This window comes from Eublepharis macularius, chromosome 7 (assembly GCF_028583425.1).
Source record: "Eublepharis macularius isolate TG4126 chromosome 7, MPM_Emac_v1.0, whole genome shotgun sequence".
In the NCBI taxonomy this organism is placed as follows: Eukaryota; Metazoa; Chordata; class Lepidosauria; order Squamata; family Eublepharidae; genus Eublepharis; species Eublepharis macularius.
The window spans coordinates 42,368,064-42,497,387 of NC_072796.1; the positions used below are offsets into that span (position 1 = coordinate 42,368,064).

Consider the following 129,324-nt stretch of genomic DNA (forward strand, 5'->3'; position numbering starts at 1 on the left):
AGACAAGGCCTATTAAAAATTGATTCACATATTACAATCAGCCAGTTCTTGCACATTTAACAGCTCACATGAGGGGTCACTTACACAACCGCTCTAACTTGTGAAAAAGGAAGGAATGCAGTGTTGCAACAGCTTCTATAAGGATCTCTGTATCAAAGCTGTGAAATGAGCATGTAAGCAGTCAGTTGTAATTGCAAAAAACTCTGGCAATTTAGATAGATTACTGAAAGTAAAATGTATAATAAGTACAGGAAGGAGGCTATATGATTATTGTTTGCTGCTGAAGCTATGAATCTCTCCATGACTGCAAAAACAGTTTGGCTTTCTGCAAGAGAGCATTGCCGTGAGGAAATGAATAATGTCTCAACATGACTGAACAGTTTCATCAGAGAAGATCAATTGGCTATTTTAAAATAGTATTTTAGAAATTATTGTGATTGAGTTTGCTTTATATCTTTCAGTGCTCTTACTGTCATCTTTTTTCCCATTTAGGGATATCCAGGAATTATGGGAGAAATTGGAGAAGAAGGACCAAAGGTAAAAAGAGTACAAATGAAATCCAGCCAGCTTTGTCACACAATCTTACCCAATTCCCATCTTCACTAGAGCCCCTGTCCCAAGTGGCTTTTATTCTTGATAGCCTCATGATCCCTAGCACAGCCTTTTTGAGGAGTCCTCCTCTCTTTTTCACCAATGGAAAAGCTGGTTGAATCTTCTCCATTATATATATTTTCCTTGTGTGTAGCCCATCATCATAGCTTTAATCCAAGATCCTTTTATCCATTACATCTTCACTATATGCTGATGATCTCTGTGCAGACAAATCTGTGTATACTGTAACATAAGGAGTGTAGCACAAATGGCATTTCTACCATGGATTGCCAACCAACGCTTACCTCTCTGCTGGGAAAAAAATATGTATTAGAGTTTTATCACAGAGGTTTTAAGTCCAATTTGTATGCAAACTCATGTATTCTAAAGCAAGAGATCAAGTGGTTGTATCTTTTCACTAGAAAAAGATCTCCTAGACGGCTTCACTTCATCAGACCAGGCCAGATGAGTTAAAGGTCTTTATTAAGAGATTTCTACCATTCTAGAGCAGAATACAGAGTACTTGCCAGGAATACCAGAGGAGGGCCAAAAGGGCTAGTTATACCATCCTTTCTCCTCCCCCTTTTTTCAAGCAGAAACCCGTTAGTCATGGCATGCAGTTTCTCATGGGAAAGCTGGAAGGGGAAGAGAGGCAGGCACCAAGGTAATTCAGCTGGTTCCCAAGTGCCTTGAGATAAGACAGCTGAGTACGGAAGAGCAACAGGAAAAATAGTAAGAGAACAGGAGACCTACAATCTACCCATCCCCATCCCCCACAGTAAAGGAAATCACTGAATATGGCAGGCAGGTCACAGGCCTGCTTGATAACTATTGGTCTGTACAGGATATTGTTAATCTGCTGTGAGAAGGATTGCATAACTGATTATAATTATTGCTGTTTTTAGGGTGATAAAGGATATCCAGGAATTCCCGGCAACAGTGGGACCCCAGGAAACAACGTATGAGCTTTTTCAAAATAGTCAATCCCTCTTAATACAATGACACCATAGGGTTCCCAGCCCACCAGTGGCAGGAAAACTCCCAGCAGTTTGCCTCTGTGCCTGCCAGCAATCGGTCGGTGGTGGCAAGAGGCCCTGTGATCACCCTCCGCAGGCAGGAAACCTGGGCCATTTCCACACAGCTTACCTTGTTCCGGAAAACAGTGAAATCTCGTGTGAAATCGCACGAGAAGACGCTGTTATTGCGTCTTCTCGCGCAATTTCGCTGCTTCCCGGAACAAGGTAAGCTGTGTGGAAACGGCCCTGGACAAACATGCAGCACACACACTCCAGGCCAGGTTTAATGATGTCACTTCTGAAAGTGATGTCACTCCTGCAGCCAGCACAATGACGTCTCTTCCAGAAGTGACGTTGTTGAGTACGTGCCAGGAGTGAAAATAGATGTCTGCAGTTAAGATCTCCTCTGTAGCTCATAGCACCTTTCACCAAGTTCAGCTGGTGTACCCGTTGTCATTTGTTCTTGAATGACAAAATGTGGTCACACAATTATCCATGCATTGTTCTTGTCCTGGTTGCACTATTGCAATGCGTTTTACATGGGGCTGTCTGGAAGATAATTCAAAAACTACAGTTGGTGCAAAATGTAGCAACCAGATAGTTGACTGGTATTGCCTATGCAGAACGTTTCACTGGTCTTAAGAAAGTTACATGCTGAATACCCTTCCCCCCGTGCTTACCTATAACTGGCATTGGGGAGCTTTTGCCACCAGATGAAATCGTATCTTTCATTCAACTTTTGTTGTTTGTATTCATGTTTTATTGATTATCATTTCCTTGGTATTGTAGTTCTCTGCAGCCTCTGGTCTGTTATGCTAGTCTTATTGTGCTGTATCATATACTCTGGTGTTTTTTTTTTTCAGTGTTTTGCTGTTTTGCAATGCTTTATTCGTCCATTTTAATTTTAGTCTGCCTTTGGTCACTTTAAAATCCTCTTACATGTGTCTGCTGTTATGGTAATTTTATTTGTTACCCTTTTACGGTCTGGAGTGAGTTTTAGTGATTATGTTCTTGTACTGATGTATGCTATAAACTGTCCCAAGTGCCTTTGGCCTGAGGGTGGGATAATAAAGTCTTAAATAAATCTGCTTTTTAGGGTCCTCTGGGAATACCTGGATTAGAAGGAAAGATGGGACTCAAGGGGCAAAAGGTAAAAGCAGTTTTACTGAAAGAAAAGAACAAAGCTGTCAGTAAATTTCTTAGGATAATACATGGTTTAAGATTTGCAGTGCCATGCTAAGCCAAGTTACACCCTTCTAAGTTAATGGACATCAATGAGCTCCAAAGGACATAACTCTTTTTAGGATTGCACTTAATCTGTGTAAGTGCTTTAGCTTGGTAGAATTCTCCTTCAGATAAAGCAGAGGGTATCTACAAACCAGCAGTATTTGTGAGGGGGGAGAGATATCTCTGTGACCCTCAATATGGGGTATATTCCATCACTCACCTGGTAAACGATATACTACCTTTCCACACATGTGAATGTGTGTAGCAGAGCACACAGTGAAGTCCAGTGAGAAGAAATATAATTTAAGGTATGTTTGTTTAGTGAAAGAAGAGTTTCATTTAAGAACTACTTACAAGAAAATATACAACAAACTGAGAGAAACCTTCATAGCTCTTATACAGGAGAGAGAGAGAGACGGTTTCACCAACAGACGTTTTACAACTGACACAGACAGAACAGAACCTTCACGCACAGCAGGGAGGGGCTACTTCAGGAGCTACAGACCAACAAACTATATCAAGCCCTTCACTCTGCAAGCCCCCTGCACATTCAAATGAGACCACAGTGCTTTATTCCTACAGTATTTGTTTAGAAAACAACATTGCAGTGTGAATGGTCTGATAAGTTCATTAACAAAAATCTTTGAACTGTGAATCTTACAATGTTTTCCATGCATGCACTCTCCGGTGATCTAAATGCCAAAATGAGAACAACAACGCATTTTTTAAACCAATGTTCAATGAAGAATTAAAACAAACCCCTCATTCTATTACAACTTTAGTAAGCATGCAAGTGAAGGAAAAATAATACTTCTAAACATCATGTTTCTGGGCCTAGTACAAACTTGTAACAGACCCTCCCCCCTCAACCCCAGCTGTATCCCATACACTCAATGGGATGACAGGAAAATGTCTAACATATTTCCAAAATGTCATGAATAGACTACATCAGGGTATTTGCCTGCAGGGTTTAATAAAGACTATTTATTGCCTGCCCCCAGCCATACCTACTTATTAGAAAATTAAACAGATGAAGAGTGGTAAGCTGCAGTACTGCAGCCCAAGCTCTGCTCAGACCTGAGTTCGATCCTGGTGGAAGCTGGATTCAGGTAGCCGGCTCAAGGTTGACTCAGCCTTCCATCCTTCCAAGGTCAGTAAAATGAGTACCCAGTTTCCTGAGGGTAAAGTGTAGATGACTGGGGAAGGCAATGGCAAACCACTCCATAACAAAAGTCTGTCAAGAAAACGTGGTGCGATGTCCCCCCATGGGTCAGTAATGACTTTGTGCTTGCACAGGGGACTACCTTTACCTTTATTAGTCTATTATAACATGTTTCCCTTTAAAAAAGAAAATGACAAGCCAAAATATCTTTGCAGGGAGATAAAGGTGATCAAGGCCTAAGAGGTCCACCAGGAAGGCCGGGCAATATGGTAAGAAGTGTTATAACATTTGCTGCATCCAGTAAAAGAATTTCAAGACTATGGTGGTATTATATTTGATTTCCTGCTTGCATATCGGTGCTGTAGTGGAATAGCTGGGGCTTTTTTCTGGTGGCATGCAGCAGTACTGAGTACTGGCACCTTTTTGGAGGATCTCCCAAACCCAGAGGAGGGAAGTGGTGGAAATAATGCAACCATATAGATAAATGCTGGCACCTTTTTAAAAACCCTGGGGATAATTTTATCTAGGATGGGGGGAAAGGCTGGTTTCAATTAATTTATCTGCTTTGGAGTTACCCAGTTTACTTTTGTCTTGGCCAGGGTTGGAATGAAGTTCTCCCACTACAGTGGAACTAACAGCTGGGTAGAAACCATGTATGGATGCATAATGGCTAGCTTGTTTCTCCTTTCATGTAGGGACATCAAGGTGCAATGGGAGAACCAGGCTTACCAGGAAGACAAGGCCCTAAAGGAAGAAAAGGGCAAAGGGTAAAGTGGCAGCATGCTAATGGATAGATGTTCACTACCTAATAATTAAGTGTTCAATAACATGTCAACAATAACTCATAGGAGAGCAGGTATAGAGTTGTCAGCTCTTGGAAGGCTCATATTAGGCACGGATTGGACTCTACTTAGAAGTGGGTCCTGTGGAGGACCCACACACTAAGGTGTAGGGCCAGAGCAAGGGCAGGACACATGTGCCCATGGTGAGAAACAAGGGATAAAATGAAGTCAGCATGCTCTTTTGATATAAGATGCACAACTATTCCATGTGCTCACCAAGCAATATACCCATACATGATAAAAGAAATCTTTCACAATCCAGATGCTTGTCCTGTTGCAAACTCAAGTTATGAATGAAAAGGTTCTTTTAGGTGAGTGCACCATAGCTTAGCCCAATATATCACACACACACACACACATGCAGCAAATATTCTACTATATAAAAGGCAAGCTGTATTGGTGATGACTCACTTTTTATCCTCGTGCAGGTGCATTGCCAATGATGCCAGCCTTGAGGCCACTGCAAAGTGCCCTCTTGCTGTCAGGAGGGGGCCCGCCGAATCAACAGCCTAAGCACTCCTCCCCATGCCTCCCCTCAGTGCCCTCCTGCTCTGGCCTTCAGGCCAATGCAAAGCACCCACTTGCCACTGGGAGGGGGCTTGCTGAATCAGTTTTCTAGAGCCTGTTGTATTTTTTTCACACAACAGGTGTTGTTTCTAGTGTGTGTATATATATATATATATATATATATATATATATATATATATATATATATATATATATATATAAACATTCTGGAAATAACGAGAAAATAACTTAAGCAGTGAGTATCTAGTTCAAAAGATAATCAATGAGTGAACAGCAGAGAATTCAAGACCCATAAAGAACAGATCTCTAAAAAGAGTGAGCCATGCAGCAGGATAAACACTGAATCCATGCAAAATAGCAGATCACTTAGGAAAGTAGGTCTTAACCACAGAGAAACTGAATCCAGCACAGAAAACTAAAAACCCATAGAGACATGGGTATGCACACACACACACACATGTATATAGTTCCTCTCCATTATCATGCACAAAACCATTCTGAGTACAGCATACTTGGAGCTTATGTGCTTTTGCCTTTGGGTAGTTAACGGCTAGAAAGCGACTTTTGATTTTCCGTCTAAGTCATTGTATTCCTTCTCTTGTCTTCAGGGGCCACAAGGGGAACCTGGAGTGGATGGTCCAAAGGCAAGTTTCTTTTTCATTTCAAACTATGCCTATAAATATTTTTTCCAACATGTGTTGTACTAAATTTGCAATTACCTAATGCCCTCCACAGACACTGTGGTGGTGTTCCATTCATACATTGTGGTAACCCACCAGCTGCACAGGCCCTTGCAATGCACCCAACACACATGATTGTGTAATGTGTAAACAAAATGTAGATTATGTAATGTCTAAAGAACATGTAGATTTCTCACACGATTGCAGCTTTGATTCATCATGTGAACCGTGATTCGTGTAAATGGAAGCTGTACTTGCATTGAAAATCCAAACATAGCCCCGTTTGTGTGTTACTTGATCACATGTATCGTTTCATAGACCCACTTGCTCCTGAAATATTCAACTGGCAGGGCCTGCAATGTATTTGTGTATTCCTGAGATGCATCACAGTAATAGCAATGGTGAAACTAGAATGTACTTGTTTTTAATGAAAATAAAATTTTCACCTACTTGCTTACAGTATCTGTGGTCTTACTTAAAACTTGCCTTCCTAGTCTCTTGCATGCTTATTTACTTGAGCACTTCTTGACATAATGACATGATCTCTTTTTTCTTTCACAGGGTGAAATGGGAAGAAAAGGAGAGAATGGTAATGCTGGACCCAAGGTAAAAGATTCTAGTGGTCTCTCTCTTCCTGACAATAGAAAGGAGAGTCAGTTATGACAACCACCCCTGCTGATAAACCTAATTAATTGTTATTTCCAATTACTTTCTTGACAGGGTGATGTAGGGGAGCAAGGAGACAAAGGACAGGTACGGTCACTTCCGCTAAACAGAAAAATGGAGCATTTTAAATATGTCTTACACTAAAACTAAGGGCCAAGCTACAAGTGACGAATGACACTTGCCTGGCAAGTGAACAGACTCACGTGTATTCCTCCCAGTTCGCTTGTCATTCACTTGCGCTCCCCTTGATCAAGTGGAGCACAAGTGAATGGCAAGTGAACAGGGAGGGATACATGTGAGTCTGTTCACTTGCCAGGCAAGTGTCATTCATCATTTGTAGCTTGGCCCCAAGAGGAACAAACTCACACTTGGTTCTGTCTAACACTCAATATCTTATGACACAGTTTTCTTTTTTTTATAACACACAATACCAAATCAAGATGTTTATTTCCTTTGTCATCCAGCTTTTACTCAGAAACAGCTTACTAAAATTAAAATATAATAAAACTAATGTTCAAACTTTCAAATATTAAACACTACCACAAAATCCCGTTCATGGACATCCCACCCTGAAAACTTCAGTTTTACATATTCTACAAAATAAATATTCTACAATTACAACTGATCTCCAAACTACAGTGGTCAGTTCCCCTGGAGGAAACCGCAACTTCTGAGGGCAAATTCTGTGGCATACCATACATTCTAGGTGAAATCCCTCCCCAGATTCCCCCTTCCACTGGTACTGTCCCTGAATCTCCAGGAATTTCCCAAGCCAGAATTAGGAACCCTGGTCCCAATCCTGCAAGGAACTAAGTATACAGAAGCAGTGATGCAGTTTGCTGGGAGAAAAACACAGACCACAAGACTAGCACTTCTCCATTGGGCTGATCCTCTTGGGGCCACTTTCCCTCCAGATCCTGCTGGATGGAGGAAGAACCTGGGGGGCGTTTAGTGGAATGGGGTCTGGCCCTGCAAAGGTAAGGGGTGGCTGCCCAAGGATCCTGTGTCAGTGTACAAGAACTTTGGAGGCTTGTCTCCTGGCCAGGGCCTAGAATCTAGGGGCTCTGGGGAGGCCAGTGATGTTAAGGGGTCCGTTGAGCTGCCCCCAATCTTCTTCCAGGCCCATCTCCTCTTATTCTTCCTTGGATTAAGAGTCTGGTCCTGGGTCCAAGTCTGTTCCAGGAGGGGTTCTTCTGACAGGGTTTTATAAGTGATTACCAGCACCTTGAATTCAACCTGGAATCTAATTGGTAACCAAGGAAGTGAGTGCAGAATAGGTGTAATATGCTCACACTGCCTAGCTCCTAACAGCGATTGAGTTGTGGTGCTCTGCACCAGCTGAAGTTTCTGAGTTATCTTCCATGGCAATCCCACACAGTTTGTTACAGTAGTCTAGCGTTGAGGTTTCTGTAGCGTGGATCTATGCGGCATGAATCCAGATTGCCTTCTATTGCACTGATGTGAAACTGAGTTGTGGTGTGTAATGAGATACCACCTTTATCTTTATTGGCTGTAATAGAAAGGAAGTGGGCACCTGATTTTGACTGCTGTTCTTCCTTCTCCCCAGAGAGGCAAACATGGCTTTTCTGGGATACCTGGACCAAAGGGACAAAGAGGTATCTATGGATTGCCTGGTCCAAGAGGCTTACCTGGTCCTATTGGAGAGACTGGAGCAACTGGGTCTCCTGGTACTCGAGGTCCTCCAGGCCCTGAAGTATGTTCTGACTCCCTCTTTTTAAAAACATCACTTCTTTAAACATGTTTTGGGAACCTGCTAGTTTCTTATGTAATTGTCTCAAATGTATCCCCATTCTTCTTCATAGACTTGTGTGGCAAGGATCCCCAAAAATCTTTCATCTCTTTCAGGGCTCTGAGCCAAACTCATGCAAATCCAAGTGATTGTCAGCCAATTAGAATCCATGAAGTTCCCCTGAGAGGGGGAGTAAGCCAGCCTCAGTTAAGAAGGGGGAAGAGAAGTTTTTTCCTCAGGCAGAAAATTTGCAGTTCTCGATGAAAGCATCAGCTCAGACAAGCTTTTATTTGGCTTTTTAGATAGGATTTAGGAAAGAGAGCTTGTTTTGGTGAGATAAAGGAGCCAATGTGCCAATCTTATGTGTACTGGAGAGCCAGTTCCACTTTATATATTGAAATATTCCTCACAAAACCTTTGAACACCTTATTTTCTGTTAAATAAAAAAGTTCTTTATCTCCACCTGTCTCTTTTCTCTCTAGTCACATATCCGTGAAGAGGATTTATATTTACCACATAAATATGTAGAACTTTATCCTAGTAGTATCCTAAATAGACCTTTAGGAAACACATAGCTTATACCCAACTTTTACCTGATTGTGGGCATTTGGGGGTTAAATTTCTTATAAAGATAAGAGACCAGAATGTGGGATTAGGACTTTTGAAAAAAGGCTTCCTGCAGTTGTCCCAGAATCCTCCCTGTCTTCTTTTCTACCTTAGGCGCCATAACCTGAAATCTCTAACTGTACTTGCCATCCCCCCTTTTATATTACCTCTCTCACTGCACCCATAGATTGGTCAGGATGCTGAGAATTTTCAGGTAGGTATCTCTAGCCTCCCTCATAGAACTCGTTTCCAGGGTTCCCTGGCAGAATGGCCAAAAAAGTAGTTCAAGCCTGTAGTAAAGACATAGTACACAGTCTGTTGTCCTAACCAGTTAGCAACTGTAAAGAAATGCATTAACTATGTGAAGAATTCCTCTTCGGAAAGAGCCCTTGGAGGTATCCTGACAGCACTGTACAATCTGTATTTCCATCCTAGGGTCCAGGGATGCCTGATGAACAACTGTATGAATTGTGTCATGCTGTAATCATAGCTCACGTAGCCCAGGTTGCAGCTAGCATCAGATACAAATGTGCCAGTGCATGCCCTTCTGCCAATATGACGCTGGTTGGTCCCCCAGGACGAGCTGGGCCAGCAGGGGAAAAGGTGAGAGTTTGGTGTAACAATACATGTGCAAGCAAGGGTCATTTCGTAGAAAAAGAGCGGGAGGAACTCATTAGCATATGTCACACCCCTTGCCAGCACCAGAAGTGTCATTAGCATGACTGATTTGCATATGCCACAACCCCTGCCATCATCTATCCTGGCTGTTTTGGACCCAATCCTGGCCATTCAGGGCCAAAATTGGGCCCAAAATGGCAAAAAAGGGCTGAAAATGGGCCCAAAATGGTCAGGATCGGGCTGCTGCTGAGTGGGAGAGTGATCCACCACCCATAAGAGGCCCGATCCAGGCCATTTCAGCCCCAATCCAGGCCGAAATGGGCCCAAAATGGCTGAGAGTCAGGTGGGCGGGGCCACCTGTCATGTGCCTTCTTTGGGGAACTGCCAGAACTGCGTTCCTGTGCATTCCCCCTCGAAATGAGCCCTGTCTGCAAGTAAAATGAATCTCTTAGGAAGTAAGAAACAGTAGAAAATTACTGGCAGGGACAGTGTTGCACTGAAGGACCAGGGCACTGTATGTAGGCCACATTCTGGGGCCTCACACCATTATGAGATTTGCTTCAGAGGTTTTGCCATAGAAGTTTTGTGCATAGAAGTCTACAATGGAAAGAGCAGGAAGCTGGATTCCTTATCTAAGAGCCATGGTAATGCATGCTTTTATTTCAGATTCAATATCCAGAATCTGTGGCTACTTCAAGCGACAGTTCTTGGCAGATTTAACAAGTTTCCATGAACAATTTATTTTATATGAGCAATTTTAAACTGCGCCTTTATAACAGTGCTCTTCAGCCCTTTGATGGCTTTCAAACCCTCACCTGCTGGGTCACAAAGCTCACAGTGCCTTTTTTGTTTTTCTAAAAAAAAGCTGCTGCTATCTCATATCCAGGTAGAAAGAGCAGAGGTGTGCTGCATTCCACCTGCTTTAATGGATGCTGAGAAGAGTAGTAAGATAGCGAAGCAAGGTCACATAGTGGTAGATTCTTTTTTAGCTCCTCATTACAGCACATCACCTGACCCTGACTTTGTCCCTGGCTCTGTTTGTCTGGTGCTTATGACCCTGACCGTAAAGGTCTGACTTCAGGCTCTTTCACTTTCTATTGTGTGATTCTGATGTCACATGACTTCCTGTAGTGCTTGTAGCTCTTTGGGACCTATGCTGCCTCCTAGGGTTTAAAGGAGGGTCTGGAAAGATTTAAGGCAGCTGCCTTAGAACATCCCCATTTAAAAGACATGGATAATATCTCAGAAGGCTGCTTGCATGTAACAGGTTAGAGGGATCAATGGCCTGATCCAAGGTTGTTTCGCAAATGCGTGTAGGAACCACTGGATGATTGGCAACTGAATGTGTAAACTGACTCAGCTTAAAAACATTGCGAGTCAAATCACATAATGAAGTGTGAAAGTTTTAATTGTAATGATCGATCCATGATGGCTCACTCACAGATGCAAATTGGCATTTGATATACTGCAGTCATCTGCACAAGTACAAGGTGACTCCATTTTATAACCTCTATATTCCTCTGAGATGGAGAACAAACCCTCTCAGTGTTGAGGGCATTGTTTAGTTTGTCCTTGATTAGATGCCACAGTGAACCTACTTGACCATTGCAGTCATCTGCACAGGTCCTGCTTCAGGTGCTCCCACCATCAAAGGCTAGAGCAGTGGCAACCCGAGAAAGGGCCTTGTCAGCTGTGGGAACAAAACTATGGAAATCCCTCCCCAAGATTAATTTGTCCCTTCTATCATTGTCTTCTGCCAGCAGGCAAAGACTTTTCTGTTTTGTCTGGTGTTTCCATAAGTCTTTCACCTATTCATGTTTTGTTTTTATATATTTGTTTTTAATCTTGTTTTAATGTTTTTATTGTATGCAACTTTGAGAACCTTGAGTGGAAAGGTGGCTTTAAAATGTCTTAAATAAATCGTATTTGAAAATGAAAAACTATGTTTCTCTGGAAACAGGGTCAACCAGGTCTTGAAGGACTAAAAGGTGCATCTGGACCAATGGGATCTAGTGGATTCCCTGGATTTAAAGGAGCTGATGGTGAACCAGGTAAGGATCCCAGTGAAATTAACTTGTTGAGACTTTGATTACCACTTTCAGCTTGCAACTAAAAATGGTATTGATTTTTTAAAGCTTCCTGGATCAAATCAGATATTCTTGTTTCAATTTTGTTTGTCCCTTGTGTGAATCAAAGCCAAGTCTTCATTTTCACACGAAATATATGTATGTATAATTTATGTACACTCTTCATATACATACTGAAACAAATGAGTCATCAGTACCAGCAGAAGCCTCAGCAAAACAGCTCATACATGGAAACCAAAAGGGGTGTATTTGTCCATCCCTACTTGTGGCATTTCTAATGTTTGTGTTTCTCATTGTCCAGGAGAAAAGGGTCAGAAGGGGGAGAGAGGAGAACTGGGAACCGGCCTCCCTGGACCTGATGGACACCAAGGTGCAAGAGGTAAAACCGTCAAATTCTAATCCTAGTTGTCACCTGCTTTCCAACCACTCCCAGTCAAACTTTATTTTATGGCAATTCAAATATTGCTGGATAGTTATAGGCCATCTGCTTCAAGTGTAACGGTTTCAATGCCCTCTTAAGTATTAGACAAAACATTGTGGCATAGTTATCACTGAGGTGGTAAACCTGAAGTGTACCACTTCAGATTGCAGTGTATATTGGGGGTGGGGTTGTCATATGACAATGTTTGTCCAGAGAAAAAATTGCTCTGCACACAGAAATCAGATGTTAGGACAAAGGCTAGGGTGAATTTCCCCTTCCCTAGCAATCTAGTTTTCTGCATGGATTGAATTTTTTTGGCTGAACTCCCTGCATGCACTTTAAAGTGGTACAGCACAGAGAAAAGTGTACTATTTCACTGAAAAATCAGTATGTATTATCCGACCATATAGCTTCTTTAATCCCATTCAGGGTTCATTTTCAATAGGATAAACCAGAGATGACCAACCAATTCAAGACTAAGTGAAGCACTGAACCTTCAGGAATGTAATCGTAGGTGCAGGGAATGCAATAGGTGCTCAGGCTACAAGAAACACAAATCATCTATTATGATTCATGATATTTCTGGATTACTATGTAATAATACTGCTGTGTTCCTTGCAACAGTCTTGTAAACTGGGTGCTATTATTACCAAATTGCAAATTGGGAGAAGAGGATGAGAAACTAACTTATTGAAGGTCATTTGTAGTGTAGGCCTATCAAGAGTTTATACCCTTCTAAGTCTATTGAAGTCATTGTAAGTAGGATTACACTGCTACTGAGTAGAGTCCGCATTATACATTGAGAAGCACCTTCATTTCCCCCAATTCTTTTCCTCAACTACAACATTGTTTTCCATTGACACTTCTAACAGAAAACATTTTCTTGAAAGAACTTTCTGTGGAAAATGTTGTCTTCACATTTATTTTTAGAAGCTTTCTTTTAAAAAAATATGGCATAGTTGGCATCTATCATTTTCTATTTTGGGGATGTCAAATATTTAATGAATTAAAAGGAAAGCCAACCATTTATCACATTTCTTAGTAGTAACACATCCATTCTGTTATGTTTCTGCCTCACTATTCCTCTCTAGGATTTCCTGGCTATCCTGCAATTTCCAAAAATGGCCAACCAGGAGTATCAGGAACACCAGGATACAGAGGACCACCGGGGCATCCCGGACCTTCTGGTCCACCCGGTGTCCCTGGCGTATGTGAAGCAAAAGACTGTGATGCTTACATTCCCAACCCACTGGTCCAGCAGGGACTCACCATTTAAAAACTGATCTGAAAGAATGTGGAAGTATTCTTATCATTGTCGGAATATATCCATGAGATTCTGATGTTATGAACAAAAACTCAAGTATCTCTTCCCCGTGTTTCATAAATGTGAACTGTAGCATATTCTTGTTCTTTTTATGATTTTCAAAGTGTAATCTCTCTTATACATGTATACAGTCTGGACTGAGAGTACCACCCTAAGCAGCTATTCCATGAAAGACAATGGGCTTCTTAGAAAGGTGTAATTTTGCATAAGCTAGCACTGTGAGTAACCACCACTCTCGAGTAGTCGAGCTAACAGTAGTATCTATCCTTTTTTCTCTCAGTGATTTGTTTTCTGAGTAGGAATCTTACGAACAGGAATAAATTTCTTCTCTCCGTTACACCAGTTAACCTCTGAATGGCCTAATCAATGTTTTGGTAATGGGGAAAAAAACACAAAGGACTTCAGGATGGATGTATAGAGGAATTTCCTGTACTTTAAGAGTGAGATGTGGATTCAGAAATTTTTCATATAGACTGCTTCTGATAAGCACTTTAGGAGTAGCAGTCTCTTTACTGGACTTCCATAAAGCTATTTACCATTTATTCAACGCTTTTATTTATTTTTTGGCTCAGTTCTTCTAATGTGTTACCAAAAAGTACATTTGTGCAATGTATTTTATGTGCCAGGGTTATTACTATCATATAATTCTGGTTTTGGTTGGAAAATTTAAGGATTTGTAAGAAATAGAAGAAAGATGATTCATTTGAAATGTTATGCTGGAGGACAGTTTTATGGATACCATGGGTAGCCAAAAAGACAAATAAGTGGGTCCTAGATCAAATCAAGCCTGAATTCTCCCTAGAAGCTAAAATGATGAAACTGAGGCTATTGTATTTTGGTCACATTTTGAGAAGACAAAACTCAATGGAAAAGACAATAACACCAGGAAAGGTATAAGACAGCAGGAAAAGAAGACCCAAAATGAGAAGCTTTGACTGAATAAAGGAAGCCACTGCCACCAGTTTACAGGATCTAAGTAAAGCTGTTAACAATAGGATTTTTTGGAGGTTGTTGATTCATAGTGTCACCATAGGTCAGAAGCGACTTGAAGGCACATAACACTCTCTCTGGCATTTTTTTGGCCCTTTTTATTGCTTGTGTGAGTGGAGGGTTAAAATGCTGCTGCTTCCTTCCCTCTCTGATTTATAAAATGCTTTGTTTTACAAACTGCTGTGCAAAATGCTTGGGGTTTTTTTATTCTTTGACATTAGGAGAAGACACTGGGAGGGAGGGAAAAGCTGCCATTTAACCCTTTCCTGGCTTTTAAAGCCAGCAGGGAATAAGCAGTAACGTGACAACTCTTTCCTAGCTTTGAAAAAAAAAGAGAGTGCTTGCATACCCGGGAGGAAGGAAGCAAACAAACAAAGCAGGCTTATGATCCTTATCTTACTTTACTGATAAAAATGGCGGAAAAGGAGTTCAGAGAACTGAGGGGGGTGGGAGTAGTTGCTGGTGGACAGACCAATCAGCTCCCAGGGAAAAGGAGAGGGGGGAGAAGAGAAGCAGAAGAGTATAGAATTCACACCGACATTAATCACGCCAGATGTGACTCAGCAGCAGCTTCAAAATAAAATCGTGTTATGTCCACAGGGGGAAAAAATCGGGGATACCGTGGACAAAAATCGGTTGTGTCCCATGACTACCTTGCACATTTGGAACTCCTGCAATCATGAGAAGCAGAACATATACTAAAACGCTTTAAAAATGACAGTGCGGAAAACACCTATATATCCCAAACTGAACCAAGGAAATCTCCCATTCATAATATTCAGGATAAAATCAAGCACCATAACCCATTGCCAAGACCACACTCATATCAGAAGTTTAATGTCAAAATGCTTACACAAATGTATCAAAGGAGGTTTAAAATTTTATTGCCAGAATAGTAAACGTTATGCTGTCAGGCTTGAACTTTGTTACACAAAGAATAAGCAAGCAAAAATGAACAGAAATGATTGGCCACTGCAAAAGAAAAGCACATTCTAATAAATCCTCCCTCAACTGTCAAGAGACAGCTAAGGACACAGCCCAGGACAACTGCAGTTGCACATAACAGATCTTCATTATTATTCATTGCAACATCTATATTGAAGCCACAGAGATACAAAGTCAACATACAACTTGGGCTAATAATTTGCAGTAGGGCATGGCCAATGGTAGAAAACTGACAGCATATGCAAAGTGCACTAGGAAAGATGCAAAACAAAATGCATTAAAGAAGATACTACACTTTTTTTTTGCATTATGTCACCATGGCTTTACAAGTCTGCACCCCGAAAATTAGATGGTTTTAAAAAATATGGGAAAAAACAGCAAGGAATTTTGGGTAGCTTACATCTGGGTTTAGGTTCTATTCTGCAGCTTAGCTATTTCACCCAAGCCAGTACTAAGTTCACCACGTTCCCCTTTTTTTTGTCTGCTAGTTTTATTGCTTAAAACATAAAGAGATTCTTATAGATGAGAATGAAAATTCAGGAAAGCTTGCTGGTTTAATTTCTAGCGTGCAAGGGAACTGCTGCTGATGGTTGTATAGGAATAAGAATATGAAGAATTTGTGGCTGCATCAAAACTTCCCCTCCTTGATCCACTGCGAGAACCTGAGCGGGAGCCAGAGCGGGAGCCTGAGCGGGAGCCCGGAGCTGAGGAGACATTGTATGGGCTGGATATGCCTTTGGATGAAACGGAGGACGCTTCTAATAATCTAAGCCCAGTTTTGTCCTCCACCATGGAGCGATTCATTGCATCTTTGTAGGAGATCTTCAGCTTTGTTTTTGGGCAGGTCAAGATCTTTGCGTAGCTGCTGGTGTCTTGTAATCTCTGGGAGGTTCGGCCATCAATCAATCCTTTTCTGATGGCTTCTTCACTACTTATTCGTCCACGTACTTCAGGATCAATAAGGCCTCCTGTGAGAAACTGAAACTCAAGGAAGCGCTGGCCAGCCTCATAAGGCAGCCACTTTTCCTTCACCGCCTCTGCCGCTGACATTCTCTTTCGACCCTTGATGCCTTCAAAGCCTATGAAGGCTTTCTGAGCTGGCTTCAATCGCGTAGCCATCTCATGGTCAATGATGCCTTGAGTGACTGCATCCTGAAGGGAAAGCCGCTGACCTGTGGTAGGGCACACAATGCCTCCTGTGCAGGCTTGTGCTTCAAGTAAACGCTGAGCAGTGATGCTGTCAACAATGCCCCGTTGCACAGCTTCCGAAATGGAAATCTTCTCCAAGTTTTCAGTATCAAATATGGCTGCAATGGGAGTTGTTTCCTCCAGGGAATCGGAAAAGGAACCACTCTTCAACACCATGGAGGAGCTTTTGACACTCACTACTGTGGGGGACCTACTAATCGACTCGTGCCTAAAGACATCATCACCACCATTTCGGCTGGCAATCATGTCAGCAAACTGCGTGAGGCTTAATGATCCAGAACGGTATTGGTCAAAAAATTTCCTGTCAACAAGACCTTTATCAAGGGCATCTTGAATATCATATTGGTTGCCTGTTTTTCTGTCCACAAGAACTACTCTTGTGCTTCCATCTGACCCTGTAATAGTTATTTCTTCCCATTCACATTCCTGGTCAGAAAGCTCCAAGTAAGTGTCATAATCTATGAGACCTTTATTGTATGCCTGTTGGACCGACATTTCCTTATTTGTGTCTGGATCCACAATGACAACCCTGCGTTTCCGAAGCGTATTCTTTTGGGAGGTCTGCACCACTTTCTTCTTCTCTCTCAGGGGCAGAAGACAAAGCCCAGTTGTGTCATCGGTTATACATCTTTCTTTCAATTGCAGATAGGTCAAGTTTTCTTCTGTGTTAGGGTCAAAAAATCCTTTGGTATCATCACTGGGATCCAGCAAAATTTCATTGAGCTCTTCATTGAAGTACCCACGTTGGTATGCTGTATGGACTGGCAAACGATGACTTTCCTTGGGATCAATGATCCCACCAGTGGCTATCTGAGCTTCCAGCAAACGGATGCCATGGCCTTTCTCAATAAGTTCTTTGTTCATTGCCTGGAACAAGGAGATGATATTTCCTGTTTCTGGATCTTTATACCCAGTGACTGCTCTTTCAGCAGACACAAGTTTCTCTTTAAACTCTATTCCAACCAGACCTCTTTTGTAAGCCTCTTCCACTGTAAGCCTTGAATTGCTAACAGGGTCCACAATGAATCCAGTGGCGGCCTGGGCTTCTAGAAGCTCAAGTGCTGTCCCTGGTCTAACCAAACCTATCTTCATGGCCTGATAAATGCCCAGCTTCTCTCTGGTGGCCTCATTATAAATACCAGCTATGCAGCTAGAGCCCTGAAGGAAATCTTTAATTCGGTCAGTGACTTCTTCAACTGTGATTACCCCTGTTTCAAGATCATTTGCGGTTGATTCCCGAATGATACCAGAGTCGACTAATTCAGAAATTGTGACTTGCTGCCGGATCCCTTGAAATGACATGCTTCTCTTTTGCACAGGGAGAAGGAGTAAACCAGTGTGTGGTTCGATTCTACATTTTTCCCTCAGCTGCATGTAACTTATGGCCTTCTTTGTGACAGGATCAATGAAATGCTTTGCTGAACTTTGTGTATTCAAAACTCTGTACAACTCTCGATCAATCAGCCCACGGGATAAAGCAACATCTTTTGGTAAGAAGACACTGTTGATGGGGTCCACAAATCCTCCCACAGCCAACTGGGCCTCGAGCAGACGCATTCCGGTCTCCCTGTCAACCAGATTTTTCTTGATGGCCTCTGACACTGGTACTGTTTTCCCTGAGAATGGGTCTTTAAACCCTGTGACAGCTTTTTCAGCAGCATAGATTTGTTCCCTGTCATCGAAATCAATCAGGTCTCTAGCAATGGCACTGTCCACACTCAACAGTTCATTCCGGTGGGGGTCAATCACACCTCCCGTGGCTGCCTGGGCTTCCAAAAGCAGGAGTGTGTTTTCGGGTGTAAGGAGTTGTTTCCGTTTTGCCTCCACCAGAGAGTACTTCTCCTTGGGACTGAGAGAGGCTCCAGCTATAGCCCCAGCTCCTCTAAGATACGGTTCGAGATCAGCGGCAACTTCCTCCACTGACTTCTGCCCCCTCAGCAGTTTGTCCAGAGTGCTTTTGTCTATCAGCTGGCATTCATACAGCTGGACAGCAGTTATTTTTTTCCGAAGGCCATTGAAAAGCAGTTTGGAAGGATCAATAACAAAGTCCTCTTCAGTCTGGGTGCCTCTGTGGGCCCCATACGGGCGCTGCTTAAGCTTCTCAATCTCCCTCTGCAGTCTCAGGCGCTCTGCATCAATCTCTGACTGGCTCTTCCTACTTGTCTCCTCTAACCTACTCCGGTACCTTTCTTCAATCCTCTTAATGTCTGCCTGCAACCTTTCAATTTCTATCAACAAGGCACTCTTCTCCCTCTCGCTCTTGTCACGCTCAGATTCAATCTTCCTTATTGTCTCTTCTTTTCGGGAATATTGGCTCTTCCACTGATTCAGGTCATTCAGGATCTGCTGTTTCTCACTTTCCAATCGTATTTTCAAGCGAGATTCTGATTCTAGTGTTCCTTTAGTACGATTCAGCTCTTCTTCCAGCCTCAACAGCCTTGCCTTGTCTTGTTCCAAGGTATTTATTTTTATCAGCAATGTTTCCCGCTCTTGCATAATGTGATTACACTGGTTTTTGGATTCCTGAATCCGATGGGATGTCTGTGCAATAAAAGAAATAAGGAAGGAGAAAAATTAGTTTCAAGTTCAATGCCTAACCACATTCTTTATTAATTTCCCATCATTTGGTCTGTTCCATAAAGGCACAGGATAACTGTGTATCTGAGTAATTAGTATTGTATTATTGACGCAATTTGGGATGTTTTATTATGTAATTTAGTTATTTTACTTCATTTATACTCCATATTTCTCCCCAATGGGGACTCAAAGCAGTTTACATTGTTCTTATTCCTTTTTATTTTGTACGTAAGAAGACAATTACAGAAAATGTTGTAATAGTTAAGCACATGCTTAAATCCCTTCCCCTTGAAGTGAATGGGAATTAAAAGTTTGTCACTTGGATCACATTTCTGGTTTCTAATGCTTCATATTTTCTTTCCTCCTAAAATACATATTGTCTGGTTATCTTGGCCATTTGAGTTTTAAGGTTTGACTGTTCTAGCTTTTTTAACTCCTTTGGATAAAATCATGGGTTCATCAAAAGGAGTGAGATATTTTCTGAATGAATAAATTTCAGTGGGAAGATTCTGGTAGCAATAAATGTACCAAAAAAGTCAATGGAGCTTTCCATTTTTACAACAGCACCCATAATTAATGGGCTCTTATAAGAAAGGGAGCACCTAGGCTTTGATGCACATGGATCTTTTGTGCAAGAATTGTGTGAGTTAGTTTGGTGTAGTGGTTAAGAGTGCCGGACTCTAATCTGGAGAGCTGGGTTTGATTCCCCACTCCTCCACTTGAAGCCAGCTGGGTGACCTAGGGTCAGTCACAGCTCTTCAGAGCTCTCTCAGCCCCACCCACATCACAGGGTGATTGTTGTGGGGATAATAACAACATACTTTGTAAACTGCCCTGAGTGGGCGTTAAGTTGTCCTGAAGGGTGGTATATAAATTGAATGTTGTTATTATTAATTTCAATAGAGAATTGGATCTACACACGTTTTTTGTTTAAATAATTAGGAAGCCATTGGTTCCCCCCACCACCGCCCATTTATGCTATTTTTATTGTTAATATCAAATATATGTTTCTGAGTCTGCAATGCTAATTAGATTACTGGACTACACTTTAAATAAGCTGCCTTTGAAAACTGTTTGAAAACTTCAGATGGCAGAAACGCAGCAGTGAGACCGCCGGCTGTTGTAGGGAACCTATCTCACCATTTTAAAAGAGCAGCCCTGGCTCCCATTGCTTCTGGATACAACTCAAAGTGCTCTAAGCCCTAAGCAGCCAGGAATAGAGGTAATTAAAGACTGCTACAGGGTATTTAAGGACTGCTTTTATATGAGCCTGCCCGTCCTATAAGGCCATCTACAGAGGTCCTGCTATATATTTTCCTGCTTTCTGAAGCAAGAAGGGAGGCTGTAAGGGACGGGGTCTCTCCTGCTGCGGTGCCTCAACTCTGGAACTTCCTCCCTGAAACCATCCACACCACCAGACTCCCCAAACTTTTGAGGCCAATTCAGTCCCCCTCCCAGATTATTACTTAAAATTTTTGTGTTCTAATGCATTTCTTGCTTGTTAATTTTAAATATTTTAATCATAGCCACTTTGGTAGCTAATACACAGAAAGCATGCAACATGCAAATATTTCCCAATAAATGAAGAATAACTTCAATGGCCTGATTTTGCCCCATATGAAAATTTATGCTACAGGCATATGGCAATATTCCAGCCAGCAATTGTAATGGATTCCCCCCTCCTCTAGAGCATTCATCGACCGTCTAGTAGATCTTGTTCTAAGAGTGCAACCCTAAGCAGAGTTACACCTTACCAAGTTAACTGACTTCAATGGACTTAGGAAAATTTAACTCTGTTTAGGATAGCTCTGCAAATCTACATAGCATGTGAAACAGAAAATGAACTCCAAGCTGACCTGATCTGTATATAAATGCATATAAACAGATGGATATAAAACAAAAGGTCTGATTTTTGATAGTATCATTTCAAGAAGTATGAAATTTGTGAATGTCACTATCCTGATGATTCAATGTTAGACATCCAGCCATCAGGAAAAGGGTTTTCATCACTGCTCTATATAATTCATCGGAACAAATGAGAAATGGGAGACATGCGTATGATGTGCGTATGTGTGTGTATTTGATATGAGGGCAGAGAAAGTGATTAGGACAGTAAATAGATACACATTGAAGAAAATAAACATTTCTGGACCAATTCTAAGACTTCTTGCACCAGCAAAACCATGCCGTCCACCAAGTACTGCTAAGGTACACTCTCCATTCATTTAAATGGTTTGCAAAATGAATTAGTTGAACTGTAACAATATTTACTGGATTGTTCTCATTAGTTTTCCGGTTGCATGAGGTGAGACTGGTGTTGTGGCGAGAAAGGAGAAGGGCCATGATGACTCTGCCTGCTTGCTTTGCCTGCAGACAGTCCCAGTTTCATTCCCTGGCATCTCCAGCTGAAGGATCTCAGATGGCAGGTGTTGGAAAAGATCTTTCTCTGACTAAAAGCTTAAGAGAGATGCCAGTCAAATGACACAATGCAGAACTAGATGGATCAGACGGATTCATATGCTGATACAAAGCTTAGAATTGAAGAGCTGCCTTTAGAAAAGAAAAGGAAGGACAAAGCTAGGGGAAAAGATACAATCGTCTTACTTAAAGATTCCCAACACAAAGTGCACAAGTCAGTGGCCACAATCTAAGTAGAGTTAAGTGCAAATAAACTCACTGATTTCAACAGGACTTAGCCTCATTAACTGTGTTAGATTGCGGCTCATCTCTTTAACATAACAAAGGCATGATATTTATAGCAAATATATAACATTAATATAACTATGTATACATGTGCATATATATATATAATATATATATATAATATATATATGGAATATATAGGTATATATACATAAACATCAATAACAAGCATCACAAATATCTCTCTCCCCAAATAATTATGTATACATATTTGTATATACATGCTTTAGGGCCAGTGTATATACACATAATATACACACAAAATATCCTGTAAGAGAATAATGGTTTGGAAAAAGCAAAGGAGTTTCTTCAATATGTAACTTCATGAGTAACATATTGTATATCCCACCACAATAAGCCACTAGATAGGTCATTCTAAGTGTAAATCTCTCTTTGGGAAGGATGCCGTCAAAGCAGGTTTTGGAAACCTGGCCTGATCATCAAGACTAGCAAAAGCCAGTGGTACTGAGGACAGGAGCCAATCAAGCTGTTTTTGCATTTAAACTGCTCCTTTCTAAATAAAGACTGCTAATGTTTCACAGAAGAGCCTTTGGGTTGCTCTAAAATCTGTTAGTTCAAACAGTACCCAAAGAGTTTTTACACCCAATACAGCCAAAGCATGGCAGGTGTTCCTCCCTCTACCTTGTATCAGAATGTAAAACAGGAGAGGGATAATTGAGGGTTGGACACAAAGGATCCCTCATGTCCTCAGCTGCCTGGTTAACAAATTTTACAGCTCCTTTGCCCTAGGTTGTAGTACATGCAGACTGTAGGAAGGGCCCAAGTCTGGGCCTATAGGTTAAACAGTCAAACGGGGGAAAAGACTAAATTAAAATTCATGTCGATTAATGTAGCGTGCATTAATTTGATTGAGAATGCATGTGGTGTTAAATTATGGGGGTTGAGGGAGAGTAAAGTTGCGATCAAATATTTGTGAATACCTCCAAAGCCTGCTTTTGGAATTTTTCAATTTCCTGTCTCAAATTTTCCCTTTCTTTCTGTAAACCATTTATCAGACCCTGGAGTTCCAGGGTATGCTTGTTGCTTGTTTGTAGTTGACTCTTTAGTTCAATAATTGTGGCATTTTTTTCCTCATCCACTTCACTTCTGCCCCTTCTCAGATCATCGTACTCCAATCTTAAATTGCGCAATTCCTCCTCTAACATCAGGTGTTCTTTGGTCAGGTTCTCAGTAAGAGACTGAAGTCGTTCGATTTCTATCTTGCACTCATTGAGGCTTTTGCTCTTATCCTCAATCAACTTCTGCAAGTGCTCGTTACGTATGTGAGCCTGTTTCAGATTGTCTTGCTCTTGGACGAGTTGGCGACGCAAGGTTTCAATCTCTGAAGTGTACTTCCTTATCTCCTCCATGTACCTCTGCTTATCTCTCATGTGGCTATCAAGCACATCTCTTTGGTGCTTCAGATCATCTTCACTCCTTTTCTTTACAATAGAGACCTCCTCTATCTGTTGAGTGAGGTTTGTGATTTTAACAGATTGTTCCCTGTATGATCGCCTCAGTGATTCTAACTCCTCTTCTATTTTCTTCCGTTTGGAAACCTCTTCAGCTACAGCTCGAGACTGCCTACTAAGCTCCTCCTCCAGCTTACACTTTTGATGTTTCAGTTCTTTTATTGTACTCTGGAGCCTAGTATTTTCTTGATCTTTTCCTTTTTTCTCTTGTGAAATTCTGTCATATTCACTTCTGAGCCGACCCAACTCCTGCTCTTGAACTTTAAGTCTGCTGATGGTCTCTGTTGCGTTGATGTTGACTTTCTCCAGATCAAACTGGACTCTTTGCAATCGGATATTTTCTTCCTCCATGGATTTCCTCTGGTTTGTTTCTGCTTCTAGCATCTTTCTCAACTTTTCAATCTCTTTGTTTTTGTCCTTGATTGTTTTTCCTGCGTCGTCCAATGACTGATTGTACCGCACAGTCTCTTCTGAGTACTTCTGAACAGTCTGCTTTAACTCAATCTCAAGGTGCTGTTTCTTTTGGGAGATCTCTGAGCCAACAGCTTTTTGTTGCTGAATGCTTTCTTCTGCTTGTCTAAGATTCTCCGTAGTCTGACTTAACGTGTTCTTCAGTCTCCTAATTTCCTCACACAAGCTCCTATTTTCTCTCACAACATTATCAAGTTGTGCTCGGTAATTACTGCTTTCCTCTTCCTTTTGTATAGTCACCTGATTTATGGTAGTCTTTGTGATATTAATCTCAGTCTCATACTTGTTCTTTAAACTAATCATTTCCTCATCATAATTGTTCCTTACCTTAGCCAATTCATTCTCAAGTTCCCATCGGCCTTTAGCCTCTTCCTGCAGCTGAATCTTTAATCTTTCAAGCTCCTTGGTTTTGTCCTGGATGGTCAGAGCAGCATCTTCAAGCGCCTGCTTGTACCTTGCATTGTCCTCATTGCGAAGTTGAATGACTTGTTTCAGCTCCAGCTCCAGCTGTTGTTTATGCTGCACGACCTCCGTGCCACATGCCTTCTGCTGAAGAACATTTTCCTCTGCCCTCCTCCGTTGTTCCGTGGTTTCCAAAATGGCATCATTGAGCCTGACAATCTCATCCTTCAGGTCTCTGTTCTCTCTCTGCAATCTATCAATCTGGCTTCGGAGGCCCTTGGCATCTTCTTCTTTCTGAGATGCTATCTGGTGGATTGTAGTCTTCTTAATGTTAATCTCTGTTTCATACTTGTTCTTTATATTACTCATCTCCTCATTAAACTGGTTTCTTACCTTAGCCAGCTCATTCTCATATTCCCTCTTCCGTGTCCCCTCGTCCTGGAGAAGAACCCTTAACCTTTCTATCTCGTACTCTTTCTCCTTGACGACTTTCTCAGATTCTAGCTTTTGCCAACCAAGAGTTTCCTTCTCATTCTGCCTTGTCTTCTGCAGTTGATCGAAGTCGGACTTCTGCTGCTCGTATCTGTCTTCCAGCAGCTTCCTTTTCCTCTTCTCATCTTCAATCTCATAAGTCAGTCTTGTTATCCTGTCGTTAAGATCTTTGATTTGAGCATAGCATTTGTCCAAGTTTTGTTTGGCAGAACTGCCGTCCATCTCGACTTGTCTCTTCATTTCTTCCAAACTCATGAGTTTGGCTTTCAGCTGGGAATAATCCACCTGGTATTTCTGTAGGTTTTGTTCCAGGAATTTGTGCTTATTGCTGTTGTCAGAATTGGCATCTCTGGCCAGTCTGAGCTCTTCTTCCAATAGTTCTATTTTGGTAGTTTTCATCTGTATAGAATAAAAAATGGAGAGGTAATATTACTTGTGATGACATTTTGACCACTGCATAAAATACAATGTGCCATTGAAGGCACCAAGCAAAAGAGAAATGAAGAAAATGCCTTTTCATGATTTGTTACAAAACCATTGGCCTCTCTTGCTTAGTCATAATGGACCAGATCTTCATGTTCAAGCAGACAATCTAATGACTTTTACGTCTGGGCACAATATCCCTATACAACTTGGATAATTAAGAATATATGGGAAAATGTATTACACTGAAATACAAAGAGCAAAAAGCAACTCAACCTCTAAAACCAACTATGCACACCAATGAGCTTTCCTATAAGTAAAAAGAATAGATGCATTTTTATGACCCATTTCACAGAGGGATGAGAATGCATTTTAATTGCATGGATGCATTTTGTAGTCCAAGGGTCCCATGGAGCCACGGCACCCGCTATCCCCTTTCCTGGAGCCCATCAAGCATTTTTAGAAAGTGGACAAGGCCAGGTGAGGCTTTCGTTCAGCAGGGCTTTTGATTGGCTATGCAGATTATTAAAAAATTGCTTCAGCAGCAGTTGCCATCATAGCACAAGAATCTTCACTTTGTGACAGAAGCTGCAGGTATGCAAGAAAATATTTAAAAAATATATGTTAATTGTAAAAGGCATCCTCTTAAACAGCCTGAAATGCTGACAAGTTATTATTGGAGTTATTATTAGAGTTAACCTCACTCCCTGACATTTTGTGGTTGGCTCCACCTCCTGTGGCAGCCATTTTGTGGTTCTTCCCACCACCCTGGGTCAGAAATCTAAAGGTGCCTGCAGACTCAAAAAGGCTGGGGACTCCTGTAGATTACCTTTAAATCCTCCATGCTCTTCAACATTTCGCTCAGGAACTTGTAATAGTCTCCTGATCTTGTCAGAAGTTCAATGTACCGAGACTGAATCTCTGCAGCCTGGGGGAAAGAGAAAAAAAAAGACAGCCATTGTAAGCCCAAATATCATTTTTAGCTTGCATCAATAGGTCTTTTAAGCATTTTAAAAGAAACTGGAAGCCTCATCTAGACTGTTGATCGAGATATAAGTGTCAGTAATTTGAAATGGATTTAATAGAGTCAGTATGATTGTAATGGGACCACGAGACCCAAGTTTAAATTCCACACCGCCATGCTGCTTGCTTAGTGATGTGGAGCCATTTGCTCTCTCACAGCCTATTCTACCTTGCAGGCTTATTATGAGGATAGAAAGAGGTTGGGGAAATCTTGTACCCTGCTCTGAGCTCCTTGGAAGAGGAGTGAGGCAAAATTCTAACAAATAAAATAAGAGCTGTTCCCCATTTTTAGAACTAGTGGTGAGAGTAAAATCAAAAAGAGTCCAGTAGCACCTTTAAGACTAACCAATTTTATTATAGCATAAGCTTTCGAGAATCAAGTTCTCTTCATCAGCCTGATCAAAACTGATCAAAACTTCATCAGGCATCTGATGAAGAGAACTTGATTCTCGAAAGCTTATGCTATAATAAAATTGGTTAGTCTTAAAGGTGCTATTGGACTCTTTTTGATTTTGCTACTACAGACTAACACGGCTAACTCCTCAGGAGTGGTGAGAGTGTCAGGCTGGGATTTGGAAGAACCTGGAATTCAATTCCCATTCTGCCATGGAAGCTTACTGGGTGACCTTGGCCCAGTCACTTGTTGCAGGCATAGGATGGAAGAGAATAATGTTGGAAGCCGTTTTGAGCACCCATCGGAGAGAAAAGGAAGGAATAAATACAGTTTTTAAAAATAACCTATGATATAGTACAGCCCTACCTAGATGGTACCTCTGCATGCAGGACATTCCATATTTGAATTTTTCCATGCATAAAAAATTCTCCATACAGAAAAACAGCATGTCAAAAAGGACTCTGGGCTAAAGCCTGCTAACTTCTGGTAGGTATGCTTCTGGCACGCCTCAACATTTGGTTATGTCATTTCCCAACCTACACACTGAAACAGTGACGTCTCAAGATAACTGTGCTATGCACTTTCCCTGCACTTGGTTTAAGGAACTGTCCTACAAGGGGGTCAGATTTTTCCCTTCTTTTCCACAGCTGCTCACAGGCCTCTTCAGCCTGACCATTTAAGAAGTTTTTACCAAGGAAGATCAAGATAGGTAGCCGTGTTACTCTGTGGAAGTAGAAAACAGCAAGAGTCCAGTAGCATCACTTATAAGACTAACATGTGAAAGAGAAGCCAGAGTTAGTGATATGTGGATTTGAAAATTAGAATTTTTATGGTAGGCAATAAATACTATGCTGAAATATGGAGAAGTAATGAGGATATCTTCTCATTAAAGTTAGTAGAGATAAGGATAATACGAAAGAAATATTGACTAAGTAACAAGTTTAACGAAGTTCTATAAAGTGTACCAACTGGTATGTCTTCCTCCCCATTTCCCTCCCTTCTCTCTCTCTCTTTTTAAATCTGCTTTCCATGTCAATTTTTGTTTGTTGTAATAAAATAAAAATAATGAAAAGACTAACAAATTTGTGGTAGGGTATGAACTTTCAGGAGTCACAGCTCATTTCTTCAGATACTTCTTCAGTATCTGAAGAAGTGAACTGTGACTCACGGAGGCTCATACCCTGCCACAAATTATGTTAGTCTTATAGGTGCTACTGGATTCTTGCTCTTTTCTACTGTTACCAAAAAAGAAGTTGCAAGTACAATGACAGGGAAGGCAACGTACCTCTTGCAGAATTAACCCAGAAGGAGATTGGACCAAGGTCCTCTTAATAGGAATGTTCAGTAAAGTCTCCAGCCCTGAGCAATAGGATGCAGCCTGGAGTTCATAATCCTGTAGAATGAAAAGAAGAAAGCATTATTTTTAATAAACTGCTATCATCGTTCTAATAACCTCATTTTCAGAACCAAAGGCAGGCAATATCCTCCCTTTAAAAGCCAGTTGTCAGGTCTCTTGCCCACAGTCCCTCCATCTTTGAACACTTTGCAATCATCCCGTGTGTGTGTGTGTGTGTAACTTGTCACATAAGCTCCTATCCGACTCCTGGGAAGGCAGCACTCTTATCTTGGATGGCTCACCACAGTGGCCTTGGGACGGTTCCTTCCTATTCTCCCACTGACTATGCCCAGTTGGGCACTGAGGGCGGGGGGCTTACAGGGAGGGACTGGAACTTTGTAGCAAGCATTCCATACGTCATTCTCAACAAGAGTTCTATGTACAGCCAGACGCTTTTAATTGCTTCTGGGTAACCTATGGACATATATACGCTTTAGTTATGATTTCTCAATTTAAAAAACCTTGACTCAAGAGAGCTTGGATTTCTTGCTGCAAGGGGGGAGTCAGCTTCAACGTATCCTGTTTTCCATAGACTGACACCAGTAAAATGGAGGAGAAAGCTGGTAAAAGAACGTGTCTCAAGCTCAGTGCCCCACAGAAAAAGGGCAAAATTTGCCATGGCCAGAGACACAAGTCTTTTGGAAAAAGGCAAAGGGATCTTGGTCCTTGGCTCTTAATCATTGCGGCTCATTGCCTGTGGCCCTGAATGAGGTGCCCCAGTGGATCTAGGGCCAGTGCAAGATGTACCTGAGAGCCAGTTTGCTGTAGTGGTTAAGAGCAGCAGGACTCTAATCTGGAGAACTGGGTTTGATTCATTCCCCACTCCTGCTTGAAGCCAGCTGGGTGACTTTGGGTCAGTCACAGCTCTCTCAGCCCCACCCACCTCACAGGTTGATTGTCATGGGGATAATAATAACATACTTTGTAAACCACTCTGAGTGGGCATTAAGTTGTCCTGAAGAGTGGTATATACATAAAATGTTGTTGTTGTTGTTGTTGTTGTTACCTGATTGTACTCCTTAATATTTTAAATTATGTTTGTTTAACTGTATTTTTGTAAGCTGCTTTGCATTCTCACTGAGGAAACTGTTGTAAAAATACCTAAGTAAAGTGATAAGCCCCTCCAAACACTTGCTCTGTGATCAGCATTTATGCTTTCAAAATGCACTCTGTTAATTTTGAGCCAGCCAGATTGCCGTATATAGATTTTCAGAAATACAATAGACATCAATGAGGAGTCCATGTTATTGGCTTGGGTTTGCAAGTTAACTAAACTTAGTCTGTTGAGAAACTGAAGTGTGGAGAGCAGGTTTAGTCTAAAACAAAGCAAATCTCGCTGGATGAGCGAGAAGTAAATATAGATGAGCGCTGGATGAGCGAGAAGTAAAAATAAATTCAAATAATTGTACCTTGATTGCTGCTGAGCACAGCTCTGCATTCTTGATCACCTCTTCCACTTTGTCTCGCTTGCCCGTTATTTCACCATGTAGGCTCTGCCAATAAAAGAAAATTGGTATGAATTCTATCAGATTTCCAAGTTGTGATGTTGACTTGTTCAGGAAAATGGCAAGCATCTGTCAGATTGTTCCACCACTGACAACAGCATTTCATGACAGGGCCTGAATACAAGATCTATTCAAAGCATGCTCAAAATCAGAGGCATAATATGATTTGAGGTGTGCCCTCTTGATCACCATAAACCAGGGATCAGAACTTGCCAGGATATCTAAAACCAAGCAAACTGTTGTTTCCGTGCTATGGTTTCTCTACAAATCAGAACTGGAAACTCTTAACATGAAGTCTAGTTTGGAGGGAAAGCATGGTTTGAAAAAATCATCATTGACCTGATTTGGACAGCACACAAATTATAGTATCTGTAAATCAGGAACAGGAAACTGGAGTATGAAAGGGAAGAAAGAACATCAAGTCCAAGGCCTAATCCTAATGGTCAAGCCATGGTTTGGTTATTACATCAGAAATTCACCCATTATATTGATGCTGCTTAGAGCATAAATAAAGTGCAGGCTTAGCCAAGCTTTGAACAAAGTATACCACAGTGCAATCCTAAGCAGAGTTACACCCTTCTAAGTTGACTGACCTCAATGAAGGATGTAAGTCTGTCAGTCTCCTAGCTTGTGTTCTTAACTGGAAGTGCCCCTACAGGGAGCCCAAGTCCTGATTTTCCAATGCTTTTAAGTTGACTTCAAATTCAGTCATCTGAAGTGATTTCAAGTTGATCAGTTCTCTCTGAAAAACACTTCTGATTATTCAGAGCAAAACAGTACCTTTTGCTCCTGCAAGTATCGCATGACTGTGCTGACATCGCTGAGCTTCATGGTTTCAATAGTGTCTTGTCGGCGCCTGGCATCACAGATCCATTTATTGAGAACTTGGTAAAGATCGCGATAGGTTCTCAGCTGTTTCACCTGTTTTTCTAAATCCCAAGTTCTGCAGAGCAGGCAAAAAAAAAAGTAGAAGCACATGATATTACCAAGTCAGACTACTGGTTTATTTAGCCCAGTGCTCCTCACCAGTTATTGCTGCCCACCCAGGCAGACCAAGTCAGTTTTATTCTGCCCTCCTTCTAACTGATTCCTGCAAAGAAATTACTGCTAAGGTCGCAAGGTTCTGTGCTTTGGCTAGTGTAATCAGACAGAACACTATTACTTCCTCTAGAAATTTTAATTAAGGTTTTAATGATTTTACCCATTTTAGCACACTGATGTACTTAATTCTTAGACATGTGTAAATTTAAAATTAATGCACTCTTACAGTTAATTTTATTCTGTTATCCTTTTAGCTGATTGCTGTAATGAAATCACTGCTGAGGTAGCAAGATTCTGCACCCTGACTAGTTTAATTAGATAGACTATCACAACACCTTTAAGAAATTTTAATCAATATTTAACAATTTTATTTATTTAAATATATTGTTCAGTTTCCTAGATATGCTTAGATATGTAATCAATGTATTTGTTATACATTATTGTATATGCTGATTCAAATTCTGATCCTAGATCATAATAATAAACCTGAACTAGCCCAGTGCTCTCTACAGTGACTGGCATAGAAATAAGTCTTTCCCTTCCCTGCTATCTGATATCCCAGGAACTGAGTTTAGGTCCTACACTTAAAGGACATGCACTACCACGGAGTTTTCCTCTAAATAAATCAACATTTCCCCTTCAACCAGATGTCAACTCTCTACTCAGCATATAAGTTCCACACCATGCAACAGTTGCTCTAAAGCAGCAAAGTATTTTCACAAATGCGTGGTCTTTGCAATAACTGTGTCAACTTTGTTCTCTATGAAAAATTTACAGTAAGTACTGAAAGACATGACATTAAAAATGCAGTTTAGGATCACATCAAAAATTCAGAACTTACCTTGGCAACCATTCTGATGGAACCCAGCGGTACCAAATTTGTATTAGAAATTTACAGTGCTGTCCTTGGCAGAGTTACACTCTTCTAAGTTCACTGAATGGGCTTAGAAGAGTGTAACTATTTAGGAGCACTCTGTTCAATTCCAAACTTTTAATTTAAAAAAGGTCTCTTTCCTAGAAATCCTCATCTTATTTGCGAGTCTGGCAAAAAAGGTCTGGACTGAAGCCAAGTTCTATGCAATCAGGCAACTAAAAGCTCTCTGGTTTCATAATAAAAAGAATATCAAATAAAGAAACACCATTGATGGTGGGGGAAGACTGAGGACAACCTCTAAAAAACACAAACTAACCTATCGTCGATTTGTTTCTCCACTCTTTGCCAACGATCGGTCAGCTGGCCAACTTTTTCACTGTACTTTCCAAGATCCAGGTCATAGAGTGTATACGCTTGGGAAGACTGAGAGTGAACCTGCAGCACTTTCTGTAGGTCTGCTTCCATGGAGCTAAGCAGTGATTTCTTCATGGCAAGGTCTGCTTTCATTTTCTGGAAAAAAACAAAAGCAACAAAGATTAAACTGGCTTCCATAACCTGAGAATTAGCATGCAGTAACAACATACTGATGACTAGTTATGAGAGGGTGGTCTATATTGTACATAATCAAGCTTATTTATACGGTACATTTGTGTGTATAATGCCATCAAGATGCAGCTGACTTATGGTACCCTGCAGAGTTTTCAAGGCAAGAGATGAACAGAGGTGGTTTGACATTGTCTGCCTCTGCGTAACATCAGGCCAGCCTGGACAATCCAGGTCAGGGCATACAATACATTTAGAAAAAATACAGACAGGATTTTACCCCCCTAGGAAACTAAATTTACTCCTTAATTTTTGTAATTTACATTATAAATCAAAACTTGAACAGAAACATTATGATCTTCTTGAATATCTTGTATACTTTAAAGTCATATGTATAAATTACTGACAAAGAACAATTTAAACAGACAGTAAAAGAGAGCGTAAATGTTAAGTGTGTGACAAATTCATAGCTTAATTCCTGAAAATTGTTTTTTAAAATTCACTCTCTCTCTCACTCACTTTTAGGCTGGCCCGGTATGCTTCCACTTTATCAGGATCCAAAGAAAGGGTGTCTTCTTCCGTGAGTCTGACTTCAAACACTCGGATCACGTCTTCTGTCTGGAGAATGTTCTGCAGCAATGATCTCAGTGCCCTCAAGCTGAAGTTAACAGTGCAGTTTTGAATATTATGATTTTATAATCCATCATAGTTTCATCAGCTAAACATATCATTAAAAGTATCACATATACACAATCCAAGCACAGAGACAGACAGACAGACAGACAGACAGACAGACAGACAGACAGACAGACAGACAGACAGACAGACAGACAGTATGAGTGAGTGAGTGAGTGAGTGAGTGAGTGAGTGAGTGAGTGAGTGAGTGTGCACGCACGCACTTTTCCCAGAGACCCCAAGCAGAGGGAAGGCAATGTAAATAAATTATTTTTTCCAAGGCTCGTGAGACTGCATTATGGGTCAGGATCATGTGTGAGCAGGGGCCCGTGCTCCAAGCTCAAGCCTGATCCAGAATGAAGATGCTTGAGCCTTGAGAACATCCACGAACATCTGATAAAGGTGCCACAGAACAGTTTGTCTCTTTCTTTACCTGTCCAAATAACCAGCTGAGACTCCATTAATATTTTCTAGTTTCTGAAACAAAGCGCTGATTTCTGATTGCAAATAGATATACTTTTCAGTGCCTCTAAAGTTGGGAAGGGCATCGTTTTGCCGGTTGAGAGCATCAGCTAGGGCCTGGGACTCATTCTGTACACACTAAGAAAAGAAAGACAGGTGTTCAATTACGGTGATGCGTTATAATCAGATGAATAATCTGCACCTGATATTTCCTTTCAAGGATTCCAAAGCAAAACACAACATAATTAAAATGTCCAAACACTGTCAATCTTCTTCGGGGGGGGGGGGACAGTTAAAATGTAAACATGGATCATAAAAACAATTACAATTCCTACTAAAGTTAAAACCAGGTAACAGCAATGTAGATGTGAACAGGTTTCTTAAAATTACAGAAAACAAGGTTTTCACCCATCAACAAAACGCTTGCAAAGATAGAGCTAGTGCAACTTCACGATACAGGGACTGCTACAGAGAAGCCCTGCTTCATATACGAAGGCACAAATCTAGCAATGGATTCAACCCATTATGGTCCTGCCTGCTAACACCTATATAGGACTGGATGATAGCAAAGCTTCATAGGACTGTATTTGCCTATATCTGGATCCAAAGATAAGCACAATTACATTCTTGCAGTGGGAAGGATTTGCATGGAAAACCATACAGTATCCTTGCTGCTACTTTCTTCTAAAAAACAGCCTTAACAAATATTTCTCAAAGAGAAAAAGAGAGACCTTGCCCCTCTGAACCATGCCATTTGTCCTTAAGCCGCTGAGCAAAAGTACAACTGCTGGCTGGCTGTTTTAATAGTTGCTGTGATGCCTATAAAGCAACTCGATGCCATGACCACTGCACAACCAATGGTGCAGCTGTGCCACCATTGGTAACTCTCATGTGATCTAATTCATGTTCTGTACCACTAGTGATACTTAAGTTGGCCAGCTGGAGCTGTGGGCCCCACATCTGCTGTAGCATAGTGGTTGGGCTGCAATCCCTCCAAATGGCCTTCGGTAAGCCACTCCTCTCAGCTCCAGCTCCCCAGCTGCACTGTGGGAGTAATAACAACATTGACTTTGTTCACTGCTCTAAGTGGGCTCAACTCTGTCCAGAAGGACAGTATATAATCACACTATTATTAATATTATTTTTCTTAGCATGTGGAGGGAGTAATGCAACAGAGTCCTATTCCATCCATTATCCATGGAACAACTAACAGCTCAGTCCTACCAACAAGGCACACTTGGGCAGAGACATTCTTTCCTCCATTTATCTCATCAAGGCTGTTCAGCCAAGAGAGCAGAAATAATTTGAGAATTGGGAGGGGGGAGAAATGAGCACTGCCATGATACGTCTGAAAGACTCCTAGAAGCTGAGCATTCTAGCGAATAACACTGGAGCACCCAAAAATCTGTAACTGGCCAAGGACCCCAAGTTTGTGGGAGGGGCTTCAGCTGCGTGTGCTTTGGAACCCTACATGCATCTTTGATTCTGGTTGGTGAGGCCTCGTGCTGTGGCCCATGGATCTGCGTGGGACACCTGCTGTAACTCTTACCAAGAAGCTATAGGCTACTGGCCTGGAAAGCCCTGCGGCTACTCGAGTAACTGTATGTTTATAGTGGAATTCCAGCTCAGGTGCAGGTACCATTTGTATTAGCTAGACCAGACAGCTTTGTTATTTTTATTGCTTTAGATCTGCTGAGACTTGTACTGGTTTTATTTTAATCTAATTGTTTCATTAAATATTCAATAAAGCTTATAGATTTTTCTTACATAAGTCTGTTACTTTTGTGTAAGACCACCTTGGAACCTGGTAGAGGTTGTCTGGCGGCTTTGCCAAGGTTTCTAAAGGAGAAAAGGGATTCTTCTGGCTTCCAGGTGCAGGGAGTCAGGGGAGCGACGACAAATCCCTTTGCCCCTCTCAGAGCCTAGGCCCTGCTAGAGAGGCAAGGGAACGTCACAGAAGGCACTGAGAAGGATTTGGACTTTCACAGTTGATCTAGGCTAATGATCCACAACACGGTTCCATGGGCAGCATGGTGCCTAATGGTTTATTTCCTGGTGCTCACTTATTTCTGCCCCCAAACACCTCTTCCCAAAAGCAAACAACCAGTCTTGGCTTTCTTCACCTCAGTGGAGAAGGAGGGATCACCTTTGAGTCTACAGTTAGCACCTATTTGGCAACAGGTGCCCCCAACATAGGAAGATGCTTGGCTTGGGACTTCCCAACCTTTAAAAACTGCCCACCACAGCACCCATTTTGTGACTGGCCCTGCATTCTATGGCAATCATTTTGTGATGGTGGCCACAACTTTCTCAAAATTGCATGGGATCATCAATGGTGGGGGTCCCCTCTTTTAGAGAGCATACTATGCCTGTTCACTGCAAAATCAATATACCTCTAATTCATTGATCCTGATTGACAAGTTGTGAGATGCCCCTTGATCCAACTGAAGGGGTGTTCTCTGCAGCATCCGGAGCTCACAGTTTTCTATCTGCCGCCGAAGCTTCTGAAGCTCCATGAGCAACCAGGCCTCTTGTTTCTCCTGACCTTGATTGACACTTCCCACTGTAGTGACTTCAGTGACAACTGAAAAAAAAAATTAGAAGATAACCAATGGATCAGTTTACAGGTTTATACAGTTCATCCCCACGAACAGGGGAGAAATACAACATCATGGTCAACAATGCACTTTTGGCATCAAACAAGGAAAAACTGGCACATTTGTTGAATGCGGTATAAGAAATCGGCCTTCATCTTGCCTTCCCTCCCACCTGGCAAAGAAAATACACTGGAAAGGGTTGGGCCATCCTTTGTCGGGCTTCCTGTTATGAAAAGGTGGCTGCTGTAGGCATCCCATACCTGTGAAATTCTATAAAAAGCAAGCACCAAGTACTTCACATTGCTGTGCTTCCTAAATTTTACTGAATTCTACCAAATAAATTCAGTAAGCTTAAATTTGGTATTACTGAATTCATTCGGTAATACAGATTTAAATTCAGTAATACTGAATTTTACCGAATCAGGTAAAATTAGGTAATTTTGACTGAATACTGAACCCGAATTGCACATCCCTACTTCTTTATTTCTTTTTGCTTTGTACAGGCAGGCCTGCTCAATCTGTGATCAATCTCTGATGGCAGCCCACCAGGCATATATTCTGATAAATGGTGGATAACAACTCAACCCTCTGTGTTCTTGCAGTCCCAAATAAGGAGTACAAACAGGAGACTTAACACAAACACACACACACACACCCTGGTGGGAGCTGGGCTTTGTGGTCAAACATTATGCATGCCTGCAACATGAAGCATGAAAACAGCTGGATTTACCAGCATCCCTACAGAAAAACCAACCTTGCTGAGTTGGTGTTGGTGGATGTGGATGAGGATAGGTTGGCAACTGGATAACCAGTGTTTGGTAGTGCTTCTGGGCACTGCTGAACTGGGTCTGGATGTTTCTCTTGTCATCCTCCCCAAACATCTCAGAGCCTTGGCTATGCCTGAGGAATTCTTGATAATGGAGCTCCAGGTCACTTATCACCCTCTGATAATCTTCTCTACGCATCGTCTTCAGCTGAAACAAACAGAGAGAAAGAATTTAAGGAAAGGCAACCAAAATGAGTTGACAACCAATTAAGCTGTCATCAGCCACACAAACCCCCAAAGCAAGAACAAAATCTACGTTACACATTTCATTAGGACCAACTGAATTGACAAAAAAACACCACGCAGGCTTCAGAATTCACTAGCCTATTGAAGACTTCTGGTGAGCTCAAAGGTTTGCATGATGTTTTGTGTCAATTTGGTTGGTCCGAATGAAAGGTATTACATGGATTTTGTTCTTGGTTTTGAACCATCAATTAGCTAGGGAGTATAATCCTTCAAATGAGGAATATAATGCTGAAGGCAGTAAATCTAGACAGCAGATTTGAGGGTTTTGGTAAGACTTAGAAGTGACAAATGGGTTAACCGTGGCAGTTTATGTCAGAATGAAATATCTAAGGTTACAACCTATGGAATGTGCAGATAAGAGCGATAAGGAGAGGATAAGGAGTCTCGCCTGAGAAATCGTGTTATCAGTACAAAAAGCACTTGAGAGAAGGCAGACAGCCTCTGTACAGTCTGGAATGTATACACCCAAGTCTTGTTATATGTGTGTTTTGCGATGCAGACAGCAAAAGCACCCATTCACAAGGGCCATGATTATGTAGTTCACCGGACATCTACCCTGTGTGCCTTTGTTATCCTCACCAAGTGTCAAATCACTCAATGAAACAGTGGTGCTGTTTTTGTTCAAAGAAAAGCAATTCTGATGCAGGGTCTCATTTTTAGTAAAGAAGTGATGGGAGTAGAAAGCGGATGTAAATTGTTCTGAGTGGGTGTTAAGTCATCCTGAAGGGTGGTATATAAATCGAATGTTGTTGTTGCTGTTGTTATGCTTAATTCTTTCCCCATCACTGTCTGATAGCCTCATTGCTCAGACACAATTACCCAGAAGATTTATGGAACATAACTAAGCGCCAGCTACAAAGGAACCAGGCATTGCCTGTTCTCCTACTGCCACCTTTAGCATATATGACATATGCATAGCCTGATCCTACACATGTTTACTCTGAAGAAAGCCCCACTGAATTCAATAGGACTTACTTCCTGGTAATCCAGAATACACAACACTTTTCCACGAACATAGCAAACTGAGGTGTGATCACTGGCAGCATGCAATTAAAATGGATATTCTTCAAAGTGGATTTTAGCTATGCGTTACATCTTTTCCATCGATGCGTTACATCTTTTACATCGTTTCTTTTCCTCTCATCTTTCCTATATTGTGTACGCCCTATAGAGTATATTGCTGGTGGAAAGTGCAGTCAAATCATAGCTGACTTACAGCGACCCCTACTGGAGTTTTCAAGGCAAGAGACTAACAGAAGCGGTTTGCCATTGCCTGCCTCTGCATTGTGATGCTGGTCTTCTTTGGAGGTCTCCCATTCAATTACTAATCAAGGCTGACCTTGCTTAGCTTCCAAGATCTGCCAAGATTGGGCTTGCCTGGTCTATCCAGATCAGGGCCAAGCGTATATTACAGTGTTGTAAACTAACCTAATTGATCTGGTTCTCCCAGAAAACTAATACTGCTCCTGATACTGAAAGACATTTCAGTATGTCTTTAAACAGCCTGTGAGATTTTCCAGATCATAGTAATCTGACAAACTTGCATTTAAAATTGCATAGTCTCTTAGGAACATCTACGAAACATCTCTTAATATGAATTAATTACTAAATTAACAGTGCAATTCTACACAGAGTTATAGCAGTCTAACCTCTTGATTTCAGAGGGCTTAGACTGGAGTGAATCTATAGGTCTGAACTGCAACTCTCTTTAACTGCCCTTTTGTGATGATGGTAATTCCAGATGGGTAGCTGTGATAGCCCAAAGCAGCAAAATGGAACAGGAGCCCAGTGGCAATTTATTCCAGCATAAATTTTTTCCGAGTCAGAACTAGCTTCATCAGAAGAATGGAGTGTGATAACTTCAAGTATAAATCATAGTTGCTATGGACAGACATTCCATGCATTTGATGAACTGAGCTCTGACTCACGAGGTAGACTGCATTTTGATAGTCTTTAAGGTGCCACCAGACTCCTCTGTTTTATTCTTCTGTGATGATGACCCAGTGATTAAGTGACAGCTTTCCTCAAATTTTCACTGCATGCCTATGAAGGAACAGAATATTCTAATTGGTATTGGTGTTTATGATGTACAGGACCAGGGATGGATTTATAACAGAGTACAAGGGTGTGATTTTTTTTTTTAAATGTGGTTACAGGGCAGAACCAAATGAGTGATTAGCGAACCTGAATGGCACAGGGCTGCTAGGTTCTGTTCTGGACAGGCTTCCTATTCCCCTTTCAGAACTCAGGTGTGACTTCTCATCAGTAGCAATTACAAGAAGCCATCAAAGGCTCAAAAGCTTGCCCAGAAAGGAAGTTGACAACTGCAGGTTTGCAGACTGATGCAGCTGTAGAAAACCACAAACTCCTTGTGCTCTAACTACAAGAGTCAGGGCCATGCTCACCTTAGCAATAGTCAAGGCCTTGATTTTCTCAATGTCAATCAAGCAGTAATGCCAGGAGACCAGGCTTTTCATGTTGATGTAGAGCTGATTCCAGAGAGCCATAATGGCATCGTAGTACTGCTCAATCCTAAGCCGCGATGAAAGATTACTCGTGTTAAAAAATGAAGCATGTACCTCTTCTGCTCAATAAACAAAGTATCTTTAGACTAATCTCCAAGAAATAGGAAAACCCAAATATTCCGAAGAGAATTAACCCTAGGCTATTTTTTCAGTACAGTACATACATAAGTAACGACTTGATTGTAAGGCAGTGGTTCCAAAACTGCGTGCGGGACTCACAGGGGGAAAGGATGAAATGTGCCTTGGGAAAACTATGCCAAAATATTACTTGCGTTCACCACATGGGCCCTCTGTCCATGACACTGCATTTGCGGAAATCAACAATACATGTAGAAACAAAGCAGGTACACGTGTGCTAGCCACATACCACTGACATGATCCCTGGCTGGTGAATAAGTTGCCTACATGTGTAGGTGGTCTATGAACATGGGCTCCCTCGTTGTGATGTTCAAAATATTAAAAGAGGTAGTGTTTTGAATCACAGAGAAGGCGCTTGGGCACAAGGACTCCCCTGCACGCACAAGCTCCATGCTCAGCAGCCAGCAACCAAGTGGAACTGGGGACAGCGTGTTTGTGCCCGTTACTCGTTTCAACCTGAGTAATGTCATGCATAGAGGCCTCTGTCTTTGGAGCAGGAAGGCTGCAGGCAGCATAGAGGCGGCGATATCACCTCCAAGGAGGGAGCAAGGATGCCATGGGATTGCTTGATGTAAAACACATGACAGCTGGCGGGTGCCCTCATTCCTGCCCAGAAAGCACAACTGCATAAATCCTGAGCACACAAAAACACACACCATTTAAATGCAGAGTATCTTCAATTTTAATCCAGGAATAAACCATACCCGGTTAGCCAAAAGTTTGGGACATTTTTGTCTTAGCAACAAATATGTGAAAGTACTGAGAAATATCTAGTTGCCTGATAACTTCAAGCGGTGAAGGTTTCCTCTGGTTGACCGGGGCAATTGTTAATTCTTAATAAAAAAAAAATTCCAGCGGTCATTTAGAAAAGGAGAAACTTCCTTAAGAGTTTCAAGAGAGGAGATCCTGAAAGCTTAACTGCAGCATGTGTTCCAAGCCAACAATTCCTACCTAAACATAAAACCGCAGATTTTTCTGATTTGGCAAGATTCCATGGCTGGGATGGAGAATGTGCAGCCAAATCAGGCACTTTGTATTACTCACTGGAGAGTGCAAGTGCACTTTTAAAAGTCAAATTAAGATACACAACCGTGACACGCAACTATAGCTCATGTTCTCTAGGCCGGCCCTATACATCAAGGAAGGCAGTTTTAGGGCCTTGTTGCAAACTCACTTGGCGGCCAGATCCACAGCTAAGGGGTTAGGGGGAGGGATGATGAGACTGACAGACGGCACCAGCATATCCACTCCTCCCGGTCCAGTCACATGCCACTTGCTGCGCTCGCTGTTATCTTTTAAAATGCATTCATCTCCTTTCCTCATTGTTTTCTGCATGGAAAGCAGGAAAGAATATTGTACTATGTAGGCACACACATGCTCGAATATAATCAATATTTTAAAAACAGGACAGACTAAAGTAACAATGTTTCACTATCCCTCTATGGAAAACACACATACCTCATGCAGCACACAGACAAACAGCATGTCGGGCAGATGACTACACTAGAATCCTTCATTCAACCATGTGATTCTTAAGTGGTGCAATCCTGGAAGGGCTGTGCCCTATAATTGTTTTGAATGTACTAAGTAAAGATAAAGGTAGACCCCTGGGCAAGCACCAAGTCATTACTGACCCATGGGGGGATGTTGCCGCACGACGTTTTCTTGGCAGACTTTTTACGGGGTGGTTTGCCATTGCCTTCCCCAGTCATCTATACTTTACCCCCAGGGAACTGGGTACTCAGTTTACCGACCTTAGAAGGATGGAAGGCTGAGTCAACCTTGAGCCGGCTATTAGAACCCAGCTTCCGCCAGGATCGAACTCAGAGCTTGGGCTGCAGTACTGCAGCTTACCACTCTGCGCCACGTGGCTCAAATTCTGGAGCGTTATAAGGTTTCTTTATTTAGGCAGCATCTTAGCCACTACAGTTAAACCATACAAGGGATATCACCTATTTTAAGCTGATTTTAGCTGAACACATAGGTTTGCAGCCTACAATCAACAACTAGCAAACTATGTGCAGGCTTGGACACAGAGCAACACCAACTGTTTCACCAGGGAACTGTTAAAACTTCAGGACTGAGGCAGTGGCTTTGAAGTGCTCCCCTCCCACAGAGCTCCCTGACCAACCATGATGTGAACTCTTACCAGATCTTGTTTGTAATCGCACAGGGCCTTGAGAATGATGGGTTTGTTGGTCTTGTAGTCAGGGTTCCTTGGCTTTAGCTGCACTATCTTCTTGGACTTATTCACTAAATTTTGAACCTGCCTCCTGTATTCCAGAATCTTCTCTCGCTCATTCTAAAAAGACAAGTAACATTCATGTCAGAACTTTATTTTAAAAAGATAATTTATTTACCAACAGAGTTGCATTATCTATGGGTACTTCCTGAAACTGCAGGCCAATCTTTCAGTGGACTTCAGTGGCGATATCCAATAAGCACAGTGTATGGGAGCAGAACATCTCAGACCTGGATTTAAATTCATCATTAGCCACAAAATTATTCTGGGAAATGGCTTTCATGTCACATGATCTCCCTTCAAACACAACATTTTGTAATTAAAATGGTTCACCTGTTCATACACAAGGTACTGAATAATCAAAGCAATGCAGGTGAATCTGCACTAAAGCTGATGGAACTTCAAATCACAATGTCACTCATACCTCTAACTCTTTGATTTGCTCCAGGAGAACCTGCAGGGACATGTTTTTATCGCAGATGTATTTCTTTCTGATAGTATCCTGTAAATTCTTCAAGTAGTTCTCAGTAGACTGGGCTTCCTCAAAAAACTACACATCGATTGAAAAAAAATGCAATCTCCGTTATATGAGAGCTTTACATCACAATCTGTATTTTTATGATAATGTGGGGTTGGATCTAAACATGCCATTCATCTTAGAGGAGTTTTCCCCCCCTAAAAATGAGTTTTCCTTTTACAAAAGCAAGCTATACCGAGCCAATAAAATTTACACTGGACCAAAGCAGATTAGATTGGTGTAGTGGTTAGGAGCGGCAGGACTCTAATCTGGAGAACCAAGTTTGATTCCCCACTCTTGCACTTGAAGCCAGCTGGATGGCCTTGGGTCAATCACAGCTCTTCCAGAACTCTCACAGCCCCACCCACCTCACAGGATGATTGCTGTTGTAGGGATAATAATAACATACTTTGTAAACTTCTCTGAGTAGGTGTTAAGTTGTCATGGAGGGTGGTATATAAATTGACTGTTGTTGTTATTATCATCAATATAAAATGCAGCACCTTCACTGATTAATACAACTCACTCTTGAGCATGGATTTATGAAGAATGAGTAAAAGGAACCTAATGAAAGACAATCTAGAAGACTTGAGTCTAGCTCTAGATGCCTTATTTAACAAGTGTTCCTTGCTTTAAGCAAAACTCACTATCTATAATCCTTACGTTAAAACTGGCAGGAAAATGAGATCTTGTACCTATACATGTATTTTTTTTAAAAAAAAAATATACACACCAACGATACAGTTAAAACAATTAAGTTGGAATGCAACCTATAACATCCATTGCTACTGTTCACCTACACACACCTGGAAGTACGCTGCATTTTCCTTGAGATGAACATCAATGCACTTGGTGATCTGGAGAATCCAGCTCCACTGAGTCTGCAGTGTATCCATGTAAGCCTACAAAAAGAAAAAGAAAACTTATATACCCCAATTCATCCTTACGACTGACAATTCAAGAATGGAGCATACAGGCAAGAGGCTGAATTGTCTTATCAATGGGTCACTCTGACCTGTCCTTCACCAATGCTACCACCCTCCAGGCAAAGAAACTGATTGATTGATTAGATTTGTAGTCCGCTTTTCCAGCAGATGGGCTCAGAGCGGATGACATCAGGATTACATTTACATTAAATTTTGTACATTAAAACCATAATAAATAAACAATTCAGTCATAAAAACAATTCTAGATGGCAGCCCATTTTCCCCCCTAGTCCCAGTAAAACATTTCCCTAGAGTGGGAGGAGAAGAACAGCAGTGGTCTCACCAATGGAAAAACTGGAGTGGGGATTTCACTACTCCCCCCCACCCACCCACAACAGGAGACTGGCAGGAAGCCCACCCATAGCTTAGTCTCAACCATATGCCTGGGAGAACATCTCTGTCTTACAGGTCCAGCGAAAACATAATACATCTTGTTGGGCCCAAGTTTCAGCAGACAGAGAATTCCACCAGGCTGGTGCCAGGACTGAGAAAGCCCTGGCTCTGGTAGATGAGTTGGGGGGGGGCAATGAAGTTGATGGTTGATAGATTCAGAAAACACAAAAGGAAATACTTCTCCTGTATAATTGTGGAATTTACTGCCAGTGGACACAGTGATGGCGATGAGCATAGATGGCTTGAAAAGAGGATTAGACAAATTCATGGAGGATACATCTATCAACGGCTACCAGCCATTGTAAGTAAAGGGAACCTCCACATTCTCAGGCAGCAAAACTCTGAAGCCAAGAGCTAGCAGGCAACATCAGAGGAGGGCCTTGGCCTCTTTGCCCTGTTGCTGGGCCTCTAGAATAATGGGTTGGTCACTGTGTGAAATGGGATGCTGAACTAGATAGACCACTGGTCTGATCCCGCTGGAGTCTTCTTATGTTCTTACGCTGGTACGCCACTGAGGTTAGGACCTAGTCCGGCACTCCAAATTCAAGGTGGCCCGTCACTAAAAACAGCGTGACCAATGTGCCACCCTGATGGGGGCTTCAATGATTTTCATAAGTAGCTCCACGATCTGCATGTGTGCCATCTCAGATACGGGCAACACTGAAACTTATGGCTCAGCAGAACTTCCCTCACAGTGGGTACTTTGCCTTCTAATCAGAACACTTGAAGCCTAAGACACACCTCAATTTTGTCCGAAGCAGGGTGCTGGTTGAGCACCAGTTGGTCACACTCTTGCTTTAGCTTGTTGAGTTCCTTTTCCTTGACTTCCAATTGGCTCATGCGTTTCTGCAAACAAGAATTCAGCACTAAACACAACTTAAAATCAGCAGCGAAAAGGTTATATCAACTGTGTGGAGTGAAATCATTATAAAATTAGTAAAAAGTATCATAAGATTTGTATGTCTACCTGTATTTTTTTACTTTGAAAGCTAATAACAGACAAGCTGTGCATGTTGTCTTAGACTGGTGAAACCATATGGAGACAAAGAGTTAAACCTACTATTTTGTCTTTGAGTGGTCCCAATCCTAATCAAGTGTCTTCGAGTAGCTCCAATTCTAATCAAGCCCTCATACAGCTTCTATTACAATTTTTTTTTAAAATTCTGGGAGGATCCCATCACAAATCTCCCAGCATCTCATCTGCTTGTTCAGAAGTCAAACCTTGGAAATTCTCTCAGAAGATCTCAAATGAGTTGAAGGGGAACAGAAAATTCCTTCCTAATACCAAATATGTTAGTTGGTCAGTTCAAAGTGAAACTCATCTGAAGAATCAATGGAAGGGAAATTTAATTGCAACCTAGACACCCAGTTTCTGCTTGTGGTAGTCCCCAGCGCCCCATAGAAGAGAAGGAATTGGGGGGGGGGGTTTCCTACATGGAGACAATATCTTAGGGTCAAAGTACAAGTGATGCCTGACACTAGTTGGACACTTGTCAGCTTCCCTCAAGTTTTGATGGGAAATGTAGGCAGCTTGGCGGAATGTTGGACAAGTGACAGTTGAAAAGTCCATTGGACAGCAGTCAGAGAGCGAAGCTGTGAGACCAGGATGCCTACATTTCCCATCAAAACTTGAGGGAAGCAGACAAGTGTCCAACCCGTGTAAGGCATCACTTGTAGTTTGGCTCACAGAGAATACCTTTGATTTGCCCTTCCCTGAGCTTACGGGTCTTATCCTAAAAGGGGAGATGGACGTTCCCACTGAGAAATGTCTACTCTCTCAAAGGTTAGATCCAACACACACCTCCCATTTCCAGATTAGATCTGTGGAGATGGGAAACACAAAGCATTCACAAGTTTGCATTCTACACACAACAACATTCCATGCAAACTGAAAAAGCAGCATTCAGAGTCATAAACTTGCCCAATCATGAGGCTAGAAACTATGCACATACACTGGCAAGGCCAGTGCACGTGCACACGATCCCTCTCTATGCACACTGATTTCAATATGCATAGAAGTTTTTCACTCTTGCAGCTTTTCTGCAACGCATAAAAAAATCTCTTTAACTTGAAACCACTAGGGCTACCCCACAATTCTTTTAGGGAGACTCTTGAATAAATTTAGCATGTTCGCCTAAGTGTAATGTATTATGATGTGATTTTTTTTTTTAAAAAAACATTTTTAATATATTGTGCTGAAAGCCACCTGGGGGACAATATTTGGTCAAAGCGTAGTTTAAAAATGACCTAACTAAATATATTTAGCAGCTATATAGCTTCAGCATTTTAAAAAGTAAAAGGAGTTCATGAAAGATAACATTTATGATTAATGATTCAACTCCCAAAGCACTTTAAAGATCAACAAAACATCCAGGCTGTAAGTTTTCAAAGCTCCCTTCGTCAGTTACAAAGAGAGCTTTGACTCTCAAAAGCTTATACCTTGGAAATCTTGTTGGTCTTTAAGGTAATACTGGACTTGAATCTTGCTCTTCTCCTGCTAACCACCAATACGGGCTACCTACCTGAAACTACACTTATGATCATATAATTAACAGCTCTTTGGGTTCTTTTGTTTTTAGGGTAACTCACAGAAAACACCTCCTGTTTCCGGGCAATGTCAGTGTTCCGGTCACTCCAGTCATAGAGAAGTTCCTCCTCCTCACAATCATTGATCCACATGATTTCCCTGCTAGTTGCTTGGATTATGTTCTGCAGTTGGCGCAACTGATCCATTCTTTCAAAGGAGAATCTCTACAAGAACAACAATGAACGAAGTAATGCCGCTTTAAAATTCAAGGATAAAAACATGGTGCAAGCAAATATGGCAAAATCAGAACAAAATATGGCAAACAGGGATTGAAACATATTACTTACACAAACACATGCAGAATGTACATTCTGCACTGTAATAATGTGGCCAGAACACATGCATGCACGTACATATGCACACACACGTATCACACACTGCGTCTTCACTAAGTTACAGAAATCAAGCAAAACTGGTGGCTTTGCAAAATTTGTTCTGGCTTGGCTAGCCCTTGTGAGGTTTCGTAAGTACTTCCAAAAGGTCTTCAGAAATACCTAAGAACTAGAATCTTGGGCGAGGAGGGAGGATTTTTTTTTTAATGTACTAGACTGGATCAAAGTCATGATGTTTTAAAGCAGTAGCCCCCCACAAAATGCAGGTGTCTGCCCACAGAGCTTACAAGCTGAAGTTTGATGACTGGGAATGAATTGAAATAAAGGATGAACAGGTGTGAATACGGTAACAGCAAATGTAGTCAAACCAAGTTATGGGTACACAGTTGTAGCTGAGATAAAGAGAGATGCAATGATTTCAAGAAGTCTGGTTTCTCCCATTGTTGGGCAAGGATGGACTGAGGAATTGCATCTGCCAAAATTCCTTCCCTTCTGCTCAGCTATCAACTATACCAGAACCCTGAGCTCAATGTAGCAACCACAACTGACCATCAAACCCTACAGAGAACACAGTTTTAGTATTATGAATAATGTGTGTAGCGTACATGTGGAGCACTTGTCACCCAATGACTGGATTCTATATGAGTCCTGGGCTCTGAGGCTATTGCTGAGCACAGGACGCACATACTACACACCCTTCAGAAATTATGAGTGCATTTTGTCTTACCAGAAGATACTCGTACTCTTCCTCCAGCTGATGAACAGCAGCCTTCTCACGCTGTGGACAAAAAAGAACAACGCTCTAACATGGCTGGCAAAGTGAAACAAGAAAGTCAAGGTAGGTGATGTGGAGGCTCTTAGCTTTATGCAAGGCTGGGGGGGGGGGAAGGGGAGGACAGGACAATGTGGGGCATATAGGTAATTGTGACTGTTGGCAGAAAAGTATAAGTAAACAATCATAGCAAGGAGAGAAAAGAACTAAAGAAGAAGAACAGTGATGATGATGATTGATTTATATACCGCCCTTCAGGACAACTTAATGCCCACTCAGAGCGGGTTTACAAAGTATGTCATTATTATCCCCACAATAAAAACCCTTTGTGGTGGTTGGGGCTGAGAGAGCTCCTAGACACTGTGACTCACCCAAGGTCACCCAGCTGGCTTCAAGTGGAGGAGTGGGGAATCAAACCCGGCTCTCCAGATTAGAGTCCCATGCTCTTAACCACTACACCAAACTGGTTCTCCACCAAACTGGCTCTCCCAGATTCCCAACATGCCCACCAATGTATTTCTTGGCACCTGCTTGCTTGTTGAAGAAAAATCCAAAAGGTTTTGGATGGGATAGGAAAAAAAACCCTAAGAAGCTTAAGTTCATTGTGTACCATATGACCAGTTAGCAAAGCATCCTGTTCAACCAACTGCCCTCAACTTGGCCATAGAATCAGACTTTCTTATGTCTCTGGGTGTGCACAGCCACACAGAAAGCAAACTTTCCCCTTTCTTTGAAACCCCACGGCAAAGAGACATGCCCAGCCCCAATGGCAGCCATTCTGTGAGAGTACACAGCATTTTGTATCAATGTTTCCAAAATGACTGCAGGCTCAGTAAGGTTGGAGACCCCTGGGGTAGAGACAAGCATGAAAAAGGTCCTATTATCAGTTAGGAGGGGACACACAAATACACTTAACTTCACTGCAGAATGAGCTAAGCTAGGGTGCGTGTGCTGATAAAACAGAGCTTTCCTCCTAGACCCAGACTTTAGCAGTGACATCAACAGATGCCAGACAGTATCTTACTAAATCAGTTTTGACTTTGTCCAAATGCCAGCGATAGTCTCCGATGGAGTTGTGAAATCTCCTGTGATCACCAATTTGTTGTTCTATAGTTGCCGCATCAAACCCCCATTTTACTAGCTCCATTTCAGCCTGATGGAAAATGAAAAAAAAGAAAGAGACTCATTATCTGCAGGTCATTCACAAGGCACATAGGCAAAGAAAAATGGAAAACAGACACATGAGAAAAGGTACACATCCCAGAACTGCTTTCTGCCAGTTGTCTATCCTTCAAGTAAGAGCATTCCAATGTTCAAGATTCACTGTAAAGGGGTGCAACGTTACAGGAATAGCTGAAGTCCAATGACTTCTACAACTTCTTTTTTCGCCCTAGTGGGACTAATGACAGCTCAGAATTCAACCTGAGAAAGATGCTTGAGGTGCAACAGTAGAGCAGGCAAGTGCAGTGGGCCTTCCAAACAACCCTGAAGGATCTCAAAGTTGTTCTGTATTATAGATGAGCCCAAGCGGCACACCATTAAGCTCCCTTTGCAGGGGCAAATCCAATTTTGTGCAGCATCTTTAGTAGTGGAGCAATCAATCACTCTGGGAAAGTGTGCACCATGCCTTGCTCTCCCACACCTCCCATCACTTTCAAGTTGTGTAAGTAGTAAAAGAAGAATATTTGCAATAACTTCATTTCAAGAGTCTGGTATCTCATTCTATAAATGCACACAGTTTTTAAAATGGAGGGGGGCTAGCAAAAATACACACAGAAATTGATTTATTATTGCTAATCTCTATAACCTGTTTACTGCCCAAAGTGAATTACAATCTTCACAACATTCATTTTCATGGCAATCCTTTAACATGTCCATTTTATGGATAAGGAACTGAGATTGGGAAATAATTTTTTGCTTAAGATCATCCAATAAATTCAGTTGCTGATTCCCATGTTTAATCTTTGACTGATGAGAGTTTCTTTTTTTTTTAAATCAAGTATCCAGACTTTCAGAAAACCTGTATGACTCAGCTCAGCAACGACGCTGCTACAAGCCACACCTGTGCTTAAGTGAAGCTGGACTGACTCCAACGAGCGAAGCCATTTTAGGCTGTCAGCCATCTAAAAGTTACACAGGACTTTGACCTTCCTCTATTCAGCTTGCCATGATTGCAAATAGGAAAAGAAGCAGCAAAACAGAACATTTATCACAGTGTGTGTGTGTATGTCTGGGTCCGTGGCTCCAGTCCAGCTCCCAGCCCCCACTGTACACCAGAGAAACCTGATCCAGGCCTATGATTTTACTATCTGCAAAACAGTTAAGAAAGTAAAACAAAACATTGGCTAGAAAGCAGACTGTACTGGGAGGGATTTCCCACGTTTCATATTGCAAAGGAAAATACAGCGTTGGCACACCTTAACCTGGGACTTCCTAAGCTGTGGGGGAGATGTCAGTGGGATACAAAACCCGAGGTCAAGATAAGATAAGGAGGTTGAAAGCACCTAGGTAATCAAATCGAAGCAATCCATTTATGGCTTGCTAGGCAAGGGAGCTTAAAGGGGCTCTCAGCTTCCCCACTGCTCCTGAAAAGATGCTGTACTAATTGCTGGTCCTCCTGGCCCCCTATATACATAACGTTGAATTTCTGGGCCAGTGTTTACTCTGTTTACACAGGATGTCATCTGCTCACAGATGGACTCTGACACAATACAAAAGCCACGGGATTTTCCAGACCACGACAACCACAGTTAGGGCACACACTCCCTTGCAGAAGAGTTGGAGGAAATACAGCCATTCCATGAACAAAATCACAGCCAAAAATACAATAATAAAATCAGATATATCATTTAGTCTGACCCTCTCTTCTGAGACTTTAAATTCTGTTATCATTATCTAATGCTGAAGATTTTATCTAAGACAATTTACACCTGAGAAAAATCTTGTCTTAGAAAGCATTTAACTCATTCCAAAGACAATGTATTTTCGTGAAGGTCTTCTTTTCAATGCTCCCTACAATTTCCCAATTTTGCCCCTGAAAAAACTGAAAAAGTTTTTCTAAGGAAAAAAGGGTTGGGGGGGGGGAGAGGCTTTAACATCTCTAAATTACACTGAGCGGGGGACCAATCATGGATTCCCAACATTAATTGTAAACTGACTCTGTTCTCAAGGTATGAAGCTCTCATCCCTAAAAAGAAAAATAAGATTACTGGGGGATGAGTTAACGCCTCGGTGACCCCATTCTCAGTCTACTTCGCATGTCAATGTTCACTGGGTTACAGGGCAGATGTTACATACCTTCTGCTGCCTCATCCAGTTCAGACAGTCAGTAGTGACACGTCTGGTGTATTCATCCCATCCTGATGCACTCTGGGAGCTATAGCCTCCACCTTTGGAGCTGGCCCTACGGACTCTGGGCACGCTGATGGCTTTGTAGAGGGCACGCATCTGTTCTTGTAGCTGAAGCAGCCTAAAAAGGAATCATATGGCAAGAAATTTAGAGACAGAGGAAGTATGTTTTCAAGTTCCAATTACCCCTCGCCAGCCAAATGCGGAGACTGAAAATCAGGGAATAAAGGATTCCACTCTTGTCCTGGCCTGTAAGTTTGTTCTGTAGTATTCAGAAAAGGCAATAGTTGGATTTAGAGAGAGTTATTTCCCAGAAGGATCACTGTGCTAATATTGAAAGATTGCCTGTTGCCATTTTCTAGAACGCTGTCAAAGAAATAAGTATATAACAAATATGTACATTTAATTCACAGTCCTCGTGTTTAAAATAATAGGTATGGATAGATGCAATTCTAAAATGTTTACTGCAGACTGAACTCATGATGAATTTGAGGTATACATCCTTGTCAAATAAACAACACTCACGGGAGGGGGGAATGATGTCTTCATATTTTACTACCCTGAAAGGGGCCTGCGACCCAATCTGAAGCAAAATATTTGTTCGCAGAAAGGAAATCCCTGCAATCACTCTGTATTCTCTCCTGAAGGATGAAGTCGGTACACAGGTATCAGATGAGGAAAATCTGTGAATTCTCAGGTGAAGACTCCATTTCTGAAGAAACTTCTCTCCTTCCTTTTTTTCTGAATTACTAAGATCCAACAATAATCAAATTTACAGGTAAAATAGAAAAACTATAAAAAATGATAAAAAGGAGGTAAGATGTACCATTTGTTGGCTGGAGAGAGAATCTGAATGAGCATTCTTAAAATGCTGCCTCATCTTCACTCTTTACTTGCATAATGTTTCAAGTAGGCAGCTGTGTTGGTCTGCAGTAGAACAGCAGGATTCGAGTCCAGTGGCACCTTAGAGATCAATTAGATTTTTCAAGGTATAAGCTTTTGAGAGACAAAGCTCCCTTCTTCAAATCTGAGTATCTGAGTAAAGAAGCTTTGACTCTCAAAAGCTTATACCCTAGAAAATCTTGTCAGCCTCTACGGTGCCACTGAACTCAAAAACTTGCAGAATGTGTTATCTCCACACAACACAACACTATCAATAATCTTAAACATTTGGAAAACATGGTTTGTTTGGCCATGAGCAGAACACTCCTTGTAACATGGACTGTCACTGAATAAAATAATAACTGAATGATTTACCTCAGGGCTTTTTTTCAGGGAAAAGAGGTGGTGGAACTCAGTGGGTTCCTCAGAGAAAATGGTCACATGGTGGCCCCGCCCCCTGATCTCCAAACAGAGGGGAGTTTAGATTGCCCTTCGCGTCACTCAGCGGCGCAGAGGGCAATCTAAACTCCCCTCTGTCTGGAGATCAGGGGGTGGGGCCACCAGCCATGTGACCATTTTCAAGAGGTTCCGGAACTCCATTCCACCGCGTTCCTGCTGAAAAAAAGCTCTAATTTACCTGCTGAAAGGGTCACTTGCCCCCATGACTGCGTATCTAATACAGAGTCCTTCACATGACTTATTTTTTGATTCAGTATCATGCCCAGCCATTACTCAGATCCTCTGGGCATATAGTGCATATACCACTAGATATTCACTGGAAATAATCTGAGGTACAACGGTAATACCTTTTCTGGTACAGTTCACAAGGCTGTCCCATTTGTCTCATCTCTCTGATTAGCCCATCGAGGATGTCCATCTGTTCATTTGTCTGCACAAAGCAATCCTCCAGTTCCCTGTTCCTGCTAATCTGGATACCGTCCCCATACTTCAGTTCCTAAATGGGAGAGAATAAACTGATTGTTAAATAATGCCAAGTAAGTGCAAGAGGCATGACTTTTGAGCAAACTTTAAAAGGTCCTTAAGACACACGAGAGGCTGAAGTATAAAGAACTGGATGCCATGGAAACATGCGTGCACCAGAGGGAAGCACCACCAACCCTATGTTCTACATTCCACTATAAAACACATTGCAAGCTTCTGTCAGAAGAGCACTGAACCAATGAAACAAGTCCTATTCGATATATAAACTTAACACTGTGTTTTTAATAAGCATCTTAAGGTTCTGAAACTAAAGAGCGGGGTATCTTTTAAAAGATGAGGTACAATCCCCTGGGAACTCCTGCTGTGCCAACCACACTGAAAGGAATAGAACGAGAGCCCTTGAGAACTTGGGCAGATTTTGTTCATTATCCCCTTTGATTGTTCCTCTTTTTCACTTGTGCCCAACTTCATTTTAACCACGACCACCAGTTATTAATATTCCCTCAAGAAAATAAATTTAATGGACAGTAAAAAAAAAAAAACCAGAGTGTAACAAAAAGACGGCACAATACTTTGGGCCCCTTCCCCGCACCTTTTCTCCTGCCAGCCAGGTGAGGGGTGGCGGGGCATCCCCTGCCCCCCACTGGTGGAATGGCTACCAAGGCTACTAGCCAATGATGGAACTATCCTCCATGAATCTGTCTAATCCCCTTTTAAGGTGTTAAATAGGACCTGTGTGTGGAAGCTGCATATAGTTCTCTTCAGTCCATGGATCTGTGGCAGAACATTTGTTTTTCATGGAGAAGGCCCCAGATTTTATCCCTGGGGTATCCATTCAAAAGCATCTCAGTAGCCGGACTGAGAGAGAGCCAAACAAGGCACCTTTCATATGTTCTTGAATCCAGCAGGCACCACAGAACAAAGGCAACTCTAACAGCAATGGGAGTGGAGGAAAAGCAGCAGCAGAGATGAGCCTAGCAAGACTTGAATTACAACATCCTGGGCAGTTATCTGTACAACCAGGTTATCCTTTTGCCAGTCTGAAGGTGATCGGATCATTTATCTTCTCTTTGGGTGTGTCCCGCTCCAGTACAACTAAGCACTTTAAGTGGCAGCACAGAGGCAAGATTCAATTATCATGTTTGTTCCTTCTGGATCCTCTCCCCCCAATTCTGCTACACCGAGAGACCTTTCCCTTACAGGTCTGTCTGTAGGCAATTCAGTCAGGAAACATAGGATGCCAACTGGCTAAGCAATAGAACTAGAAAAAAGAGAGGAGGGCATCAAAAAGGGAGCAGCAGACAAAGAGGCAGACCTCACAAGGATGCTGGATTTGAAGTAGTTTATCACGCTTATGGTAACCAATGGAATTTAAGTATAACCACAGGATGGTTGGAAAGCCAACATGATGCAGTGGTTGGAATGTCCGACCAGGATCTGGCAGACCCAGGTTCAAATCCTCACCTTGCCACAGAGGCTCACTGGGGGACCTTGGGCCAGTCAATCTCTCAGGTTATCCTACCTCAGTTTCTTGCTGTGAGGGTAAAACGGAGGAGGGATATAGTCAGCTGCTTTGAGTCCCCACTGGGGAGAAAAGCAGGGTATACATATTTATATAAATAAATAATTTAGTCTTTCTTGGGAGAAACTGCGAAGAAAAAAAAGTTCATGTGCTTATATTGAGTCCGCACTGGGCTCTCATATATATTCTCCTTCTTAATAAACTGTTCCAGTGAACCTTTCTGAAGTCTGTATCCTTGTTTGCTTCTTTAAAGCACCAAAGCAACAGCAGCTACTTAAGCATTCGTTTAGGCCCAAAACTTACAGGTTGCACTATGAGTTCTGCACGCATAAGACAATCCGAACAATTCTGCAGAAGTTCCTGAATGGTGTTCTGGCGCCTGGACATGGTGTTGGTTCCATTTTGACTGGGGAGGGAAGAAAGAAATACATTAACAGCTGAATTAACCGCGCTGTTGTAATTCGTTGCAAGTTAAATGTCTTCCAAAGGAAAGAAGCACACCTTGTTTAAGTGAAAATGTTGCAATCAGTGTGGCTTCACAGAGATCCACATGATATACCAGCCCTTCCTTCTGTGGGTCTCACAAATTAGTTACAGTGCTGAATCTGTAGCCTCATATAAAGCACTGTGAGAATGTGGTGTATGTCTTAAGCACAAATGACAATGGCTCTACCAATGGAATCTAGCTGAAGAATGAAACTGGTATACAAAAGTGAAAGTTCTTACTAAAACAAATATTAGCTGGGGGACACTCAGGAAGTATCAGCATAAAGAAGTATTCAAGTGAAAAAAGAATCAGCCCATTCTCCCTTGTTGATCTTTATTTCTGGGTCTTCCTCAAAAACACCAACATGGTACCGCTTCCCATCCTTAAAACTCATGTTTAATTAATTGCATGAATTGATTCCACAGAACTCTGATTACATGTTAAAATTAGAGCCAGTTTGCACATTTGGATTTTACAGGCCTACTGGGAGAATTGAATGGATTCACATTACTTTACTCCATTCACATGGAGATTATTAGATAATGTGGAATCCTCTCATTGATTGTTATTCCCATTAGATTAGAAAAGGATATTCTCAGTGAGTCCCCATGTAATCAAAGTTCTATATGATAAAACTGCTGTATGATAACTGTTATCCCCATGCTTCTCATATGGGCATCAGACACTATGGCTGAATCCACACTTACTGGCATAGTGCTAAACAGTCGGAATGCTAGCGTCTTCCTGGCGCTTTTTCTGACATCATTGCACCATGAGAGCAGCATCATGGCGCGATGATGTCATAAAACGCGCCAGGAAGACACTATCATTATGACTGTTTAGCACTATGCCGGTAAGTGTGGATTTGGCCCATCCTTAATATCAAATTACATATTCTGATCAATCCTGAGCTTCACCATTTCAGATTGTAAATGAAGAAAGTCAAATTTTTAACATACTGTGTGCTATACTTATTTCCTGTTGGGACACAGGGCTTCCAGCGTACCCTCTCATCTAAGAAACTGAAGGATATCCACAATTGCTTAGTTTCAACAGTACTTGAAGTGCCAGATGCCACCTGACTACACACTGGAACTTAAGAGAAACTGCTTGTTTGCATTCCTTCTTCAATCAAAACTTCCCAGGATAACAAGAAGGTTTTTAATCTTGCCTTCCTCCTGCTGCGCTAGTTTTAAAAATTCAGTGAACTTTTCTTGTGGATTATTCGAACACACAGTCTGAAATGGCAAAAATCCAGTAATTCCGCATACGTAAAATGGCTGTTAGACTCAAATATTCCTAATCTGTATCGTATTTTTACTTACATACGAAGACACTGGACTGACTCCAGTTTCTGTGATAAAAAACAATGACTTCTTACTCCGTCCTTAAGAACCAAAGGGGGGAAACCAGCAGCAAAATCATGATAACTACACTGTGATAAATTCCAGGAGTTTCATCTTTAATAATTCTGTATTGTCCATCTACTGACTACTTTCAAGTATGAACTCAGCTCTTGAATTGTGAATGATTTGGTGACTTTAAACCATTTGGAAAGTCCTCCTTTATGTAGGTGATAATAGCAGGCAACAGTATGAATCAGGGTAACCAAACTTGCTGACTTTATGGAGCCATATGGAATTTTAAGAAGGGGTAATGGGCATTACCATCCCCCTCCCCAAAAAAGCTGACATTGGGCATGGGACCAATCACAAATGGCAGCCATTGGGGGAGGGGGCATCACATAGTGTTGGAAGTTTCCACAAAATGTTGGGAGATTCCAAGCCAAGTATCCTTCTACAAGGGAAAAAGTTTCTGGATGGGCGTTGGTCCTCAAGACACAAAGATGATGCATCTTGGGATTTTCTGCAGCATCTCCTGCTATACTGAAGTATAGCCAGGACTAATACTTTGATTTGGGGAACAGGAAAACGGGCACCACTGATGGCACCCTCAAGCACCCTCAAGCACCATGATGGAGATCACTGATTTAGTTGCACAGAGACCACTAGCTTCGGGTAAAACATGTTTTATGATATGATGTGAGCAAAGACTCGCTGTGTTTTACATTGCTCTGCCAGTACTTGGTCATGCTGGGATTCAGCCACCCCGGCAAGCCAGCACTGGTTGACTATGGGTGAGGTGCTACAAACTAAGAGCCACACCTCACAGATGGGATCAGAACTCCTGAAACAAGCTCAGACATTTCCCAAACAGAGGCACCTGCCATTAAGAACAGAAGCATGCCGCTGCGTATAGATTCTTTACAAAAGTAACATCCAAGGCTAATTCGGTACCCTGTCTGTGTTCCACATTGTATTTTTTTTTGCAAAGATATCAGACTCAAGTTTAGGCTGAGCACTCAAATCAGTAAGAACCAACTTTTAAAAACAACTGAATGTTCTTTCGCAGCCAACAACAGTGGGCTTTTCTTCCAACGGCGTCAATGAGAGCATGTTTATACCTGCATGTTCCTCACTTAATGAATGTGAGATTGGGAGAGAACTGGCACTTATGAAACAGCCATCACAGATCAAACATCCTGCTGCCTGATATGAATTCAAACCCATTGCATTTTATTTATTAATCTGCCTATCATATCAGACAACAGGTAAATAAGTCTTCTCCTTACATCTCGCCGGCTACCCCTCCAAGTTTCAGCCACGTACTAAATATGACGCAACGAAGCAAGGAAGCAAGAGCAGATTGGACAATGGGCATTAGCTCACCCACTGCATTATCCTCCAAATAAGAAACAGTTCAGGAAGAAACAGTTGGTTAGCTGAACTCTACTGTCACAGCTGAAGTGCCCCTCTGGCATTGGCAGAGTTGCTGGGCTTTTCTCCGCTTGCTCCCACCGGCTACCCCCCCCCCGGGCAGTGGCACACCACAAAATGTCCTTGTAGGTTAAATGGCCAGTTGGCCCCTGCAGGGGAAGAAATGACAAGAGCAGCTGCAGCTCAAACCATCACAAAAGAGGAGGGAAAGGGTAGGAGAGTATCAAGTTCAGCTCAATTACCTATCTACTGCCTTTTCTACCAGCTTGTAATTTGACTGTCATAAGTCATCAAAGGCTTCCAAATATTTTCCTATTTGACTGGTGAAGCCCTTCAGCACAGCACCATATATTCCCAAACAGATCATTTTCAGTGGGATAGTTCACAAATTCCGCTGGGTGATGTCACTATGGAATGCACCTGTTTGTGTCATTCTGCTTTGAATCTGCCATTATTCTCAGCAACGCCCAATTCCCATGCTACTTCTTGAGGAATTACTTTGCCCCAAGACGTTGGCATGTATTCCACCAAGCAAAGTTTGAAGTCTTTCTGCAACCTAACAAACCTTCCTCCAATGGAAGAGCCACTTAAAGTGGAAGGAAGCATCTTACAACTGGAAGGGCTTCTTCCAACCTAACGTAGAGATACAGGTCACTATTCTACCATGTCAGTTCTGTGGTGAATATTCCAAATGAATGTGCCCTCACAAAGTCTTTGGTGGCAATGGACACTGAAGACAACAAATTTCTCTAGGTCAGAATTAGAGAGCTCAAATATTCAGTCAATATATTCTGGAACCAGCATCTAGACCTGGGACTGGTTGAAAGCAAAATCAGATGTCAATTAATTTTGCATCCTAGACTGTATTGGCCACTCATTGGTCAAAAGAGAAATTCTCTTGGTGCTGTGAAAAAAAGTAAAGGAACCACAGGGTGTGATCTAATCAATGCAATCCTCTCTTCCTATTATTCTATAGTAAAATCTTTCCCCCAGCTGAAATGTTTTTTCAACTCATTCTTCACTCTTCCAGATTACCATCAAATAAGACTATTGCAAAAGGTAGAACACTGTTGCCCAGGCCCAGGCACTTTCCCCAGGCCCAGCTCAGCTTAGACATATAGCACTCATACCACATCAACACATCCTGGAATGTCTCTGTATTAGTCGCCATCAATGATGCTATCAGGGCTGGACTTTCAGGTCCAGGGTCCTGTAGCGAGAGTCCTAAAATTTGGCCATAGCTTCACATCTGAAGAATATCTTATCATCTAAAGACAGGCCCCATGGACTGATTAAGTGCAAACTCTATGCCATTCCTCTCCCAACACACACAGGTAAAACCTGGTCAAGGTCACACACATTGCTTCTTTACCAAAAACAGAGTCTATTTGTGCTCAAGATGCATCAGAAGAGGGCTTCTCTCATCTTTACGCTTTCACATAAAGACTGCCACAAGCTAGCAGTAATGATTATTTTTTCAGATTGTTAACTTTTAATGGCTGCATGTATGAGCTGTGCCCAGGCACACACCCTTTCCTGGATGCGGGTGGGGTGGAGACAGAGACAACTCTCGACCGCCCAAGGAAAAGTCCTTGGGGCAGTCTTAGTCTCATGGCAGAAGCTCAGGGCTCAGGTGGTACGTTAGAAACCAGAACCTGACCCTGCAGCAAGGACCTCATGAAGGATGCTCTCCGCCTTCATAAACGTACGCTCTTGATCAGGGTGCATGTACTTGTTTCTAACAAAAGACTTCCAACCAAAATCTTATTGTTCAGATTTAAATAGTGAAGCCATTTCCATCTCCAAAGACGACACCTCAGCAAAGAATTATGATTTCCATTTTCACCTCCCAACAAGCCTGTTTCAACAAGCAAAAGATTACCGTGAAAGGACTGAAGAGCCTGAACTAGATTCCAAATGCAAAGAAAAAGCATGGCATGCCATAGTTTAAAAAGCTGAAGGATGGTGCGCAATCACCCAGGTGTCCCTGAAATGAGACGCTGAGACCATTTTGACAAGCACTAACGTTGGACATTCAATTACACATCAGAACTCTAATATATATTTTGAAGTCAATGTGTAAAAAAATAGTTGGGTGTGTGCGGAATATTATTATGTATGAGACGTTCTCAATTTTTTTGTACACAATTACTTAACCAACAATTATCAGTGTCTAAGGATGTGTATAGACCTAAGAGGTGGGTGAGGATCTGAGGCCAGAGGCACAGAACGCCTCAGGAGACATTCCAACACATTTAATTCCGTAACCAAGGTAAAGAGCTGGAAGCGATATCCTGGGCCAGGCTGCTAAGAGCCAGTATAGGCTTTTAAGCTAAGAAAATCATATGCCTCACCCAACTCAGTGGGCCCCCAGGGTTATTAGAGCCTCTGGAATTTTGTCTCACTAGTCCTCCTCCCCAGCATCTCTGACTGTGGGTCATCTAGACCCAAACACCCTACACTTTCAAGAAGATGAAAAGGTGCCACGCCATCCCGCAACACACCCTGTTCTACGGCTGATTTTTACATCTCCTGTGTTCCACCTCAAGCTCATGCCATAATCATCCTTCAGTCCAGCTCTTCAACGACCTCCCCAGTTTCCTACTCCTCCAGGAGTGCATTGAAGCACAGATTCCTTGCTATGCTTGAGCCATCCGTGACATTTTCTTCCTCGCCTCTACCTTCACTGAGAGGAATGACAAGCTTCCTCAAAAGCATTCCACTGATCAATTGCTCATTCTAGTCTTCTACATATTTCCATGAACCAATGCACAATTGTGTGTACAGAGTACACTTCACCCAAAGAGGCTTACATCATTCCCCTCTCCTCCATTTTACTCATACAACAATCCTTTGAGTTAGAGGGTAGGGTGAGACTCAGTAAACTTCCATGGTGGAGGGAGGATTCAAATCTGGGTTTCCCAGATCCTAATGCAACACTCTAACCACTATACACAATACTAGCTCTCAAGCCAGTACTTTACCCATGAATTGGCCACCAGTTTTATTTTTAATGTGATCGCGCATTGGCTCTTTCTTAGGAAGAGATGTGTTCACTGTAATGTGTGAACAGGGGTAACTGTCACAATGCATCACACAGACACATGCTTAACTTCCACTGCATGCTTCAGCACAAAGTCCTGCCTTGGTTTCCTGCTTCCTCTCGCATCCCAATATTTAGCCAACTATGTATTTCAGAGAGAACCTGAGAGCAAGCTAAGCATGCTTAGCAGTGCTGATACACCAGCACAGATGAAACACCAAACCACGGTTAGAGAAGAGAAGGGATGAAGTGGGGAGAAAAGTCCACCAACTCACAGCCTGCTTCAAATCTTTTAATCATCAGCAGGCTGCCAGCAGGACTGGGCCTTATGGGAGAGCCGATGTCCCTCCATCAAGTATCTGTCAACTCTACTGCATTCCTTAGCACTGAGTCACCTGTGCTGGTCCTGCAAGCTGCAAGTCTGACATTTGGCCTAAAAAGAACCAGCACAGGTACAGGCACAGTATTTGGCTGAAGCTGTGTGCCAGACTCTTGGGGAGCCATTAAACTGAAAGCTCCCTCACATTTTGTGGCAGAGGCCTCACCCATTCTCCTAATGAAAGGCTGAGGCCTCTTGTACTTTTTCATTTCTAATTATTCACTCTGTACATCCAAAGTGAGCTTGGTAGGCGGGCTGCTCTTGCTGCTTTTTAATCGTATGATCTGTTCATTAGTCATGGCGTACACAGGGCACTCCTTGCTCACCACTGGGATATTGTAATGGGGTGGCTATAGGCATAGACGAGACCTATTGCATTCATTCACACAGGGTAGGGCTCTGTAAACCAAAATGAAGGATTTGTGGATAGAAGACAAGCAATCCTCACTTTAAAAAAAATAAATAAATAGGCATTCCTTTATGGGCTGCACAGTCTGTTGTTTCTCCTTGTTAGTAAGGGCATTTGCAGTAGAGATTTTAATGACCTGCATGTGAATGAATGCAGAACCACTTTTTTAAGCACTTGAACAATTTTTGCAGAAGAAAAGGATGATGCTTTCGCACACACTGGATAATGCGCATCCAGTGAACTTTAGTGACAGTTTGCAACTGAATTTTCCTTTGTGAAACAGGAAAATCCAAATGCAAATTATTGCTAAAGTGTCCCAGGAGATAATTACCCAGCGTCTGTGAAAGCCTCATTAGAAGGATCTCTAAACTATCCTACTGTGTAACAGATTAATGTGGCAATTGAGGCCTGATTTAAACATAACACTGGCAAGGCAAAAAAGTCATCACTTCAACTTCGCAGTCGCCCCAGAGGCCACCTACGCAAAGCAGCTGTGTCGTCTACAGCAGCGCACCACCCGCTCATGCACAGCAGATCTGAATGGGTGGCAGCAGCTCGGGCATTAAGGAAGAATCTCCCCAATGGAGATCTAAAGCAGCTTATCCTGTTCCCCTCCACTCCATTTTGTCCTCTTACAAAGTTGCAGTCATGATTTCATTAGCCTTGAAAGCGTCATGCATAAATCAGGCCTCAGACGGAAAACTGCAGGGCAAGAAATCCCCAGTTAATTCTCACTATGAAGATTCACCCAAACAGATGGGCTTATGCAAACGGCTGCCCCTCAGCTTCTCATCTGCAATAAGGGAACAGCAACATCGACCTGCCTTACAGGGTTGTTGCAGCAGTGTATGAAATAATATATGCTAAGAGAAGGGCTTTTTTTCAGCTGGAATGCAGTGGAACGGAGTTCCAGAATCTCTTGAAAATGGTCACATGGCTGGTGGCCCCACCCCGATCTCAAGATAGAGGGGAGTTTAGATCGCCCTCCGTGCCATGGCGCGGAGGGCAATCTAAACTCCCCTCTGTCTGGGGATCAGGAGGTGGGACCACCAGCCATGTGACCATTTTCTCCAAGGGCAACCCACTGAGTTCCACCACCTCTTTTCCCAGAAAAAAAGCCCTGGCTAAGAATGTAGAAAAACCCTGTCCTTTTCCCCACAGCAGCTGCACCAAGACAGGGACGCATTCCCACCAGAGGAGTGCAGAAATTGTCCTCCTTCCTTGAAAGCACTGTATGCATTCTAAATGGTAGTAAGAGTATTTTTGCATGCGCATATTTGGATCCAAAATCCCGTAAGAGGAGTGAAGTTTGCAGAACAGAATCTTACCGCCTCCCCCATCCTGATGCAGTCCATTGAGACCCCTGAAATTTGGTTCCTGGGGTCCAAGTACACTCGCAAACAGCATGAAGGTAGATGGGGTCTGCAGTGGGAGGGCAGAATCAGGAAAAATTGCCCTCTCTGCTACCTTGGGCACCATTACTCAGATGGAAGAGCACCATAGGATCTAACCAGGATGGTACTTATTAATCACTTTTCTAGCACACGATGCCTCATAATTATTACCTCATTCAGCAGTGTCATTGCAGATTCTATGTCGTCAGCTTTGATGAAGCCAAATGCAACCCGTCCCGCCCCCCCCACCAATGCCCAAACAACACAGTACAAAAATAGCACTGATAGTGCTTTTCCCTTGTTGTTTATGCAAATAGTTGCAAAGTCTTTGTGTTTACAGGTGGCAACAACAATTCTGCAGTTACAGGAGTAAACGTCACCACCAGCACTAAAAGACTCTCACATAAAGGGCCCTTCGTTTGGTCTTCAACCTACTGGCAGTAGCTGTTCACATTGCTGAGTATTCATCTTATCCATTCCAGATGGGTTAACACAGCATTGATGGTTTGTAACAGTGCTAAAGCTCCCATCAGAAATGACACAAAGACTAGTGACTGAGAACAGTGGCATAATTCACAGTGTCAACTGGGGCTCCACAGAAACCAGCCTCTTCCCTCAGTTCCCAGGATTACAGAAGCTGAGAACATTACAGAGACAGCATGTTCAGCCCTTGGGGCAGGGAGAGGCTGACGCTGCTATCTGAAGAAGGTAATATTTAAAACATGAAAAAGGGTGAGCCTCAGAGGGATCAGGGCCCAACCCTAAAGGTCACTGCCAAACCTCAGTTTAAAGCAGGGCCACTTTTGTATTTTAAAATAAATAAATACCAACATTTCTACATAGCATTTATGTTTAAATGCAGTTTGCAAAAATAATTTAATGGATTACCAGTGCAGGGCAATCCTACAAAGAGTTACGCCAGTCTAAGTCCATTCATTTCAGTGGGTTTAGAATGGAGTAACTCTGCATAGCATTGTATTGTACATTCCTGATCTTCCAGACTGACTAAATTCTAAGCAAAACATAAAGGTGAAGAATAAATGTTGCAGGTATGGAGGCATCTACACCCAATAAATGAAACAGCCACATCATTAAGAAAAAAACAGTTGCAATAAAGGAAGATTTGGCGAAAATCCATAGTTACTGTAGAGAAAGTAGTTGTACCAACTGTTTTATTTTTAGTCTTTCTTTGCTCTCTGTTGTATTTATCTACTTTGCACTTAATTCAGTCAACAGACTCAGAAGCACAAGGCAGGGATATCTTGAAACATTCCTCTGAGGTCAAAGAGGACAGTAAGTGAATTACTGACATTTGGCAGGTTTTCTGGCACAAATCTGTTTACAGTTTTGTCAGTAGCAGACTTGGTGCCTGGATAATTAATCTGGGGAATACAGAAAAAGGACTAAAGTAGAACTATTCAGGCCTCACTTGATCAAAGAAAGAGCGGACAGACTCTTTTTGTCCCTGCACATTGTGGCAAGGTTTTGGTGAGCTTAGAAACCAAATTATATGTCCACAAAAGCTCCAAGCAACTTTCTCCAAGGAATTTTTGCTAGACAACTTTACCAGAACTGAACTCAACCTCCAACAAAAATGGGATGGATGCTGAATATGTTATGAAATGTACTTGTTGTATGGCATTCACACAGAAATGTGAGAGTAACAATGACCCAAGGACAATGCCACATATATATCCATGGACCTGTGTTGTGTTCCAAGCACAAAGCACAGTGCTCGCTAAAAAAAACCAACCCAACTACTTAACAGAACATTTGGTGGTTCAGGATTGTACACACACAAAAAGTAACCCCACGGGTTGCTGAACCATCACTGCTACAGTTACTGCCTGTTTATTATCCCACTTTCTCCCCAATGGAGCCCCCACAGAGGCTTTTATCATTCTCTCCTCCATTTTATTCTGACAGCAACCCTGTGAGGTAGGTTAGGCTGAGAGTGTGTGACTGGCCCAAAGTTACCCAGCAAGCTTCCATGGATGAATGGGGATTTGAACCTGGTTTTCCCAAATCCTAGTCTGACACTCTAACCACTACACCACATTGGCTCGTGGCTGAGCATGACCATGTTTATGCACTTCTGAACCCTCATATTGACATTATGGGCAATTATTCCAGGTCTTAGGCAAGGGTAAGGCTGCAGGAGTTTCCATGCCTTTAAAATTTGTACAGCACAAAAATCTGACATTTACTCGTCACTGCAGCTCCAGGTTGCTTTACTACTGAAATGCAGCTTGGCATGCATCAACCTGGAAAGTCATAGGACTACAGTGAGGATGAAACAGGGACAGGAGAACGATGCATGCTGCCCCCGTATCCTGCAGGAAGGGCAAAATAAAGATGTAGCAGATAGGTGTTCACAGTTCGAGGATGCACTGTGTTAGCATTGCCTCTGTACAGCTGTTACTCAGCTACTTTGGTTCGGCAGAGAGTGTTCTACTTAGTGCTGGTTCACACAGAAACAGAGATCACTTCATTTCTCATTGCTCGGTTAGTGCTCGCAGCTAAATGCGTCTACTGACTTCACCAAAAAGCACCCGAATTTGATGTGATGGGATTCAAAAGCTCTGATGCTGGTGTTTGATTTGTGACAGTAAATTTACATGTGCAAGACACAACCGGATGCTGAGGTTATCACTCGGTGAGCAAAATTGTGTGAACTAACCATCAGACTGAGAACACATGGGTGCTGGCACCAACTTAGCCTCACTGAGTGAGAAACTTTTGTACAGTTCTCTCTCAATCTCAGCTCCACATCAAGAAAAACAAAGATTCGTAGAAATCAGGGATGGGGTCTGTCCCATCTGGCGTGCAGGGTTTGGCTTTCAGTCTTAACCAAAGAGGTTCAAAGCTCATGGGGCTCTGCTGCCATGTTTACACGACCTCAAGGTGCCGGTCCTGTTTGCTTTGGTGTCCAAGGCTCCTACAAGGTCTCAAGATACACTCACAGAAAACAACATGCTTAGAAACAGTCTAGTCTATACAAATGCCATCTGATTTCTGTATCCATTCAAACTTTTTAACAGCCAGCTAATAATTTGTGAGAAGTTATTCAACGAAGCTGCCAACACCCAACGCCTTAGGGGAAAAACACTCATGCAAGGAGCCCAACACACACAAGTTAAAAGGATTCTCTCCTGGAGAGACAGGGAGGGGTCTAAAGAGGAATGGCTTTCCAAACACACAACACAGAAGGGGGTTAAAAAACAAGCAGGCTATTGCACCAGTTGCCTGCGGAGGCACGCCCACACAGACAGATTTCGTAAGTTAAACAGTTGCCTTGCAAGGAGGTGGACTGTGAACTTGCACTTCGCGGCACATACAGGCAACCCTACCCGTGGCTGCTTCCCTGCTGCAGCTAAAGTTATACACTATCCCACACATCCTAGCGTTAGAAACAATAACAAGGCACCGTTACTGAGATATCTTGAGAGTTCTTGTATGATGGAAAGTACAGGCTTTCTGGGCCAACACCTTTGCTATAAAAACCAAAAAACTTCCTGAACTTCAGCAGACAAGGCAACTTAAGCCTTCATAAAAGAAAAAAAAAAGGCAGAGGAGACCTCTTCAAAATGTGTCCCTATAGAAGGGGTTAATTGCATAATGAGGTGCTTGTGCTAAAAATTCTCCAGATGCTGCTGCAGCCTCTAAACAAACTTAGTCATGGGAGGAATGCACTTGGCTTATGCTCAGAAGCACACTCCTCAAGATTACTGCACAGATTCCATAGCTGGCCGGCACATCAGAGAAAACACTTTGAGGTGCAGACATATTTACTCTCAATCAAATAGGAATAATACATAATGCAACTTCAAGTGTTAATGTTTTTTGTACACAAAAAGTGCTTCCATGCTGGAAATGGCATGCAATCCACACAGAGATTTTCATGAGCATATGCACTGGCAGTCACAACTGGTTGTGGCTTCCTGCTCCAATCAACAAAAGGAACGTGAGAAGGAGAGGGCTGTCAAACATCATGACATGCATGCAAGAGCCATTTCACAACTTCAGACACATCTCACACACATTACACCTAGCTTTATACTGTGTGTAAACCCAAAGGGCAGCTGCAGTGTACGTGTTTGTAAAAATACATTTGTTGCACACACACTTTTACACTTTGTACACCTGTAAGCGGGTACTAGATCAAATCAAGCCTGAATTCTCTCTAGAAGCTAAAATGACAAAACTGAGGCTATCGTACTTTGGTCACATCACGAGAAGACAAGATTCTCTGGAAAGGTCAATAATGCTAGGAAAAGTGCAAAGCAGCAGAAAAAGAGGAAGATCTAAAACAAGATGGCTCGACTCTCCTCCAGTTTGCAGGATCTGAGCAAGTCTGTTACAGATAGGACGTTTTGGAAATCTTTTCTTCATAGGGTTGCCGTAGGTCAGAGGGGACTTGACGGCACATAACACACACACACACAAATACAGTACGTGTTCAGAGTTCCACATGAACTTCTTAAACAATGTTTTCTGAATAGGAAAAATGCACATGAAGTTTAAAGCAACTCCAAACTTTTCCTTCTGTGGGAAGAAGTTCCTTCTTTTGTAGGATTATCTGCATTTAAATTATGCTTTGATAGCTGTGTTCTTGTTCGAGACCGCTTCTGCGGACTAGGGAAGGCTGAGACCTTCACTTCCTTTCTCAGCCTTGATTCTCTGCCTCTCCCCCAGTTATGAGAGAAGCATCCTTTGGGGGGCGGAGGTGTGTGTAGGAGCTGCAAAGAGAAACTTATCTAGGGAAGCTGCAGCTGCAGAGGACAGCAGGAGATAAGGCCGCTAGACGCCTCGCAGCCGTCCATTTTCAAGGGAGCCAAGACTCCGAAACAAACCGATAAGCGCATGGTTTAATCCGCCCCACTTTTCGCGCCCGACGCTATCCTTCGCGGTCACTTTTGGTTGTCTTTCCCCTGCGAGGGTCTCCGATAGCTCCCCCTCTAATAACAAACGTCAACTGAGCCAAAGCCGAGCCCAGCGCCTGCGGGGAAACGCCGCGCAATCCAAAGCGACAGCAGAAGTTCCCTGCGCCTCTTTCTTCCCCCTAAGCAGTTCGCCGCCCCCGTCTGTGCAACCAATGCAGTGGGAAAGAAAGGGGCGCAGCCGGGAAAGGGTTTGTGGCCTGACCTAAGCGTTGTTTCCCCCACCCTCACCTTCGACTCGGATCATGAATTATACTCCAAATCAAGAAACTGCCGCCCCAACAAGTTGCCAAATCTCCGCCAAATGCTGCTCTCTGGCCCTTCTTGGAAACCGAGCGTGGATTGGGCCCGCACAAACGCACACGAGCGCACTGGGACTTACGCATAGCCTTCCGAGTTGATGTCCCCTCCGTAGCATTTCTGGATGTAGTACATTTTGTGGGTATGGCTACTTCCACCGCCACCGCCGCCGCCGCCGCCACCACCACCACCGCCGCCGCCGGCCCCCATCATCATATGGGAGTTCATTTCGTAGCGCATATCTGGGCCGGAGTCGGTTCTGATCATCCTCCCCAGAGTGTTGAGCCTGGGGTGGGATCCGCCATTCATGCTCATTTTGGCGGCCGAGTGAGCGCAAAGCGAAGGGCTTCGGACAGAAAAAAGAAAGAAACCAGATCAGAAGAAGCGAGAGAAGCGAGTGGCCGGGGGCTGGGGGGCTCCCTCTCTCTCCCGCTAAAGCCTCTGCAAGGCGCTAGTCCTCAAAGAGGCGCTGGCGAGGAAACGAAAGCAAAAGAGCGAGCAAAGAAGCCGGCCAGCGTCCCTAACAGGAGCGAGTGCGAAGGGGAACCCAAACTGCGCGGAAAAGAGAGGGGGAGGGGAAAGGGGCTAGATGCGGCTGTGAGGGAGAAGGGATGGGGGTCGAACGAGGCACGGGGTGGGAAACGGCTGTTAAGAGAGACAGAAGGAGGGGAGGGGAGAGAGGCCGGACCCGGTGGCGCTGAGCGGCTGCGTCCAGGTGAGAAGCAGCCACAGCTCGCAGGGTGATGGTGGCAGCGGAGGAGGAGGAGGAGATCGCCCAGGCCCCTCCCTGCCGGCCCAGCCGCACCTTTTGGAAGCCTTTTTGAGGGAACAAGCCCGGGCGTGGAGGCGCCGCCCCCCCGTCTGGCTCGGAGCGCTGAGAGCTCCCCGCGCAGCCCTCCCTCCTCGCCGGCTTACCTGTGCCCAACCCAGAAGCGAGCGAGCCGACGCCCGCCTCGTATTCTGGTTTTACGGGACGGAGGGAGGGAGGGCGCGGAGTCCCTGGCCCCACCCTTGACAACAAGGCGCCTTTGAAAGGCGCGCTGGGGAGAGGTGGGCCGGAGAGCGCTCTGCTTCCGTGGGAGAACAGCTCCCGCTTCAGCAACGCCGCTTGTGGCCCCGCAGGGATCGAATTACAAAGTGTAGTCTCCTCCCCCCCTCCCCCCCGCCACACACACTCCCTTCAGTTGACAAGGTGAATATCTCAGATCATACTCGCAGTCAGAGGGGATGCCCTTTCCGTGCATGGATGGGGGGCGCGGGTCAATTATCTGCTGGTGTAGGGCTATTTTATACACTAAAGGAAAAACTGGTGGGTCAACCCTTGCAGAAGAGAGATGCGTTTGGATGCAAGTGGTAGATGGAATGATACATTCCTTGTGAAAACTAGCATGTCAGATAGGATACGAATCTGGCACCCTGATAGACCTGGTTTCCATAGACTCATTTTTAAAACGGAATATTCAAATGTCATGTTATTATATTTTTATTTCCCAAAGCAGGTAACAATAAACATGAAATTATAAACATCCATATATTTATTAATAACAATCAGTTAAGTGACACCTTAAAGTTTATTCCAGCATCAACTTTTGGGAGGCAGACAACTTCTGTAGAGGGTGAAAGCCTCATAGGGAGTGAAAATTGCACTCCATGCATATGACGCCATGAGGTGTGACTCATAAAATCTGATGCTGGAATAAACTTGGTCAGTCTTGACTTCTGTTTTCTTATTGCTGCAACAGATTAACATGGCTAACGTTCTGGAATTATATTCATTAATATAAACAGCAAGACCACCCTCTCTTTCCATAGCATAGAGGAAGCAATGCTACAAAGCTGAGCATTCTAAAGTGGTGCACAGGGAGGCTGTGTCACATCTTTTAAAATTATTGTTATAAGTTGATCTTGAGTTTGAGAGTCCAGAAACTAGAGGTAATAGTTATTCCAGATGAATTTTGGATACATGCTGTTTCTGAATGCAATTTCTTTTACAAGTGTATGCTTTTCGGATTCCTTGCAGCACAGTCACAATCAAGAAACAACCCTTTCCTTGTAGACCCATGCATTTGCACATACAGTCCCCTTAAGATCTTCTAAAGACTATGAAAGTTGAGTGAGAGCATCTTATAGATTACACCTTATGCCAAGTTAAATCAACTAACACGTAGATAGGCATTCTGCCCCCCCCCTCCCCAAGTGTGTCAGTACCTTCTAGCAGAGCTGTAAAACCTTTCTTTGACCCTGACTTTCAGCTGCCAGGTTTTAAGCAGGCATTGATAAGTTTTAATTTAGTCGGGTGTGAGTCTTGAATTATATTTATCTGCATAATCAAATGTTAAAGCGTGGTATTAAATAGGCTTCACTTCACCAGAAAGGGTTACAAACCAAATTCCACTTTGAGCACTTAGTTTTCAAGGGAGGAATCACATCTGGTTAGCATCTTTCCTGGTTTTCTTGAAAATAGGTATGGTGCTGATGTTGAAACATGAACATAGAATGAACTCCGATGTGCTTTTCAATCTTTTTTCAAGTTGCGTGGGATATCCGTTTATTCAGCACTTGGATTTTTAGCAACTCTTTTCTTAAAAATATATATTCTCTTGGAGAAGGGGGGGGGAGTGATTTCATTATTGTCACAAGGATCAGCCAACCAGAGCTTTCTGCAGCTCCTGGGCTCAATGCAAGTTGAAAACTTGTACATCTTCTCTCAAGACACGTCTGTCTATCTTCAACTATAGAACTATGTCCTGAACACGAACACCAACTCTAGTCTCATATTTTAACCTTCAAGACACATATATTTTGCTCTGTCTTCTACCACTGCCATTTAAAACAGATGGAGGGTTCAAATCGATATTCAGACTTTAAATAGAGAATCATTTCCTGAATATTAATAACAAGTTCCATTTCATTATCTCAGTGTTCAGGGAAGATGTTGTGCTTGAAATAAATAAACCGAGAATGCTGACTGGAGTTAATCTTGTTCAGTCAGTCACTGAGGGTATTCCATAAGAGTATACTCTGTAGTATACCATATTGTCTAAGAGAAACTGACACCAGAGGCTAGCTGTGGATTAAGAGATGGATCAGAAGGAGGGGGAGAAAGAGAGTAGGTTTGTCAATGTCCAGGTGGGACCTGGAGTTCTGGTATTACAACTGATCCTGTAATACCATCTTGTAATTCTTTGGTTTGATGTTGGTCCCTGTGCTTCATTTTGGTTCAGGTGGAGGGGATTCTATCCATTCCCTTGCTTCAGTTTAGTTGGATGGAATTTGCTGATTGACATTATTCTCTGGTTTGATGTTGGTCATTAGTCCCTTGTTTCACTTTGGTTCTAGGGGGATTCCCTTTCCTTGCTTCAGTTTGGTTTGAGTAGCATTCTCCATTTTGATGTGATTCTCTGGTTTGATGTTGATCTTGCTTTGCTTTGGCTCTAAGGGGATTCCATTCAGTTGCTTTAGTTCGGTTCTGTTGGGCTTTTTCTGGGCTGAGTGCATTTGAGAGTGTGTTTCTGGCTGTTGGCAAACTTGCCCCTGTGTATTTCCGCTTGGGAGCCAGCTTTGAAATTTTCCTGCCATAGGAAACAATGGAGAGGGGCTGGGCAGATTGCTCATGGGGCACTTGGGTTTTGTGGAGGCATCAGTTTGGTTCTGATGGGCTTCCTGTTCATTGAGCATGCATTTGGGAGTATGCCTTGGCCATGGTAGTCATGTCCCAGTGATTCTGCAGAGGGAGTCAGCTTCGACGTTTTCCCCTAGGAAACAATGGAGACAGGATGATCCCCTTTTGGTGACCAAAAAGTTACAAAATAGTTAGTAAACATGTAGACTGGGTGTTATTTACCAAATGAAAGTAGCAAAAGCAGGCATTTTTTCAGAAATCTAGAATATGTGACAGTAATTTCATAACTAAAACTTTTTCATGGTTCATGAGATTGTATTATGGGATGGTGGACTGTGTGTGGAGGGGGCCCATTGTAAAAGTTTTAGCGAGTCTGAAAAAATAATGCTTGAACCTGGAGTGAAGATACTTTTGACTATGAAGAGCACAATGGCCGTTTCCATACGTCTTACCTTTTGTTGGCACATCGTGTCTTCGCGCGCGAAATCGCACCAGGAAGATGCTGTTATCACGGAAGACAGCGTCTTCTTGTGCAATTTCCCGCAATAACAATGTCTTCCTGGCGCGATTTCGCGCATGAAGACACTGTCTTCCACAATGTGCCAACAAAAGGTAAGACGTGTGGAAACAGCCAATTTTTGCTTTTTGATAGCCTGACTCTAGAGATTACTGATTTTTTAGAGAGGGTGGTTTTATTCAAATAAATAAACTAAGGGGTGGATAAAATTCTCTCTTTAATTATTCATTTCCCTTTGCAGCCATAGTGATCCCACCACTTCTCATTTGTTTATTTTCGACTGGTGCAATTACTCTTCATTTCCCCCCCTCCCCCATGTTTTATTTTGTATAATCCACATACGCGGTAGGCTACAGTAGCCTGTTTGCGAAGGAAAACTCACTCCCTTACAGGCCAGGCTTGTTGGATCTGCCCGCTCAAGCAACATTTCCCTGGGCCGGGAATAATCTGGTCACAGAGCCTGCCTCACTGGCATTTCCTCTGCTGCCCTTCTTCAGTGATGATCACAGAGGGGAGGTGAGTGGGTCCTGCGCTCACACGATTCTCTGGCTCTGGTGTGGGGTGCATATTTCTGAAGCATATCTCTAGTCCCCTTTATTTGCCAGAGGGCACAGCAACCACTTCCCATCTGTGAGGAATTTAAATTCTGTATCAGAAACGAGATTCTGCCAGGCACCCATACTGTGATCTCTGCATGTATAATATCTGGCTGACTAGCCAACCCTTTGGGGCCTGCTGTACTCACAGAAGGATATATGAGGCCATGATTTAGACCCACTCACCCATGGTTGTATACTTTAGGGCTCAGGGTCAGCTGTGCCTGAGAGAAATTACTACATTTTAAACTCTCAGAGGTCTATTCAGAAATAAGTTACAAGTTATCCAATGGGGCTTGCTCTCAGGAACACCTTTTGATGACTGGGGAAAAAATCTAGCAAAGAAACTGCAGCTTCAAATTTGTTGAAGTCAGTTCAATATGCTGTTTTAATTCTTGTGTCAAATGTTGGTGTGGAAAGAATTTTTAGTGTCTGTGGACTGATGGATGCAACAGATTGACAGCTGAGTCAGTAAGAAGTGAATTTTGAGGATTTAAAAAAAATATATATACCTTTCACTTGTTTAGAAGCAAAAGATGAGTTTTTTTAAACTAAAAAAAAAGATAAACACCACATAATCTAATGTAAAATATAATATATAATATAAGATGTAAATTTGGTTTTGGTCAATGGATTTTTATCATGCCCAATATTTTTGTTGAAACCATCTGGCAATCCTACCATCAAGTTACCAACCTTCCTCAAACTCACTCCTCACGCAATGCCCCCAAATTTCCAGGAATTTTCGAAGCCAGAGTTGGCAACCTCAAGCCAGTTATACCAGCACAACTATTTACGATCAAATGCTTAGTATGGTATAAAGAACGTGTATATAGAAGCCTACAAGTGATATAAGGTGGAAGAAAAAGGCAGTAGGAAATGATATGAAATAGGAACTTTGTATTTTTGTTGGAGGAAGTGACTGCACAGAAAGGGAAGAAGTTGGAGGTACTGACTAGAGATGGGCACGAACTGATATATGAACCAAAGTTCGGCACGAACTAGGATTGTTTCATGAACCCGTTTTCACGAACCGTGATGAATTTTAAGAGTGGTTCATTCGGTTCATATTCGGTTTGTGAAACTAGACAGCATGGCACCAATCTATCAATTCCCTAGGCAACAGACGGGCTGGACATCTACAGACCTTCTGCAGCCCTGGGAACACTAATCTTAGCCCTCAAAACCTTGATAGGCAGCTCTGGCTGCCAACCAGAGAGCTCCCACTCTGCTCTATGAGAGCAGGGAGTATATAACTCTCAAGTCCCAGCTCTCAGCCTCGTTGCTTCACTTTCCAGCCGGCAGAGAGCGAGAGGGAGGGACTGCTGCTGGAATTTGGAATGAGAGAGGAAGGATTTTGGAGCATTTTGGTGGCGTTGCTGATAAACTAATCTGTCTCTTATTTCTTATTTAGTCAATTGGCATTCGTGACTGGCTCCCATTATATCTAATGGAACTTTCTTGGGGGCACCCGCTTTGGGGGTCTATAACTCAGACATCTGAAATGCAATCTTCACCAAACTTGGAGGGTGGCTGGAGGAGAGCCTGCTGAAGACTCCCTGTGAGATTGGCATCTCTGACTATGAAGAAGGCCGTTCTAGGGCCTTGGGAAGTGACAAACCATGAACCAACAAACTGGGTTGCAAACTGGGACAAGTTCATGAAAGTTTTATGGTTCATGGTTCATGAAATGCAACAAACCACAAACTGCACAGTTCGGATTTTTCCCGGTTCATGCCCATCTCTAGTACTGACTTTTGACCTGGATGTGTTTGCTGAGCTCCCTTTCTTCCCCAGACTCCACCCTCTCTAGATAGTGCTCCCAAAGATTCACTAATTTCCAGAGCTAGAGTTGGCAATCCAAAATTAAAAGCAGTTTGATAAAACCATCTGAAAAGGAGAAAAAAATCAAGAGAAGGCTTGAGGAAAGTAAACATTTACTTGGTGCTAAAAGTTCATCAGATCTGACAGATGAGTCTGGGGAGAGTTCACAAGCAAGACACCACTACAAACAAGACCTTGTCCTAGATGACAACCTCTTCTCCTCTACGGGGGATTTATGGAATAGGACAATGAGTGTCAATAGTTCATATGTTACTACGAGAACTGTGAGAATGTGCAAAGTGCCTTTTCCATCAGATTTGCAACAACTTGGCCCAAATAGCTAATAATAATAATATTTGATTTATATACCACCCTTTAGGACAACTTAATGCCGCACTCAGAGTGGTTTACAAAGTGTGTTGTTATTATTCTCACAACAGTCACCCTGAGACGTGGGTGGAGCTGAAAGAGCTCTGAGAGAGCTGTGACTGACCCAAGGTCATCCAGCTGCCTCCAAGCAGAGAAGTGGGGAGTCAAACCTGGCTCTCCAGATTAGAGTCCTGCTGTTCTTAACCACTACGCCAAACTGACTCTAGGAGAAATGTTTTTCAGGTCAGAGAGGATGTCTTGCAAAGCAGGCCTGAGAACTGGCAGGGCTTGTTTTAGAAATTAAACTTTTGCCTCTAGATAAATTAAATGACTGTACAATGTTCTGATATGTAAGTGAAATGATAACAAAAAATGATGAAATATTTTAATTAGGTTGCTAATTGACCACAATGAACATCATCTCAGCAAGGTTTTTCTTCCCATGCTTATGTCTTATTACATTTCGTCTTGACAGACTTCTCCTGAGGTAAGAGAATTAGAGAAGAAACTAAACAAGTTAGCCAACCTGGTTGATAGAACTTGTGAATGTTGACAATGCAACTTGAATGTGAAACAAGAAGAAGAAAGAACAGGAAACCAAAGCAGTACTTTCCAAAAAACAATGTGCCCTGTCTAGAAACTAAGTCACACACCCCAACTGGGAAGCTATGCTTCCTAAAGCCAGATGTGTTGATTGCTGAACTTAGATTTCCAATTGGGTGCTTTGTCGGATGCTTTACAACTGACCAATTCATTTCATATAATAGTATATGCCTTGAGTATGCTTAATTAGTGTTGTAATGTTATACAATTTAACAGGCGTATATGATTGCAAGTCTTCTAGTGCTTTCCAGAAAGTGGGATTATAATGGCAAGGAAAACCCAGAAGTGACATGAAGCCTCTCTAGGAAACACTGAAAACTCTATGTTAAAATTATAGACTTTCCAGCAATTCCAACTTCTGACATCACTTCTGGGTTTTCCCCAGAAGTGAAGTTATGCCACCAGCGTTTTCCCTCACCACACCTGTTTTTCTCCTACTGGCTGCAGAAACAGCACCAGGAAGCTGGCAGTCCTGATGTGCTGGTATTTGTTTATTTATTTACTTCATTTCCATTCTTCCTTTCTCCCCAATGGAGACCCAATGCAGTTTACATTGTTTTTCTCTTCATTTTATACTCACAAAGTAATTGAGTATGGAGGTTGATAGTTTGTGACTAGGTTTTTAGAGACAAAATTGCTGAACTTTGGTTCAAACTGTAAATGTCGCAAGGATTTGTGGCCTAGTTTGGTGTAGTGGTTAAGAGTGCAGGACTCTAATCTGTAGAACTGGGTTTGATTCCCACTCCTCCACTTGAAGCCAGCTGAGTGATCTTGGGTCAGTCACAGCTTCTAGGAGTTCTCTCAGCCCCACCCACCTCTAGGGTTGCCAGCCTCCAGGTGGTAGCTGTTGGAAATAGCAATGTCTGGTGTACAACAGCAGCAAGAGGAAGAACAGCCTACCATGCAGGGGGCAGCAAGGATCACTTAGTTGGGACAGTGAGAGTAGCACCTCTCTTGTTTCCTGGGGGTCATTTCCTTGTCTTGTCTCCTATTGGGCTAAACAGGGCAATATCCTGCTTCTTCTCTCTCCTGCCACACTTCTTCTCTCTCTCTGCAAGATGTAGTCAGATAGCAAGGACTCTCTCTCTCCTCTTTACTATCAAGTATGTAATTTCCTCAAATAAAACTTTTTGCCTCTCTGATCAGCACAGTGTAATTCCGCTGCATTATTTACACTCACTCCATCAGGGTTGAGGGCCCAGAAGCTAACACATGCTGAAATTAGAGAAAGCAATAAACTTCTGCTGGAGCTGAGATAGCCGCAGGCTAAAGCACAGAGGGCAGACAATAGAGGAAAGATGGCGGACTCCTGGGGAGCACAGCAGGGGTTCCAGGTCGACCGACTAGGCGACAGAAACTATGATATTTGGGCAGAAAGAACCAAGGCGCATCTTACTGAGCTGGAGGTATGGTCTGCAGTGAGAGATGCAAAACCAACGGGAGACCCACAGAAGGAAGCCAAATGGGTGAAACAGGACAGCAAGGCAAGGTCTATTATCATTAATGCTTTAAGTGATAAACAATTGTTAAGAGTTATTCATGAGCCCACGGCTGGAGACATGTGGAGATCTCTTTCATAAATAAACCGACAAGAATCAATTAAAACTAAAATCTTGCTAATGAGACAATTGTATCGAATTCAAACGCAGCCCCAGCAACAACTAAAAGACCATATTTCAAATTTAATGGAATTAACACAGAAATTAAGATCCCTTGGAAAGGAGATCCAGGATGAGGATTTGGCAATAATTCTGCTAAGCAGCCTTCCTCAGACTTATGCAAGCATTGTGCATGTTTTGGAAATGCAAGGAAGTCTAAGCTTAAACTATGTACTTGCAAGATTGCAAGAAGAAAATCTTACCAAACAATCTTACAAAGATCAGCCCAGAGAACTTGCTTTAAGAGTCAGTTCAAGAAATTATTTCTCCTGCAGCATCTGTGGGAAGAGAGGGCACTTAAAAAGAAACTGCCACTTTCTTGAATCACAAAGAGCGAGCGACAGCAACTCCCAGCCACGCGGGACGGAAACAAAAGGCTTTAGGAATGCAGATAAAGTCAATAGCTTACCTAATGCCAATAGCCGAGCAAATACTGGCAGACCAAATAAGAACTGTTTAAATGTTGGTGCAAAAGATCAAAGTATATGCAAATGGATTATTGACAGTGGGTGCAATCAACATCTATCTAAAGATGAAAGTGTATTTAATTACATGAAAACACATTGTCAAACAGTATATACTGCTAACTGAGAAACTTTAATGGCTCGGGGATGAGGGAATGTGACTGCATATTGTGCATTACCCAGTGGCCAAGTTAGAGAAGTGCAGATTGTTGACTGTCTCTACATACCTGAACTTAAGAGCAATTTATTGTCTGTATCTGCAATGACACAAAAGGGAATTAAGACTGTGTTCAAAGGAGAGAAATGTTTTATTAGCAATGAAGGTGAATTAATTGCACAAGGCACATTAAAGGATGGACTGTATATGCTGGATTGCTCTGAGGGGCAGTGAATTTGATTAAAGGGTGCAGTCATAAGAACTGTACACATCTTATGCATAAAAGGTTTGGACATGCTAATATGGATTATATATATCAGCTTGAAAGGGAGAATCTGACTAATGATTTGCAAATGAGAAAATGTCCTGATGCAGAGAAATGTGTTTGCTGTATTCAAGCCAAAGGCACAAGACCTTCTTTCACCAAGCAGAGTGAGAAGCAAACCACAAGACCACTGGAGCTGATTCACAGTGATGTCTGTGGACCAATGGGAACAGTAACACCCAGTGGAAGTAAGTACATTCTGACTTTTACTGATGATTTTTCAAGATTTACTGTAATATACCTGCTCAGAGAAAAGAGCCAAGTACTGGAGAAATTCAAGCTGTACCTAGCAGTGGTGCAGAACAGATTCCAGAGAAAACCAATGGCTATCCGCACAGACAATGGAGGCAAATACGTGGGGAAGGAGATGACAAGCTTCCTAGCAGCTGAAGGAATAGAGCATCACCTGACCATGCCATACACCCCCGAACTCAATGGGATAGCGGAGAGGAAAAATCGTTCTCTCACAGAAATGTGCAGAAGTATGCTGCAAGAAGCACAGCTACCTCAAAAATATTGGGGAGAAGCTATCAACACTGCTGCCTATCTGCAGAACATGCTACCTACAAAGGGTGCAAGCAGCACACCATTTGAACTGTGGTACAACCGCAAGCCCAATGTAAGGCATCTGAGAGTGTTTGGATCAAAAGCCTACACTTATGTTCCAAAGGAAAAGAGATCTAAGAAGGATCTCAGAACAGAGGAAGGCATATTTGTTGGATATGCACTGGGATGCAAAGGATATCAAATCCTCAACCCAGAGACAGATACGGTGAAGATCCGCCACGTGGTGTACATTGATGAAAAAGAGAAGGCAAGCAAGCCGGACACCAGAGAATCTACACCAAAGGAAGCTGATGCAGCACAGCAGCCAGAAATTGTGCAACTCTGGGACCTGACTGAGACACAAGAGACACCTGCAGAGCCCACAGAAAGAAAAGGGGAAGCAGAGCCAAGTGTCAGACGCTCAGACAGAACAAACAAAGGAGTTCCACCACTGAAATTCTCTTACCTGCCAAAAACAGAAGCTGTACCAGAACCTTCTAGCTGGGAAGACATAGAAGGAATGCCAGCAAGAGAAGCAGAGAAATGGAGAAAAGCTGCAAAGGAAGAAATTGACTCTCTGATCCAGAACAAGACATGGATTCTCACAGAACTACCACCTGGAAAAAGGACAGTAGGATGCAAATGGATTTTCAAAACCAAACTTGATGCAGATGGAGAAGTACAGAAGTACAAAGCAAGACTAGTTGCAAAGGGATATTCCCAGAAGTATGGAGAAGACTATGATGAAACCTTTGCACCAGTAGTGAAACACACTTCAGTAAGAACACTACTGAGCATAGCAGCCGCAAGGAAGATGCATGTGAAGCATCTGGATGTGAAAACTGCTTTTCTTCATGGAGAGCTGAAAGAAGATGTGTATATGACACAGCCTCCTGGATTTGAACAGTCCAAAGACAGAGGACTTGTATGCAAACTGCAGAAGAGCATTTATGGACTGAAACAGGCTGCAAGGGCCTGGAACCAGAAACTGAACCAAATGCTCATCAAAGAAGGGTTCAGGCAAGGCGGGGCAGAACACTGCCTGTACTCAAGAAAGAAAGGCAACAAATGGACTTTTATTCTAATTTATGTAGATGATCTTCTCCTTTGTTATGAAGATCAACAAGATTGTGATGAAATAATTCAGCATCTGAACTAAGAAGTTGAGGTAAAGCGTCTTGGAAATGTCAGTTTTTACCTCGGCATTCAGATAGAGTGAGAGGAAGATGGAAGCTATCTTCTCAATCAAAAGCAAAAGATCATGGATTTCCTAGTCTACATGGATATGAAAGATGGAAAACCAACATGTACTCCAATGGAAACAGATTTCCTGAAACAAGATGGAAACAATGAACCACTGAGAAACATCAAAGTGTACAGAGAAGCAATTGGAAAACTACATAAGTACAGTAACCAGACCTGACATAGCAGCAGCAGTTGGAATACTGTGCAGGAAAAGTGCATCACCAAGTGTGAATGACTGGCAAGCAGTCAAAAGACTGGCAAGATACCTGAGAGGTACTGCACAACTGAAGCTCAAGCTACCAGCAAGCGACAATCCCAGACTAGTGGGATTCATGGATGCTGACTGGGCAGAAGACATCACAGACAGAAAGTCTACCAGTGGTCGAGTATTCTTTTATGGTGGAGGAGCAATCAGTTGGACAAGCAGAAAGCAAGACCTTGTAGCGGCATCAACTACAGAAGCTGAATACATATCAGCAGCGGAAGCATGCCAAGAACTCAAGTGGATTCTACAACTATTAGAAGACTTTGGGATAGATGAACCCAAACCTATACAACTTTTTGAAGATAATCAATCTTGCATAAAACTTGCAAATACAGAAAGAATTGGATCAAGAACCAAGCACATTGACATAAAGAGTCACATTGTGAGAAATATGCAAGAAGAAGGGCTTGTGGAGCTACAGTACTGCCCTACAGAAGAAATGATAGCAGACGTCCTCACCAAGCCACTTGCCAAAGAGAAATTTCAAAGTCTACGTGAAAGACTGAACTTTGTGGACTTTGTACACTAGACATTGAGAAGGGGTGTTGGAAATAGCAATGTCTGGTGTACAACAGCAGCAAAAAGGAAGAAGAGCCTACCATGCAGGGGGCAGCAAGGATCACTTAGTTGGGACAGTGAGAGTAGCACCTCTCTTGTTTCCTGGGGGTCATTTCCTTGTCTTGTCTCCTATTGGGCTAAACAGGGCAATATCCTGCTTCTTCTCTCTCCTGCCACACTTCTTCTCTCTCTCTGCAAGATGTAGTCAGATAGCAAGGACTCTCTCTCTCCTCTTTACTATCAAGTATGTAATTTCCTCAAATAAAACTTTTTGCCTCTCTAATCAGCACAGCCTAATTCCACTGCATTATTTACACTCACTCCATCAGTAGCTGGAGATCTCCCGGAATTACAACTCATCTCCAGGCAACAGAGACCAGTTCCCTTGGAGAAAATGGCTGCTCTGAAGGGTGAACTCTATGGCATTATACCCCACTGAGGCCCCTCCTCTCCCCAAACCCTGCCCCCTCCAAGCTCCACCCTCAAAATCTCCAGGAATTTCCCAGCCTGGACCTGACAACCCTACCCACCTCACTTGGTGTTTGTGGGATAATAATAACATATTCTCTAAAGCACTCTAAGTGGGTGTTAAGTCATCCTGAAAGACGGTATATAAATCGAATGTTATTAATATTACTACTACTACTACTACTTACTACTACTACTTACTACTACTACTAGCACAAAAATGCATTTACCAGAGCTGATTAAGAACACCTGCAGAACAGTTCCTAAACTCCCTAACTACTTGACCTTGAAGGACTGTTCTCCTGAGAGCTCTCTACTTTACTCCCTAGATTTCTCACAGCTGTAATGCCAATTAACAGCTTGATCCTGATTGGCTCCTGTGTTGCCAGGTAGGCCAGCAAGACCATGACATATAATGCCTAGAAAGATGGCTTCTTAGTTCACTTACTAGAGCAGTAACACTATGAATAGCAGGAGTGCTATTTTATTCTATCACCCTTAGCATGTTGCTATGCTGGATCTACTGAGTGCTTACTGTGATGGCTTACTGTGTGTTGGATGGATAAGAGATGCAATTATGGAAACTACTTAAAGATGCTTACTTAACTAGCATTTAGGTTTAGATAGACAGGTTTTAGTATTTAGCAACAGTTAAGAATTTCTTGTTTTATTGCTTGTTGCCTGAAGAGAGTGCTTCTTCTTCTGGAGACTCTCCTTAATTAATAAACTTACCTTTTATTGTATTGTCGAAGGCTTTCACGGCCGGAGAACGATGGTTGTTGTGGGTTTTCCGGGCTGTATTGCCGTGGTCTTGGCATTGTAGTTCCTGACATTTCGCCAGCAGCAGTAGAAACCCCCTCACCTCTGCAGGAGTATACCGTATACCCTGCAGCTGTGGACAAGTTTACATCGGGACCACAAAGCGTAGCATCCAGACAAGAATAAAAGAACATGAAAGACACTGCAGACTTGGACAACCTGAAAAATCAGCAGTGGCTGAACATAGCCTAGCGCAAACAGGGCACAGTATCTTATTCCAGGACACCAAAATACTGGACAACACTTCCAACTACTTTGTCAGACTGCACAGGGAAGCCATTGAAATTCACAAGCATAAGCAAAACTTCAACAGGAAAGAAGAAACCTTAAGAATGAACAGAGCATGGTTTCCAGTTCTGAAAAACACCAGGCTAACAAAACATTCTATCCCCGACAATAGCCCTGCAGAGAAGATTAGCACATCAAGTACCAATCCATATGCAAAAGAACCTCCTCAGGATACAGTGAAGCCTCCCGCCATTAGCATTCCACACCCTGGGAAACTCTTACAGGATGACTCAGCTCAACCCCACCCCTCCTGAGTAGATACAAATGACCTACATCTTTTCCACACTGTGACACTGAGAGATCTCTGTCTTTTGGTGCTACACCTCTGAAGATGCCAGCCACAGCTGCTGGCGAAACGTCAGGAACTACAATGCCAAGACCACGGCAATACAGCCCGGAAAACCCACAACAACCATTACCTTTTATTAAGCTGAAGTCTGGAATTCATGTCTTGTGCATGGGTATACCCTAGAAATGAACCAGAGATTGGAAAGCATGGCCTTTGAGAAAGGGAGAGCTTTCATTCTCATAAATAACTCAAACTGCATTCTGCCTGCCTGGTCTCTGGAGTGGCTATGGGTCAGCGTTCATAGCTGGAAAGTGTGCAGTGGGGTTACTGATAGGTTAGATTGAGAGTGAGTGGCTCGCCCAACCTCACCCAACAAGTTTCCATGGGAGAGTCTAAGGATTCAAACCCAGGTCTCCCAGATTATGGTAGTATCCACACAACTTACCTGCCTGCAGAACATCGCGCAAAAGACCTGGAAGACAGCATCTTCTTGTGTGAAATCACCCCAGGAAGACGCTGTTATCCAGGAGTTTTGCGCAAAATCGCGTCTTCCTGGCACAACTTCATGCGAGAAGATGCTGTCTTCTAGGTCTTTCACACGATGTTTCACAGGCAGGTAAGTCGTGTGGAAATGGCCTATATCTTACAATCTAACCAGTACACCCCACTGGCTCTCTAGTATAGCTTTAGAGGTGTTCACATGATGTGATAAAAAAAGAAGGCTGTTTGCACATATAAGCATGAGGAAAGTTCTGACTTGGTACTAAGAAAATTAGCCCCCAAGAATGTTTGTTCAGGTGGGGGAAAAAAACTCATTCCATGGTCACAACCCTCCATTTTACAGAGCCTCATATGGCTGCAAACGGGTCATTTCATTGAAAAAGAGCTGGAGGAACTCATTAGCATAACTCATTAGCATATACCTCACCCCTTGGCATCACCAGAAGCATGTCATTAGCATAACTGATTTGCATATGCCACACCCCCTGACATCACCTATCCTGGCTGTTTTGGACCCAATCCTGGCCATTCAGGGCCAAAATTGGGCCGAAAATGTCAAAAGGGGGCTGAAAATGGCCGAAAAGGGCCCCCAAATAGTCAGGATCAGGCCACTGCTGAGTGGGAGAGTGATCCACCACCTGTCAGAGGCCTGATCCGGGCCATTTTGCCCCCAATCCAGGCCAAAACAGGCCCAAAATGGCCAAGAGTCAGGTGGGCAGGGCCACCTGACATAACTTCTTTGGGGAACGGCCAGAACTGCGTTACTGCGTGTTCCCCCTCAAAATGAGCCCTGGCTGCAAATATACCATTCTTGATGTAGCTGTGCCATTCTCCACATGTGGATACTGCAGAGAATATCTTCAGTCATGAGTGAGGGTTGGTTCAACACAATGAGCACTTAAAAATGGCTTCAAGGGATTGTGCACTAACTTCCATTAAAGGCTCAAATATTTCTCCCGAAGGGTGTGGTGGATTTTCTTTTGGGCTTGTCAGACCTGACTGACAGCTCTGCTGAGAAACTTGACACACCTCACAGTTTTGTTCCAGGAGGAGCAGAGGAAGAAAGCTGGCTTCCTTTCTTGTCCATGGACAACAGACAGTGTGTATCACATTACATGCCTCGCATGGGGCTTTTTCAACAGCAAAACAGCAAGGTTAATTTGGAGTTAAAATATTTGCTGTCTGAAATTTCCTTGGACAACTCTCTGTGTTGTAATGACAGTAATAGGAAGTCAACAAAAGATATTTAGAAACAACATAATTAGGATATATTTAGAAACAACAGGAATGTTGCCTTCATTGCTAACACGATTGTGTGCAGCAGGCTACATTTTACCTCACAAAAGATGAACTGAAGGACATGACGGCAGGATTCAAGCCCAGTAGCACCTTGAAGACCAACAAGATTTTCAGGGTATAAGCTTTCAAAAGCCAAAGCTCCCTTTGTCAGAAACGTGATGAAGGGCACTTTGACTCTCAAAAGCATATACCTTGAAAATCTTGTTGGCCTTCAAGATGCTACTGGACTCGAATCTTGTTCTACTGCAGACCAACAAAGCTAGCCTCCTGAAGGGCATGAGGATACCAGGGGTGTCTGAAGTATCCCCTGACTTCACTGTAGAGGTTGGATCTGTAGTATTATCTATAAGGGCTATTTGTATATTTTGCTGAAAAGGAGTGAGGGCCTCAACGCAAGCACTGAGGGCTGGGTAAAAGCATCTCTGCTGCCTCCTACTGAGTCTGTGTGCATACCTCAGGTTTATTTTACACACACACACTTTTTTTTTTTTTAGGTAATCTACTACCCTGCTTTTCTCCCCACTGGAAACCCAAAGCACCTAAATACAATCTAAAGAAACAGTTCAAACAAATGGTGTGGCTCACACAATGGCCATGGCCTGAGAACCACAATCAAGGTCCTTTGGCTTGTGCCTTTGGGCACACCCAAACTTTAAGTACCTGCAGATAGGAAGGAGACAGCTAGATATACAGCTGGCAAGTCCCCCCCCCCACAAAAAAACTCATTCTTGAGGGGATTTTCAGCACTCCTTAGGCACCCAGTTGTGGCATGAAGAGAAGAAAGACCAGCAGCCATTTTAAAGTAGAAGAATAAATTACCTCTTTTGTGACAATTCCATACATGTGAAAAAGGAACTGCAGCCATCCTTGGGTCTTGGAGGCAGTTTTGGACGGGTTTTGCTTTGTGCATTAGACTGAAGTTACAGGGTGCACTTTTTAATCAAAATGTGTCCACTCATCTGCCACCTTTCAAGGGTAAAGATTTAGAAATTTATGACCCCAAAAGGCTCAGACTATATCATCTGTGCTATGCTGCTTCTCAGTTACTTAGCAGCAATCTCTCTATATGCTGTGGAACCCCTGAGGCCAGATTCATGAAAAGCAGTCCTAGACCCTTATCATCACATCACAGAGTGGAATGATATTGCACACCTTAGACATGTTGTAAGGATAAAATGGAAGAAGAGGTTGATGTAATCCGCTTTGGATCCCCATTGGGGACAAAGGAGGGGTATAAATGAAGTAGATAAATAAACGTTCTACTGTGTTCACTTGGGATTTCTCCCAGTTAAAAGTCCACAGGATTGCAACAATATGATGAATTATTTTTGCCAGCACATTTTAGTGGGGAACTCATACATTGCAGCTCATATATTAGTGAAGCTGTGACTAATGTGTGATAGACACAACCCCACAGCATGCAGGGCATTCTTATTTTACTTCAAATAAATGACTTCCAAATACTTTCTGTTTTTATACTGGATATTAATGCCCTCTAGTTATGGCTTTCTTTTGTCTCTCCAGCTACATATTATTTCTGAGTGCTTGTGATAAACTGAGAAATGATAATTTACATACAGACCAAACAGTTTCAAGGTATTAAAGGTATTTACCGTTGAGCCAGCGTTTAATTTTTAAAGTGAGATATCAGGTCTCAAATCAAGCTAAGATCAAGCCTAGAAGATCTTGTCCCTAATCCTTATCTGTATGAGATGGGTTTCAGTCATTCAATAATCATGAAAGTCGATGGTTGTTGTGGGTTTTCCGGGCTGTATTGCCGTGGTCTTGGCATTGTAGTTCCTGACGTTTCGCCAGCAGCTGTGGCTGGCATCTTCAGAGGTGTAGCACCAAAAGATAGAGATCTCTCAGTGTCACAGTGTGGATCTTTTCCACACTGTGACACTGAGAGATCTCTATCTTTTGGTGCTACACCTCTGAAGATGCCAGCCACAGCTGCTGGCGTAACGTCAGGAACTACAATGCCAAGACCACGGCAATACAGCCCGGAAAACCCACAACAACCATCGTTCTCCGGCCGTGAAAGCCTTCGACAATACATCATGAAAGTCACTCTGCACATGGTCAAATACCATTATGTGGTTTGGTAAAGGGAGAGTTATCAGGGATGATTTCCCTCCAGAATTAATGCTTTTTGTTCTTGAAAACTGTACTTCTAATTTCAAATATGAAGAAGCTGGTTGCAATTGCATTATGGCAGTGAGGCAAGATCCTCCATATTTCATTACATATGGTCAGAAGGCAGTGTGCCAGTGTGAATGTGGCTCACTTTCCAGTCTTAGTCCAAAATCATACTAAATATCCTGAGCATAAGTAAGATAGATATAGAATGACAGAGAAGGCCCCGTGGGCTACAGCTTCCTGTCCACTGGATTTCAAGCATCTAGGCAGTAAATGATGAAACAAGGACCGCATCATCATAGTCCAAAAGTGGGTAGGGAAGCAGTGGGAGATTCCTCTACTGAAGCCAATAGAAGTTCAGACTTCAGGGTAGGTTTTGGCCCCAGTGACAGGACAGGCAGCCAGGTCTCTTCCCTCAGGTGTGTGACCAAGTGAAGGGAAACAGGGTGTTTCAGGGTCCAAAAAAAGCTTCCAGTGAAGGTGAGATACTCAGGAAAGAGAGTGAGGGGCAGGCGGTCTTGTTCTAACGTTTGGCTTCAGTAGGCTGTTCCACAGTCTAAATGAGATCAATCTGAACGGAAACTTTGAGAAATACTGATGTGACAGGTTGTTTACGTGATTAAAAACACACTGATTAATCACTGAAAGGCCACGATTAAAGATTTAATGGCCAGAGACTGGGTTTCTTCTCAAGAAAGCTCTTCTACTTCAATTAAGATGATAAAATTAGATACTGTCCCATTCCTCTGCTGGCTGTCTTGTCTTTTGTTGTGGTAATAGCTAACACCTATTTACTGATGATGCAAACACCTAGAGAAGAGAAGCTGGTCCCAATCTGTGTGGAGAAGGGATATGAATCAAAATGGCAGTTTGTTGGCAGTGTGTGTGTGAGAGAGAAAGAGAGATTAGAAGTTTTCTTTTCATCATTACTTCACAGTTCCGAAGGGTCAGTCTTGGCATTAAAAACAATTTAGGAGATTAAGCTAAATCCTGTCAAAAGCATTTCCCCATGTACTATCATTTATGTTCCAGGTTCATCTCTTGCAGTGTACCAAAGCATAGCTCAAATTAAGCCCTGACTTAAGAGCTAAGCCCTTCCTTAACAATTATAAGGTGTTGTGATGTCAGAGCTTCCAACTGCATGTGGGATACTTCATATTTAAATCCTCCCTGGTGGAAAAGCTCCCTAAGCGTAGATAATTAGAGCAACAGGAAGCAAGTTCAGGAAGAGGGCTAGTCTGGAACTTATTTTTCTGGATGTACTTTCTAAGTATATACTTAGTGGATCCAGAAATTGGTATGCAGTCTGTATCAGATGGGCTTGAATTCCAGATTCACATTTGGTCGTGTGTCTGGGTTCAGCTTTGTTCCTTTATGGTTGAGTATTGGCTGCAGCCAGGAGTGCCTTTATCGATTGAAACTGACATACCTTTTACATTACTGGAAAGAAAGAACCTAACAAACACTGGGCTATTTAAGTGCTTAGAAATTAGTCGATCCGAAATACAGCTGCTAGTGGCAGCCTGATATGATTATAGTATTCAAATCCTGAAAGAACTATGCTATTTATCCAGTAAAATGTGCTGGTTTAAATTTGTAAAGCCCGAAAGAGTCTGTAATAAAGGTAACTTCCAGTGCAACCTTATAAGCCCATTGACTTAATCTCTGCTGAGGGTTGCACTGTTAAGATCAGCTACCTGCTGCATAAACTTGGCAGATACTCAGATTTTCTACTGATCCTGTGGTTCATATTTTTCCTCTCATTGTGGTAATACAAGGAGGGAGATTGCATGGAAGGGCAATGCAGCTTTAGAATGAATCCCTCTCTATATTCCAGCCTTTTGGCATGAAAAAGCTCTCTAGATGCCTCTGCAAGTCCTTCTAGCTGTCACTCCTCCTGCTTTCTTGCCTATACAGGATTCTTGGCAATGCTTATACAGGGGGTGGAGTTTTCCCATCTGTATGTGTGTCCTCTTGCAACACTCATGCAGATTAGAGAATCCTGAGACCATGCCAATACCATCGAAGAGGGTGTGCCATTATGGTGTATGAACGTTTACCATTCAGTGGGTAGCATCTCATTTGGAAAATTTGGCAGCTGGAGAACACTGATTAAGCCAGAAGATGTTGCCTTTATCTTTGTGCCGCCCAGGATGGATGGCTTAGTGCACGGAACTGTTGTTGGCTTAATTCCAGAAGAGGAAAATTTCAAAGTATAAAAAGAAAATACTTGGGTGGATACTGAGCCAAGGCTGGAGCCTTCCTCCAATGGAGTAGCCACTTAAGTTGGAGGAAGTCTCCAAACTTTGCTGCTTTGTGGAATGTAGGCTAGGGTTGGATCCATCTCACTATACCTTCTACCTGGCTCATTTTTACTGAAGTCCAAGGCATCCTGGATTGCCTGTGTTATAGTATATCCTGAAATTATTCCACAATGGACCCTGTAGGTTTATTTATGTTGCCTGTTTTTTATTTAAAGAAACAGTTCCTTATTCACTAGTATTAAAATACTTTTGGAAAAGAAGGGATGTTCCATAAATGTAAAAAGCAACTTTAAATCAATACATTACAAGACTAGTATATTCTAATAAATTACTGTTAACATTCCAAGACATGTATCAGGTTGTTGCACTATCTACCACTGAGAAATGGTTATGGTTGCTTGCATAATTTATTGATTTTTTTTACTGCTCTTTTATTATTTTATTGTTGGTTCATAGTTTTATGATAATCCTATGATTGTTTCTTTGTGACATTAAAGTGTGACTGGTTTAATTGATCAGAACCACCTTGAAAGCCTATATTGCTAAGAATGCCATCTATAAGGAATGTTAATTAGTTTATCACTTAGTTAAAGAGATCTTAATAGATAAATTGTATGCATTTTAGGTCATTTATTGATTATTTGCATATGAACAAAACTGGTTATTTGTATATGAATAAACCTAATAGTTTCAAATGAAGCATACATTTGATAAGAGTACACATGTTTGTTCCACCAGGTTCATTCTCTTCAGCATGAGTGATATGGGGGAATGCCTCTTTTTAAGATGGTGCTTACCATCTGCAGGTTTTAAAAATACTTTCTTTAAAAAGTTACAGTGGGGTTTATTTTATTTTTTTTAATTCTGCTGTCTGATTTAATTAGGTTAAACTTGTAGTCAAACTTTTTTTTAGAACAAGAAAAGAACCTGAAAATCTTTTTTTTTTTTAAAGAACAGGCAAAATGCATAGGAGTTGTTAAGATGAATAAATTATTTTCCCCAGCCCCCCTTTTTTTCTTTTTTCTTATCCTTGTTATTGGTATGTCCCTCTTTTTAGCAATTTTTTTTAAAAAATCAGTTAATCTAATGAGTTGATCAACTATCACAGCCCTAATTTGAATGCAATTGACATTTGATAAAGGATATACATTTGGATTGATATTGCTGCATAGATCATGTGTTCTTTTGCTATTGGAGATAGGAATGGCTTGAAAAAAGCCCATAATTAATTATTTTGTACTTGCTTTTTTGCCTTTTTAAAAGCTCTTTCTTGTCGTATATGTGCTTAATGAAGCCATAAGGAGAAAGCAGAATGGGTGGAGACCAGATGAAACAGAGGTGAGACAGACTGGGAAGACAACCATGATATGTGCTGAAAATTTTGTGTTTCTGTTTAAGGAGAGCGCTTCCGTGTTGGTTTCAAGCTAGAGGTGGGATCAAATTTCCAACAACTAGTTAGTGGAAACGCAGCCCTGATTTTTTTTTCTTTGTATACAGATGAAAGGACACAGGCAATTTTTCAAACAAAGCAATAGCAGGTGCTAAGAAAGACATTCAAGATGCCTCTCGGGCATAGCTTGGCTGAATGAGGATAGAGTGCCAATCGAGAGGAGCCGTCACTTTGGTGTTAGCAGCTAGGGTGTGGGAAACTTCATCTCAGGTCTTTGCTCATCTGTGAAACTCTCTGGTGAGCCCAGGGTGAGTCATTAGCTCTCAGACAAACCTACCTCACAAGATCTTTTAGTTTAAAACCCCACGGAAGAAGAAAACTTAACACTTAGAATTTATATAGCGCTTCAGGGTGTTCAATGTGCTTCACATATATTATGTCAATCATGTTTACATTTTCCCTGTAAAAATGGTGGACTGGATCCAACCATCCTCCAAGTAGGTTTCCAGCCTAAGGAGACTTGCTCCAACTTAAGCAGCTCTTCCCACAATGGAAGATCCACTTTAGTTGGAAGAAGAATCTTTAAATTGGAAGGAGCTTTCAAATTTGTGCTGAAAGGAAATGTGAGGTATAAATATTTAAATAAATATATACATAAATAAATAAACTGCTTAGTGGAGTGGTAGGATAGGGGTAGGATCCACTCCAGTCATTATAGATGGAGAGAAAGAGTCAGTGAGGGGGAGCCCAAAAAGAGCACAAAGAGAGCCTTCTGCCACTGCAAGCCGCCGGTCAGTCAGGCTCAGCTCTCTTCCAGCTTGGCTCTCTTCAGGTTCCGCTCCGCTCAGGTTTTCCTCCAGGAGCTTGAGGGTGGGCCCAACTACACTTCCCAGATAAACTTGCAGGAACCTAACAAGTGTTGGGCATCTTGTGTAGTTTAACTCCAAGTCACCACATTCCACTAGCTGTCATGGGCAAGAAGCAAGTATAATAAGGAATAATGACATTGTTGGCTAAGCAATGCTATATGGACATAATTCCCATTTAGGCTTGCTTCTGAAAATACTAATTGATTGTGTGAGAGGAGCAATGGCTAGCAACGCCTTATTTATGAACACTGTCACTATGAAAGGGTGTGTCTTCGATGAAGTTTCTAGAGAGGCAGAACAAGCTGAGAAAGGGTATTCCTTGCAGAGTCAACTGTCCATCACTCCTGCCTGCCTGACAGGATTGTGCTAGTGCCTGCAGCTGTAGCAGAGGATTCCCTAAAAACCTTATCTTATCTTCAATAAGATCAAAGACTTGTTCTGGCATTTGTGTACACTCCTCCTACTTCACACCACTTTTGATTAAAGGAATACGTCTGTGGGAAGGCAGTAAGACAAGTTGCATGTTAAGGAAGATACTGCTGGATAAGTGTGCAGAAATTATTGCTTTTATAAAAAGCAAATTGTTACTATTGGTTTTTAATATATTGCTTTGTTCTGTCATGATCTCACATGTTGGGGTCACCACTGAGAACATATATTTTGCCTACATGTTTCTTAAGAAAATAGGACGATTGACCAAAAGGTTCCTGTGCCTTCCAGCCAGATGCATCCAAGATATTTACAAGCAGGCATGAAGGCAACAGCTTGTTTCTTTCAACATTTACCACCCATGTCAGATTTATAGCTGTTCTGTTTGAAGAAGAGAGCACTGGAGACTTTCACATTTTTGTAATATTTGGTTTATTTATAAAGAGCACGTGGAAACAAACAGGCACTCCTGCAAGAAAGCAGACTTACTAGTACTCCGCATCAGATTCAGAGAAAACAAACCAAGGTGCCAATTCACAACTTCCCCTCTCTCTGTGTGAATTCCAGCTATAAACATTTCTGTTTCTCTTACATTCATCTCCTGGGTCCTGTTCTCTGCCCTATATTTGCAGATGAACTGCCAGTTCAGGAAATAACTACAATCATTAAGAAACATTAATATTCTTTGGTAAAAGGGCCTGACTCTCATCAGGTATTACTATAAGCAATGACGGCAGAAATCCACAGAATTACTTGTTCTAACTTGCAATTATTTAGCTTTTGCAGGAGTTTTCTGTCTGGCACTCAGAACTGTTTCAAGAGGTGTAGCTTCTTCGAGGACAAAATACACGAATGAGTCACACACCCATAATTCTCAAGCTGTGGGTCCTACTATAAGGAGTGCCGCAGCTTCTATATTCCCTTTCCTCCTTGCCGTTCACGGGCCTTAGCTCTTTTACCTAAGAAACTACCCTTAAGGGCACAATTCAACATATAATCTAAGCAGAGCCAGTGGTTTCATAGTTGTGTTTATTGTTCCCACTTGAAGCATGACTGTTCTCTACATATGTTACAATTGCCCAGAAGATTTCATCTCAAGTTCAAAGTGATGTACTCTGAGCACAGCTACAAAGAAGGCTGAGACAATGCCCGGTCTTGAGCAACACCGGCATGTCAATTGATTAATGGCATCTCCCCAGCTCTCATCAGACATTGGGCGTGCCTTTTTATATTGATAACTCATATGGAGTTTAAAGTTTGAAACAACCATCCCACAAGTAGAATTTTCAGTGCGTGTCCAAATTTAGTTTCCATTTGCAATGAAGTCTTGAACAACTTCATTCCAAGAAGGCAGGTGCACACATGTGCACACATTCATATTGTTATGCACTCTCCACTTTAAGTGTCAAGAAACCAAGGCCATCGCTTGCCTCAGCTGGTTCCCTTTGGAGGAGAGAGCACTGGAGGCTTTTTTGCAGTATTTGTTCTATTTACATATAATCCAGGAGCTCCTTGCTTTCCATGTGAGGAAAAATCCCTGCATGGAAGGCAGCATCAGTGTTCAAAAAACAAAAAGGAGATTATTTATTTAAAACATTTATTAGATTAATACATTATATTATGGAGTATTGCATTATTTTGTTTGTTTACAATAAAAGGTATACTAAAATGTATTACATTTTAGATTTTGCTGTGGAGCTACCTATTCTATGAACAAATTGATCACTTGTTGTCTCTAGCAAAGTGCTATAATAGCACCTAAAGATACTGGATGAGAATCAGTTAGTTACTCTCTGCCTTCTCTTCCAGATTTAGGATTGCTAGAATCATTCCAGTGGAGCAGAATGATAGCAAAATAAAACAGAAGACTGGAGGTGCCTTAAAGACCAACAACATTTATTCCAGCATCTGAGTAAGTGAGCTCTGACTCATAGATGCTCTGGGTATGGTAACCCTACCTCTTTCTTCAACAATAGCAAAATGGGAACACAGTAGCAAAAGGGAGACGTGGATTTCCCTTCCCTGCTTCTCCTCCTGTCCTTTTGGCCAGTCTCCTTTCCCAGCTGCTATGGAGCAAAACAAGAGTTTTGCTTCTTCCTGCAGGTAGAAGGGAAAGGTGGGCAAAAGGTCAAGGACAGGAGAGCTATATCTCCTTTTATAGGTACAGGGCTATTTTTTTAAGGATGAAAAGAAAATAAGTAAATAATTTGTTTACCTATTTTAATGCTATTATACTTTTTTTACATATTTTACACAATATGATATCAAAATCCCTTTCAACAAAATACAAATAAAAATATGTGACTTTGAAGTTAAAGAAAGCATTAAAGAAAAAATAATTATAAACATCTGTATCTGAATACAGTGTTGCGTTCCAATAATCAGCAAGACTTCCAGATTCTGGCAAACAGTGAGTGGTCTGATTTCCCTTTTATCCTTAAAATCCATTATTGGTTTCTACTGTTACACTTGTTGGCATATAAATTTAATAACTAAATAAGCAACCAAAGCAATTGGTTCCCCTTCCATATGATTGCATGCTACATAAGTTACCAAAGTAGCATGAAAATTGGCCACACTAAAGTGGATCTTACATAACTCACATGTCATGTGATATGGGCATAAGGCAGGATTTACTTTTTACAAATATATAATATGTATTAAATAGGTAATAACAACAAGCTCTTAAAATCAAATCCATTTTACAAATTAATACCATGTTATCCAAATAATGCACATGGATAGATTCCATCTTGGAATTTTGTGTTCCAGTACATTAAAGACAGACTATCATTCATAAAATCTGTTCATCCAAAATTCAACATACTTTGAACATGTCCATAATATACAAGTGTGGAACTCTTAAAGAGACAGACAAGTTCTTTGAGTTGTGCCCTGGCAACTCTTAACCATAATTCTGTAGCCTATTAAGTAATGCTCTTCTGCTCACTGCATAGGACAAACATATCAGTCCCTAAGTGAAACAATAAATGGACCACAAATCTGACATTAATAATGGCGACATTCAGAAATTAATGGGAGAACAGTTCACTCTCCCTGGGCACTTTGTTTCTGACTTGAAGTCACAATTCTTCAGCAAAAGAACTTCAAAGGGAGACTCCATTGAGAAACAGCTGCAATGGGATTCCTTAACAGGTTTAGCACTACCTGCCCTCCTCCCTCACTCATTACAGGTATTCACTATGTTATAGCAACACTTGGGGCTACCCACCCAAACAAGTGTTAACTAGCTTAACATAATTAGTGAATGATCTGGATATTTTTCTCAATTAGATTTGAATTTTATATAATTACAGTTTTTCTTGCATTTCCTGCAGTTCGAGGCCTCTTGCTTCTGAGCTTTGTTTCTTTTCATTTATACCTGTTCATAAAAAGATTACATAGTGAGGATCCACTTGTAGCATCTGAAAAAGGGGACTCTGGTCCAGAAAAATTTGTACTGGAATAAAATTGTATTAGTGTTTAAGGTGCCACAAGACACCTGTTTATTTTTTACTGCAACAGACTAACATGCTTACCCCTGTAAAACGGTAATGTACTATAGGCCTTCAGTAGCTTATAGGACATCTGGCTCGTCACTTGGGAAAATGTGTGTGTTGACATACAGAGAGAAAATGACAGTATTTCTCATTTACACATAAACAAATTTAAATTGTCTTATTGACTGACATCAAGGCTGAGATAGAATTTTTTTTAAGCAGCTGATAAAAAGAATGAACGTGGCTGATAACCAAAATGGCAATTCTGGCTGGATATAATTCTGGTCTCATATATGTACGCTGGATAAGAGTAGTTGCCATCTTCCCCGATGCAAACAAAACAACAACCTCTGCACACACACTTTGCATGTATTCATTTATTTAAATACAAGAACATGAATGCACAGCTCTTATTCATTTGTTGCCAGGGTTCCAGGCACCTTACCTCAAGATAACTCATGGCAGGATATAATCTTTTCCCAGCACTCAAAGCACAGTATTTTATTAATTAGAAAATTCCATCATTCTTTGGTGTTGTCTTAATAAAATGAAAGTCTGAAAGAAGGGAAGTATTTGGAACAGTTTAAAACTAGCCAGGTATCCCTGCTGGTTGCTTGCAGTATTAAATGCCGGATGTTGAACCCTGCTGGGTATAGTTTCAGGTGGGTAAGCATGCTGGTCTGCAATAGAACTGCAAGATTCAAGGCCATTAACACTTCAAAGACAAACAAGATTTCCAGGATATAAGCTTTCAAGAGTCAAAGCTCCCTTCATTAAACACTGCTTGTTGTATGTTGCTGCAGCAAGTTCTTTTTTAAAAAAAAATTATATCTCCATTCAGAAACATGGGTTTTTACCCCATTTAATAAATTCCTTTGAAGCTTTGTGCAATAATACAGCTGACCGCTGTTTTTTATATGTTGTTTATTCATTCTGTACCTATCCCCTGTTCATGTGAAATAGTTTACACTGCCTTTATTACAAGAGCATAAAGCTTTTTGCAGCATATTCAGAATGAATATGTAAACAGAGAGACTGGCTTGGTGTAGAGGCTGAAGTGCTGGACTTAAATCCCCACACTGCCATGAAATTTGCTGAGTGATCACTGCCAAACATATCCACCTCACAGGTTTATGAGGGTAAAATGAGGTCCTTGGAGAAAGGGTGAAATATTTGGGAATTGAACTGACTGCAAAGAATATAGATTTATTCAAGAATAATTATGAAAAACTATGGACTCAGATTGAGAGAGACTTGATTAAATGGAATAGGCTCAATCTGTCATGGTTGGGTAGGATTGCAGCAGTTAAAATGAATGTGTTACCAAGAGTGATGTTTTTGCTACAGACAATACCAATCATCAGAGACTCTAAACAATTTGAAAAATGGCAGAGGAAAATATCAGATTTTGTATGGGCAGGCAAGAAGCCTCGAGTGAAAATGAAAGTTTTACAAGATGCAAAGGAAAGAGGCGGAATGCAACTGCCCAACCTGAGACTTTACCATGATGCAATCTGCCTAGTTTGGCTGAAAGAGTGGATGACATTAAAGAACAAGAAACTATTAGCCCTAGAGGGATACGAAAAAATATTCGGATGGCACGCATACCTATGGCACGACAAAGTAAAGGTCAACTCGATGTTCCTGCATCATTTTGTATGGAGAAGTCTATACACAACCTGGAAGAAGTACAGAATTTATCTACAAGAAGGAACTCCTTGGTGGGTGGTTCCATATGAGGTGATAGACCCGAGAGCCGTTGATAATGAACGACAATGTTTAACATACAAAGAAATAACTAAAGTAGAAGCATCTAAACTTAGAATAAAGACGCAAGAGGAACTATCACCTAATTACAATTGGTTCCAGTATAGACAGATCAGAGATTTGTATAACTCGGACTCTGTAAAAGGAGGTATACGAATAGAGAATTCGGAACTAGAGCAGACCCTTCTTAAAGAGGACAAGAAAAGAATATCCAAGGTATACCAAGTACTGCTGAAATGGTATACTGAGGATGAGACAGTTAAAACACAAATGGTGAAATGGGCTATAAATTTTAATAAAGAAATAACAATGGAGGCATGGGAATACTTGTGGAAGACTACAACGAAGACAACGACATGTACAAATATTAAAGAGAACATCTACAAAATGATCTATCGTTGGTACATGACACCAAAGAAGATTGCGCTAGGGAATTTGAACACTTCTAATAAATGCTGGAAATGTAGGAAGCATGAGGGCTCCCTCTATCATATGTGGTGGTCGTGTGAGGTAGCCAGGCAGTACTGGGGGGTAATAATAAGAGAAATGAGTGAAATTCTACAATTTCAAATTAATAAGAACCCAGAACTCCTGCTACTGAACTTGGGAATGGAGGGAATTCCAGCCCATCACAGGACGCTGATATTTTATATGACGGCAGCAGCTAGACTATTGTATGCGCAAAAATGGAAAGTACAGGAAGTGCCAACTATCGAAGATTGGATCTACAAATTGCTGTACATGGCGGAAATGGACAAGATGACAAGAAAACTGAGAAATCTGGACTCAGGGCAGTTTAACACAGACTGGGAGAAGCTGAAACAATATTTGGAGAAGAAATGGGAGGTGGGAGGAAAACTGTGGCAGTTTGAGAACTATTGAAGTATAATAAAATGTAGAGGGGGGTGACTTTACCGGGGGGAGAAGAGATAAATGTGAATTTATAAGCAGTTAGATTAACAGATTGACATATATATAGATATATATAGGTTAATAAATAGAATATTGATAGAAAATAATTAACTATAAGGATTAAATATAAGGATTGGGTAATCAACAATATTTTCTTTCTCTGATAAGATTTGTATAATGCACCAAACTGAATGTCTGAAGGTATAGACGAGTCAAATTGATTGACTATGTGATGAGAGTTATATAGAATTACCATAAAAAGACAGAATGAGTAATATATAGAGAACAAGTCAAATTGTTTGATTTAAATGTGTAAGATTTTTATGGTTTATGATATATAGGTTTGCGATATATAGAAATATTTAAAAATGGAAAATGGGATAAATTGTTTATCTAGGATGGAAACAAAGACTTACAGTTTGGGTATATAATAAGAAAAAATAGTTAAGGATGTACTGCTTAGCATAATGGAGAATATATATTTGTTTTAGATAGAGGAATTTAATAGAAGTAAGGGAAAAGGGACAAAGGGTTGGAAAACTGTTGGAAGTCAACAAAAGGGGGGGAAAGGGAGGGGGTTAGAAATGAAAAATTTGGGACTTCCGGTTTGGGATCCATGGAGGTCTAACGCAGCTCCATTCGCGGAGCTGACCGGACTGCCGTTTTAACCAGCCGGAGGGGTGAAAATAGCCCGCGGCCGACTGCTCTCAGGCGGGGAGCAGGCAAAGAACGCTCAAGACCCTAGGGTGAGTTAGATCTCGGACGAGGGGGGGCTCTACACAACGAGTCTCCCCCCGATCCTTGAGGTCCCACCTTGCGACGGGTCGGCTACAATCTCTGCGGCAGTTTTGGGGCCAATTCGGCTGGCATAAGACCTACATACCCAAGCTTCGATTGGGGGAAGAAGCTGAGAGGGGAACTTAAAATCGAAACAGCGATTACAACCCGAGAAAAGTGAAGAGAAGGTAAAGATCGTTATCTTTTGATACGGGACAGATTGACAAAAACAGAGAGGAAAAAAAGTAGATTTTTAAACTGCAACAGACTAGTGAAAAGGAGGGGAAGACTCGGCAGGAGTTGTATTTGAAAAGAGACTAAGTTTAAAGAAGTTATTAAAGAAATCGGACTATTGTTTTGAATACCTGTGGTTTTGGAGCTGTGAGAAAAAGACACCATCGCGAGACCTGCTGTGGGAAGACGGGAGACAGGAAGTGCGTAATAACAATAGAGTGGCTGGAGAGAAGCGGCCCTTGCTGGAGGGCAGGAAGTAGGGAATCGCCATTTTTGAAAAGGGAAGGGTCGCGGCTTCAGCGGAAAAGGAAGTAGGCCATTTTGGATTATAAAATCATAGAGAAACCATAGAGAAAAGACGCCCGACATTTTGGACACTTTAAAATTTAATTTTGGCAAGAAGATTGGGACATTTGAAAAAGAAAAACGTTTAATTTTACGCCACGGAGTTAAGGAAGAGAGCAGAGTCGTGGGAGCGAGCCAAAGCAAGCCCCACGATGTCGAAAAAAGAGTGGCAATCGGCAATAGAAAATCTGGATAAAAACCTGGACAAAAAACTTTTAGATATGATTAAAGAGCTTAAGGACACGAAATTGGAGATGATTAAAGAGGTTAAAGAGGTTACACAGACAGTAAAGTCGGAGCTGTCAGAAGTGAAAAAAGGTATGGAAACGATTCGTAGTGAATTACAAGGAACGCAGCAGAGAGTTAAAACAGTAGAAGACGCGATGGAGAATTTAATAGACACGCAACAAACAGAGATGAGATTGGTGAAGGGGAGAATGTCAGTTGCAGAAACTAAACATATGGAGAAGCAGCTACGTTTTCGTGGTTTGCCAGATGTGGATGGAAAGTCAGCGCAAGAACAGATGACTGAGGTGTTGGCTGAATACCTGGGGAAGGAGGAGGAGGAAATTGTGGCTATCCTAGATGTGGCATACCGTGTGAACTCGAGAATTGCAACCCAGAGGAAATTACCAAGAGATGTGATTGTGCAGTTTACAACACGAAATATGAAAGAGATGATTGTGACAAAACAGTTTCAAGATCCATTGGAGATTGATGGCAAGACGATTATTATAATGAAGGAATTGCCCAGATCAGTGTTATTAGACCGGAAAAAATATAAAGTGCTAATTCAGATTTTGAAGGACATGAAAATCAGGTATAGATGGGAGTTACCGGAAGGAGTGTCCTTTGAGTTTGGAGGGGCCAAAAAACGCATCAGATCTGAGCGAGAGATGGAGCGATTTATTAAGGACAATGAAAAAGTCTTACCAACAAGACCATGAGTATGGAGTGTAAAGTATTATCTTGGAACGTAAACGGACTAAACTCACCGAATAAGAGGAAAAACATTTTTCACTGGCTACTAAAACAAAAATGTGACATTGTGTGTTTGCAAGAGACCCATATTAGAAAACAGGATGTAAAATATTTAAAATCTGGAAAACTGGGCAAAGAATTTGTAGCGGCCTCTAACAAGAAAAAAAGAGGAGTGGTGCTGTACATAAAAGAGGAGCTACAGCCAAAATTTGTTATGAGAGATGTGGAAGCTAGATTTGTAGCAGTGGAATGTATTTGGAATTTAAAGAAAGTGTTGGTAGTCGGACTCTATGCACCTAATGGTGCAAAAGAAAGCTTCTTTGAGGACTTGAGGAAGCATTTAGATGATTTTGTATATGACCAGATAATTCTTGCTGGAGACTTCAATGGAGTGACAGACTTGGAACTAGATAAAAAAACTACAACGGCACAAAAGAAAAAAGGACTTTTACCAAAGCTTTTTTTTGAGTTGATTCAACAAGAGACTCTTGAAGATGTATGGAGGAGAGAATATCCTAAAAGCAGACAGTTTACTTTTTATTCTGCAAGGCATTTTACATTATCAAGAATTGATATGATCTGGGCCTCAAAAGACTTAGCGTTATGGACTAAAGAGGTGGAAATAATGCCGATGGTAGGCTCAGATCATAATCCAATTATGTGGAAACTAGGAAAAAGGAGAAAAAGGAAAGCATGGAGAATAAATGAGGACTTGTTACAGGAAAATGAGAATATGGAAATATTGAGAAGAGAAACAAAGTTTTTTATACAATACAACGTGAATAAAGAAGTACCAACCAATAAAGTTTGGGATGCTTACAAGGCGGTTGTAAGGGGCATACTAATGGACTTAAATGGTAGAGCAAGAAAGAAGAAAGAGGAGAAAAGACAAGAGATTGAGGAGAAAATAAAAGCCAAAGAAACACAGCTAAAAAAGAGACCAGGGAAAAAGAAAATATACCAGGAAATTAAAATACTTCAAGAACAGCTAACAGCAATGAGTAATAAAGAATTGGAATGGAATCTTAAAAGACTGAATCAAAAAGTGTTTGAGGGCGCTAATAAACCTGGGAAGTACCTGGCATGGCAATTGAAGAAGAAAAGGGAAAAGAAAATAATAAATAAAATTTGTGAAGATAACAAAACGTATTTGGAGCAGACTACCATTAGTAGAGCCTTTTATAAATTCTACGCTAAGTTGTATAATAAGAAAGAAGTGAATAAAGAATCAATAGCGTCATATTTGGAGAAGACCAAACTTCCAGAAATCTCGGAAGCTTGGAGAAACAAGCTGAACAGTGAAGTAACTGACGAGGAAATAAGTAAGGCAATACAATCTGCAAATCTAGGAAAGGCGCCAGGGCCAGATGGACTTACGGCTAAATTTTATAAGGTAATGGCTAATGAACTGGCACCATTCCTAAAAGAGGTGATAAATGGAATTTTAAGGGATCAAAGGATTCCAGCTACTTGGAGTGAAGCGAACATATCATTGATCCCAAAAGAGGGCCAAGACCTGACTAACGTGAAAAATTACAGACCCATATCGCTACTTAACAATGACTATAAAATTTTTGCGAAGATACTGGCGGAGAGATTGAAGGGGTGGCTCTCGGAAGTTATAGAGGAGGAACAAGCAGGCTTTTTGCCAGACAGACAAATAAGAGATAATTTAAGGACAGTGATCAATGCTATTGAATATTATGACAAGCGTTGTGACAAAGAGGTTGGTTTCTTCTTTGTAGACGCTGAAAAAGCGTTTGACAATTTAAACTGGGACTTTATGTTTGCCACTATGGAAAAGCTACAACTGGGAGAAAGATTCATCAGAGCAATTAAGGAAATTTACAGAGACCAGACTGCAGCAATTGTGGTGAATGATGAATTGACTAAGAAATTGACGATAAGTAAAGGAACAAGACAAGGTTGCCCGTTGTCTCCATTATTGTTCATTTTAGTGTTGGAGATTCTGATGATACAAATACGTCAAGATGAGGAAATTCGTGGAATTAAAATAAAGGACTATTCATATAAGGTCAGAGCATTTGCGGATGACATAATGTTAATTGTAGAGGACCCACTGGAGAACATGCCAAGAGTGATAGATAAGATTAAGGAGTTTGGAGACTTGGCAGGTTTTTATATCAACAAAAAGAAGTCAAAGATATTATGCAAAAACATGATCAAGCAGAAACAACAACTATTAATGGAAACAACGGACTGTGAAGTAACAAGCAAAGTGAAATATCTGGGAGTCGAATTAACTGCAAAGAATATAGATTTGTTCAAAAACAATTATGAAAAACTATGGACTCAGATAGAGAGAGACTTGATTAAATGGAACAGATTGAATTTGTCATGGTTGGGTAGGATTGCAGCAGTTAAGATGAATGTGTTACCAAGAGTAATGTTTTTGCTACAGACAATACCAATCATCAGAGACTCTAAACAATTTGAAAAATGGCAGAGGAAAATATCAGATTTTGTTTGGGCAGGCAAGAAGCCTCGAGTGAAAGTGAAAGTTCTACAAGATGCAAAGGAAAGAGGCGGAATGCAACTGCCCAATCTGAGACTTTATCATGATGCAATCTGCCTAGTTTGGTTGAAAGAATGGATGACATTAAAGAACAAGAAACTACTAGCCCTAGAGGGATATAAAAAAATATTTGGATGGCACGCATATTTATGGCATGACAAAGTAAAGGTCAACTCGATGTTCCTGCATCATTTTGTACGGAGAAGTTTATACACAATCTGGAAGAAGTACAGAATTTATTTACAAGAAGGAACTCCCTTGTGGGTGGTTCCGTATGAGGTGATAGACCCGAGAGCTGTTGATAATGAACAACAATGTTTAACATACAAAGAAATAACTAAAACTGAAGCATCTAAACTTAGAATAAAGACGCAAGAGGAACTATCACCTAACTACGACTGGTTCCAGTACAGACAGATTAGAGACTTATATAACTCGGACTCTGTAAAGGGAGGTATACGAATAGAGAATTCGGAACTAGAGCAGACCCTTCTTAAAGAAGACAAGAAAAGAATATCCAAGGTATACCAAGTACTGTTGAAATGGTATACCGAGGATGAGACAGTTAAAATACAAATGGTGAAATGGGCTATAAACTTTAATAAAGAAATAACAATGGAGGCATGGGAATACTTGTGGAAAACTACAATGAAGATAACGACATGTACTAATATTAAAGAGAACATCTACAAAATGATTTATCGTTGGTACATGACACCAAAGAAGATTGCGCTAGGGAATTTGAATACTTCTAATAAATGTTGGAAATGTAAGAAGCATGAGGGCTCCCTCTATCACATGTGGTGGTCGTGTGAGGTAGCTAGGCAGTACTGGGGGGAAGTAATAAGAGAAATGAGTGAAATTTTACAATTTCAAATAAATAAGAACCCAGAACTCCTGCTACTAAATTTGGGAATGGAGGGAATTCCAGCCCATCATAGGACGTTGATATTTTATATGACAGCAGCAGCCAGACTTTTGTATGCGCAAAAATGGAAAGTACAAGAAGTGCCAACTATTGAAGATTGGATCTACAAATTGCTGTACATGGCAGAAATGGATAAGATGACAAGAAAACTGAGAAATCTGGACTCAGGGCAGTTTAACACAGACTGGGAGAAGCTGAAACAATATCTGGAGAAGAAATGGGAGGTGGGAGGAAAACTGTGGCAGTTTGAGAACTACTGAAGTATAATAAAAGTATAATAGAGGGGGGTGACTTTACCGAGGGAGGAAGAGATAAATGTGAATTAATAAGCAGTTAACAGATTGATATATAATTAGACATATATAGGTTAATAGATAGAATATTGACAGAAAATAATTAATGATAAGGTTTAAATATAAGGAGTGAATAACTAACAATATTTTCTTTCTTTGATAAGATTTATATGCACCAAACTGAATGAAGAGTCAAATTGATTGACTATGTGATGTGCTATATAGAATTACCATAAAAAGATAGAATGAGGAATACATAGAGAATAAGTCAAATTGTTTGATTTAAATATAAGATTTTTATGGTTTATGATATATAGAAATATTTGAAACTGGAAAAGGGGATAAATTGTTTATCTAAGAGGGAAACAAAGACTTACAGTTTGGGTATATAATGAGAAAAGTAGTTAAGGATGTACTGCTTAATATAATAGAGAATGTATATATGTTTAAGATAGAGGAATTTAACAGAAGTAAGGGAAAAGGGACAAAGGGTGGGAAAGCTGTTGGAAGTCAACAAAAGGGGGGGAAAGGGAGGGGGTTAGGAATGAAAAAATTGGGGAAAATTGAATGTAAAAATAATGGATTCTAACCCAATAAAAAATTTTTCAAAAAAAAAAAAAAGAAATGAAAAATTTGGGGAAAATTGAATGTAAATGTAAAAATAACGGATTCTAACCCAATAAAAAAATTTTCAAAAAAAAAAAAAAGAGAAAGGGCGGGATAAAAATGTGGTATATAAATAAATAAGTGCCATGATCCAAAGTTTCCCAGAGTTCTCATGACAGCATTCCCATCCCTCAGTATTAGGGTTTTTTTCCTTATGTGAGCATGGCCATTCCATATGTAGTGTTGCCCAGCACCGAAGGGAATGATGCAATTCCTGACCACACAGTGACTCTCCGTGCACACAGGAGCTGCTGAGTCAGCACATACTTCTGCTCTTCTCTGCATTAGGAAACCAATATTAGCAAAATTCCTGTTGTTATGATGGGCAGGGTGGTGTATGGGCGTGTGGAGGGTGGACTTTTATAGTGCAAGAATCTCTGGTTACATAAGACTGAATAGGATCCATACATTTTATACAGGTTGAAGTAAAGGAGTGCTCATGGGGATATTATTCGGGAACGTGTTCTAGCAATCCAATCACAGAACAAATGGAAGAAATCTTCAAGTGACACAGGTGCTGGCTGCTACCACGTGACGGGGGGGATTTTTCCCCAGGTGGGAAAATGTGTTTCCAAGAGAAGTGCTTGGGCTTCCTGGGGATTTCTCCTTCCTTCACTCCAAGGAGAAATGGGATAATTTCAGATAACTTCTGTGTGGAAGCTCTGTCCACAGCCAGGGCTGGGAGGACAGCAGAGCTAAGTTCCACCTTGCAAATAGAAGAGCTAAGCTCCACTTTTTCCTCTCATTCTACCCCTTTATTAGCTTCACCCCCCCCCCAGCCAACACACACACACCTTTATAGCTGAACAATGATCCAGTTATGAAGGGGAAATGGGGTTGTGTGGGCCATGGGTGGGGAGCAGTGGAATGGGAGAAGGGGAGATTCATTCTTTCTCACATGCTCTTTCCTATTAAAATGCCCCTAGGCTATTTTTAGCACTATACTGTATTCTTTCTGCCTACTGGGGCTAACAGCAGTGGGAAACACGAGGGAAAGTTAACCCACTCTTTCTCCACCTCCATGGCCCAAATCTATATTGCATCCTCCAACAGAGCTGCTTTTTCAGCTGAATTACATGTAAGGAGATTCGATCACAGATCTTATATATCCTGTGTAGTTCGGCCCTCAATGATAATGTAATAACTTCTGAAGCAAAATCTTAAAATTTGAATGATTCAAATGGTGGATTTGAAGGGAAAGTGTCCACTAGAAGGTTAGAAAAGAAAGATCAAACTGGGGGCAGGGGGAGCAGGAATATAAAATTGAAAATAAAAGGTGCAGCAAGCCAAGCAAGCAAAACCCCTTGCGAAAGTCACAGGAATGAAATGGAACAAATGAGACACCTAAGATTTATACAGGGTGGAGCTGTTCACAGACATCAAAGGCGAGGACAGACAAAGAGCCTTTGGGGTTAGGTTCTACAACTTAAGTAGAAGTAAGAAATAATAAAGGGGCTCATAGAAACAGAGTAATGTGATTCAAGTAATATCAATTTTAGAGGATAAAACCGAGCATGTAAATTAATTAAAGTAGAGATTAGAGGAGACCACACAGACAGAAAACAGCTTTTCCCCAAAAGTTTGAGGTAAGGTGTTATCATGACAAAGCTAAGGTGCATCCAAACATACATGTTTTCAGTGTTGAAACTGCCGAGGAACCATATTGTGTGTGGAGTTATATGTGTACCTGTTTATACCTCTCTCTCTCTCTCTCTCTCTAAAATGTGTGTGTGTGTGTGTGCATGCGTGCATTTGTATGTATGTATGTTTAACTAATTCACTCCTATATTATACATCTTATAAATAAAAGTTATTCTTTCTGTTTCACCCTGGCTTGCTTGAAGTTGTTGGCTGAGTGGAAATAAAACACACACATGAACATAAAAGCGTTCTGGTTATGAGAAATGGGCCTAATTTAGCTAAATAGTATAGAGGGAGTAAACACTAGATCGCTTTCCCCAATAGGTCTGGGCAAAAGCTGGATGAGGGATAGTGTATATAAGGAGTTGGCTACCTTTCTGGTGGAGCTTCTGGGAAGAGGAGAGAGAGGACCGGATGTGGATTTGGGTCAGGACTCTATCTGAAAAATAAGGTTTAGACAAGTGGCATATTGTAACTGGCAATAACAATAACGCCACACTCAGAGCAGTTTACAAAGTATGTTGTTATCATCCTCATTACAATTACCCTATGAGGTAAGTGGGGCTGAGAGAGCTCTCAGAGAGCTGTGACTTACCCAAGGTCCCAACTGGCTTCAAGCAGAGGAGCAGGGAATCAAACCCAGTTCTCCAGGTTAGAGTCCTGCTCTTAACCACTACATCAAACTACTTGTGAATCCCCAAACCTGTGAAGGGAGGGCTATGGTGGGTGGCAATGTGTGAGGTCACAGCACAAGATATCATATTGCAAATTTACAATGGTTAATGGAGCACAACAACAGAGAATTTCAGAACAAAGCCAGCCTCTGTTTTATAGATTACAGCAAAGCTGTCAATTTTGTGGATAATAAAAAGCTATGGATAGTGTTAAAAGAAATGGGTGTGACACAACAATCTGACTGTGTTGATGTACTCTGAACAAGAGGCTACTGTTCGGACAGAATATGGGAAAACAGAACGATTTCCAATGGGCAAAGGTGTCAGACAAGGAAGTATATTATTTCCCTTTTTGTTCAACCTATACAGAGGACATATCATAAGGAAAGCTGGATTAGATTTAGATTTAGAAGAAGCTGGAGTGAAAATTGTTAAAGAAACATTAACAATTTAAGATATGCAGATGACACCACATTGCTGGCAGAAAATAGTGAAGACTTGAAATTACTACTGATGAAGGTTAAAGAAGAAAGTAAAAGCAGGACTACAGCTGAACATCAAGAAGACAAAAGTAATGACTACTGACTGAGGTATTACACAATTTTAAAGTTGTCAATGAAGAAACTGAAATTGTTAAACATTTTCTATTCCTTGGCTCAGTCATCAACCAAAAGGGAGACTGCAACCAAGAAATGAGAAAGATTGAGACTTGGAAGGGCAGCCATAAAGGAACTAGAAAAAAAATCCTTAAGGATAATGCATCACTGGGAACCAAGATCAAGAACATTCATACTATAGTATTCTTTATTACTATATATGGATATGAAAAATGGACAATGAACAATGCTTATAGGAACAAAACTGATTAATTCAAAATGTGCTGGAGGAGAGTTTTATGAATACCATGGACAGCCAAAAAGACAAATGGGTTCTAGATCAAATCAGGCTTGAATTCTCCCTAGAAGATAAAATGAAACTGAGGCTATGATTGTAATTTGGTCACATCATGAGAAAACAAGACTCACAGGAAGAGACAATAACGCTAGGAAAGATGGAAGGCAGTAGGAAGAGAGGAAGATGCAAAATGAGATAGCTTGACTCAATAAAGGAAGCCACAGCCTCCAGTCTGCACGATCTAAACAAGGCTGTTAATGATGTTTTGGAGGTCGTTAATTCATAGGGTTGCCATAAGTCTGAAGCAACTTAATGGCACATAATACACACAAGGTATAGCTTGGGTTGCATCCTGGCAATCATATCCATTCATGCAAGGGGGATTGTTGTCAATTCCCTCCTCCCAAGGCAGAGCTCTGACTAGCTCCTCATGCCATTTGTACAAACCAGGCACCCCCAAACTCCTGTTTCTGGGTGCTAACCACAGCCACACCAGACCCCTTAGGCAGCAGGAAGGTGCCTATTCATTTAATTTGTGAGATTTTCCAGTTTCCAGGTTCCCATATGTTGTACCCATGTGCAACTAATGACTCTAGACATGCTTAAATAAAGTATCTTTTAGCTTCTTGAGTACAAAGTTACAAAGAGTGTTGCTGAGCATAAAGCTCTCTAGTTCAGGCAATTGACAAGAAAACAAATAAGCCTATTGCTAGCTAACAGCTATCTTTCTAAAAACACGTAAAGCTTGCTACCTAAGCTTCTTTGATGTAGTTTCTTAACTGGTAGGTTCTCACCATTAGATTTAGCAAAGAAGTCCATTTCCATATCCAACTTGAGTCATATTGAAGACAAGAGACATGGAAGCAGTCTTTGCTCTTACATGATGATAAAGGAATGATATATAAAGGAGAGAAGTGTGTGCTAGGCATCCATCTTTTCAGAACCAAATACAATTGGGTGCCCCATGTAGTAATCAGGATAATGAAAAAGAACCTACAATGGATTAGGTCTACAAGACCAACAAATCCTTAATACACACCAATTAGCAAACAGAGTTCCTAAACAATTTATAGAACAATACTAGTTGCTTTACAGTGCTAGGTGCTTTACAGTTAGCATGAAATTATCAAATTAACACAACCAAGGCAAGAGTCCACCAGTTCAAGAGCACAAAGTCTTTCAGTCAGTATGGAGTACTCCTTTCTTCTTCTCCCGCAGCGGTTCCCATCAAGTGCGTACTGGAGACCACCTCCCCATTGGTAGAATCCGTGGTGGAACTGTCAACTCTGCCACAGAATAACAGCCACCAGACACTCAACAGGGCAGCTAAACTCCTGTTTTGAAGTCTTTATCAAGAGCATAAACAAACAGCAGTCATGCGAGTTATCACTTCGCTCCTCTCAACCCAAGTGGGAACCAGACCTGATATTTCTGTTCTTTTTCATTATCCATCTTTTCAGGCCTGCCAATATCATCACCCTATCAATCAAGAGCCAATCAGGGCTCACTTGTTTAATTGGCATTGCTAGCCGTGTGAAATTGGGGTGAGAGCCAGTTTCTCAAGTTCGAATCTCTAGGGAACTGACAGAGGCCTGCAGGTGTTCAAAATTAACAAGCCAACATATTTTTTTTCTAGCTAGGCCAGAACCAGGTCTGCAACAACTTACAGCCTGAACCAAAGTTCAGTCACCTCCAACAGGAGCTTAAGGCTTGACTGGGCCTGCTCATTACACCAGTCCTCTGGGCCCCAGAAGCAGCTTTGGAGGCATTTTGGGCTGCAGTTGGATGGAAGGGCAAGAAAGGTCACTACACACACATAAGTTGTTTGCTCTAGCTTGAAGGCTACTGAAAAGCAGGGTTTTTTTTCAGCAGGAACGTGGTGGAACGGAGTTCTGGAACCTCTTGAAAATGGTCACATGGCTGGTGGCCCCACCCCCTGATCTCCAGACAGAGGGGAACTTAGATTGCCCTCTGCGCCGCCGAGTGGCGCAGAGGGCAATCTAAACTCCCCTCTGTCTGATCAGGGGGTGGGGCCACCAGCCATGTGACCATTTTCTCCGAGGACAACCCAGAGTTCCACCACCTCTTTTCCAAGAAAAAAAGCCCTACTGAAAAGCATTTTTCCACTTCCCCACAGCACGATGGAGTTACCTTGCACCTCCTAGGTTTCCCCTGGCTTTCCTGCCATAGTTCCCAAACCTGGTTTGTTGCAGTGCTTTTGGAAAGATTGCAGCAAAGCCTTGGTGGTGGCCCCTGTTGACAGGAAAATCGGATCTTTCCAGTCTCATTCACATTGGCATCATATTCCCTCTCCAATCTCCCCACAGCTGCCATTTCCCCTTTTACGCTGGTAACTGAATATTGTCCTGAAAGAACAACTCACTTGTGCGTTTGCTTGTTTGCCTGAGTCATGTCAGCAGAGGACTGCAGGGAGCTTTGTGCTCCCTGTTGTTTGCTGTTTGAAGGGATCTCCTGAAACTCTGCTATGTCTCTATAATGCTTAACTAGTAGCTGAGATTAGCTTACTCCTTCAGTCCGTACTGATTATCCCTCTGAGCTTGTAGCTGTTTCCTTGTGGGGCCTCTCTCTATACAGCACTAAGAATTACCGCTTTCAAATAATCTCTTGCAGCTAGCTTTACATGATGGTGATGTGCGTTTTGCAGATTCCTCTTCACAAGCTACACTTGATGCCTTTACTCTAATGGGTATGACTGGAAGCACATGCTTATAAATGAGAGTGAAAATATTTGAAGGATGATATCATAGACCATCAGACCTGATTTCCCATACTGGTTAGTAGTGCAGTGAGGATACTGAACAGAATTCCCCTCCTGTTGTTTTCCCACTCCCTTTCCCATCATATGTGTTCAACGTGGTGCTGAGAGTGGACCTTGGATCTGCAAAGATTTTGAGTTCTGCCCATGGAGACTGGAGATCATTCTGTCCACTGGCTGAGTACCTTGTTTCCCTTTAAACGCTTACAGGCATTATTGACTGCTAATTAGACTATTAAGATGTTTACGTTCATAAGCAGTGTTATAAATATAAGTTCCTCATAGTTATTTTTCACATATATTTATAGGAATAATTTAAATGGAAGTTTTTGGTTGGTTTGTAAAGTACTCCTAAATTATTTCAGCCCAAGGGAATAGTTCTAGCAAGTCTACTCAAAATCCTACTGAGGTCTATTCAAAGGGTCTTATTCCAGGAAAGCATTCTTTGAATTGGACTGTACATCACCCTGATTCTTTAAACTGCTGTTGATCTTGAGAATAGCATGACTATATTGGAAAATAGAAATTCTGAGCCGGGTCCACCCTCATGACACTGACTCAGGAAGCAGACAAGAAGTTTACTGTGTTATGCTTAAATCACAAGAATTTCCCACAAAGATAGTGCTTTCTGGAATGAATGTGCAGCTGGCTGTTTCTAAAGGCAGGCCTCTCCAGAAATTGCCTCCTCCTGGAGATAGATGCTGTCTTGTTGCTGATAATTCTATTTCTTTTGAAAACAACTTCATTCCATTTGTAAATCAGTGGTAAGTTGCAATTTCATGTTTCTGTGAACTTCTGAAAAAAGGAACATATATCAACATGACTTATCCATTAACAGCATGACAAAGAAAGGGCAGCAGGCCCACAGCAATGGGAATTAAGCCAAACATTTTTTAAAAAAAAGTAGTAAAGAAATAGGTAAAAACATCAAGTGGCTGATTAATGCTCTATAAAAATAGTAAAGGAACTGAGGTTTTAAATGACTTTTACATGTCTCCATATTTATAGTTCACATTTTTATAGTTTACATATTTATAGTTTACATTTTCTCCCCAATGGGGACCCAAAGTGGCTTACACCATTGCTCTCTTCAACAACAACCCTGTGAGGTAGGTTAGGTTAAGGCCCAAGGCCACCCAGTGAGCTTCCACGGCAGAATGAAGATTTGAGTCTGTGTCTCCCAGATTTTAGTCTGATGCCATAACCACTATTATTATTATGTTACCACCCTTTAAATTGCTTTCACTTATGATTTTGAGTGTTAGATTTGAATGTATGCAACTGTAAAAATATATATAGGAAAATTAAGTTTTAAATGTTTCACGTTCCATCAAACTGTGATGTGTAAACATAGCACAGCTATACATAGCTATACATCACAAGCTGAGTAATTAGGATTAGCAGTGGTTCCCTGCTATATTGATGTGATGAGAAACACATTTACTGACATGCAATGAGCAAAGTTTCCTAAGACAGGAGCCTGAAAGTTTCTTCTTCAACTATCCACTATTCTTGACGATTATTAACTTGAACATGTCATTGTCATAAATGAAGATTATTGTGCCCTGTGTATCAAACCAAAAGGAAGATGAACTTAGTACAACAGATAAGTTATGGTTATTCATGTATATGTTTATCCCAAGTGTTATTGGTTGTTAGTTCATTTCTTAGTGTGCAAACCCACTGGACAGATGTCAGAAAAAGAGAACACAAAGGTGGTTGTTTCCTTGAGGCTGAGGCACCAGCCAGTCTTTGCATATTTGTTTCTACAATGGCCGAGACAATAGAGACTTAATCCATGTTTGGAAACTTTAAGCATTACTGTACATGTTGGCATATGGATGCTGTTCCCCATTGATCTAAAGCCCAGTGAACAATTCTCAAAAAACAGGCATAGCAAGTGCCACTAAGATCTTTTTCAAACCGTTCTACATATTGCAAAAACATTTTCTAAAGAATTATGAGGGGGTATAACATTTGGTCATAACCACTCAAAGTGGTGAGCAAATATTGCTTAATTGTGCACAAATAGCATTAAGATAAGAGGGTTGCAAATTGCAATGCTGTATTGCATCAAAAGTTGGAAGCTGTTATCAAGAAGTCATTGTGAGGTTAATGCTTATAGTACTCGTTAACATGAAAAGTGATTTAATGTTTTTTATCAGTCCTCAAAACCAGGACCACAGCTTTGGCATCTAAGACAGCAGTGCTAGGAAGGATCTTCATCCGAGGTCAGAGATGAGCTAGATGAATCAGTGATAATGTATCTGCTTTCCATGCAGAAAGTCCCAGGTTAAATCATTGGCATCTCCAGTTAAAAGGATCAAGCAGTAGGTCGTGTGAAGGACCTCAGCCTGAGACCCTGGAGAGCTGCTACTAGTCAGGGGAGGCCTTGATAGACCAATGGTCTGACATAAGGCAGCTTCATTAGTTCCTTGAGCTGATGGTGTAAGTCAGCTGTCTATTACCCAACCCCAAAGGTAGTAGATCACCATTATCCCCATGGGGAAATGAGGCTAGAAGGGTAGGATCCATACTAAACAGAGAAAGGATGTGCAACTCAATTATCTTTCAGGTCCAACCATCATATGAAGTGCAACATAATGCATTGCACAGCACTTCAATTATGCAACTGCTTTTTTTTTTTTAATAAACAGCAGGTTGGGTCACCCATTCCCTTGATTTTTACAGAGGATCGGTGATTGTGAAATGCGTAAAATATCTTGCTGAGTAAAAGGACACATTAAAACAGATTAAAAGATGTAAATCTATAGAATAATATTAAACAATGCTGCTAACAATAAAGCCCACAGATATGATATGGTAGCCTAAACATGAATGTTGTAAAGTTAGAGATACTGAGACTTGGGGATTGGCAGACCTTAGAGTTTTAGAACTGAGGGCAACCACTAGCATACTAGTGTACGTAACTATTTTGCTGAAATGTGGACCCAGAGATGGCAGTTTGTAGAAAGGCGCTTTCCATTAATCTTAATGCATTAGTAAGACTTAAAGGAAGAGACAGAACTGTAGGATCCAAGTCGTTTATAGCGCTGTAGGTCAAAACCATACAAAATTTATTTATTTATTCAATTTATATTCTGCCCTCCCCACACCAGCAGGCTCAAGGCGGATTACAACCATATACAATTAAAACACATTAAATAATTGATACCAGTTAAAACCAGAAAACAGTCAAAGTTACACAGTTAAAAACACGAGCGCGCATAATCATAATGGCACGGCAACCAACTGACCGACCTTCACCAATCTCTAGAGCATCATACTGGGGACCAGGGCTCATTTCGAGGGGGAACGTGCAGGAACGCAGTTCCGGCTGTTCCCCAAAGAGGTCACATGTCAGGTAGCCCTGCCCACCTGACTCTCGGCCATTTTGGGCCTATTTCAGCCTGGATTGGGGCCGAAACAGCCCGGATTGGGCCTCTGACGGGTGGTGGGTCACTCTCCCACTCAGCAGCAGCCTGATCGTGACCATTTTGGGCCCCTTTTTGTCCATTTTCAGCCCCTTTTTGCCATTTTGGGCCCAATTTTGGCCCTGAATGGCCAGGATTGGGGCCAAAACTGCCAGGATAGGTGATGTCAGGCGGTGTGGCACACACAAATCAGTTATGCCAATGACACACTTCCAGTGATGGCAAGGGGCGTGGCATATGCTAATAAGTTATGCTAATGAGTTCCTCCAGCTATTTTTCTACGAAATGACCCCTGCTGGGGACTGTTTGCTAGATGGAGGTACTGCTAGTAGGGAGGGCATATTCTGCGATCTACCAGCCAGGGGGCTCCACCTAGCACTGCCCATACACCTGGCAGAACAGCTCCATCTTGCAGGCCCGGCGAAAGGATAACAAATCTTGCCGGGCCCTGGTCTCATTAGACAGAGGGTTCCACCAGGTTGGGGCCAGGACCGAGAAGGCCCTGGCCCTGGTTGATGCCAGGCGGGCCTCCCTGGGGCCAGGGACCCTTAGCAGGTGTTTATCACTAGAGCGAAGAGCCCTCTGGGGTTCATATGGGGAGAGGCAGTCCGTGTTATTAGTGCTGATTTAGTGCTCTTTACCTTGATCAGGGCAATTAACAAAATAAACTTGTCACTCAGGTTCAGCCCATGAAGGCAGAATTATTTTTAAACAGACAAAAAAGGAATCAAACAAGCTCAGATAATGCTTAGGAAATCATCATGTGGTGAAAGAAACAATTATTCTGGAATTGACATGATTCATTCATTAGGTTTTAACTGAGAATCAGTGTTTTACCATCTTCCTATAAAAGAACTGGTAAATAACAATTGGTTGTTATCATGGTTGGCTGTGGAGGGAACAAGAAGTAATTAATTAGGTTGTAAAACGAAGGAATTTTTCAGCACAAAGCAGGACTTACTTCTGAGTAAATGTATATTGGGGATAGGCATAGCTAGGATTTGGGGGGGGGGGATATAACACTATTATGTCCTGTGTGGAATCCTGGTTTCATGTCTACTGACAGGTGATTATGGAAGAGGAATGAATGGGAAGTACAAAACATTCCAGTGTAGAAGCACAAAAACTAAAAGCAAATACTTCACTACAATTTGAATTACTTCTGTTTGGTTTAAGTCTGCTAATAAACTGTTCTTAAACCTAAAATGTGACGTTTCCTCAGTCCCTGATTTTTACTTTTAAAACAGAAAGTAGTTTTTTTCCTAATGCAACTTAAGTCTCCCACTGACATGTCTAAACTTCAGAATTTATTTTCCTGTGTATGTGATACGCCTTCATTTGGCAACTTAACTCATACGTGATTGTTATATCGTCTGACTTTCCTGTGTTTATGTGGATGGGATGATAGAGAGTGGGCTGCACTGAGGGCAGAGATAAGACTAACTTGTTCATGGGTGAATCCAAAGAAGCTCCAGCACAGTGTTTGATTTAAAGTCTGACATATATATTACTCATTTTGGCTACAGCTCCTCCCAGTGATGACGGGAGACAATTGTTCCTGGTACAATTGCTGATAGGTACACAAGAGCTTTCCGCTTTGGTCTTTATGCATGACTGCAAAATACCATTGCATCGTTTTCTTACAGGTTTGTGTAAATACTAATTTTCTGCTCACATAGATGATTGAAGGTAAGGGGTCAGGCAAACTATACAGCTCTTTGAGTGTTTATGCCATTAAGGCCACCGGGAAAAGTCTTGGGGCGCAGATGATCTAGGAGGCTGCCCGCCCTACCTGGACTGCTCCAGCCCCAATGGGGCAGGCAGGAGCCTGCTCTTGCTTCCTTTTTCCATCAGGTGGGCTGGGCCCTTTTCTGAGGTTGTTTTCACCTCCCAGTCTGTCCCTGTCAGAAGGTATGATTCCTTGCCCTTTTATGCATGCACACAATTGAACATTTGCACAGAAATTCTGTGGTGCGAATAGGTTCTCCGCCTCTGCTCAAATGAAAGTACTGGGAAAGGCATCAGGAGAAAGGAACAGAATTCTGCACTCCATATGAAGATTGAAGTCGTTTTTAGTCAGACGCTTAAAAAATCCAAAGTTAATTGTGTAATAGAGGGAAAATGGCATTGCCTCAATGTAATGGTTATTTGGGGGAATATTATAGAAAATCATTCTGGCTAGCCTTGCAAAATTGTCTTAAAACCAACCCGTAGAACAAGAGCGAGCAAATACATGCAAGAAGCAAGCTGTTACATGTGCTAGCACATGTGTGCTTTTAATTTTACTGCTGGCAAAGAGGAGTGTAGAAGTTGTCTGCCTTCTTTCCACACCCACTGCTAAACTGTGAGAAAGGCAGTGCTGAGGAGGCAGCTGAAAATTATGCAACACAAAGATTACTGGTAGCTCCTGCCCCAGAATGCAGGTGTGTGAGTCCCTAGAAGGGCTCTACTGTTCTATAAGGATAAATACGAGATCACTTGCCGGGAGGAATTTCAGTCAGTTCTACCCTGAGAGTATGATCAGCCCTGTCAGAGCTGCTACATTAAATCCTGAGGTGGTTGCCAGTTCTTCACAGCCCAGCCTGAAATGTCTTCCAGGGATCCTAGGTCCCCTGGTGGGGGCGGGGGATGCACCATTCCCCCCTCCCCCCACTTATCTGGCTGGTGGGGGGAAAGGCAGGGGAACAGTCCTCCTGGGTGCCGCCCGAGAGAGCTCCTGCACTTCACAGTGGGCCAATTTGGGGCCCCAAACAGGCTGCCTGTTTGGGGTCCAAGTTGGCCCACTGCAAGGCATGCACATGCTCCCAGGCCTGTGCAATGATGTCACTTCCTGGAAGTGATGTCATTGCACAGGCCTGGGAGTGTACATGCACAAAGCATGTGTGAGGAACAAAGGAAAGGTGAGTGCCAGGTTCTTTCCCACCCACCCCCTGCCAAGAGGTTAAGGAGATCTGACTTCTAACCTAAATGAAGTGCCTGGAAGACTTCATGTAATAGATTGTATGGCAACATCAGCCAGCTGAAAAGTATTGGTACTACCTACACCTAGTGATTTATTCTATTACTGTAGCCCTTCTTATAGCTCCAAGTGGAGCCAGCATGGTCAGAGACTAGAGAATCAAGCTAGGACTTTAGAAACCCAGGTTTGCATCTCCATTCCGGCATGGAAGGTCACTTGGGCCATTTAATTCTCTCAGCCTAACCCCCACCTCACATGGTTGTAGTGTGGATAAAATGGATGAATCGTGCTGTAAACCACTTTAAGTTCCCATTGGGGGAAAAAGTAGGTATAAATATCCAAATGAATAAATAAGACTGCAACAAGTGATGTACAAAACGTACAAGTAACACACTTATTGCTAGTAAGAATTACAGAGCGATAGCTGTGTTTGCCTGCAGCAGCACCAAGAAACAGGAGCCTTGTGGCACCTTTAAGACTAACGAGCATAAACTTCCATGGGCTACACCCACTTCATCATATGCAAGGTTGCTGTTCTTTTCCTTGGCCTGATGAACACAGATGCAGAAAATAGTACTGTTTACCTGTATAGTAGAAGACGTTTTACTTTCTTAAACCTGCTAAGGTCATCAGGGGTTGGGGGGTAAATTTCCATCTCAATTGCACTTTTTTGGCAAAATGTATAAAGAAGTGGCTCTAGAACTTTTTCCACTTGGATATCGTTGACTGTACATTAGTAAGCACCGACTGTTGACTGTGTCTGGCCTTGAAAATAGATCCAGAGGAGTTAGCCCTGTTAGTCTGCAGTAACAAAATAGCAAAGAGTCCAGTAGCACCTTTAAGATTAACCAACTTTATTGTAGCATAAGCTTTAACGAGCCACAGCTCTCTTCGTCAGATGCATGAGATGCTGTGGCTGTGGCTCTCGAGAGCTGTGGCATCTGACAAAGAGAGCTGTGGCTCTCGAAAGCTTAAGCTACAATAAAGTTGGTTAGTCTTAAAGGTACTACTGGACTCTTTGCTATTTGGCCTTGAAAAGGCATACAAGTCTTTAAATATTTAGGGAGATGGTAGTTTGGGGCACTTCTCTGCTTGGTTGTGTGTATTCCTTTGCAGCAGGGTTCCCATAGCTTTTAACCGATGTCTGACGAGCACACACATCGACAGGGGATGCTTTTTTCCCCACCAGAGCATCCGTCTCCTTGCTAAGAAACACTTTACCTGTTGGAATAGGAATGATGTCATTTAAAAAGCTGGCAGTCTCACTTCAGTAAGATCAGAAGGCCGATTCAAAGAATGCACAATGGTTGCTGTGTTTCCCTGTTCTTTGCATAGAAATAAACCATGAACCCCTCACCATCATTTTCTGCCTCTACACAAGAGAACAGCAGCCTCTATACTGTGTAAGGACATACCATTGTACAAAAGCCTGGGGTAGACCTAGTTTTGCCAACCTCCAGTTGGGCCCTGAAGATGTCCTGGAATTATAACTGATCTGTAGATACAGAGATCAGTTGCCTTGGAGGAAATAGATGGAGGGTGGACTCTATGGCATTGTATCTGGTTGATCAGTGGGAGGGGGAAAGGACATGGGGAAAAGGGCACGCACATGCTCATGGGCATGGCTCAGGTCAATGGCATCAGTTCCATCGCAACCAGGAAGCAATGGCATCATTCCAGGGCCGATTCTTTAACATTTGGCCCAGTGTTTTGGGCTGAATGTTACAGAATCGGCTCTGGTGTGACACTGTTGCTTCTACGTTGTGCCAGAAGTGATTTTATTGACTAGGGCTACACATGCACATGCACGCATGGACAGGTCAGTACTTGCCATTCCCATCTACCCTCATTTCCCGCTGGTTGCTGGGGGGCCTGGCAACCTTAGGTCTCTTCTCTCCCCAAACCCCACTTTCTCCAGGGTCCACCCCCCAGATCTCCATGACTTTCCCACCCAGAGCTGGTAACCCCAGAGGGGTAGCCTTGTTAGTCTGTTGTGGTAAAATAAAACAGAATTCCATCCATTGGCACCAGACTTCTCTCTGGTCCAATTCCCCCCAACCTGTGATTTTTGTTATACGCATTTGAAGAAAGATTTTCTTGCTATTTGCATTTTAAGCTCTGATTCACAAATGTTCACGCTGGAATAAAATTTGTTAGTCTTTTAAAATGGGACTAGATTTCTGTTTTATTTGCCAAGGTAAACATGTGAAACATGAAGGAAGAGCCATGTCTTCAAACACTTAGAGTCTCTCTACACAAGACATCTTACACTAGGACATTCAAGTGACTTACTTTCTGTGTGGTCTTATTAGTCAAGTGTACTCTGTCTCCCTAGCAGTGCATGTGTATCCACAATGGGAGAACAAGTGGAAGATCTTTCACTTGAGTGTCCCCGTATAAGATGTCTTGTGTAGAGAGACTCTTAGGAGACCATGTTAGAATTCCTGGTGTGTCCTGAGGGCTTGCAGAGGCAGAGCTCCCGATATAAATTAGGCATTTATTGCTGAAAATATAGTTGGAATATTGGTGGACCTCAGTTGACATATAATAGGATGCTGAAGAATGTACCTGCCTGTTCCAGAAATGCTTCCTGAGCCTCTTTCCTGGCGCAGCTGTGTGATGCATGAGGTCGGAAAGCAATTGGGAAGGCAGAAGCCCAGCTTTAGCCGGAACAGCTGCTGCTTCAGCTCTGAGGCGAGGGTGTGGTCTGCTCTTCAGTTTCTAAAACCAGAGGTTCTGGGCCTCAAGCATTCTTGGAATGAATGCCCCCTACTTTGTTATCTGTTCCTCTAGCCAGATGTGTGTGGGTTGGTGATGTTTACAAAACAGTGAGAAGAAAGATTGTACTTACTCACAGATACTTGCTCTTTTTTTAAAAAAAAAAAACTATTTGCTCTACAGGATTGTGTTCAGGCACTGTAATAAATTCTGAAATAAAGACTAAATTCTAGTCAGATCCTAATGCCAGCTGGTATTCTCACCCTTTAGCTGGCATTAGATTATGATTGTAGCACAGAAGCTGGCTAATGTTGAACCCCAGAGAGAAGGAAAGAGAGAGAGAGAGCTTGTCTCTGATGCAACATCAAAGCATAGCTTCATTCTGGGGAGAAGGCTGGGTTAAAGTAACTTATAACTGCAGAGTGACTATCATGATGATTATTATAGGATGGCAACTCTTTAAATAAAGCATGTTGGCTTGGATCCACCCCAAAATCTCTGTGGAGTGAAGGATTGCTGCCCTCAGAGAGGAGCTTTGATGTTTTCCACATGGGGACATGCTTTTGGGGTTTCCCCACTGCTGCTGTGGCAGCTGATATAACACAACAGAAATGGTGCTTCCACATACATTTTCCTGCTTCTTAGTAGCAGCCATTACCACCAAACAATACTGAGGGCTTTTTCTTAGTTGGCAATTGACATATCATTATAGTGTTATAACAATCTGTCGGGTTCTCTGAATTCCCAGCTTTCATTTAAGAACGTCTATAGCCTTTTTCATTGCAAGGTTATAAGAGGAAAGACATATCCTGGCAATTTAAGGGGCTAGCAGTATTTCCCAACCGGAGTTCCACAGGACATCGTCAGGAGTTCTGTGAGAAATTAGGTTGGGAAACACTGTGCTAGATACTTAAAATTTAAAAAAAGCTAGTAGACAGATTGTTATAATGCTGCAACAATGTCATTAAGCACCCAAAAATATGTTCTGTCCCAAATACACATACCTAATCTAATGGACTTGAAACCATAGACCATAGGGCCCTGTTGCTGGGTTGTGAGCTTCAAGAGTCATAATTCTCTACTGCATTTTGGAAGAACTTGCTGCCAATACAGCAAGGGAGAAGCAGCAGAACAGTGAGGCAAAGTCAGCCAAGAATAGACAGGACTCCTTTTTAGCACAGAGAGGTTCAGGGAGTCCTCCCCCTCACATCACCTAGTTTGGTCACCATCACCCCTCCCCTTTCAATGCTCCATGTATGCTTACAAGAGAGAATCCCCATCTCCACAAATAAAAGCATAACTCTGACTCCTCCTCTTCCTGTCATGTGACTTAGATATCACATGAGTTCATGTCGTGTGTATGCAAGTTTCATTTAGCTGCCTGGGTATTGAAGGTGGGGCTGGAAAGATTGAAGGGTTACTGCTCCAGTCCACGCATGACAATCAAAAAGCAAATTGTTTAAAGAGTTGGAGAGCATGAGGGAGATGGAAGCAAAGGAGTGTAGGACAGGATGGTGAGTTAACTGCTGGTGGCAGGAAGTAAAGCGAGGGAAGGGCAGAAAGGTGACTGCAGACAAAGTCCCGCTGACCTACCTGCACTAGTGTTTCTTGACAGTTCCTCCTTTCTGCCTCTAAGAAGTAGTAGTGGTGCCTGAGGAAATATCAGTTATCTACTCTTTTCCACAGAAGCTGCCTTTGCTGCTGCTGCTGCTTGGAAAAGGTCAGGGAGTGAGAGGGTCAAAAGTCATTCTTCATTCAAAGCAGTGGGTTGGATCCAGCGATATGTGAAAATACTTAGCACAGTTCCAGTTGCACAAGCAGTAGTGTAGTATCTACATCAAGACATGGCACTTCAATATAATTTAATGATACAGCAATGTGCATATGGAGCAATGGCATATACAACAGAGTTCACGTTGTTTCATTAAATTTGGTTTTGAAATGATATCCTAAGAAATACTAGTGCTATGTCTTGTGCAAGCAGAAAAAGGTAGTGGAGATATTGTAACTTTCATCTAGCACAAGCAGACAGTGATGTGTAAATCCGGGACTTCTATTTGCACAAGGAACATTGCATATGGGGAAATCTTCCATGAAGTCCAACACAGTTTTATGCACATTATTTCTGGTGCGAAAGTTAGTATTGTAACTTGTTTAAAAAAGGAATAGGGCATTGTTGAAGCTGGCAAAAGTTTCCCTTTCTGTTTGTCAGATTTTACAGTAGAGCAAGGAGTGAGTTAGTAGATAAATGGGGGGGGGGGAGGTAATGAAAGCCAGGTCCTTAACCCTTCCTCTGTACTTCCTCTGTATAGCACGATGATGGTTCATGCCTGGAAGGATAATGCTGCAATTAATGTAGTGGTTAGAGTATCAGATATGGATCTGGGAGACCCAGGTTCAAGCCCCTAATCTACCATGGAGTTTGCTGTGACCTTAGACCAATCGCTCTCTCAGCCTAACCTGATAAAATGGGAAGAGAGGTGTCACTGGGACCAAATCCTGCTGGGGGAAAAGGATAATTGTTAGCCATGATGATAACTTCAGTCTTTTATAAGGCCTCTTTTCTTCAGGGGTATCGTCTGTTTCCTCCACAATTTCCTGGGATTGTCTCATGGAATGCAAACGGGATGTGATGCCTTTGTTGAATAGGTTTGACCCACTTCCTGATTTCTTCTCAGTGGGTGCCCTATGGATCTCAGGGCTCTCGCAACTGTCCCTCCTTGCTGCCCCCAGGGGTCTGGAATATGCTCTCTGGCGCCTGCCATGGTGTGACTTGGCATATGATGAAACTGCATTTGAGATGGATCGGGTTTTGTTTTCAAGTCCATGATGCAACAACAGGCCCCCCGCATGCTCTTAAGATCCTAAGACTGGGTTCTGCAAAAACATTTTAATTGTGAAGATGACCTTTTGGAGGTGCCTTCTTGGTGCCCAACAGTGTTCATGTTTGAAACAGAGAGGAAAAATTCCTGCATGGTCACAGCTTGGTTCTTCTGACAGGCCTGATTTCAGTTACCTTTTCGCCCATCACCACTGCTAGGGTTGACAATTTGGTAGAATAGATCCTTGCATGTAGTCCTATGTAAACAAGTCATCGCTGTACATAGAAGCTTCGGTATTTTGGTATCATGTTGTAAATGCTACTGGAAACATATTCACAGATATGACATGAAACAAGGTTAGAACCTCAGAACTTCTTTGATAGTTCATACAGGATGGACCAGCATTTGATTTCCAATAACAGCCACATGTTGACAAGCAGGGTATGAATGGCATATACATGTACTCAGGCCCGGCGCATCCATGGAGATGGTGCTGGCAGCCGCCTCGAGCGCTGAACTCTGAAGGAGGCACCATGCCAGCCCTCGACAACCCCCCCAACCCAGAAGCAGGCCGCATCCTCGCTCGCCTCTCTGCCCCTTTGCCACTGCTCCCTGCCTCAGCTCAGTCCCTAGCGAGCCAGGTGCCCCGGCAGTGCGGCAGCAAGTGGGGAGGCGAGCGGGGAAGCAGGCCACCTCCTTGGCCTTTGGCCGCTGCTGCCCGCCTCAGGTGAGGGGGACACTCCTGCATGATGTCACAAGTGATGTCATAGCACAGAGTTGGAGCGCATGCATGCTTCATGTGCACGCACGGGGCAAGAGTTGCCACCTCCTGCCCTGGGAGCCCCATGACCACACTACGCCACTGCCCCTCCCAATGACCAAGAATACTGAAAGTAGGCTGGAAAAGCTGTAAAAGGTACCATTTTTGAGATGTATTTAAAATTCATCGTTTTTAAACCTACAATATCAAGTTGGTTAGTAGGGGGGCGCAAGTAGGTATCTCGCCTCAGGCGCCAGAAGCCCCAGCACCGGCCCTGCATGTACTTATATAGAGTCTTCATGTAGCTATCACTGCAAATGGCATTTGGTAAGCTGTTCCATATTAAAGTTCTTAGTTTAGTGTTTTGGGAAGTGGGAATATTGTGGTAGGATAAGGACAGCTGCTTCATGCTCCACCCAGACTAAGAATGAGTGACCCTTATAGTGTATTTGAACATGGCTTGGCATAACCTTTTTCAAAATCCTTACTATCCAGTCACATAATGGGCCTAGTACAGGATATGCCTTTTATAGCTATCCAGGCTCTTCAGAGCTGCTGAACCAGTTTATCCAGTGGTATCCAAAAATGCTTAGGCAGCAACCTTCAGTTCAATAACTAACATAGCTTGGGGCACGCCTGTGCCTGGAGCTTTGTACTGGCTTGGGTTAGTTTGATGAGAGTCTAGATAAAACTTTGCAGTGGGAGAAGCTTCTTAATGAAATTATCTGTATACAGCCATCAAGATGGTGGGTTTGGCAATCAAGAAATTGGGAGCAGGAAGAGTGAGGCTTCTCTAGGCTGGAGGGGTGGGTATAAAGAGATTTCTGCGAAAAGTTTTGGAGTTCATAATGTGAAAGCAGCCATAACATTTGAAACTAGTGAACTGTTGACTTACAGCATAAGTATAGCTTCACAATGTGTGTTACAGACATACCTTGCAGTCTATGCTGAATCAGCCAGTCTCTGCCTTACTTTGTGCATCAGGGTTCTATGCTTTTAAAAAAATTATAGGGGAATTATGCAGGATTATTCATTTATGCAACAATACTTGAACAAAATCCCAAACATGAAAACGGTGGCAAAATAGCTCTGGGCACTGGGAACAGGATGTGTTAGTGATATCCTGAGCAATTTAAACAGCAGGATTTCATGCTAACTTAACCTTTCTGAAAATTTGCCTCAGGAAAGAAAGTACTTGAGTATGAACACTTTCGCAACATCCCCACAGCTCTAAACGCCGCATTCTTCTCTGCTGCTTCTGGTAGATTTTGAAGGCATTTGGGATGTCTCAGGTACAGCATTCTTTAAAAAATCCCTTGAAAACCGGCCCTGCCCCCATGCTGGGCAGAAAAATAAGATTAAAAGATCCTGCACTGAGTATTCCTTAAGGCAAATTGTATTTTGGGTACACAGGAAACATCTTATAATTCCAGATTGACCAAAGGCAAGGCATGAATTCCTGTGCTGTTAATAGACATGCATGAGATAATTTTAGTTTGCAGGGGTGAGAAAACTCCACCTGCTGGAATTCCTGTTCCACAAAACTACTAAAGGTACAGGGGCTCTTTCTTACTGTGCCACTAGTTACCTTATCTCACACAAATCCTTTAAGCTACACTGGCTACAACCATACAGTTGAAACATATCAATCTTTGACAGTTTTGCATTAAGATTTTTAAACAAATCAACCCTTGGGGAACAGATGAGTGGGAGAAGAGATTTTTGTAGTCACTCACCTACAGAATTCATTCCCTGAGGCAAAATCTCATTCTATTCCAATCCACCACCCCCCACACAAATCCTCAATTGTGAGAGGCACAACTGACCCAGAAATGAGGTTGAAGGATGAGTCTCTTTCTCTCTCTCTCTCTCTCTCTCTCACACACACACACACACACAAATTGTGAAGGAACTCTATACTGGATAGGAAAGGTAAAGGGTTCTAGGTTATGTAAGCTGGAATGTAGAGATTGCAGACAGCAAACCTCACCTTATGGTAATTAGCGGGAGGAGCTGAGAGCGGAACTACAAGTGACAAAAGGCACAGGTTGGACACTTGTCAGCTTCGCTCAAGTTTTGATGGGAAATGTAGGCAGCTTGGCGGAATGTTGGACAAGTGACAGTTGGAAAGTCCATTGGACAGCAGTCAGAGAGCCAAGCTGCAAGACCAGGATGCCTACATTTCCCATCAAAACTTGAGCGAAGCTGACAAGTGTTCCAACCTGTGCCTTTTGTCACTTGTAGTTCCGCTCTGACAGGAACCTCAAAGAGAAGCAGCAGAGATGCCTAAAGAAAGGGTACAGGAAGTGACCTAGCCTAGGTTGCTCCATTGCCCCCTCTGAAGCTTCATCCAAAGGAACATTACACAGTCTTCTACTCCCAACAGTTGGGACTTGGGAAGATAAAATGGAGGATAAAAATCACCCTGAACTCTTTGAAGGGAGAAAGATGTGTGTGTGTGTGTTACGTGCCATCAAGTCACCTCCGACCTATGGTGACCCCTATGTATGAAAGACCTCCAAAATGTCCTATCATTAACACACTTGTTCAGATCTTGCAAACTGGAGGACATGACTTTTACTGAGTCTTTCTCTTTTACTACTGCCTTCCACTGTTCCTTGTATTATTTGACTGTTCCAGGGAGTCTTGTCTTCTCATGATGTGACCAAAGCACAATACCCTCAGTTTTGTCATTTTAGCTTCTAGGGGGAATTTCAGTATGATTTGATCTAGAACCCACTTATTTGTCTTTTTGGCCATCCATGGTATCCGCAAAACTCTCCTCCAGCACATTTCAAATGAATCAATTTTCTATCAGTTTGCTTCATTGTCCAATTTTCACATCCATACATAGTATTTTACCTGTATACATTACCTGAAGTTTACTGAGACTAGTATTATCTATTCTGTAAAAGGGCTGGTTCACTTTAGAAATGCATTATTTACTCTTTTGTGTAAAGCCACCTTTGCAAACTTTAAGGCAAAATGTTTAGACAGAACAAAAGTTTGTCAGAAGTTAAGTTTCAGCATTATGTATTAAAGGCAGTACAGGTACACGTCTTGTTCTATACTGAAGGTTAAAGCTGCCTGGGTGGATATTTTAATTAACAAAAATATTTCAGAGGGAATGAGTGAGTTAATCCCCTCCCTTTTCTGGTGCAGATGACTTAATCCATATTATCCCCCCCACACACTGCTTTTTAGACCCAGAGAACTCCAGCATCACAGGTTGCATCCCACAGATGTGTTCTGCTAGCACAGGTTGTTTCCTCCAGCCGATGGAGCCTTTCCACAGCCATCATATATTACTTGTGGCTGACTCTAAATCACACACAGAACTGTGGGAGTGAGAACGCTGCAACCAAAATGGCCCAAATACAATTAAACACTTCAGTTGCCATTCCTGTCAGAATGAAATTGAGCATGTACATTTTACTCCTAGTGTTGCAAGGCATTTTTAAAAGAAAAAAATGTGATTTAAAAAGTGCATGCTTCAGTTGTGTGACAGAAACTAGTAAATCCCCACTCTTGGAAGAGTCCACTGCTACTCAGCTATTTAAGGGGTGCTGCATTTCTACAGTTCTGGCCCCATGTGAGGCAAAATGAGGGAGGGACATGTAATCAGACTATCTTTACAGATATGTCTGCTAGTTCAGACAAGATCATAAGATCTAATTCCTCTGATTCAAGTCCAACTTCCCTTCTTACCTACCATGTAAGGAATGTGATGACTACTTCAGTTTTTCACATGGGAGAAATAGTCCAGACAATCACAGGTATTTTCCCAGAGTATTGTTTTATTTTTATTTTTTTTATAAGAACAGCTTTTCCCCACTAAACAGCTTTATTTGTCCACTGCCATCTTTTAAAAATTTGCCTGTTTGGTTTCAAAAGCAACCAAATGCTAAAAAATAAAATGTACGTATCCAAGGCAGCTGCTATTAAAAACACAAGGGTAAAACAAGAATATCACCACTTTCTCTCCTTTGGTCCAAACACGGGCTTGATATTGTATTATACAAGAGTTGAAACGAGGTAAAAGTATACCTTCAAGTGAAAGTTGCTGTGTTTTTTGGGCATGGCTCTTTTGCTATTAACAATGGTATGACAGACATATCTTGAGCTGCTAAAGCTTGTTCACTGTAAATAAATGAAGCTTTTTCCCATCATGCAGGTGGAGAAAACTCAACCTACTGAATTTTAATGTCTTACACAGCTGTTGAGGGCACAGAGGAAGAATGACAGGAAAATGGTTAGCAATCCTAACCATTTTTGGAATGGAGTTTGCAGCTTCTACGCAACTGCCCCATAATCTCTAGTGTTAAGAGAAGTGTATTTGTCCTTTTCCTTCATTTCTTCCTGGGACATGGAGCACTGAGCTCAGCAAAGCGGAAACCATCCTGAAATTAATATGCACACATTCCTCTTATTTTAACTTAAACTGCAAACTTCAGGAACTTTAAATGACAACCTTCTCGATAAAGCAGTTGGAAAAAGACAGAGAAAATATGAGTAGAGCAAGCAGACGTTCATGATATGCATTGATTAATGCAGAAACCAACAAAACATGTACAAGGCACAACTTATCACTGCCCTGAGGCAAACGTATGCTTTTATGCCAACAAATAAAACCTATTGTTTGATCAGCGTATTTCTTCCAACTTTCTCTGTTTCTGCAGTTGCATCCAGTGAGCTGGCAAGTATGATCCGCACATTGGATGATCTATTAAACATGCCAAACAAAAATGGTGGGGGAAATAAAATGGTAGTGATACTTATTTTAATATATGAAATAACTGACAATTTCGATGTTATTTAAATGCTGAGTCTGATGCATCACAGAAGGCCCTTCCATACTTTGCCCCTTATCTTCAAAGTAAATGATTATGGACAACATTGATAAAAAGTGTTTTATGCATATTCTGTGGAGAGAGAACTCAATCTGTGACAGAACCCCAACAATTTTTGGCAGGTATGGACACAGAACCCTGAGTTTTCTTACCTGTTTAAGGGCAGAGCCCTGAAGTTTCTGGCCAGACATTGATGCCCATCAGTTTTTGCCAGGTCCAAGGAGCAGCCTTGGACTAAAGCAGACTGTTCTTTGAACAATTTGTGAGCTGTTTTTTATACTGTCAGGGAATGGCTACTTGTTGCGTGAGGCAAAATAGAATAGGTTACACATACTGACATATATCCAATGATCTGTGAATCTCACCTCCCCTTGCCATGTTGAAACAGCTTCAGAGACCTTAAAACACTGTCCCACAGTAGGTACCAGTCAACTCTGTCTTTAGAACAAACACTTTCATAATTCATAAGCCCATGGTAGCCAGACAACCTGAACCATGTGCTGATTTCTTTCCTATTGAACAAGGCAAAAATGATTTGTAATGACAGTGGCTCATAACATAAATCAAAGGGTTCATATGGTCTAGAACACTAAGTAAGGAACCAAAAGGAAAATCTAGATTAGCCTTTAACCATCTTGCATGTACGTATGATCTCAGAGCCAGAACACTAACAGTTTAAAAACCAAGCAATTAAAAAACCAAGTAATTAAATGTGTTATTTATAAATTCAAAGAAATTCCGTTTTCTAATTATTACAAGTATTAGACATCCAGCAAAGGATATACCAAGACTTGCATAAAAAGGTAGAAAACTAAGTAATGTGGAAAATTCAGTTTATCACTGGAAGAATTCAAATAGAATTCCTTTGAGGCATAATCTAGCTGGTATGAATTATAAAGTTTCTGCAGTGAACATTACACAGAGTACCTTTGTTTTTGGGGAGATAAGAACTTAGAATTCTCAAGTATTTTAAAAGAAGTGAAGAGTTCCGTCCCACAGGATTGGTCAATACCACTTTTCAACATGCCATCTAAAAATGTTTCATTTCAGTAGCTCTCCTTTTGCTGTGCACATGCCATGAGATGGAAGTTGCAATCTCCTCTAGAGAATCATAAAGCGACATTATTCTGAAACTTCATTTGCATGCCTGTGTGTGAACTTTTTTGCAAAACGGCCTGGTATTTTTCATGACCCCCCAACTCATGATGTTCCCTTAGAAAAGCACTGTTACTCTACCAGCTGGTGAGCATTGTGGAAAATATTTTTTTTTAAAGTCACTATGCACATTTGCATGATTGAAGTAATATGATCTATATGCTGACTTTTCTGCACAGAGTTCTAGATATCCAGTCAAAAGCTAAAAGGTACTTGAAGGACTGCCTGTTCCCTCAGGCGCCTACCTGAATTTTGAAGTTGTCATCAGATTTCCTGCTCGGTGCTTTCCCTGGAAATGAGAATTTAAGTGAAGCCATGAAGCTTACTGGTTAACCTTGGGCCAGTCACTCACTCTCAGTTTAACCCACCTTTTCATATTCATTCAAAAGCCACACTAAATGTGCATGAAAGGACAGACTGAAACACATGGTGCATGAATGCAACTATTCCAAAGTAAGCAGACAGTTCAGGTTTTTGTCAAGCATTATAATTCAAGTCA

General features: G+C 41.9%; 2 protein-coding genes across 5 annotated transcripts; one reads left to right on the plus strand and one right to left on the minus strand.

Moving 5' to 3' along the window:
- The first annotated feature begins 507 nt into the window (after window positions 1-507).
- LOC129333920 (collagen alpha-1(V) chain-like) lies at window positions 508-13,470 on the plus strand. Its single transcript, XM_054985859.1, has 10 exons — window positions 508-537; window positions 1,497-1,550; window positions 6,608-6,652; window positions 6,767-6,799; window positions 8,280-8,426; window positions 9,504-9,671; window positions 10,573-10,749; window positions 11,647-11,737; window positions 12,075-12,152; window positions 13,286-13,470. Exons 1-10 carry the CDS (start codon window positions 508-510, stop codon window positions 13,468-13,470), a joined length of 1,008 nt encoding a protein of 335 aa, XP_054841834.1.
- A 1,900-nt stretch (window positions 13,471-15,370) lies between these two features.
- On the minus strand, window positions 15,371-68,631 carry DSP (desmoplakin). 4 transcript variants are annotated; one of them, XM_054984989.1, is made up of 25 exons: window positions 68,615-68,631; window positions 67,782-68,045; window positions 54,274-54,376; window positions 52,313-52,461; window positions 50,574-50,745; window positions 48,301-48,429; window positions 47,232-47,282; window positions 46,175-46,336; window positions 44,327-44,431; window positions 43,013-43,108; window positions 42,114-42,239; window positions 41,597-41,749; window positions 40,622-40,776; window positions 39,190-39,316; window positions 36,467-36,686; window positions 35,509-35,699; window positions 33,087-33,253; window positions 32,498-32,636; window positions 31,752-31,945; window positions 30,301-30,463; window positions 29,425-29,508; window positions 27,905-28,012; window positions 26,032-26,130; window positions 22,884-25,178; window positions 15,371-19,203 (listed from the first exon to the last, which is right to left on the minus strand). In XM_054984989.1, exons 2-25 carry the CDS (start codon window positions 68,012-68,014, stop codon window positions 16,015-16,017), a joined length of 8,610 nt encoding a protein of 2,869 aa, XP_054840964.1. In that variant the 5' UTR covers window positions 68,015-68,045; window positions 68,615-68,631; the 3' UTR covers window positions 15,371-16,014. The 4 variants fall into 4 exon arrangements, with proteins under 4 accessions (XP_054840964.1, XP_054840965.1, XP_054840966.1 ...); XM_054984990.1 differs by lacking the exon at window positions 68,615-68,631 and adding an exon at window positions 68,388-68,404; XM_054984991.1 differs by lacking the exon at window positions 68,615-68,631 and having other exon boundaries at window positions 24,213-25,178; window positions 67,782-68,456.
- Window positions 68,632-129,324: the final 60,693 nt, after the last annotated feature.

Bases quoted from the DNA above. Each gene is read 5' to 3' on its own strand.
- LOC129333920 (XM_054985859.1), top strand. From the start codon at position 508: ATGGGAGAAATTGGAGAAGAAGGACCAAAG. The intron at 9,672-10,572 runs GTGAGAGTTTGG...TCTCATATCCAG, and splicing joins CTGGGCCAGCAGGGGAAAAG to GTAGAAAGAGCAGAGGTGTG. The intron at 10,750-11,646 runs GTAAAGGTCTGA...CTCTGGAAACAG, and splicing joins TGGTGCTTATGACCCTGACC to GGTCAACCAGGTCTTGAAGG.
- DSP (XM_054984989.1), bottom strand. From the start codon at position 68,014: ATGAGCATGAATGGCGGATCCCACCCCAGGCTCAACACTCTGGGGAGG. The intron at 48,430-50,573 runs GTATGTAACATC...ATTTTCCATCAG, and splicing joins ACTGGATGAGGCAGCAGAAG to GCTGAAATGGAGCTAGTAAA. The intron at 29,509-30,300 runs GTACTGTTTTGC...TTTTATTGGCAG, and splicing joins GATACTTGCAGGAGCAAAAG to AGCCTACATGGTGAAATAAC.